Source organism: Ammospiza nelsoni, chromosome 3, assembly GCF_027579445.1.
Source record: "Ammospiza nelsoni isolate bAmmNel1 chromosome 3, bAmmNel1.pri, whole genome shotgun sequence".
Taxonomy (NCBI): domain Eukaryota; kingdom Metazoa; phylum Chordata; class Aves; order Passeriformes; family Passerellidae; genus Ammospiza; species Ammospiza nelsoni.
The window spans coordinates 71,930,366-72,072,744 of record NC_080635.1 but is presented as its reverse complement, the minus strand read 5'-3'; the positions used below and the strand labels follow the sequence as shown (position 1 = coordinate 72,072,744).

The 142,379-nt window shown below is 41.6% G+C and overlaps 6 protein-coding genes and 1 long non-coding RNA gene across 8 annotated transcripts in view; 2 read left to right on the top strand and 5 right to left on the bottom strand.

Annotated features, from left to right (window-relative positions):
- MFSD2B (MFSD2 lysolipid transporter B, sphingolipid) overlaps positions 1–27,510 on the top strand; it is a 38,809-nt gene extending 11,299 nt beyond the window's left edge. Inside the window, exons 4-14 of the mRNA XM_059468977.1 lie at positions 1,934–2,057; positions 3,258–3,336; positions 7,306–7,475; positions 11,679–11,769; positions 11,864–11,985; positions 14,321–14,404; positions 15,693–15,773; positions 21,112–21,221; positions 22,738–22,881; positions 24,674–24,850; positions 25,845–27,510. Coding sequence (XP_059324960.1) covers positions 1,934–2,057; positions 3,258–3,336; positions 7,306–7,475; positions 11,679–11,769; positions 11,864–11,985; positions 14,321–14,404; positions 15,693–15,773; positions 21,112–21,221; positions 22,738–22,881; positions 24,674–24,850; positions 25,845–25,902 — 1,240 coding nt within the window. The 3' untranslated portion in view covers positions 25,903–27,510. The remainder of the gene's footprint in view (positions 1–1,933; positions 2,058–3,257; positions 3,337–7,305; positions 7,476–11,678; positions 11,770–11,863; positions 11,986–14,320; positions 14,405–15,692; positions 15,774–21,111; positions 21,222–22,737; positions 22,882–24,673; positions 24,851–25,844) is intronic.
- Positions 27,511–28,011: 501 nt separating this feature from the next.
- LOC132071401 (uncharacterized) lies at positions 28,012–31,884 on the bottom strand. The gene is made up of 3 exons (XR_009418102.1): positions 31,833–31,884; positions 31,347–31,541; positions 28,012–28,178 (listed from the first exon to the last, which is right to left on the bottom strand). It is a non-coding gene; the product is annotated as an uncharacterized LOC132071401 (long non-coding RNA).
- A 1,701-nt stretch (positions 31,885–33,585) lies between these two features.
- Positions 33,586–41,648, bottom strand: LOC132071399 (WD repeat and coiled-coil-containing protein). The gene is made up of 5 exons (XM_059468976.1): positions 41,588–41,648; positions 41,119–41,236; positions 37,475–39,344; positions 35,923–36,040; positions 33,586–34,149 (listed from the first exon to the last, which is right to left on the bottom strand). The coding sequence occupies exons 3-5, from the start codon at positions 39,323–39,325 to the stop codon at positions 33,878–33,880; spliced, it is 2,241 nt and encodes a 746-aa protein (XP_059324959.1). The 5' UTR covers positions 39,326–39,344; positions 41,119–41,236; positions 41,588–41,648; the 3' UTR covers positions 33,586–33,877.
- Positions 41,649–52,424: 10,776 nt separating this feature from the next.
- On the bottom strand, positions 52,425–66,651 carry LOC132071566 (WD repeat and coiled-coil-containing protein-like). Its single transcript, XM_059469207.1, has 3 exons — positions 64,732–66,651; positions 55,771–55,891; positions 52,425–52,591 (listed from the first exon to the last, which is right to left on the bottom strand). The coding sequence occupies exons 1-3, from the start codon at positions 66,649–66,651 to the stop codon at positions 52,425–52,427; spliced, it is 2,208 nt and encodes a 735-aa protein (XP_059325190.1).
- Positions 66,652–79,925: 13,274 nt separating this feature from the next.
- FKBP1B (FKBP prolyl isomerase 1B) lies at positions 79,926–124,146 on the top strand. Of its 2 annotated transcripts, XM_059468338.1 has the most exons (4): positions 79,926–79,998; positions 83,197–83,244; positions 120,768–120,880; positions 123,434–124,146. In XM_059468338.1, exons 1-4 carry the CDS (start codon positions 79,962–79,964, stop codon positions 123,560–123,562), a joined length of 327 nt encoding a protein of 108 aa, XP_059324321.1. In that variant the 5' UTR covers positions 79,926–79,961; the 3' UTR covers positions 123,563–124,146. The 2 variants fall into 2 exon arrangements, with proteins under 2 accessions (XP_059324321.1, XP_059324322.1); XM_059468339.1 differs by lacking the exon at positions 83,197–83,244 and having other exon boundaries at positions 79,936–79,998.
- Positions 124,147–128,517: 4,371 nt separating this feature from the next.
- On the bottom strand, positions 128,518–132,729 carry SF3B6 (splicing factor 3b subunit 6). Its single transcript, XM_059468432.1, has 4 exons — positions 132,530–132,729; positions 132,193–132,311; positions 130,228–130,366; positions 128,518–129,721 (listed from the first exon to the last, which is right to left on the bottom strand). Exons 1-4 carry the CDS (start codon positions 132,557–132,559, stop codon positions 129,632–129,634), a joined length of 378 nt encoding a protein of 125 aa, XP_059324415.1. The 5' UTR covers positions 132,560–132,729; the 3' UTR covers positions 128,518–129,631.
- Positions 132,730–132,879: 150 nt separating this feature from the next.
- On the bottom strand, positions 132,880–138,894 carry TP53I3 (tumor protein p53 inducible protein 3). Its single transcript, XM_059468431.1, has 7 exons — positions 138,874–138,894; positions 137,969–138,084; positions 137,632–137,774; positions 136,726–136,993; positions 134,889–135,101; positions 133,959–134,155; positions 132,880–133,209 (listed from the first exon to the last, which is right to left on the bottom strand). Exons 3-7 carry the CDS (start codon positions 137,767–137,769, stop codon positions 133,003–133,005), a joined length of 1,023 nt encoding a protein of 340 aa, XP_059324414.1. The 5' UTR covers positions 137,770–137,774; positions 137,969–138,084; positions 138,874–138,894; the 3' UTR covers positions 132,880–133,002.
- Positions 138,895–142,379: the final 3,485 nt, after the last annotated feature.

Here is a 142,379-nt window from a genome sequence, read left to right as displayed (position 1 = left end):
CCAGCATGAAATTATCAGCCCTTTTGACTGTAAACCAGCTCCAGCACATCTTGCACTTCTTACAGGAAAAGTGCTTATCTAACCCCACCTTTCATCAAACAGATGCTCTTTACAGGAGGATTTTCTCTGGAATTTTTTTGGTAACACTAATATTTTCATGGCAATTCTGTTCCTAGACTTTGAGAGTCAGGCCTTTTTTTTTTTTTACAAAGCAAAAAATGTGTCTTCCCCTAGCTTAAAAACACTTTAGCATTTTGATTTTTTTCTGACTTCTTAACAATCTAGAATGAAGCAATGGATTTTTTTCAGTCAGAAAAGCTTGTCAGCAAAGCAAGAACCTTAGTAAGGGAGGTGAATGTTTAACTATTGCTTAATACTGTCCTCAATATAACACAAAGTCATCAACCACTTATTTAATGGCTTTAAAAGGCAGAAGCAGACATTGTCTTGAAATACTGGTCTAACATTTTGTCAAAAGAGATAATAGCTGACAATCAGATATTCAGCAACTCCAGCAAGGCTTTGAAAATTCCCTGGCATTAGAGAGGAAAGGAAAATGTGGGAAAGAGGAGAACAATACCAAGAGGGTTGTTGCCAAAAAGTTGCATGAAAAAGTGACTGTGAAGATATTTAGTGTGATGACTGCCTGGACACCATCTGGAAGAGCTCATGCTTTTGGAGTGGAAGGTAGATTCCCTGAGATGTGTTAGGATTTTACCCTTGTTTATATTTTCCATTGTTGTGGGTGAACTGTGGGCTGGGGACCAGAGGGGCAGAGAATACCAGAACCTGGCACTTTCCTGGTAAATGTTCAGCTCTCAGTGATGCTGTCCATCCCAAAGAGCAGTGTGGGAAAGCCATTGTTTTACTAAACTATTTACCCACATTACTCTTTTGTATTCCAGGTTTTCAGTTCACGATTGCAAAATAATCAGCTGACCCCCAATGTCCGTAGTGCTGTTGTGAAGGGATTAATCTGTTTTCTCTTTTATGTGTTTGGAAATTTTTTGTCAGGATCTTGGTCATCTAAATACATTGTTCAGTGCCTGATTTACAAGAATACAGGACAGGCCTGATGCTGCAGCTCAGACTTTTAGGAAATAATAGCATCTGACCAGTTCTGTATCATGGAGTTTAACAAATGCTATTTGCCTGAAATAGGTTTTAGACTAATGTCATTAATTGCTGGTTAATGGCAATGTCTGGAGTATAAGTTTCTGTGGTTTTTCTTTTTAAGACACCTTCCTCTCTGAAGATGATCCTTTTGTGTTTGAAGTGATTAGGAGTTAAATGGAGGAAATTATCATCTACCCAACTAGACACAGTGTAGGAGCTTTCACAAAGGGTTGTCCATTGTCTCTTTTGCTTTTTTGAATATTTTTAAGTGTATAAACATATTTACACTTGTTTGAAGTAGCTGTGAAGAGACTAAGTTCAGGGAGAAACCAAAGACACTATAATTAGAAGGGGGAATCTCAATAATAAGTAAACTCATGTAAAAATTTCTGGAGTATGCAAAGACATGATAAGAGATCTTATTTTTTAGTGATTCTTTCTAATAAATGTGTAATCTGAGAGATATGCCAAGGAATGGCAATATAGGTGTGCTGTTACAGTGCATGTGAAAGGAAATTTTGTCACTTCTGAGTGGGATATTAATTTAAGTGTAGCTCTTTTCTTTCAGACTCACTGGGGTTTTTTCCTCTTTATGAAAGTATTAATCTGTGTATTTATATATTTTATATTAATATTAATATATTTTATATTAATCTGTGTATTTAATGCACACTAAATTTTGATATTTAAAAGCATACATTACTGCAGTTAGAAAAATTGCACATAAATTGTGTTATATTGATTATTAGCAGGAAAATTTAATGTGCTTTACTATCATTATTTTAAGATTGTTGATGTGTGTTAATTTTCTTCTCAGGGTGCTGGCATGTACACCCTTCACAATAATCTCCTATTTTTTAATGTGGTACCTACCTCCATTTGTCTCAGGAAGAGTTGCTTGGTACCTGACTTTCCACTGCCTTTTTCAAGCACTGACCACAGTAAGTAGAATACAGGTCATGATGTTCTCAGCAGGGACTTGCTTGTTGTCTGTCTACATTAGAGCACTCATATTTGGTAAACTTGTTTTCACATTTTACTTCTAGTTCTAGTGAGTTTAAGGGACAAGCAGATGCCCTTTTATCAAACTCTGCTGGTTGGTGGTTTCTGTCAATGCTTTTTCCGGTAAATGAACTGCTAATTCATCCAGGTTACCTCCAGTGCCCTCAACTCATTCTTGTATAGATGTTCAGATTCCTAATTCCACTTGGACATCCAACTTCTCATAACTTCTCAGGAGAAGATTAGGAATTCTGTATTCTCATGTTAAGCTTGAATATTTCCCTAAGTCCTTTGTTTTCCCAGTAGAAAGAAGGCATCCATAATTGTTTTAAATAATTTCTTTAAATAATTTCTTTCTTTTAAATAATTTAAATAATTTCTTTCCTCTTTCTTTTGAAAGAGAAACACAGGGTTTCCCTGGCAGTTTTGAAAATGTACACACGTACCATTTTTGATGGAGGTGAACAGAAAATCGTTTTGTACAAACATTGTGGGATGCAGAGTGCAAGACTTAATTTGGCTACAGATTTCTGGAGTGGTGGGAACACCACAGAGAACTTGGTTATTCAAGCAGGTTCATGTCCCAGTTCCACTTTGCAGTGGTCTTAACTTATGCTTAAATTAAGGAGCGTGTGACAAGTGGTGCTGAAAGAGTAGTTTTCACTATTATCTCCTGGATTTACATAATTAGACAGATGTTTGAAATATTTTGGGTATTTGTATAGTCTTCTGGCTTGAATAAAGTGAAAAACTGTATTTCTTCTTTATGGCTTGGCTTCCTGTTAGTTAGCTCAAACTAGGAGCACAATGGTGTCCTAGTGCAAAGAAAGAAAAGTTCTTTTGAGTCTCTCAGTGAAGGATGTTTTTCCAACGAAACTGAAGGAGCACAACATCGAGGTAAACCCTCTGGGTATTTTATTATTTATTATTTGTATTCTGAAATATACTGTTTTCCTTTTATATGCTTTTCAAACCAGAAAGAAAAGGCAGGACTGTGTGCACAAAAATTAGTTGAGGGTTCTTAGTGTTCTGAATGAATGTTCTAAATTAATTCCAAGGTCCCATTAAACCATTTTCTTGGATATCAAAGGAATACAGCAGTTTTACCCTGACATTTCCTATGTTCTTTCTTCCCATAGTTATTCCAAGTACCATACTCTGCCCTCACCATGTTTCTCAGCACGGACCAGAAGGACAGAGATTCTGCAACAGCCTATAGTGAGTGTGATCTGGGCTCTCTCTTGGGGATTGGACTGAGTTTTATGGAAAATACTTCTTAATCTATAGGAAGTTCTTAGTGATTTGTGTCCCTAAACTCGACTTCTATAAGAATATTTTAATATGTGATGAAAATTAATTTGTCTTCAAAGGAATTGCATTTTTTTAGTTAAATAGGAGACGTTAATATTTAATTGTCTCAAATTGTCTGATCAGCTATAAACTCTTTTTGGTTTATTGCTAGCCAGAGGAAACAATAAAAAAATCACTCCTAACCAAATCAGGGTAAGGAATAATGGTTTAATTTCAAGGTGATTTGTAGGGGGAAAACCAAGAAACATTCAATTAAAGAAAGTATAAAAGTAATTTTGAGGAGTTTGTTGTTTAGGTTTTGTTTGGGGTTTGTTGTTTTGTTCTGTCACCTTCTTTTTTAGTTCATATTTCCTCAGATTTATGTGTTTCATGTTATAAATTCAGATGCCAAACCTATTTTCTCAGGTTTGAGGTTAGGTTTTCTTGGTTCTATGAGTTCTCAGAAAAAAAATTGAGAAGTCATAGAACCAAGACACCTAACCTCACCAAAAAGGAAAGTAATTTTGTGTGCATGTTCACACCAACTGAAATATCTTTTTTCATTTAATCTGTGTTTTTTAAATTAATTCTGGCATACACCAGGTAGTTTAAAGGCAGATCTTGTTGTAATACAGCTAGCACTCTGAGTGTATTAATTAAAAGAATGAGGCTTTCCAGACCATATCTCTGTCTCTTCAACTACCAAAACCAGACAAACTTTTAGCTTTGAAGCAAATCAATCAGACAAAAAAAAAGTGCAGTGAAAATATTTTCAAGATTTCCTGTATAGATCATAAATTGAATGCAAGAACAGTTTCCTCCCCTCCTACTCTCTTCAGCTCTGTTCTCATGCCTTCTTTACTGTGTAACTGCAATAAGCAAGATAAAGAGAAAAAAGTCAAATATTACATGGAAGACTTCTCTATGTCTTAACTAGTCCTTAAAGTGTTGCTTTAGAATATCTTTTAGGTTTTTTTGTTGCATCTGTTTTGTCTTCCTGACAAGATCCCTTTTCTCTTCCATTAGTCCTTCTAACTCTCAACATCCTTGATTATGTTGAGACCCACAGAGGCACAGTGAAATAGCAAGAAGAACTGAAAATGTAATGTCAAAAATTCTAGATATGATATCCCCTGAGAAACCCAATCCCTCTCCAGAGATAAGAACTGTTGTAATTTGCATTATCATCAACTGTCTTTAGGAAAAATTCTGGACTGACAGCCACATGACAGGACTAAACAGCAGGAGATTCCAGTTGTGTTATATTCTTTGGCACTGACTGTATTCTGAGTCATCTGGCCTAAATTCTAACTAAATCTATGTACCTAGTGTTTTCTATTGTCTGGTTTTATGTCTTCAGAGGCTCTGATCCAAATAAATGTGATTTCTGATCTGCTAGTCCCATGCAGGGCTTCACAGGCATGTGAAACTTGTACTCATAAAAGCTGTTGAACTCCATGGCTGAAAGTTCAGAAAATGACTCCATGTCATTTATTGTTCAGAAAGGGTTTAACTTTTGAGTGTGCAGCTGTTCTCCTAAACCAAATTAAGGTGGTGGAGTGAACCATAGTTTTGACTTTTCAAATGTTGGTATTTTTGTGCATGTTGATACAATATTTGTTTGGAGGAAAGGGTTCTTGTAATGGTTATGCTTATGTGAGAACCTTTTTCTTTACCTTTTCCTTTTTTGGTAAGTGTTTTACTTAAACACTTCTGCCTCTCTCTGGGCTTCATAGAGAATTCTTCCTGTTGATATACTGTCTTGGATGCAGTCAGTTGTTCAGGCATTTCTTCAACTGTAAAAGAAAAACAGCTGTGTCATATGAAGTGTGCGCTTAAAAATAAGGTTGGGATCAGAGGATCCATTACCCTCTGCTGGAGACAAGCAGAACTGCTTATTATAAATTTTATTCTGCTGTTGCTATTGATGCAAGGTAGAAACACTGGATTCCAAAGTTGCTTTAACATAACTCCTACTTACATTCTGGCCAAAATATAACCTACTTCAGGGTACAATCTGCTGGCAGATCAGCTTTCTTGGCTGATGTGGAAAGTAATACATCATAAATTCTGGGCACACAAGAACTTTGAAGGATACCTGTTCCTCAGCTCTTGCCACTACTTAGAAAATAGTTTCACAGTGGTTATATTTCTGGTGCCTCTAATGATGCTTCTGGGTTTTATTCTATACAAGTTCTTGATAAAATGCAGATGTAGAGCCCTAGACAAAGGTGATGAATGTGTAGGTGGTGTTTGAATGAAAGGTGTGATTTGAGTGCATTGCCTTTGCACTGAGTTTGGAAGCTCTGCAATGCCCAACTGAGACCAGTTTGTGTCCAAACACTTCAGACCAGGTTGGAGTTTGATTTCCACCATCTGCCAGGATTTTTGTGTGCATGGACTGAATTGCAACATTGCTGGTAAGATTGGATGTGAAGCTCGGGGAAGGGGCTTTTTTTACTTCCCATTGGTTTAAATTAATGTTGCATGGCGCCTCCGATTTTCCACTCAAAAGTATTTTCAGTTAGGGAACAAAGTAGCAATAGTTTAAAAGGTCCAGGTCTCCTAGGGAGCCTCTCTTCTCCTTACTGGATCTTGCATAGCTACAGACAGCCTGCATTGCTGCAGTGTCTGAACCCCTCACAATCTGTGTCCATTGCCCTCCCTTTAGATGGTGAAGTATTTTTATTCCTTTACAGGGACGCACAAAAAGTCACGTGTCTGAGGTCACTGAAGGCTGTTATAGATCAGGGGACTTGAATAAACATGAACCTAGGAGCTTTTGAAACAGCTGTCAAATCCCAGAGGGAGCATGATAACCACCAGGACACAACCTGCTCTGGAAGCATCCCTTCAGAATCCTCCATGGTGCTCCTCAGAAAGGAACATATGACCCTGGGAGCCACTGAAAGAGAAAAAATAGAAAAAAAACTCTGAAGTTTGGGTCAATGAGAAGTGCGTTCCCTCACAAATGGGAAGACTTTTCCGCCATCTTTAATCTGTTCATGCATTCAGCCCTAATGTATCTTTATGCAAAATGTGTAAAAAGTCTCTGGAGCTAGGACAGGAATTCAGTTTATCTCCTGGCCATGGGGATGCTGGATATGGCCGTGTTGCAGGGAAACAGGCACAGCAGGCTTGAAATCCCTCAGGGTGAGGAGGGTTTAGAACCCAAATTTCTCACCATTTGCCTTAACACAGCTGCAACACCTGGTCAGGTTGTTGATCGATTTCACAAGATGATCCCCAGGGTTAGATTTTTGTTTTCCTAAGTGAAGGCTTTGGTTGTTTTTTGTTAGATGATCCCTTTTTCTGGTGAGAATTAGTGATCTGAATTGTTCTCTGAGGTTGAGGTAGATAGTTCTGCCTGACTCTGGCCTTAGGCAATTAAGAACAGCACCCGCTGTTTCCAAGAGCTTTGTAGCTGTACTATTTCCATAAACCTGAGGCAAGTATCACTTTATTTTACAGTTGGAGGACTCAGAGGTCTGATTAGATAAGTGCTTCACAAGTTGCTGCCAAGTTTGAGATGAACAGTCTGATATCATGACTCCAAGTCCTACTTTGGAAGAAATGGCATTTAAAAAGTAGTTCCACTCTGGTCCTCAAGATGAAAGATCTCCATGTTATCCCCTTGTGGCTCCCAATCTCAGCATTCACATTTCTCATGCAGCTTGTATAGAAAAGGCTCTTTCATGGATGCTTCTTCTCAAACCTGATGAGAAAATAAATGACAAAACTCTGCCGTTGAAACCATTCTATTACTGACCTTTCAGTTCTTCTGTTCTTGGCATTGCTCATTCCTGTAAGAGGAAATGATTTGATAACATTTCCCTTCAGTGAGACAGATGAACAAGATTCCCATCCTCAGTGCACATTTGTGCTTTCATTCTTTAGGAATGACCATGGAAGTGCTTGGGACCTTGATTGGAGCTTCACTTCAGGGGCAGATTGTGGCCAGTGCTCATGTCTCTCCCCACTGCACTGTGAATCCCTCAGTAAACACCACTGACTCCTGGCATGACACTCCCAGCATTCCAGACCCCTCAGATCTTCTGTCTCACCAAGTAAGTGTCTGTGAACACACTAAAATATCCTATGGAGAAGGGTAGGGGATGTTTCTCTAATACCAGATCATGTCCAGCAGGATGAGTGTGAACACGACTCCCTTGAAATCTGTGATGCTGGAGCTCAGGCAATGACCTTGTTGCAGACAATGCTTTCCATCTCTGCTGTCCTTGCAACTCCTCCTCAGTGTGACACCAGAATTTCTTTGAGGAGCTTTGCAGGAGGCACCAAACCCATAAAGCAGCTGGGAAGGACTTGGCCACCCTTACTTTTCACTAGGGGCTGATTTACAGTTTATAGAAACTTAGTAAGAAAAGCACATTTTACCCCTCCAAAAATACTCCATCCAGTCCTGGGGACCCCAGCACAAGAAAGACTTGGATCTATTAAAGCAGAGCCAGAGGAGGGTCACAAAAATGATCAGAAGGTTGGAGGACTCAGCCTGGAGGAGAGAAAATTTCAGGGAGAACTTATTGCAGCCTTTCAGTACAAAAAGGGGATTTTAAAGATGGAAGAAACTTTTGACCAGAGTTTGTAATGACAGGACAAGAAGGAATGGTTTTAAACTAAAGAGGGTACATTTAAATTAGATATTAGGAAGATTTCTTTAATTTTTTTTTTTTCAGTGAGAGTGACAAGGTACTGGCACAGGTTGCCCAGAGAAGCTGTGGATGTTCCATCCCTGGAAGTGCTCAATATCAGGCTGGATGTGGCTCAGAATCTAGTCCAGTGGAAGATGTCCCTGCCCATGGCAGAGGGCTGGAATGAGATGATCTTTGAAAGTCACACCCAACCCAAAGCATTCTATGATTCCATGAAAAAAGTGTGGCTACAGCAGGATCTTTCAGTTCAGCAACACTGATTTCCAGAGGAGGTACCACTGGAGATCTGTACACATTAATGGCAATTTTGTGAACAAAACCAAGTCGTATTTGCAATCTGTACTTTTGTGAAGGTACAAAGCACTGTTGAAAGCAAATGATTGGTAACATGCCATTAGTGGGGGCAGATCTCAGTGGTTAACATGTGGAATGAACCTAGGGATCCATGCTTATTTATTTAATTTTCCATGACAGGCTTTTCCTGTAATTTTGCACAAATAATTTAATCTCCTCGTACTTGAGTTTTATATTTTTTGAGAAACAAAGAAGGTTTTGTATCTGGGAGGAAAACCTAAAATCTGATCCAAACCTCAGTTAACACAATTTGATAGTCTTCCATTGTTTGCAGTGGTCTTGAAACAGGCCCTGAATTAAACAATTACATGGTGTAGGGCTTTTTTTCCCTAGGTCACTTGTGAAATCAGCAGATTGTTGGTTCCAATTTACCAACTACTGGATTCATCCTTTCTTTTTATACTTTCATCTGTTGCTATGTCAGTGCAAGCACCAACCAGTATATAAAATACCCTATGAAGAAGAAGATTCCTTGACATGAATCTAATCTCAAATGCTTGATGCAAAAGAGGAAGTACATATTTGTGCTCTTCCTAATGCAAGGCAGTAGCTCCTATTACCATGCTTCACTAGCAGTAAAATCACAGGCTAAGGCATGTTTTTATCTATGTTTTGGATTTGCATAGTCTGGTATCAGCACTGGTGGCCCAGGGAGGGTCAAAGCCTTGCCTCCCCCCATTTCCAGACACTATTCTTTGCCTCTGTGCCACCTAATTCTTGTTTTTTTTGGCACAGGCTTCTCACAGAGCTGATCTGGGCAAAAGTCTGAGGACAGCTGGGCTGCTTCTCTAGGTGGTCATGCCATTCTTTGGTTGAATAATGTGTTTTTGGAGATGCCTTTTTGGTAACTTGTAGTGTGTGTTTTAACGAGACACAGAACTTCATCCTGCCTTCCTTTTTAGCTTCTGGGACAACGGTTTGATGCAGAGCACTACTGTGTTTATTACACCTCTGTGAATTGTCAAGACAAGAAGTTTGAAAAGTCACGGAGCAAGCTGAATTTCATTGTACAGCAGATTCCCTGTCTGAATCTACTTCAGACTAAAATCCCCAATTTATATTTTGAAACCTCTGAAATGGCTTTCAAGGGGAAAAAAATACACAATCTTGATTTATTTTCTTTCTGCTTAACCATATGTGTTTTCCTGTCCTTTCAGAGGGAGATGGAGAAAGAAATTTCACAATGGCTTGAATGTCAAGTAGTTTTCTAATTTGAAAAACTAACAAAAATCCATAGCTTAAAGTAGCCAGAGTTTGTAGGTAGAGGCAATATCTTCCATTAAACTAGATACTAAAACTGGGAAATTATGGGAAAGCTTTCAGACACAAACATTTATCAGATCCTGAAGTTGCAGTGTGACTGGAAACCTGCCCTTTGTTCACACCACACAGCAGAATATGCACCTAATTAATTGCACAATAAAGAGGAGACCTTGATGGATCTTAATTTTGGTTGTATGGCTGATGGGCATTAAGTTACAAGTTGAGGCAAGACCAGACTAGATTAATTTAACTTGAAGTACCTCCATCAGGAAATATTTAGAAGAGGGCAAATCTTGACTTTCTTTTAGTGCCCTTCACAAATATGACCCTGACTCTTTTTGTCACAAGGACTAATTCTCAGCTGCTCAAGAGCACACTTAGTTTAAAAAGCACTTAGTGAACAACTGGCATTATTTTGCTCCTTACTGAAAAAAAGGAAGTGGAAAAAATGGTAATTTTTAAGCTCTCCTGAAGTTGTTACTATAAGCTTATGAATGGATCTTTATTACTGGAAACCAAACATGGGTATTGATGGAGTTGTGAACAGGCTAACAAGTTTTGTTCAGGGTTAGAGAATCTTATCTGGCCGACCATGAATACCCTTGGTAGTTTAAGTTCATTTAATGATGGCCTATGAAACACAACATTTAATTCAAATGTTTCAAGCAAACTAACAAATACATAAAAACAAAATATGAAAATCATAAAGGAGTCCTGTTACTATCCCTTTTTCTAATCCCCTTCTCTCCTGCCCCAGCTTCATTTTAGGCTGAAATAGGTTTGTTTAAGTGAATTCAGATATCTCCACTACTGTAGTCTATATTCTGTGCAAGCCATAACCAACAGTGTGAAAGTACTCTGTGACTTAATTTATAGCTCTGATATAAAAAAACCCAAACCTTTATTCCATATAAAGAATAGTCCTGCAATCCTTTATCTCACCAAGTTATTTTCTGAAATGTACACATCTTAACAAAAGCTGTTTTCTTGAAAATTTTATATTCTTACATGGTTCATTTGAATGCATTTGCACCTATACTGTCTTTATATTTTGAACTACATTCTTGTAATTGCATTTTTTTGCCAATTTCTTCTTAGACTTATAATAATTTCATTTACAATATATAACCAATAATTTGAAATTCAGTTTTCATATCAAGTAATCATTGTTTTAAAAAGCTCTATTAGCTATCTTTGATAACACAGTATATGGTAAATTGTTGCATCATACTAAAGCAAAATATTTTTTAAAGCTTTAATTCAAAGTCAGTGTAATCAGAGTTAGAAACAGTAAATGAGATCTGGTGGTGTGGGAGGTATCCTTGGAGGCTTTGCCTCCCTGGCTAAAAGGAAGCAAAGATTTTGAATTTGCTTGGATATGTCACTAAATAACTGGGAAAACCAGCATGCAAGGTACCATACTCTCAAAACATTGGCATGTAAGTATGATTTCTAAAATTCATTATTATCATCATGTGTCATTATTATCATTATGTGTAAATGCAGAAACTGTAGTAACTATGTTTACCTCAGTACTGAGAACTCTCCCATGCACCATGAAATTCCAGATTGCAGTTTGTGTAGCCAGATCAACTGGACTTACTGAAAATTAGAATGTCTCTGTGGATGATGCATGGTTTTGATTAGGTGACTGTGTATGTCTGTGGTTAGTCTCAACATAAGCAAATTTTTAAAACATTCAGGTTGCCAACACAGTAACCCTTTTGTTCACTGCTTCTTCTTCTTTTCTTTTTACTTCAAGAAATATATACTTATATGCCCTGAATTTATCCTAAGGCAGGTGTGGTTTATAAATGAACTGCAGAAGTGAACATTTTTTCAGAGAGGCAGCAGATGCATTTGGCTGTATGCAGATGGGCATTTCTTCATTTGCAGGTGGCTTACCAAAAAGGGACTGAAATTTTCATAATGATTTGTCATTCTCCTGTCAAGATTTCAATGTCTTTTTTTTCCTTTTGAAAGGCAAAAGTTTACATGATTGCAGCAGGGGTCATAGCAGGTGTGTATCTCCTTGGAATTGTCGTTCTTTTTCTTGGAGTAAAGGAAAGGGATGGTAAGTTATATTTAAATATGCCTCAATTTAATAATAGTTATTTCAAATTCCTTTATTGAAAAGGTTTTTATTTTATGTATTCTGCTTCTCTTAGATCCTTATGCCTTAAATTCAGACAGAGCAATTCCTTTTTGTAAGGGGCTTGCACTCACCATGAAGCACGGTCCATATGTGAAGCTTACAGCTTCATTTCTTCTCATCTCGACAGCAGTTCAGGTAACTTCAGACCCTCTCAGTCTGTCTGCTGGCCTCATTCCACTCCCAGCATGGGAGAGTCTGAAATGCAAATAACCTTTGGCTGGTGACTGGAGGGGTGATCTAGGGGGTGTTGCCTTCCCCTGTAAATCAGTAGGAAACCAAGTCCTCTTCTGGTTCCTGGGGTCTTGTGTGGCTGGAGATTGTTCTTACAAAGGAGGGGCAAAGCCAAAGTCGTGACCATTTAAAGACTTTTTTCCCCCTTTCTGTTCTTTTTTTTTTTTTTCATAAAAGGTGAAGAACTAGTCCTAGTGACCCAGTCTGGGTCATTCTGTGTTATCCATGCACAGTCTCCTTTGGTTTCAGTTGCTTAGAGAATGCTTTTTCTCTTCTGTCTGTTCCTCTCTCTGTGTACCCTGTTTAAACTGTTGCCCCTCTCCTTTGTGGAGGTGACTGCTCTCAGATAGTGGCTGAACTGGGTCTTGTGGAGTCTTTTGTGGTGGAAGGCATTAGGTCAGAGTAAGAAGACATTCAGAGGCAGGAGGTCTCACCTGTGTCAGAGTTAGGTAGAGCTCATTTTGAAATGAGGACCTGCAATTGGATGTGGTTCTCATGAAAAGATGCGGTGCATCCTCCCAAAGAGAGGAGCTGTAGAAAAGCCACTCAGTAAGAAACCCTCACTCCCCATATGTACAGCAGGCTTTTTAAGCCTGACTTTTAGCACATGTTCAATTCAGTAAATACATTATTTTACTCTGAACTTGTACATAACAGCTGAAGTTTGCTTTATTTTGAAAAGCAAATAATTATTACATTTTTACCAAGAAACTCTTAGTCACATGAACCATTGTTCAAGGGAATAGCAGGACAGAAGGCAAGAAAATGACATGTGAGAGAGCAGTGCTGTGCTCACCAGCAGTCCTGGTGAATTATTAAGTTCCTTGGAAGGACTGCTTAAAAGTTTGTTTGCCAAAGAAGCACTGAACTTTTTTGTTGGCCTGGATTTGGGCACAGCATCTGCTAGTCCTTGCTGGAATACCCAAGGGTGAGAAACAATAACAGAAGTTATTTCTGCTCACGTCTGGGATCTGCAGGTACTGTGAGCAACTGCAGAGACAGGGAGGAGATGAAAGATGAAAGGTCCCTTATTGTCCACGTCCTTCCAGCATCCTCTCAGCCAGCAGGGATACAGAGCACATCTGGTTGCTGGCAGCCAGCTACTTGCTGACAGCACCCAGAGAGGAAGAGATCATCTGTCAGTTCATGTCTCTCTGTTTTGCTGTTTGTGCAGACTGAAGGGAAGGTGTGAGGGGAGGCAGAACCTGGAAGCTCAGTTACTCCAGTGGAGCAAGTATGAGCAACCCTTGCTTGCTGTTACTCAAGGGAGCAACACTAATTGTGTGGAAATTAGAGAGTGGATTACTGCTCAGCAAAATGAATAGGCAGGTAAAGATGCATTGGCTGTAATTCCAGAGTGTGATATCCTGTGTCTAAAATTAGGGCAGCATAAACAGGGACACAGACTAGGGAAGGGTTTTGTGGCAATAGAGACAGGATACAACCTTTTGGATATCCTAATTTGTATACAGGTGATTGGACACCTGTAATCTACCAGCACACAAAGGGAGCAAGAATTGATCGTGCTGCTGTGGCATGATTATTAAATCCTCCTCTGTCACTCTGCTTCTGCAGAATTGCTGGAGCTGGCCCTCTATCATATTCTGGTGTTCAGAACCCCCCTTAGTTCTGCAGAGGCATGGTGGTGGCAGTGGCTTCACCTGTCATATAACATAGGGCAATTAGATCCTCCCATCTGCTGAGGATTCAGATGTAGGTAGATATCTGACCCAAAGCTGCTCTCCATTGCTGAGGGTGCATATAAAACCAGCTGCTTTACTACAGGAAGTTGGCAGGAGTGTTATTACAGCTGAAATGTTACTTGTTTTGGAGTCAGAGCTTCTGGAGAAAGATTTATGGCCTTGCTGGGGAAGAGAAAGGGGAGTTTCTTGCAGTAGCCTGCAGCTGAGACAACACAAGGCACCTGGGACATGGGGAATAAAGCCTCGAGACAGAATCTTTTCATAGGGCCATTTGTGTTCTGGTCAGTTTTATGCTCTGTTAGGTGTGGCTCACCTCTTGCTTGGCCCAGCATTGCTGGCATGTTATTCCAGTGATAATGGGACAATTAATACTTCTTTAAGTTGTTGCAAACAAGGGAAGAATGAGACTCCTAAACCCTACATTTAACAAATCAGTCACCATCTATATTTAGCTGACATGAAGTGTGATGCAATTTTTGTCTTTTTAAAATTCTCCTTTGTCTTTTGGTGATCACCAAATGTCTTAAATTCGACAGCTGGAACAGGGAAACTTTGTCCTGTTCTGCACTCACGCTGCCGGCCTCCGCAATCACTTCCAGTATTTGGTGGTGACCATCTTGGTGAGTTGCACTTCTCTCCCAAATATTATCTGGGCTTTGGCACAAAATTACAGAAGGCAAGAAGAGTTTTGTGTCTCAGCAGGGCTGTTAGGAAGCTACACTGCCTTCTTCATTGTCTGTTTGAAATAAAGCTGGTGTTCCCTATTGCACTTATTAAAAAATAGTGGTTTGGAGCTTTTAATCCATTCCTTGTTGTTTTTACCTGTAAGCCACAGCTTCTATAAAAGGCAGAAGCTGCTTCTAGAAAGGAGGTTTGGAATTTTACCTCCTTTGTCCCTTTCCCCAGTCCTATGTGCTGAAAATTAAACAACTTCAATTTGCATATTCATACACACGACTCCTCTGGGCTAGGCAGCTTGCAAGGATAAATATTTAAAATACCCAGAAATACAAAGATTCCTCTCTAGAGCAATTGGCAGTGTGACAAAAAGATCCTTTTACAGAATCTTTTTTCTTAATATGCAGAGGTAGACTTCTGCTTGTTTAGGTGATACTTATCCTTTCCCACATTATAAGACATATCTTTTCCAAACCCATTAAGACTAAGATGTTGGAGAGCAAAAGAGTAGTGCTGGGTATCTTAAGGTTCTGCAAGTGATGGTCACCAAGAAGAGAGACAAGAGACAGTAGAGTTAAAGTAAGTAAAGACTGAAATATAACTAACAATTAGATGACATTTAAATAAAGGTCAAGTGTAAGGCTGCCATTAGTAGCAGTACTTCAGTGCATAGGTGAATGACATTGCTTGTGGTTGTTGCTGCTATGGGGGAGTATTTCAGTGTTTGAAACAATAATGTCAACTGCAAGCAGCTATTTCTCTTACAGATTGCTCCTAAGAAGGGACACTCAGTATGGAATGTACTCTTAAGTGTATCTTAGGATAGGTTTATCTTGCACTTCAGCTTTCTTCCTGTACCATGGGGTAGAGCTAAATTCACTCATCATTTGTCAGGTTCAGGCACTTCGGCAAGAGGCATTAGCACAAAGTATGGCTGTTTGCAGTATGTTTGAACCTTAATGAATGAGCACAGCTTTGACTGCTGCGGCTTGCACTAGAAAAGGAAATTTTAAGACACTATCTTTTGAGATTTGACTGTGGAAAACCCTCTGATGGATAGCTTAACAATGAATTTTAAAAAGTCGGTCAAAGGATGAGGAGAAACAAGAATCTGCATGTTCACCTTCCTTTCAGGCTTTTAGGTACTAGACAAAAAGATGTCTGTGAGCTCAGAGCTGAAGAAGACGGTGGAAGTAAGCACAGTACAGACATGGGTTTTTGTCTTTGTAGGTATCAGCAGTGGTGAGCGTTCCCTTCTGGCAGAAGTTTCTGCAGAGATTTGGCAAGAAGTGTGCAGCATGTGGGATTTCGGTAAGCAAATCCTCTGAGAAAAAAAAATTCTGCTTGTGCTCATTTTGTTTGACAAAAATGAGCCACTTCAGGAGCTCTTTCAAGTGCTTATAACATCAATCTATGTGAAATTTGCTCTTTTCCAGAGTTTGTTTTAAATCACTGTACCAAATTTCAGACAGATTCCAAGTTTCCAAGGGAAACTTTAAAGAAACGGATTGATGCCGGGGGGAGGTCCCAGTTTATTTAAGAATCTCCACAAATTCTCCTCATTTGAAGCTCTCAGAACTGAGCTTCAATGAGGTTTTATAAATTCAAATCTGAGTTGCCTAGTGTTGACAAGTTACCTGTTGTGCAAGGCTTGTTTTGTCTTTGTTATATGGTGCTGAGGTGTCTGTAATTCAGTCTCACAGAAGGAAACAAAAGTCTGTTAGACACCCCCTCTAGGAGCATCCACATCCCTCTGAATAGGGAGGGACAGTTATTAGTGAAGTAAAGAAAAAGGTGACCTACCTGAGAAAAGAGGCCTACTTTAACTCTGACACAGCTCTGCAAAGCCAGCTCAGTGAGCCTGCCCTTGTCACTGATGGATTATTTTAAGTCCCTTACTTAGTGCAGACAGCAGCAATTTTCTGTCATCATCCTTGGTGAGTTATTGTATAGGCCTGTTCCTCCCCATTTTCCCCCTGTTTACCTTCAATTACTTATGAAAGAGGAAAGAAAAATTGCCTTGTGCACAACAAAGCAGGAGGACTTGAAAAATCCAGACCAAAGCTATATGTCAAAATTTGAACAAAGCTGAAAAATTTAGGTCTGGTGACAGAGTTGAACAGTTATAATTTTTGGAATTAAAAGCTGTGTTGTAATGACTTCCAGAGAATCAGAAGTAACTTTAAAACCCAAGTTCCAAATATGCTGAATTGTGTTATGTGTTTTGAAGTAGGCATCTGGAATTTGAGCCCCATTCTTATTTCTTTTTACCACTTTAGCAAAGAGAATTGCCAAAAGCAGTATTGGCCCATTGACTAGACCTGGGAATGCAGATTTCCTCCTTAGGAAATCTCCTCCTCTGTCTATTTGGCCACAAAAAATGCTTTCTTCAACCAAGTTGGCTCTATAAATTTAGTTTTACATGACTGGAAAGCCTGTCAGCACCTCTGTAAACATGGTTTAACTTAATTTTACAGTTGAGTTGCTTGACTGTTATGGTCTAAGTGGGGGATGGATTGAAAAAAAGCCACCTCTCTGTTTCACCTTGGAGACATTTCTCAGGGGACTCAGTGTGTGCTCAGTGATGGATTTTGTGTCTGACAATGCATCACAGGAGCTTCCTACCCTACCACCTTGTGTGATCTGTACAACTAATCTGTACTCTCCCACTATGAAATACAAGCTCATCATTTAAGGCTCCTAAGTTTGTCACTGGGAAATGTTCTACTGCAAGGGGAGACAGGGAAGAAAACTTTTTTTTTTTTCTCTAAAACCTCACTCAGCCTTCAGGGTGAACATGTGATTGGAAATTCAGTTTCCTGGAAAAAAAAGTCACAGGGCTCCAGACTAATGTGTCCTGTTAAGGTGAGTCTATGTTGAAGAGAGCCCTCAAAGAGTTTAGAAACAGGCAGATAAGCAACAAAAATCTTGGGTTTCTTCCACTGATATGTCTCCCTTTTTACCCATTTCCGCAAAAGAGATGACCAACAAGTCTAACTACTGATTAAGTATCTCAAGTTTCTAGAAGTTTAAAACCTAGAATTTCTGGAATTATCAGGAATTAGCCTGCTCCCAAGCAGGATCCTTGGGAGGATAGGAAGAATGCTATCAACCAGGTTGGTGCACAAGCTGGAAATTATTCTCTTGTGTTTATTTCCTTCAGCTTCCAGGTGCTGTGTTCATTTAGGTGTCTGCTCTGCCCTCACGGGGCAAATACTGAACTTACACTCAGTGAGTCTCAGCTGGTGACAGGAGGTGAAGTTGTCAGGAGAAATTTTAACAAGTGTGGCCTCTTCTTGGTTCATAGTTTTGGCAATGTGTCTAAAAGCAACGACGGCTCTCTCCCACAAATCTAGCTTCCATCCTGGCCAATAATATTTTTTGGCCATGGGTTTTGCAGGATCTAGTAAAAATAAGAGAACCTCCTCACAGATATGCAATTGTTTATTTGCCATCTATGAGCACTGTGCAGCATGGAGAGATGCCTTTGGATGAGTCCTGGTTCTGCAGCCCCATTTCCACTCTCCCATCTTGTTTCCACTCACATCCTCCCTGCACCTTTTCCTCATTTGCCCTTCATACTGTGCTGCTGCAGAGACCAGTGCCAGCCTCAGCATCCCAGCAGGGTCACCTTGCACGGCGCTGTCAGGGCATGGATGGAAGGCACGGGATAGCTGTGGGATGTTGTTTATAACTCAGAGGGCAGCAGCCCTGTGGCAAGAGAGCAGATGCCAATAACAGAGTATTTGCTTTACAAGTAAGAAAGAAGGAGCTGCATTAGCTGTTTATTGCAGTGGGAGCACTGCCCCCATGACTGCGCTGCCACTGGATGAGGGAGGCTTTAGGGCATTGTAACCTCAGTCCTGCTTGCCCTGCTTCTCTTTCTCTAGGAAATTACAGTTACAATTATTATTATTATTGATCTAGAATTTTGTTTAAGTGCTTTGGTTTCTGAGTGGGTGCCCCATGTGGAGCATAAGGCAGTCATAAAATTGCTTATAGACAACATAAAATCTGATATTGCTGGAGTGCTCTCTTGTGGTGAAATAACGATTTTGCCACAACACTGGGCTAATGCAAGGATTATCTGCCTGTGCTGGGAACTTGAAGTCAGGAAAGGTTATTTTCTGCCTCCTTAGCTTGAGAGCAAATGCTTTAGATGGGAAATGCATTTAAAACATAAACATAATGGATTAGACTGCAGGACTCCCAGAATCACTTATCATACAGAACTGTAAATAGCAATGCTTTGGGGAATCACTCTCTGTGAAAGCTCTTCTCATGCCCTCAGCTCCCAAGCTGCACGTATAGAGGATTGAAACACTTAATGTTAAACTAATCCCCATCATTAAAAAGCCCTGTAGATAAGCCCCTGGCTCTGGATTCTACATGTGCTGCTGTGCCTGTGGTTCACAGGCGTGGGAGATGGAGCATGTGACGGGTATAGGACAGCTGGGCAGTGGCATTCAATCAGCATTTTAAAAAGTGGATTTTCAGTCCTGTAAGGCCATTGCTTCAAGTTGAAGTTGAAGAAATCTAGTGACTATAACTACTGCCAGAAAATAAATCCCAAGCATCCCAAATTAATTTGGTTTTGAGGGTAACCTCGGTGGCTTGTCATGCAATGTCACGAGTGGATCCGGCTGTGGGGAGTGGAGTGAACCACTCAGACTTTTGGGTTTGTTTATTTATTGCTGAGTATGTGTATGGCTTTAAAGAGGTGATTGGAAATGAAAGCAAATTTCTCTTCATCAAGATTGAAGGTGATCTGTGAAATGATCTATTTACAGTTTAAAATGACCACTGAAGCCCTGCCACTACCCTTGAAATGCAGTGTGAGGATGTTTTAAGGCATTGCCTCTAATAATAAATTAAATAGTTCCAGTGGCCTAGAATAGAAATGGACATTTGATCATCTCTGTTATTTAACTGGCAGAAAAATCTTCACCCAAGCTGATTAGCAATCTCCCAAGAATTATCAGTGTTCATGGATAAGGGAAGAGCAACTGAATGTGTCTAGCTGGACTTGTGCAGAGCATTTGACACTGTCCTGCATGTCATCCTTGTCTCTAAGCTGGAGGGACATGGATTCAGTGGATGGACCACTCAGTGCATAAGGAATTGGCTGGATAATGGCAAAAGAGCTGTGGTCAATGACCCAAAGAGTTGTGGTCAATGGCTCAATGTCCAGGTGGGGACCAGTGAGGAGTGTCATCCCCAGGGGTCTGCACTGGGACCAGCGAGGAGTGTCATCCCCAGGGGTCTGCACTGGGACTCGTGCTGTCCAACATCCTTGTCAGGGACACGGAGAGAGGGACTGAGGCATCCTCAGCAGGTTTGCTGGTGACACTGAGCTGTGTGGTGCAGGTGACACACTGGAGGGAAGGGATGCCATCCTGAGAGGCCTGGACAGGCCTGAGAGGTGTGACTGTGGGAACCTCATGAAGTTCAGCAAGGCCAAGCACAAGATCCTGCATCTGGGTCAGGGGGATCCCAGGCACAAAACTAGTCTGGGCAGTGAATGGATTGAGAGCAGCCCTGAGGAGAAAGAAATGGGGGTGTTGGTTGACAAGATGCTCGAGATGACATTGTTCAGCAATGTGAACTTGCAGCCTACAAAACCAAATGCTTCAAAATCAGTGTGGGCAGCAGCTGGGGGAGAGGATTCTGCCCCTCTGTTCTGCTCTCATAAGACCCCTCCTGCCATGCTGCATCCAGCTCTGGGACCTACAACCTCAGAAGGCTGTGAGCCTGGTGGAGTGAGTCCAAAGGAGGACTGCAAAAATAATCAGAGGGTTAGAGCACCTGTCCTATGAAGACAGGCTGAGAGAGCTTGGGTTGTGTAGCCTGAAGAAGAGAAGACTCTGGGAAGACCTTAGAGCCCCTTCCAGTGCCTAAAGCAGCTTCAAGAGAGCTGGAGAGGGACTCCCTACAGGGGCATGGAGTGATAGGACGAAGGGGAATGACTTTTATCTGACAGATAGGTAAATTTAGATTGGATACTAGGAAGAAATTCTTTACTTTGAGGGTGGAGAGGCTCTGGCACAGGTTGCCCAGAGAAGATGTGGGTGCCCTGTCCCTGGAAGTGTTCAAAGCCAGGGCTTGAACATTTGGATGGAGCTTGGAGCGGCTTGGTCTAGTGGAAGGTGTCCCTGCCCATGGCAGGGGGCCTGGAATGAGATAATTTTTAAAGATTCCATCCAAAACCAAGCCATTCTATTATTCTACCTAACGCAGTCTGGGAATCAACTGCTTTAGGGCTCTTCACACAAAGTATTTATATGGCCTTGGGTATTTTGGAGATCATGAGTGTTTAGAGCCATAAATGTGGCCAGGATCTGTGAGTTGGCTTCACGACTGGTAAATAGGCTCTTGGGTCTGTTTAATTTACTAGCTCAGTTGTAGCCCTAATACTGCTAACAGAGACAACACTACTATCACTTGTCCTACTTTTCTCCAATTATTTTGGGTAGTTAAGTACAGATTGGCTCAGGGCTTTTTGGAAATGCAATTTGACCAAAATACTGAAGTATGAGACATTGCTGTGTGTGTACTGTTCTGTAACACAGTTTTGTATTTTGAAGGGAACAATCTGTATGATATTGAGCAGTGCATGCTGTAACTTAGACATAATGCTTTTCTTCTTCAGTGGATGATTCCTTTTGCAGTCATGCTAGTGACCATTCCAAACCTGATCCTGGCTTACTTCGTGGCCTTCGTGTCTGGTCTGAGCATTGCAGCATCTCTTCTGTTGCCATGGTAGGAGAATTTTACATTTGAGCTGGAGAATGGATGTATTTCTGCATTACATGTATGTACCACTGCATGGAATTTGCCTCTGAAAAAGGCAGAATATGACAAGAGTCGCTTCTTCTAAGAATGTTTTTTTGGTTTTGTAGTGGATGCTATATGCCGTGATACGAGCTTTGTTGCCCTGTTGTTAACATCCACTGTAGCTGTAGCTGCTTTTTGTACACAAGAGTATGTAAATTAATCAATAATCTAAGTAGCTGTACAACGTGTGATAACATTGCCTCAGGAATTATGAAGTTAGGCAAATCAATTAATGCTGAGCAATTAAGAATGTAGCAGAGGACACAAGGCAAACTATGTCTAACCTTACTTTTTATAAGGGCATGTACTTATAGAACAAGGGGTAATGGCTTTAAACTGAAAGATTATAGATTTAGATTAGGTTTTAGAAAGAATTTCTTTACTGTGGGGGTGGGGAGGCCCTGTCACAGGTTGTCCAGAGAAGCTGTGGATGCCCCATCCCTGGAAGTGTTCAAGGTCAGGCTGGATGGGCTTGGAGCAACCTGGGATAGTGGAAGGTGGCCCTGCCCACGGCAGAGGGCTGGAATGAGATGAGCTTTAAAGTCCCTTCCAACCCAAACCATTCCATGATTCTGTGTGTCCCTGCTTGAGTAGTCCTTTCTAATGGATCAAATACACAAGGTTATGATTATAAGAAGCCAAAACTTCAAGGTCTTTTGCACTTGAGGACTGAAAATAATGGGGGAAAAACACCTCAAGGATGAGCATGGCAAGACATTTCCTCTTCAGACTGAATAATTGTTATTAAGATCACATTAACCAGAAAGCAAGACCATTGCTGAGAGCACTGTTTTTTCATAACTTGTTTGTACCATGCCTTGAAAATTCCAAGAGATCATGGAATACATAGTTTGAAATTAGTTGTCAGACTATGTAAGCTTTTCTGCACAGAGGGTGAGAAAACTTTTCTTTTTCCAACAGTAAATGATTACATATATTGGAAAAAAAGTCAATTCACAATTAACATTCAAGCAGCTTCCATTCTAATTCCCCATTACCTAGTTCAGTCTCTTTGAATTAGAAAGAGAATAGGTTTCATTAGTTTCTGAAAATGTTGTTACCTTGTCAAAAGAGTTATTTCAGAGTGCAACTATTCAGACATTGAGTCCCTTGAAATCTTAAGAAATGTTGGGGGGGGGAGTTGTTCTTTTTTAATATCACAACTTCTGACTGGAATGACAGGCAGACTAGGAAATTCTGTCACCTCTCAAGTGTTTGATGGCTTTTCAGTGATTTTCCACATTGCAATATATGGCCATGCTTTTCTTACACATTTTTTGCCCTTCTTTCCAGGCGTAGAACCTTTTGAACTGGATTCTTTCATGTGCATGGCTACATCAATCAGCTTAAAAATGGAGGAGGGCTCTGCTCTATTTCATGAAATTTGGACTTTGAAAAGAAATTTTGGCTTGAGTTTTTCTTTTATCTTGCTCACTTCTAGGTCAATGCTGCCTGATGTTGTTGATAACTTTCGCCTGCAGAATCCCCATGGGAAAGGACATGAAACCATTTTCTATTCTTCTTATGTTTTTTTTACCAAGATGTCAGCAGGAATTGGCTTAGGAATTTCTGCAGCAGGACTGGAGTAAGTAACACTATGTTTCCACTTAGTGGATCTACTCTGAAAGCATTCTGAGGTTACAACACTTTTACCCTGTGGAGTTAATTGCATGCACTGAGCCTGAAAGCGCCAGCAGCTCCAGATGGCTGACCACTAAAGACAGGATTGGTGCCATCTAGGCCAGACAACTGAGCATTAAGTTACTTGCCCTGACATGGTTCTATTCAGAAAAACCTGACTTCCCTTCAGATTTTCCTCCTTTCAATTACTCATGTAAATTTTAGTGGCTTATATGAATAAAGAACCAAACACAAAAGTGCAGCAGATGAAGGTCCCCCACAGGTGATACAGGTGCTTTGTGCACTCCCTGTTGCACCTGAACTGGACTGTCTCTATGAGCTTGTAGGATTTTGCATGGACTGGAATGCTTTTGGGGGTGCCAGAGACCTGTTCAGCATGAAAGGATCACTAATTCCTGCATCATTTTAGGGAACTGGATACTGATCAGAGTCAGGAACAGCCTTTCTCACAGCTCTGCCTGTCACCTAGACCATGTCACTTTAGGAGAGGGTTTATGGTCTCTTCCCATTTGATCTTGTCTGTTCTGACCAGGCAGGCTAAGTGACATCTCTGCCCTGCCTTTTGCACAAGACCTGGCAGAAAGGGCCTGTGCCTGTCCCTGCTACAGCACACAATAAATACTTAGAAGGGAAATCTGTCCCTCTGCTCCAGATTAGGTTCTAGTAACCAGAATGTTTTGCTTCGGGGCCTGGAGCTGAAATTGCTAAATAACAGGCAATGCTGGCTGAACATTTTGAGCTTAGGAATTTTGACTGCTTATTGCTAAAAGCCTCAAACAATTTGCTGTTCCCCAATTAGCCACTTTTCAATTACATTCCAGTTGGGTCCCAGCAATTTGCCAAGGCAGATGTTTGTGGGAGAACACAGAAGGCAGAGTGATGCCAAATGAGTTTTTATTAGGTGGATTTTCAGAAGAAAAACTCATTCCACAAATAAGAAGTAGGAATTTGAGTATATCAGCAGTTGTGGGACTGCAAGGAAGCCCTGAACCAGTGAAGTGTACCTAACTCTGAGCACTTGAGTAAATTTGTCTATCTTGAGACGAGTGCTTAAGTGTGTGTTTAAATTAAAGTTAATTATTGCTGTTGAAATTGGTGAAATTACTTCCATGCTTTTAAAACAGAGCTTGAATACTTTGCTGAATATTAATAGGAAACACATAACAGATTAATTTCACATAACCACAGAATCACAGAATGGGTAGGGCTGGAAGGGACCACAGTGGCTCATCTGCTTCCAACCTTCCTTGCTCAAGCAGGGTCATCCCAGAGCACAGGCACAAGATTGTGTCCAGATGGTTCTGGAATATCTCCAGTGAGGGAGACTCCACAGCCTCTCTGGGCAATCTGTTCAGGGCTCAGTCACTGCACAGGAAAAAAGTTCTGCCTCATGTTCAGAACTTGCCAGGCTTTGGTTTATTTCCTTCCATGGGATTCCACAATCCTTTCTTTAAAAGTATGCAAGCAATTTGATCAATTTCAACAGCAATAATTAGCTTGTGTTATATATAATAAAAAGAAAATACAGAGATAATGCAGTTATCTGAAGTTGAGCACAAAAATGAGGTTTGAAAAACACAATTTGAAATGTAGTGGGGAGAAGGAAAAAAGAGAGGTATAGGGAAAATGGGAGAAAAGTCTTGAAGAGTGGGGGGAGTGGAGAGAAGGAAGCCTTCAGGTGAACAACAGCCTTTTAGCTTTGGACATACGCACACCACTTGTTTCCATTTGTTTAGGTTTACTGGGTACAAGCCAGGGATATGCAGACAGTCAGATGATGTGATCCTCACACTGAAACTCCTCATTGGAGCAGTCCCTGCCATCCTCATCCTTTTAGGTTTGCTCATACTCTTTTTCTACCCCATCACTGAAGAAAGTCGGAAAGAAACAAAGCTTGCCCTTGAAGAGTTAAGGTAAGTTTGGACTGGCAGTAAAACAGCAGCAACAGCCCTACAGCAGCTCTTAATCATACTGGGAAAATTATTGTTGTAATGAATCCCTATATGCCTTACAACAAAATAAAACAATGTGCTCTTAGTCAAATTATTGACAGAATGGTACCATGACATGTTCCAGTATCTCTTTTTTGTAGTGCACTACAACCTGCTTAGAGGGCTATTTATCAGAAATTTCAGCTGCTGTATTTACATTTTCTCTGGAGTGGCTCACAAAGCACTATTGTGGTACATTGTTTCAGGCCAGAAATGAGGAATATTCTACATAGATTAAATTTGTGGGGGTAATGTGAATAGCTACAATTTACTTTAATATATAAGAAAATGTTATGTTGTTGACTGCATTCTTGGTGTTTATGGGATACAAGAAACATCCAAACCATTTAGAAGTGTAGGCAGAAAAGATTGTGGGAGAAAAAAAGAGGTCAGCTTTGAGCTATTCTTTCCCTTTTTACTCTGTCACTCCCTTCCTCCTTTTTGCTCCTTCTCCAAGGAAAATCTTGTCTAGCTCAAATTCATGCACCTCTGTCAACTCTTGAGGACATCCGTAAGGAGAGTCCTAGCAGACTGATGGATAAAATAACAATAAATAGGTTGTTCCTTTGTCTTGGTTTTATTATCTTGATTTACTGGAATTGGAAACTGATTTCCATGCTAAGAGGTCCATTCCAGGACCTAAGCAAGGGTGGCTGGGACCACTTCATGCCCTAAAATATCTAAGATATGTGCATGGGGTTGGCAGATATGACAAAGGCCTCTGTGCAGACTGGAGGGGACAGGGTAAACAATCTGAAATGGGACTGGTTCCTCTGTTCAGGAGCTTCAGTCATTGTCCAGAGCAACCACACCTTGCTGGGGGCTCTCAGCTATTTGAGATTGCCAAACTCAGCTCAGCGAGTCAGCAGTGAAAGCCACAAGTGTGTTCATGTTTCATTTGTTCTGCTTTTCCCAGGAGGAGCCACCAAAGCACGGAGAACTTGGACAGCCATGAAAAGGACACCTCTGTCTGAAAGTTCTGAACGCAGTGGCTTTCCAAATACAGACTCACATCCCACCAACAACTCTGTGAGAGTTTTCTAGGTCATTTCTCTGCTCACATTTTACCAAAAAGGACAAAGGATGATTCTGACATAGCCAGTAATAAAATGAAGAGAGGGCACCATTGTGCAAATATACACCTAACCCCATGCACTGTGCTAAAAAAGACATTACACGTGTTCAGAAATGCAAGCTATTGGAGGCTTGGGTATTTTGATTGGTTTTTTTTCAATGATTAATGGGAAGCTCTGGTCTTGTTCATGGGAGATTTTATGCATTTGTAACTTAAGAGGAAGAAAAAAGACCAGAGAATCTTTGAAGGTTCTGAATTGGAAAATACCCTCTGAAGGGTCATTGAGTCCAATTCATGATGCACCATACAAATATTAACTCACAATATACTTCACCCTTGGGGGCTGGGGTGGATTCTGAGCACAATCTCTATCTGTAACTTGCACACTCTTGTGTTTGGAAAGCACTTGGGAACTTGAAGTATACTGTATGAAGTTGGGATTTATTTTGTTTTGAAATTAAGCAAATCACTCATGCAGACCTATTTTGCGGATTTTTTTTATATTCTTGAAAGAGATTTTGAGGTAATCTAAGTTAATAGATGCTATAAGAAGTAGAACCCTGAATTTCCTGTTACTGATGTTTCTTGCTTCTGAAACCTGTAAACTGATCTTTGTCAGAGAATGAGAACTTTGCGTTTTCAAAATCAACATCTCCCATGAGGATATGAAAAATCAGAAGTCCCTTCCAAAAATTATGTAATTCAATTTTCTTTAAATTTTGGTCTTTAACTAACCACCATACCCATTTCTCACATGGTGTAGGCTCTCTGCCTCACACAAAAAACATGGCATGGGTATTAATCTCAGCTTGCACCTATTTTGTAATAATGAGGCTCCACCAGTCTTTTAAATGGTGATTTTTTTTTTCAGTCATGGATGTTATCATGCTTTAGATACATCAACTCATTTCTATTATAGATTTGTACTGTTGAGCACACTTTTAAATTAAAGACACACCTAATCTCAGGCACCTTCTGGGGCACTGAAGTTCAGACCTGTTCATTTTTGGTTTCTGTGGTGGTTCCAGAGACTGGCTCCAAGCTAAAATGGTGGGACTCTGAAGACATATCTAAATCTGGAAGGGAGAGTGAGGAATTCAAGAGTTTAGTTCACCTTGAAGAAATTAGCAATGCAAGACAAGACATGAATTTCATCCCACTGCCTTCCCTGTGTGACTCTGTGAGTGCCTTTTTGCTGTACCAGAAGTGCCTTTGGAGGACAGGCTTGCTGCTGTTCAGGAACACCTGCAGCAAGGGCCACCTGAGATTTGCTCAGGGCCATCTGGGAGTGGCTCACAGTGCTGGGCTGGAAAATTGGGAAAGATTTTGCTGAAGGACACTGGGATGTGAAATCACGGAGCGTGCAACCACGGAGCATCTCGTGTTTGATACTGAAGCCTTGTCAGGCAAATTTGAAGTCAAAGGCCTTATGAACTGTCCTCAAAATGTTTAATTATGAGGGAGCTTCTAAGGGTATGTTTTGAGTGTGTGTGGGTATGAGTTAACTTCATTTAAGATTTCTGTTGACTTGCCATGTAAAGCTGGGGGTTTTTGTTTTCTTCCTTGTTTCAGCTTTTGGACAAACCAAGATATGTATGCCTGGGGCATATGTGTTTACAACAATAAAAACCATAAGCCGGTTTACAATTTTGAGTCTGATGGAATTTGAAATAGCAGATTTACTGTACTTTGAAGTAGGTAAGTTATGTAGCAATATCACATAGCTCCAAAACATCACAGACAACAGTTTGGGGCATTCAATTTATTCTGTAATATTTGTGTATTTCTGAATAGCCACGTTTAAAAATAACCAGAAGGCTCAGTAAAGGCTGTTAATGTTTTTTAATGACTTATGTTTGCGGCTACTATAAACCTGTAGCTACAAGGCAGTGGGTCTGTGTCAGTTTGTATTAACTGAACACTCAGCCCAGTGATAAAAGGGCTGCAGAAAATGCTGGCTGGGGTTGAGTGAAGCCATTTGAATGTGACTTGCAATACTATTTCTAGATCAGTTGTGCAGTTGCCTCTAAAATTGCATAACACCCAGTCTGAATTCAGACTCTTGGAAGGTAAACTTGGCTGATTGCAAACTGTTTTCTTCTTCTCCAGAGAGATGTGATCTTTATCTCACTGAAATATACTCAGTCCTCACTTTGCATATGGTACCAACAGGAACTGCCAAAAGAAAAGATAAAGCTTCTGTAGATTAAGTGAAGCAGACTATTTTTATATTTTGAAAATCTCATTATTTTATTTCATTATCAGAAATATAACGTTGATGTAATTTTGTTGAGAAAATGGGTGCATTCTTGCAAGTCAGAAGAATGGAGGATTAAGTGCAGGATAAGATTATTTTTGTACGTTTCTTTTCTTAGACTCAACGTTGGTGCAGTAAAATGAAAGAGATTTATATGTCTCTTGTCAGTTTTAAATGATGTGTATGCCTTATGCTTGTTCAGAACACGTGACTGAAATAAGCAATTTTTTATGTTGACAAGCATTCAGATTAAATGCTAATCTAATGTAAACCTCTTGCCTTCTCACTGACTGGCAGTAACAGGGGCCAGGTTTAATTCCCAGGGGTTCTCCTTCAGGTAATATCCAGAAACATTAATAAGAATATGGGAGACTGGATTAAACCAGCTGGGTGCATAAGGGACGGCACTTTCCCACCTGCACATAGGCAATTCCAGCAAATATGGGAAGAAAGACAAGGATAACAGAGTGGTGTGTCACTGGGTATTGCTCTGTATGCAAACCATGTCCAATTCCTTACTGAAGTGTAGTGAGGGCAGCCCAAATCTTCCATACTGGGCTGGTTACTGGCAGTCAATAGCTGAGCTGGTCACCAGTCAAAGAATCATGGAATCTCTTCAGTTGGAAAAGACATTGAAGATCATCAAGTCTAACCATCAACTCAGTCTTCTCTTCCAGTTTCATTGCTTTTCCTGCCTAACAACAATGCTGACACCTTCCAAGGTTTCCCCACCTCCCCAAAGGTTCCTGCTGGTGATCAGGTAACTCCATACCCAAGCTGCTGTTCCCACCAGGCACTGGTGGAGAGGGTTGCTGTTGGCCACCAGCTGTGCCTCTGTGTTCACCTGCTGCCTCACTGTCCCCTGCCTGCCCCTGAGCTCGCTGACCGACCTTGGCTTAGCTGGATCAGATCCCTTCTGCCGAGTCCCCCACGTTAACAGGTGGGCACCACCTTGGACATCTGTCCCTGGGGAGTCTCTGAAGGCCAGGGCCTTCTGTGTCAGGTCACTGGCTTTTCAGGAAGAGCTCTGAAGATTTGAGTACTAATTCCTTAAGTCACTCCTGAACCTGAATTGCTGCTTGATTCAATCCCTGCTGCATCCTCTCATCTTTATTCACCTTCAGCATTCCGAGCAAAGTAGTTGAAGAGGAAAATGTTTTGAAGCAAAGTGCTTTTGAGTTCTGAGTTTGTTTCCAAGTACCATTTGTTCATTTACTTCTCTTCTTGCCTTTCTGGGCTGTAGACAGAAAACATAGAGTTAAATTAATCTTGTTGAGAGGAGGAGTTTCCACCAAGGAAACTTGGATCCTTTCAGACCTGGTATCTGTTGTTCAGCTGTAAGATGAAGAAGAGAGGGCAGGTTAGCTCAAAGTCCCATCCAATAGATTACAGCAGTTTAGTGGTCAATCACATACATCATATGAATTTCATATCATAGTTGTGTAAAAACAGTCTCAAAGTGTTACAGTAGCCTTTTCCTTAAGAAATCTTCTGGACTGATAGAAAGCTCAGTTGGACTCATACAACGGGTGAGTGCAGGAGGGAATTTTGTTTTCATGCAATTTCACTGAATGTTTGGGGTTTTTTTTTAACTTTCTGCAATTCAGAAAGTTAGCTACTCAGCAAGAGTGCTGGGTGTTATGGTTACAAGAATGTGTATATGCTGTAGGCTTAAAGTATGAAATCAGATGGCTTTCACTTCACAAACAGCAAACCTGCTGCACAAACCAGATGCTAACTCACTGAGAAGCTTCATTCAGAAGATGAAGCAGCAGCATGTGTCCCAAGGCAGAGGACGAAACTTTTTGCTATGTAGCACCTGAGAATTTACAGTCTCTGAAGACATAAACTGACACAATAGATCTGAACAAAGAGAGGACACTTTTAAGCTGTGGTGCTTTTCTGAGGGGTTGGTCCTCAGTACCACTTTTAGAGGCATTACAGAGAGGCAGCCTCCAAGCCCAGCTGGAGAGCAGCAGAACTGCTGGATGGTAGAGGAACATGTGTTTGCTGTGGAAGTGTGGAAGCAGAAATAAACTTTATTTCCTGTTCTATTTCTCACTCCAAATTATCTTAGATGAGACTGAATTTCAGGTACACCATTCAGATGTCTGTCCTCACTTTTGCTGTGCTCTGCTGTACATGATGAGGAAGAGTTGCTCAGGTCTCATGGAACTGATGATGGCCGTTTGCTCAGCTTCACTGATAAAGCTCCACTTTGGAGGCCCAGCACCCATCCCGTGCCAGCCTGTTTTTGCTGATGTACGTGGCATCATCTACATTCAGAAAAGGATCAGAAGAATTTCCCTCTCACCTTTCTCCATCATGGAATTTCATCTGTTTCACCTAGAGGATGTTTTTGTCTGCCTAGGGCTTGTCACTGCGATGATGTAACAGGTTTACATTGGCGGAGAAGTTTCTGTTCAAACTGGCTGAAGCCCATGAGGACTTAACTTCCCTTGTGTTTCCAAAATAAACTCACCCTCTGGTCACCTTCAAAGTCATAGAATAGAATCTGCACATTTCCACATCCAGCAGGTTCAACAATTCCCACAGTTGCTGGACGTGTTGGATCATGAGTGTCGGTGCATGGAAGTACCTGCTGACATCAGTGTGGGATGAAGCAGAACTGCAGCCACCCCAAACTCCTGGCAAAGTCTCAGCTGTACTGAGCTGGCCTAGCAGAGAGAATGGGCAACTCCAGAATTCTCAAAGGGACTTGTAGGCATGAAGGAAAAGCCATAAGAGAAGAGAGATTGCTAAAACCTGCAGTCTTCTCTTAAGGTTTCTTGGATTAGGCGTGGTACTTTTTCCAACTATTTGGCCTTCTTTTAACATTCAGCTTTGGTGAAACTCATCCCATAAGTTTAGAAATAGCACTTTGATTTGAAATCAAGCAGCCCTGAAATACTTGGGTGTGTTAGTTGATGAGAAGCTCAACATAAGTTGACAATATGTGCTCAGAGCCCAGAAAGCCAAACGTGCATTAATGTGCTTTTGTTGTGCATCAGTGCGCCAAATATGTCCTGGGCTGCATCAAAAGCAGCATGGACAGAAGGTGAGGGAGAAGTCCTGTGAGAACCCACCTGAACTCTTGTGTCCAGCTCTGGGGCCCCAATATATGAAGGACACAGACCTGTTGGAGTGAGTCCAGGGGAGGCCATGATGATGCTCTGAGGGCTGGAGCAGCTCTGCTGTGGAGACAGGCTGAGAGAGTTGGGGCTGTTCAGTACGGAGAAGAATCAGGGGAGGCCTTAGAGCTTCCAGTGCCTACAAGAGAGCTGAAGAGGGAATTTTTAAAAGAGCATGTGGTAATAGACAAGGGGGAAATGGCTTTAAACTGAAAGAGAGCAGGTTTAGTTTACACATTGGGAAGGAATTACTTTCCATGAGGGTGGTGAGGCACTGGCACAAATTGCTCACAGAAACTGTGAATGCTTCATCCCTGGAAGTGTTCAAGGCCAAGCTGGATAGGCTTGGAGCAACCTGGTCTAATAAAAGGTGTCCCTGCCTGATGTCGTCTTATTGCAGGGGTTCCATAGTGTTGTCTCCTTATTGCAAAAGTTTCATACCTTCTGTTTCTCTTGGGCATCTCCTCAGAGCACTGCCACCTTCTTCACAAAGTGGCCAACTGACTTCAGCTCCTCTTGCAAGCAGCCACCCCACTCTTTTATAGCACTCTTCTTCTCATTGATTACAGCTGTGGCCTGTTAAAGTCAGGCCTGTTCCTAATCTTTGCTAATTGGCCCAGCTGCAACTCCTTAGGGGTAAGATTACTTTCTACACTATCTTTATTTTCTTATATTCTATCCCCCTACACTTGCCCACAGCAGGGGTTGGAACTAGATGATCTTTCAGGTCCCTTCCAACCCACATGATTCTGTGATTCCATTAAATAAGCAAGTCCCTCAACTTAAGAATTTTATTCTTCCAAGATTCCTAGGATTATATTTCAAATGCGGTATTTGTCCACATGCACAGAGCATACCATGAAGAGCCAGTGTAATCTGTTGACCAAACTATTAACAGCTTTTAGCAGGTGTCTTGCCCTTGCTGTGTCTGCTCCACTTACCCTACATGGCACTGCCCTGTGCACAGGTAAGCCCTTGGTGCTCACCTGGGGAACTGGAAGAACTCCACAGGTCTGTTTGGTACAATCTGAGGCTGAGCACACTTCTGGTGGGAGACTTTCTCTTGTCAACCTAACACAAATAGGAACAATTCCAAAATAAGCAGCTGATTTTTATACACTCTTTGGCTACGTAACAAAATTACAGAAGCAGCATTTGAGGCATAAGAAATTCAAAGTCAAGGTGTTCTGCAGAGCCAAGAGTGCTCAGCCCTGACCCTCTCCTCCCATGGGTTAGTGGGATGTTGGAATCAGGAACAGGCATGAGAAAGGACTGTCAGGCAGCTGTGAAGAAACATGGGCCGTCCCCAGCATCCAGCCTGCTTTGAACCCACACCCAGTGCTGAGGTGTCAGTGACTTTCTGGTAAGGACAGGTGTAATCATGGTCCACCTTTTGATGAAAGAGTGACCATTACTGAGAAGACATGATATGTAAAGGATTGAGTCCTAAACTGCCAAAATATTTCACTTTGTTTTCCTTCTTCCCTGTTCATCAAAACTCTAACTTGTAGTTTCACCACTCAATGCTGAGTGCTCTCTGCAGCTTTTGCTAGTGTTGTATCTTTAATACTGTGTTTTTGTGGATATATTTTGTTTGACAGCGGCTAAATTTCCAAATAGGCAATAAAAAAAAAAGGAGATTATCTTTGTCCTGAGACAGCAGCTCCAATTCTATAATCTAGCTGCTTGATGCCTTCTCACACAGTAAGTGCCACTGTGAAAGCCTGATAAACTGCTTAAAGTTATCATGCTGTGATTTTATGGGGAGCAATCTTGGATTAGTCTTTTCTTCAGCGCTGCAATCATGTTACATAAACTTGTGCTTACATAAACTTTTTCTACATCTCCTCATTGCATTTTCGGTCTCACTACAAAAGCCCATAGAACATTTTCTTCTGTCAGACTTTAGCTGGATGAGACATGTGGCAACCACTTCCCCAAATCCAGAGATGGAAGCAGAGAAGTGTTATGGGCAGGTACAGGAGGGGAAAAGGATCTTGCTTCCACACAATATGGATATTTCTCATAATCCTATTTTGTCCCAAACTCCATGACCTTCCACTGGTGCTTACAACAGTGCAAACCCAGGTGCACTCCTAAACAACACCTGCGCAATATTTCAGGCTTTGGCAGAAAAGAGGAAATGGGAGACATTGCAGCATTTTCAAAGATTTCTTTATTATCCAAGTTTACTATTATCTAAAACCACCAATGTATTAAAGACCAAGATGGAAACTTGAGCTCAGAAACCTGTAAGAATGCACATTTTCAACCTCATCTGTACCTCAAGAGACATAGTTAAAAAACACTGCTCAGTATAAAAAAAAAGTTAACATTTCCAAGGATCAAATAAATAATTTACAATGCAACAAAAATTATAGAAATTGTACAGACATTTGAGACTGTTGGTAATAATTTGCAGTCCCATACAGTAAACATAAAAGCCTCCCATCATCAGAGAGGTATTGCAAAACCACTGCCAAAAACTACATTTTATTGCTGGGCTGTTCTGAAGGGCTGATGCTGTCCAAGGTCTTGGAGGAGCAGTCCCTCAGTACTTCCACAGAACTGGTGATGTCCAGGCTTTCAGAAGAAGTGGATCTACACCCCTGTGTGGAACTGATGATGTCCAGAGTTTTGGAGGAGCGGGCACTGTAGCCTTTTGCAGTGGCATCTCTGATGAGGATCTCCTGTGTGGATGTGAACATTAACGGGACGAAGCCCTCGCTGTCTGCTGTGAGGACGATCCAAGAGGAACCTGGGAAGACAAGCACATGGCTGTTGATAAATCTTTGTGTAATTAGGGTACCTTTAAGGTAAAAATTAAATTTCTTTTAGAATTAAATGCTTCGGTATATTTACAACTTTGTAGAAAAGAAAAAGTATGAAAATATACAGGTTGTACAATCTCAAAAATAAAGGACACTTGGCAACTATGATGGATTTTGACATTAGGAGAGGAGACAATAATAAATGCTTCAAATGAGGAGGAGGATTGAAATTCTGAGCAGAATTCATAAGCATCCACACTTGATTTTAATTAGGTATTGATAAGCTACTTCACAGTGCTAAAGATATGCAGATACTATAAAAAGCAGATATTTAGTAAATTAAATGACAAATTATTGTAATAAAGACAATTTAGAGATTGCTTTTATTACATAATTTCCCTATACTTAATTCCAAGAAATACAAGGAAGGAACACTTCACAATACTGTACAAACCCAAAACCTCTGGGCCATTTGCTATTTGACTTCATCGCTAGTTTTTTTTGTCTACAATTTGAATCTGAAACCCTGACTTCTGCCAACATAAATAAACTAGAAAATTTTTATATTTTTATCCATTAAGCTGATAAAGCAAGAAAATAGAGCTCACGAGGGGTAAGGGAATTCAGAGGAGCCTTTCCAGCTGTTTGTAAATTTGTATTATGTAACTTTACGTCACAAGTAACGTCACAAGAAGATTGTAGCTTAAAAGCACACAACCATCTAATCTTTTGGCTTAATTTGGACCAAACTTGAAAATCAATACAACTCAGGATTTGAAAATACCATTTCTACTTTGCATCTGTATATTTCAAACAAAGATACTCCCTCTAGAATTCTTTAGGAGAAATAAAACTTGGACAATGGCAAGAACAGCAGCCTTAGGCTTTGGGATGGCTGCCCAGCGATCTGCAAGCAGGGGGAGAGCAGATACAGGGGGCAAGTAGATGGAATATAGCACAGGGAATACCTGGAGCAGTGGGAAATCATACCCCAAAGTGTGTTTTCTACTTCTGCCCAGAGTGAGCCACTCAGAACTGACATGTACACAGACACATGGAATGGGCACAGCATGAACTGGAAACAGCAGAGGAGAACACGGCAGGAGGAGAGGCAGTTTTCCTCACAGCAAAACCTGATGTGAAATGCACTGCTGAAGTGTACAGAGCTGCTTCTGTGCTACCGGACTTCCTACAGCAAGTCTAGATGCTGAAGCCACAGATTCAAATAGAGAACACTGTACTCCCAAATCAGTCAACCCTACTCTCCTTGCTACTCAGACTTCTCTCTATAGAGCAGCTGAAAACAAGTAAAACACTGGCTGAAAGCAATTTTCCTGTATAACTAGTTACTTGATAAAGGCATCAATATGTAAGTTTGCCCTTCTTTTTTTTTAATAATGAAAAGACTCTTCTCAGTAAAAGAAGAATCAGAGAAGAATTTTCACATTATTAAAAAAAACAAAAGGCAAAATTTTATTCATCTTTCATTATTTATTTCTTGGGTTTTTCCCTGGATGGAATGTGCATATTGCTATTGCTCACTAAGAATGACACACAGAACCACAGAATGGTTTGGGTACGAAGGAACCTTAAAGTTCATCCAATTCCACTCCCCTGCCATGGGCATGGACACCTTCCACTAGACCAGGCTGCTCCAAGCTCCATCCAACCTGGCTGTGGGACACTTCCAGGGATGGAGCAGCCACAGCTTCTCTGGTAAGGTGTATGAAGTGTTTTAGTCTTGGATAATCCCAACATACCGTGCTGCATTTCTACAAGGGAGAGGTTGAATATCTGCTGCACGATGCTTAGGCGGAGTTTACCACCACAGAGGAGAACAGCCCGACTTTCATCTGCATCACTTTTGGAAAGCTGCCTCTGAAAATGCAAGCAACAGTCATTAGCTACTGTGATGTATAGTTAAAATGGCATTAATCACAACAGGATCACAGACGTGTCTTCAGTGGCATTATTTACAGAAAGTCAAATGCTTCACACATTCAGGCCCATTTGCAAGATTTATCCTTTGAAGTCTCAGCTGTCAAAGTGTTCATGAGTGACAGCAGCAAGGAACAGTGCTTATCCAGCACGTCAGAACAGGGGAGAAAATCATGCACTGCTGCTGGAGTGCATGAGCTTCATCCACAGCACAATCCTCATCCCCATCCTTCCATCTGTGAGGGACTTCCCCAGGGAGCTTGTAAAGCTTCAAGTTTTCTACCCTCACCTTTCCCCACCCATCCCTGAACCAAAACTTCAGAAGTGAGAACTCCTACTCATGAATGCTGGGGTGAGGAACAGACTCACAAGTCAGAAGGGCTTATCTGTCCCACCCCAACCATCACTGCCCCAAGCCTTAAATCCAAAAAGCATCTTCAAAGAATATGCCCAGTTGGGCACAGGAAGGCATTCTTTAAATCTGTTATTACAATTATTAAATGTTTACAATGGAAAACAGTGAAGAGAGTGAGGGAATATGATCTAGAACTTGAATTCAATGCTACAAAAGTTGGGACTTTTTTTCAATAATAAAGCTTAAAAGTAAGAGGTAATTGAAAGGAAAATGGCAGGTTAAATTACTTTGAATATTGACTAAAGTTAATTAATCTGAATTCTAGAAATGACATAGTAGATCTCTGCCAGGTTTTGATAATCAGGTAATTTACCCTTTCTAGCATGAGATTTGCAAGGGCAAATCTTTCAGCCAAACAATGTGTTTTTCATGTGAAATTTCACTTTAAATCCATTTTTAAGCCATGTTAATGGAATTATCTATAGTGTCCCTAAAGGTCTCTTTCCTCCTTGGATGGTGCTCTCAATGCTAATTAGCAACATTTCTGTTTCAAAGCCAGGGCAATTTGCTTTTGTTTCAGTCTCCATTATTTTAGTTTTCCTCACAGGAGAGCGGGAGATCGATACCAATTCCCACACATGGAAATCTTCACTTGTCTAAATTTCTATACAGAAAGCTTTAGATGTTGCCTAGGAAAAGCATTCCCTTCTTAGATCTCTATAAAGGGCTTTAATTCTGCAGCTGGGCTGCAATATGTGAGTCCTCTGGAGTCCCAGCAGCCTCACTGTAGAGCTGAGGGGTTTGGCCCAGTGTGAGGTGGGGCAGGGAGCTGCACATTCCAGGATATCCCACTGCTTTAAAAACACTGGAAGCCTGCAGAGTAATGGGATTTATAACCATATATAACTACCTGCAGGAACAGGATGGAAATCTAATCCTACTGACTGTTATTTGAGCATTACAAAGAACATACAGCCATAAACAGGTTTCACCATTAAGGCTTCCAATATTAAAATTACCTGGCAGGTGATTTTAATAAATGATGGCTCCTGAGAAGATGGGTACACTGGAAGATTTCTCTTCCCAGATTTTAGCAGCTCAGTTAATTCAGAAAGATGGTGCTGCAATTCTGTGAAGTTACCAGACAATTTTTCCACATTTCTCAAAAAGTAACTCGCCTCCTTCTCACTGAACAGGTTATTCTTGTAAGAATTGGATATTTTGGAAGCTGCCTCATGCTGCCTTTTTGGGGACGTTGGCCTGTTTGAAGCATTAGACAGTGCCACGCTCCGATTAACTGGCTCAGCATCAAGAGTCTCAACAGCTGGAGGAAAATTCATGGAAATCTTTTTCTCTTTGAAGTCACTGATGTTCAACACCAAGTTTTGCTCATAAGCAGGACTCTTGATTTCTTCAATGAGCTTCCTTCGGCTTGTGGGGGACTGGAGGGCAGAGCGATCTGGAATCAGGAGCCCACGGCTGAGTGGGTGGACATCTCTAGAGGGATCATGAGTAACACTGGAAAGGTTCAAACTGGAGCTGCCATCAGCTGACACAGCCTTTGAAGGACACACTTCAAGTATCAGTTCTTTAATCATCAATCGGATCATGTATTTGTCTGATCTTGAGGAAGGAAGAAAAGCAGGGTCAGAGAATTTTTGTCTTCCAACCAGTATCAGTAACAATTTATTGGTCAAGAAGCATAACCCCTTCGGCTTCTCGCTTTTCTCTAGCTGAATTTGTTGAATATTGGGTAAATTGGATGAAGTCAGTGAATAGACTAAAATAACATTACAAGTATTGGAGGCAACAGATACAGTTTGAGTTTTGGAGTCAAAAGCCATTATATCAGGAACAAGAATGCCTGGGATGCTCACTTTTTTAGTAGTGGTAACCTTTCTTTCAAAAGTCACCAAGATGAGGTGCGAGGAATCCTGGCCACTTCCCGTCAGGTAATCCTTGGGCCTCAGGTGAAGGAGAGGGCTGGAATCAGCACTCTGCTTGCTAGAAAGTATGTGAGTTAGATCCACAGGAGATGTAACTACAGACAAGGGCTTCTCAGACTCCAGTGACTTCTTCCCCCCATCCAAAGAATACTCTTCCTCCCCACACAAGCTGGACTGCGAGGGGAAGGACTCGGTTTCAACGCTTGATGGAACTTCGAAGGCAACACCAGCATTTAAGCCACAGATCTTGTCCAGAGGGAGCTCAGTGGCAACAGCGACTTGTAAATTCTGCGTGGCTTCCACGGCGCAGATGTAGCCTCCCACATCAAAGATTGGGCAAAAAGAGCAAGCGCTGAGTGTTTTCTGAGCATCGTCCCAAATGTAGGAATGGAGGGCACTGCCCACCCCCACAACCAGGCGGTTGCCTTCCTTGGTCCAACAGGCACAGTGGATGAGCCCGCTGCCCTTGATGTCCGCGTTAATCCTGGAGCTGTCGAGGTGGACAGAGGGCAGGACGGAGGCGTCCCGGGTAGTCAGCACGGCCAAGACCTCCTTGCTGGGATGCCACACGCAGCCCTGGGGGAGCACGGGGTAGGGCTCGCTGATGTCACACACCTGGGAAACCAGGAGCTTGTTCCTGTCAGCGCCGTTGAAGCAGAGCTGCCAGATGGTGATGTGCTTCTTGTGCTGCACGGCCAGCAGGGCCGGCGCCTCGGCGGGACAGGGGCCCCAGTAGAGCCCGTGCACGTGCTCAAACTGCCCCACCACGCTGGAGTCGCCGAAGGTGGGCTCCCCGTTGTGCAGGTGCAGCGCGGTCAGGATCACCTGCTTGCCGTCCGTCCAGGCCAGCCCGTGCACCGGGTGGATGGCCTGGTGCAAGGCGTTGAGGCCGGTGCGCAGGAGCTTCGCCTTTCCCAGCTCCATGGCTTTCAAAGTGGAACATCTACACAGACAGAATGAGAAGGAAAAATAAATTATTCTAGAGGACAGTACCTGGATAATTACTTAGCTTATGACCCTGCCAGTGCTGGACTCTTCCTTCCAGTGAAGTCAATATAAACATAATGTTCACCTATGCTTAATTCACAGCCCAGTAATTTTTTTGTTTATGATGTTTCCACTATGAAATGCAATTTTAAGAGGAAGAAACTTTGCTGTTTCTATAGGCTTACCGTCAGATTTCTGCTGCATTTTCATCACATGACCAGTCCTTTCATTCTAATCAGTAACTTGCTGTTCTCAGAATATTTTCTATTTACTTCAATATCAACAATTCTCAAAATATTGCTGCTCACTCTCAACTTCCCGGAGCACTTGTGGTCAGATAAAGTCACCCCTTACAAGTATAACCAAGCATTAATGTATTATCTACAAATCTGATCCTGTATTAAGCATGTGAGAATGAGGCATTTGGATGGTTATCCCAGAAAGCTGTCTAAGAAAGCAAATGCAATTTTGAAAAGAATTAGGATGAGAGCGGATTTTTCTGAGGAAATGAAAGAAAAAAGAATTTAAAAGAAGGCATACACAAGGCATCAACACTTGGGAAAACTTCAGGATTTTACACTAACTTCTAGTTTTTGAGCTGTGAGCAATCCCTACTCCGTGCACAAAAGCCAGTTCAAAGGAATTGATGGTTTCCTAATTTCAGATCTCCACAAAATTTGGCTCAGATGTAAAGCCATGGCACAGAATGAGTTGCAGTTTTAGTTAGAAACACAAAGAACAAGAAGAAAGTTGTTTGAGACTAAAAACTGTCAAACTGGAAAAGTTTATCACAATGTGCAGGGCCTTGGCACCACTCAGTATTTTAATTATTTGTGGATGAATCTAAACTCGTAGGAAGAGGATTGCAAGAATGGATTTCAAATATAAAAACTGTATAGAAAGTTATGTTATTATGACCAAAGTAACTTCTTCTCAACCTAATAACAAGTACAAAACAATATACTTAGTAAAAAAAAAAAAACAAAACCTGCCAACTTGGATACGTCTCCAGGAATAATTCCCTAGGTAGAGGTATAGCAAAAAAGGATGTGGCTTACAATGAATCACAAGCTGAATATTTCAGTAATGTGAGATATGTTGCAAAGTAAGAATAATTCATTCTGGAATGTTTTAAGAGGGATGGAGATACACAAGGGAGATAATTGCCCTACTTCCTCATTGCTAACAGCACCTCCACTGAACCTACTTCTGAGTTCAAGATGATAGAAATGCCCAACAAGGCTAAGGGATCAGAGAAACACAGGAGGTGGGTTCTCTGTCTGGAGAAGACTGTGAGTGGGAACCAGAGAACATTCACCAGCCCAGTGACATTAGATCCATCCACTGGTCTCCAGGTATACTCTGGACAGGGCATGATAATAATCAGCTTAGTTTCAACAAAGATTTAGGTCAGCTATTAAGGAAAAATTCTGACTATATGTGACAGCTTAGCATTGAAGCAGGTTACCTTGGAGAGGAGGGGAAGGTACTCCATGAATTTCATAATCTGTACGAGCCAATTAAGGAAATGTCTGTCAGGGATAAGTTTAAGTACACTGAATCCTGCCTCACAGGAGAGTACTCAAGATACTTCCAATGCAACTTCTCCACCATTTACCCGGCCTCTCCTCTATAACCAAACTCAGTCATGTTAAGCAGTGACCAGTTCCAGGAAAATTAACATTGGATGTTCCCTGTGCTCAGAACCCACACTGCTGGGCAATACTTACTGATGGCAGGGAGATGCGAGATAATGTGCCTCACAAGGCACTGAAAGATGCTAAAGCCTCCTGGGCCGTCTGGAGAGGTTCCTGTGTCACAACGGGCGTTTTCACTATCCCAGCTGCCCTGGAAAAGCAAAAAGAGCAAGAGTGGCCAGTGCATTCCTGTGCCCAAAGCCACACCGCCTCCTGCAGCGCCCGGCCCGGCCGCAGCTCCCCGGGCAGGTGTCACACCGCAGGGCAGGTGTCACACTACAGGCCGGGTGTCGGCGAAACGCGGTGTCCGTCCCACCCCCAGGGACAGAGGAGCCGCTGCAGGGACCCCCCTGCACGGAGCGGCCAAGGCAGCGGCGGCCCGGGAGCCCGCACAAACCTCCCGCCTGCGCCGCCGCTGCCTGCGCGGGCCCGCCCGCCCCGCTCCTCCCCGCCTCCCGCCGGCCCGCCCGTCGCCTCTCCGCCCCGCCGCGGCCGCGCTCACCCGCCCTGCCGGCGGCCCGGCCCGGCTCCGCTGAGGCGGCCCCGGGCCCTGCAGCCCCGGCGGCGCTGGGCTGTGGCGGGCACCGCCTTCCCGCAGGGCCCGGCCCGCCCCTCCTGCACCGCCCGGCCCAGTACAGCCCAGCTCCGCCCGGCCGCAGGGGGCGCCGGCTCTGCTCCGCCCGCCCGGCCGCTCTGCGGCGGCGGCGCTCTATGGCCCCGCGGGCGGGGCCTGCACGGGGTGGGCGCCTCGCACCGGTGCCGCCCCCGTTCCCCGCAGCGCCCCTGAGGGGCCGCCGGCGCTGGGGGGCGGCGGGAGGTGATGGGGGCTCTCAAATCAGAGCATGTCCGCAGCTGGGAGGCACCCAGGAAGACCATCGAGCCTAGCTCTTGTGCGCAGCACACCGCGTGAATCGCACCGTGTGCCTGAGAACGCTTCCTCAGCTCAGGCTTGGTGCTGGGACTGCTGCCCTGCGGAGCCTGTTCCAGTGGGCAGCCACCCTCTGGGTGCAGAGCCCTTTCCTGATATGCAGTGTAAACCTCCCCTGACACATCTCCATGCCATTCTCCCGGCTCCTGTCATTGCTTGCCAGGGGGATCAGTGTCTGCCCCTCTGCTGGCCCTCATGAGGATGTTGAAGATCACAATGAGATGTCCCCTCAGTCTCCTCCAGGCTGGACAAACCAAGTGACCTCAGCTGCTCCTCATAAGACTTTCCTTCCATACCCTTGCCATCCTTGTGGCCCTCCTTCAGATGTTCTTTTTATATTGTGGCTCTCAGAACTGCACATGGAACTCGAGGTGCGGCCACACCAGAGCAGAACAGAGAGGGACAGTCCCCTCCCTTGACCAGCAGTCAATGCTGTGCCTGATGCACCCCTGAGCATGGTTGGCATCAAGCAAAGCATCACCTGCCAGGCTAAGAAGGTGATAGTCCTGCTCTTGTCATTTCCATTGCCCCCAGGGGTCATCCACGGTGTGACACTTCCACATTGGACCCACAGCCTGCTCACACCCATGTGGCTCCTGGAGAGGCCTGAGGAAGTGGCACAGAAGAGCAGAGATGCCTCCAGAGCGAGAATATCCGGGCCCTGGTGTTGTGTATCCCACCCCATGAGGTGGTCACACTGAAGTGAGAAGCCATCTAAATTCAATGCAGAACTACTGCAATACAACCTACCTGGTCCTGATTTATTGTTTTGAGCATAGCTCTTTGTAAGTCTCTGAGGCCCTTTAAAAAAAAGTTAATTATATTGTGTGACTGTGCCACTTTGCCACTCCTCAGCACTGCAGAGCAGTGTACCAGATCATTGTACCAGTTTTGAAACCCACACTCCTGCTAGGATGCTGGAACGCTGGAAAAGGTGCCATAAAATGAGCTGCCAACGGTGTGGGAAAAACAAAATGCTTAAAATAGTTGCAAGGTCAAATATGTAAGTTGCTCCAACTTGGCAAAAGAAGAACACTAGGTGGTGACTTGGCCATATAGCATGAGTGCCTGTACAGAGGGGAAACAACAGCACAAAAAAGCTCTGAAGTTAATGAAGGAAGGTTTAACACAGAGCTGTGGACAGATTCAAATATGTGAGACACATCTGTGAGTCTGACTGACCAAACTGCCATCAGAGCATCTTCACATTAAATCTTGGTAATTTTCAGAGATATACAATTTTAAATAGTAAGTCATAGAATGGTTTGCGTTGGAAGGGACCCCAAAGATCATCTCATTCCAACTCCCTGCAGCAGGTAGGGAGACCTTCCACTAGACCAGGTTTCTCAGCCCCATACAGCCTGGCCTTGAAACCATTTGGCAAAAGACATTCCCACCTCCCCCTTCCCCATCACTGGCTTACCTGAACAGCTCAGTCAAGCCAATTTCTCAAGAAGTTCTGTTACACAAATGTGTAATCTGTTCTTACCTTCATAATATCATTTTCCTCAGTGGTGAGTCTGAGCAAGCAGGATTGTCCCTTGGTGTCTGGGACCCTGAGCCACCAGCTGGCTTTATTAGACAAAAACAGTTTTCTGACTATAATTTTAGTCTCACAAAGAATTCTGTTGAACAGCAATGATTTCACTATTTTTTAAATATAAAACTTAAATTGACCATCCATATTAATAAACAGAAATAAACATTTAAACCACAGAGACCACAGTTTAAGAATTCCTCAGAGACATTTTCATGGTAAATGTCTATTTTTGTTTCCTATGCATATAATTATATAATTAAGTACTTTTGAAGACTTATTTTCATCATGTAACTTGTGTTATATGTAAACTGCTTATAGAGTTCAACAAATGAACTGAAAATATCACAAAAACTCAGAGTTAGTTGAAAATCTGCAAAATAATATTTCCATTGAAACAGAATTGACTCAACCTATGAGAGTGCCAGAATGGTGTGCAGGTAGTTATTATTACACCAGTTGTTTATTTCCATGCCCTACAGTGTGTGTCTTATTTGTGTAACCACAGCCTGGTTATTTTGACATGTAGAACAGCATGAAAAAGGCTGGAGGCTGCTTGGCCAGCAGCCATGAGCCATGGCTGGTCACACAGCCACAATATGCATAGGCACAGTGGTTGTTCCTCAGCAGCTGTACTGCAAATAAATATCTTTGGTTTTCTTTCTTTCTTTTCCAGACTTTCCAAGCTGTTCACTGCTGATACATACAATGTGGCTGTGACTTTGGGGGTTATAACAACCTAGAACCCCCTGGGGTAAGTCTGTAAGGCAGAAAATGGCTCAATGAAATTATGAAAGGAAGTGTTTTTAAAAGGCTGAAATTAGAGAAATCATTTCCTGTGGTCATGCTCATTTAAAGCACACGTCTTGGCTTTTAAAAACATGTGATTGCATTGAGTCAGGCTTATCCTTAAACACTGAGCAGACTCACAAATCTATTCTCAGGCCCTGCATGGAGAGCAGATTTGCCTTCTCATAACCTAATTTGTTGTATCATTTGGGTGTCTGCTTTTCGAATTAGTTGAAACACAACATTAATAAGAATATAGGAGAGTCCGAGACAGAAGAGTTATGAATACCTTCTGGAGGGAGGGAATGGCAGGGAAGGAAGGTGAAATGGTTGTGATGAGATATGTAGAGTTGCTGGATTTGCTATCTAGATTTTTTCTTTGCTCTTACTGAACTTGTACACATTTGAAGAACATGATGTTACAAGGAAAAAGAAAAATTTAAAGATACTTTCTCTTAGCTTCATAAGCATAAATTTAAAACATAAATATATTTAATCTAGTCTATGGACACTACTGAATGAGCAAATTGATCTCATAATTGTATTTCTTAATGGGAAAACTTAATGAGGCGATACCATGTAATTTAGACCTCTAAAATATGATATAGTAAAGCCTAGGATCAGCAGCTAAAAGATACAGATGTTTTATGTGTTTTTTATTATCAGGTTAAAAATTTTTCTTCTTCATTCTGGGAGCTGATTAGTAATGAAAATAATATAAGATGAGCAATTTTGCAGAAAATTGCCTCATTCTGAGTCAATATCATGTTGTCAGAAGAAGTCAGACAGTGCTGGGGGGTATGTGAACGGGATCATTGTATTGTGTCTGCTCGGCTTGTCTGAGTACAGCCAGACGGGGTCACAGGATTTCCACAGCACAGGAAAAAATGAATTTTGTGCTCTGTAGCATGAAGTCTTGCGGGGGATTCCTTGTGGCTCCCTGCTTTGAGGAATGGAGAGGATCCGTGCAAATTTCGGTGGTTAGAACAGCGACAGGGTGGGAATTGCTGCTTTTCTCTGCAGCTGTAGCTACCACCCCTCTCCTAAAGCAGCTACCATACAGGTCACCTGAAGCCTGCCCTAGCAGGTTGTACTGCACAGGTACAACACTTTGCTGGTCGTTGTAGAGACAAAGGACACTCAGAATGTTGTGTATGTTAGTTTTCAAACAGTTGGTTGTTTCCTACACCGGGAAGAAGGCATGGGAAATGTACAAAACTCACACAGGAATGTTTATCACCCCCTGCAGTGGTTCACGCTGTGACAGCCTATTTTTTCTGTGTGTAAAAACCTGCACCAGTGCTTTTCAGTGTCTGAAACGGACCTTCAGCTGAGTTCTGCCCACTCTGTTGCAGTTCAGGAAAGACAATGCATGCTGGCACAGGGCAGAGAAATGAGATCCAGGGTGGAAGTCTGTGAGAGGAGCTGAAGAGCAGTGTTGCATAGAGAAAAGGAAACTCAAGGGAGACCTAGTGGACAGAAAAGTTTTCAGTTATTCAACAGACAGCTGCCCCAAATAGAGATCCAAACTGTGAATAGTCAAAACAGACCCTCCAGACCTGGAGTAAAGACCCTGGAATAAAGCTCTATGCCAATCTAATACTCTTGTGCTGCTGTGGAAGTACTACAAAGTAAAAATCAGTCTTGTGGCTTCTCGGTTTGTTGTATAAATAACACACAAAACCAGAATAGCATAATGTATGTTAAAAATAAGATATTCTCTTAAGAGTCTTTCCATTTTAAAATTGAGTTGTGTAAATCAGCCATGTTGTAAACAAGGATTTTTGATATGACAGTGTTCCTTTGGAATAATCTTTGCAAGGGCATTTCCAGGCATACATCTTCAGAGCAAACAGTATCTTCTTTTAAATTACACATCCTTGTAACTGGGTTGAATCCAGAACCAAGCTGATACACAAATCACATAATTACAGATACTTAACAATATCTTGTGAAAGAGATTGTTCAAATCTTAATCTTTCTAGTAGGCATCTGGATTCCCTTTTCCTTGTGCCACCATATATACACGTCTTTTCTCCCTCTCTGTAAATGTTGCTGTGAGAACCCTTCCTTGTGCCTGTAAACAATTCAGTCCTAGATACTTCTGTCTCCTACAGATAAATTTTCTATTTTCCTTTTATGTTACTAATCTGCAAAAGTACTTCTTTGATCTTTGCTGCTGCTTAGGTTAATCCTGCATTTCTGGCACACTGTTGTCATGCACAGTTTTCTTTTGTGCTATTAAGAGGTTCAAGTGTTTTGAGATAACAATGTATCAATGAAGATCAGTGTCACTACATTTTGTGCTGATAACAGTATCATTGATATCTAAATAAAATGTTAATGAGGAAAGGTAGGCGTGGAAATGGAGATGACAGCTGTGTACAAGTTACATGAGCATAAGAATATTTACAAACTGAATGAAATCGTGACTTGTTTGAAGTTCAAGGGAAACTTTGACAGTGCTTTGCAGTGGAGCCAGTATTCTGACTTTTCTTCATTTGACTTAGGTGAACTAAATTTCTGAGGGAAAGATAGTAAGGGAAGCAATTAGCATTACACAAATTAGATGTTGTTATGCTGTCTGAGGTAGGAAACATAATAAATGCAATGAGCCATATTGAAAATCCTCTGAAGTGTTACAATTAAAAAGAAATTTATTGATATTTAGAGAGACATGGAATTCACTGACAGATAAAAGGAATGAGCTATGATAGCAGGAGGCATGTTAGTATTTGTTGGTCTGCCTTCTCTGCTGGCACAACTGTGCAGCTGAACTGTGGGTTGGATTGAGAAATGGATCCACTTTAAAAGTGTTTTGGTTGGTATTTTTAGCCCCATAAATGTTTGGGTCTGTGTATTTCCATTCGGTGACTGCAGGATGAATGAAGAGGGGTCCAGTGGAGAATGAGAAGTTCTATCACTGGTATTGCTTTGGAAAACTTCACCTCCAGCTAAATTTCCATAAGGGCATCAGACCTTTTCTTACACAGCAAAAGTTTATTTTTTGATGGCTAAAATTAGTAAATCATTATGAATTTTGTAATATTTTTATAAAATAATGTTTGAGAACTGTGTCTTTCTATACTGCCTTTTATGTTTTTTAAATTTATTAAGTGTGTTTGACAGGAAGGAAGTGACTGTTGCCTCTGAAGTGACCTAAAGGTTTGCATTTGCCCAGAGTTTGTTTGGTTTTGTCTGTAGTGTCATCCTGTGGTGTTTGGATGCTCTCCTGGCTGGTAAGATGCCATGGTACCTGCACAAGAGGGGTGGATCCTTCCCACTTTGGAGATTCAAATGAGAGGTACACCAATGTCATTAGCTGGGGGGTAATGGCAGCTCGCTCCTTATCAATTAGATAATAGCACTGCCAGGAACTACTGAACCTCAGCAAAGTGAGTTTGCATTTGACATCAAGATTGTGAAATTGCCTCAGTCTGTTAAAAAAATGAAACCATTACATTGATTAATAAACATATATATAAATATATAAAATTACTATTAACATTAAACCACTAATACATAAATTAATTTCAGTTGTGTGTGACAATAGAAAATAAAGTAATACTTGCATGTGTGAAATTTCATAACTCCTGGGATTTACCTTGCCTGACCTCATGTGCTTTAAAGTCAGGCCAGATGAGTTCAGCTCTAAAGGATGGGTTAGTGCTACCAGGTATTGTATGTTGGGTTTTTTAAGAAGTTAGACAAACATCTGACAGGAGTTACTTCAGAATAATTAGCACTGTTTTGGGTTAGAGAGATAGTCTTTTCAGCTACATTTTGGGTGGGAAAATAGTCCAGGGCTTGTGGTTTTCTGTTAAGGCAGGAAAACCTGAAAGTAAAAATAGCTAAAAATAAGTTCATCATCCAAGCTTGGAAATACAGAGGAAAATGAGAATCAGGGGAAAGGAAGTTAGGCTTGATGATACTGTTGATACTATTTCAGTGATTGAAAATATATTAGAGAAATTCACATGAGTATAGAAAACACTATTCTAGTGTAATAGAGGGAAGAATGGAAAAACTAATTAAGGGTAATGCAGGTCCTCCTTTATACACTTCCTGCTGTGATATCTCACTTTTTAGCTACTATAAAGAATAATAAAATAATATTTCCTTGTGCATAGTCAGCATCATAATTTGGCCAGCAGAATTTCAGACTACTTTGATTTTGCTGGGTTTCATTTGTATATTGTTTTATTATTGTTCTCATGAAACCATTTTAAAAATCAAAAAAAAAAGAAAAAGTCCATGTGGAATACAGAACTTTTGTAGTTAGCACTTTCTCAAGAAGTGGGCCAGTACAAAAAAAAAACATGAAAAGAAAGCAGACTGTTGCATGCTTAGCAGGCCACTTATGGAAAGTGTAAGGTGAGTTTTAACTTTGAAGCAGATTATACTTTTAAGGAAAGCTGTAGCAACTCCTAAAAATATACTGGGATGCATATAAATGTCCTGGCTAAAGATGCAGAGTAATTAAAATGGAAATTTAGACTTTGTGGTATATTGTTTATTCCCCACAGGGGAAATGTTTTGGAGGAGCTGGTACCCCATTTAGACTTCTGAGTACCACTGGTTTGGTGTACTGAGTGTTGTCATTTTGCTTCCACTTCTAATTTAAGCTCCTAGTCTTCCTGGCTTTCCTCTGGTTTAATTACAGACTGCAGACTTCCCTGCTGGGTGACTCTGGACCCGAGCTTAACACCAGTAGTCTCCTTATTCTTCCAGGGGGCACTGTCTAGTCTGGTGACTGTCTAGTCTGGTGACTGTCCTTTCTGCTGGTGAAAGAAGGAGCTGAAAAAGGGGTTGGTGCTTCATGACATTTGAATGATCTGAACAACTCCCCTTTCCTACACTGATCAGTTTTGGTCCTGTAAAATAGCATTTGGGGAGGATGGTGAAGGCTTCTCAGTCTATGCTTTTGTCCTTTTCACAATCTCCTCTCTGCTCAACTTGTTTAGTACAAACTCTCTCTCTTTCCACATGCCTTTATCACTGTTTTTGCAAATATCTTCTGTACAGCTTGTGCTTAATAGAACAGTTGTCTTTTATCTCTCTACTTCACTGATTCTCCATCTGTTCTCCATCCAAACCAAACCTGAAAATTTATCCTCTGCTTTGCATAAATCTCTTTAGCACTTCTTCCAGTGCTTTTATTGCTTTCAATCTTAACTTTACAGCCCTGTTATAGACGCTAGATAAGATAACTCTGCACTGTGCTGCTCTCCTTAATTATTATCTGAAAACAAATATTTCTTTGTTCAATTGTTGTCCATTTTTGAGTGTTATCTATATGATTTAAACCCTTGTTTTCAAGCATATTTACATAACAGCATGTTCATAAATGTGGGAGCAGTTCTATTCTTTAAGATTATACAATTTTAATTGATGTACAGTATTTTTCCTAAGCCTTCCTATAAAATTTTAAGTGTCCAACAAGATAAACTGGAATCCTTGTTCGTTACCAGACTATTTTCTGCTGGCTGATGATGGCACTTTCAGGTAGAGAGTGTCATCATCAGCCAGCAGAAAATAGTCTGGTAACGAACTTGGCTCCTACTTAGTCTTTGAATCATACAGCAGGGAAAACAATGTCACCAATATATAACAAATCCAGAACTAAGTTTTGAATTTTATAACTAGTTACTCCCTGAAACGAACTGTTTTGTCATCTGAATATTTGCTCTTTTTTAGCTCCACCAAACAGAACCAAACCAAACTTTGATAGCTGTTCAAAGAATCTCATTTGATTTCTGATCTCCTCAATATTCAGGTTGTTTTATAGAAGAGTAATGCATGAAAAACTAAAATGGTAATATGACAGAATGACAAATAAATGCCTGGTTATAAGTTCTGAGGGATCTTTAATGCCTGGATAGTTGCTGATCTCTGCTAGTTCAGTTTTCCACCTTCCTAGAGTTCCCCTGTAACATTTTTTGTGTTTCAGTAGCTTCAATTCGAGCGGACCAAACTATGAGATTAGCACCCATAATAGATAATATTTGTGAAAACAATTTCATTGTAGTTTTTTCCTTTATTTGTCCCTAAGTAGCACTCTAAAATAGATCCTCCCATCACTCTAGTTAGTTATAATTAAGTTTTGTTTTGCTTGGGCCATAACATAAGCATTGTAAATACCCAAGACTTATGAGACACAAGGATGTTATTCAAGGGTATTTGCAGGATTAGATACATCTGCTGCCTTGAAATGTGCTGTGTCCTTTAGAAATCTGATCACGTCTTCCCTCACCATGCTATGTCTGTGAACCTTTGTGTTACTTATTTGATTTCAGTGATTTGTGCTGATTTCAATGAAGGAAAGCATGACTTACATCAAATTCTTAAAGCAGTAGTAATACAAATACTCATTTGAACACAATTCTAATGCAAAGAAGCAGGAAATCCAATTAACTCAATAACTATAAAGTAACTGATGTGTTTAATACTTAAAAAGTCATATTTATTTGTTGTTTAGTATTTTTTTTACAATCAGGAATGCTTCTTGAGGCTGCCTAAAGATATCTTTACAAACAAGGTAGTACAAATATATTGCGTGGTATTGCATACCTGTGGTTATTGGTGATTTAGAATGATGATTCCTTTGTCCCTGGGAAGATACTTGCATGAAGAAGACATTTAATTCAATGAAATGAAACTGTTTACTTCTTTCAAGAATTGAAATAGTTCCTTATGAGATTCCTGGCTGCATCACTGCAATGGTACTGATGCCAAACCTCCAAACCTTTTAAGGTCCTTCAGAGCATAGCTCTACTGTCTTGATCCAGCTTTTGTATGGGGTGAAGTATTATAACTGGATTTTAGTATCTGTGCCTTATGAATGTTCTTGACATAGTTCCCAGGGAGAGAAAAAAGGCTCCCCAGGAGTATAAACAAGACCCAAAATGCACAGTATGAAAAATAACTCCTAATAGTAGCTTAAATGTCCTTCCTTGTGTGTTTCCCTGGCTGTACAGGGTGAAGCAGGCATGACTTTCCATTGTTCCAGTACAAAATGCCCTTGCACACATGGCTGCTCACTCTACTTTATCCTTCTCTTTGCATTTCAATGAAGAAAAGTTAGGGAGCTCATTAATTTCTTCCCTTATGCCTATTTCTATCACCATAATCATGACAGTTTCATTTCCATGGACCTGCCTGTCTGACTCTCACCTGTGTCTGTATTGTCTCTTGTCTCTCAGGGTGAGGTTCACCTGGCTACAAGCAAATGTTTCTGTTCAAACCGGTCCCCCAGCTTGTGTTTGCAGTCAGTGGAAAGGAACAGGCACTTATTTACTTATTTAACAGGGGCAGTTCACCACAATCAGTTTTAGAAATCTCTGTTAGGGCATAAATAATCTGCTGTAGAAGTGCTTTTCTTTTTCTGACTGATCATGCAGGAGTGTAGATGAAATGTTCAGTGTATACACCTGCATTTAGCCAAATGAAATTTACATTCAACATCTTTGATCCTCAATTTATCTTGCAAGATTTTTTCTTTCTCTTCTGTGTGCATGTATAAGTCTACGTGCTGTATAAGACACTGACAGGAGACAGTGATGCAGCCTTTTTAGTAATTAAACATTTTTCATATAAAAATTAGGCATTTCTGAAAATATTGCAGGTTTCCATGGGATCCAGCTGGAACAGAAAAGAGGCTGAGACAGTTTTCTTTTTTTTTTTTTTCCTATCCTGGTTTTCCTTAATGAATATAAAAGCTCTTTAGTTGTATTTTCTTCGGGTTTTATGTTAAACTGTACACCAGCACCAGCTAGATTTGTTGTTACTGTGTGATTTTAGCATAATACTGTTCCTCCAAGAACATCCTGGCCTCAAAGTAGACAATAGTCCCTTGGCTCCAGCCATTAATAACAGCAGCTGTGGTGAACTTCACTGTAGTAGGTCCAAAGGAATAGTGAGGGTCCAGCCAACCTGAGGATGCAGCTATAATGAAACCAAGCCACAGATTTTGCAGTTACAATACACAGAAAGTAGTGAAGACAGCTTTCTACTGTGTGTCTGAGAGCACAGAATGTCTCTGTGGTGTAGGAGAAAAGAAGGTCATTGGGGTTCTTTGTTCAGAAATTATGTCACTCTGCTTGGTGGTCGCATTGGGATGCTTTTTTTGTAGGAGCGACTTCCACAGACTTCTGAACTGTCAGTTCCATCCCTTATGATTATCTCTTGTGTGGCTTTGAATATTAATGGCACAAAGCCGTCCTTGTCTGCCGTGAGCACAATCCAAGAAGAGCCTACAAAAATTAAGCAAGAAAAGGAGAATGAGTGCACTGCTGTGGTTACGTAAATGTAGAAGCACGTTTCGAAAAGTCAGTGAGCACGCAGGCAGAGCAGGGTTTCTTTTTGTGCACTAAAGCCTTATTACACTAATGACATTAAGGTCTGACAATCCACGCTCAACACACCTTTGTGCAGATGCAGTGAGGGGCTAAATGAAAGGTCTTGCAAGGTTTGAGGCATTTTGTCCCTTATTTAAATTAAGTTCAAACACAAGACATCTTTGCTAGTTCTAATAAACTAAAAGTATCTTCATCTTCTGAAAACTCAGCCAGCCTTTCAGCTGGCTTTTGTTCTAATGACATCTGCTTCTGATTTTCACTCATCTGCTCTGCCCAAATGACAAAGAGATTATAAAAACTGGAAAAGTGGCCAGCAAAAATGATTTTGCTGTACTTGCTCTAGAAAGGAGTAGGGGTCTCCGTCTCATTACTATCAAACCAAGATTGTTCCATATGTTTTCAAATTCATATAGCAAATAGAAGAAAGTTACACTTTGAAGGTGATTTACAAAAGATGATTTACAAAAGCTGCTACAGTAACATTTCTTGTCTTTTAATTATTTATAGAGTCTTCTCCTAAAGAGAATGAACAAAATATGGATGACATTTTTAATCCTTTTTTTTCTGAAAAAAAAGGAATGAGATTTAAAAACCAAAATACTTGAAAATGTTTTAAGTTCTCTTTCTGTATTGCATAGAAGAAAATAAACCTCCTTCCACTCTTTTTTTTTTTACTTTTCTTAGCAAATTGGCTTAAAAATGAAGCTGTATTTATTTTCTTTAGTGATTCATTTGCCTTTCTTTCTCTCTGGATATTGCAGTTCTCATAGAAAAAAAAAAGTGAATTCTCTGTTTTTTTTTCTAGTTTGACACTGTATGGAAAAAAAAATCTGTGGCAACTTAAAACCATTGAGGGAGCCTTTATATGACACACTTTCCTTAGAGCATGTGATTCTGTCATTATTGAGCAGGGGCATTAGCTGGGATATGAGGGGAAAAATGTCCTGATAGGTTCTATGTTGGGATTTTAGATTTTGGGATTTAAAACTGTTTTTAAAATGGAATGTGAAAAAAGGAACTGTAGAAAATCCAAATGAACCATCCTTATTTTTGTCAGTCATAACAAAGCATGCTCCTGGAGAATGTAAATCTCTCCTTTTTTAACCACTAACAAAGCACTTTTCCAGGCTGGTTGTATGTTGTCATGTCACCTGTTACATCATAAGAAGATTGTCTTTCCAAACCATGGATCTTTAATCTTCTGCTCTTAATACTTTCTTTCTAAATCTGAACAGACTTCAGATTCTGTGAGCAGTGGCCCTGAAAGAGGAAGTTCTATGGTCCAAATGGATATTCCATTGTTGATCAAATTGATGAAGCATACTTTTGTGTCAGACTATTGAAATTATTTTCATGCATTGAAATGCTGGAAGTTCTCAGTGTCATTGATAACACTTTCTTGGAAGCATATCCCATGGAATATTTCAATGGGAAAACCATTCTGTGCAGAGTGTAGTACCCTTTTACTTTGAACAATTATTATGATGATAGGCCAAAAAGAGAGACTCCTGTGTGCTGCTACCAGGGCACTACACAACATACTCTGTTTAGCACAGGTAATGGTATTACAGTCCTGGGCTTAAAGGGCAAACAATGAGGTCGAGCTCATTGCTCTTTTAACTCTGATGATCTTAACAGTATTGCTGTGGACATGAATTTGACTTACAGTTGCAAAGATTTTCCCTCCAATCTATTAATGCTTAAGTGTTTACTCATTGTAATAAATGCCAGGCTGTCATTATAATACAAGCATGCTCTTCATTACATACCCTTTAATTATATAGTATTAAAGGATGGGAGTGATATTTTTAAACTTCACATTTAATATTTATGTTGTATGTCAAAAGAAACTTGTAGGAATATAAGCAAGTACCATCTAGAATTGAATAAAGAGCTACACAACTGCTTCTGCTCCAAACCTTATAATTTTGCAGGATTTTGGTGAGTTTTAGAAAGATTGTTTCAGTTTTTGTTTTTGTTGAAAGCATACAGACTCAATATCAGAAAATCCGAGCAGAAAGAGGGATATATTAGGATGATTCTGAGTCATTATCTTTTGGATATCTCTGAAGTCTAATACATAAAACTGAGGAAAGGTGTTCTGCTAATTAAATATTCAACTGCTCTATAGAGCTGAAAATTTGTTTTCTCAGTTCCCTTGTTTATTATGGGCATTTCTTTCCAAAATCAAGAGCTGGAAATACGGGCCAAAAATGGGCTCCTTCTTGCCCTGCAGCTCTGCATCATGTTGCTGCAGAAGCTTGCTGGGAAATAGCTCAGGTCTCAAAAGCAGGTAGAGTTTTTTCATATGTTCTTGTACTGCACTGCACAGTCAAGGAAGATTCCTGACAAAAATATGGAACATGCATGTCCTTGTCTTCTGGAACAACCTCAGAAAGAGGATCATGATAGCCTGTGATGAGAAAAGCCATCAGAAACATTATAGAGAAATGGCAGTTTGTGTGTTGCTGTGAGGGTGTCACAAAGGAACAGACAGGGACAAGGCAATTCAGAGGCCAGTCTGGGGCCCCTTTTACATCTGTCCTTATGAGTTAATCAGTGGTGGGTGGTAAAAATGGGAGATTGGCAAATAGGAACATTGAGCTTCATTTTTTATCTTACATTAAAATAATCCCACATGTTACTTTATATATATATATATATATATATATATATATATAAAATGTTCTGAGAGTGAATTTTTCTCCAACCTATACTCTGTTGTCCGGGCTGAGACATGCTAGTAAGGACAGGTGAAGCAAAATGCCAAAAGGTTTCAGGAAAGCAATTCTACTATTCTCCTTCCAGGTAACACAGTGTACTGATTATTTTCTCAGCCTTCCTTTGCAGAGGCACCTAACATATTACTCTGCTAATAGGTAGTTTTGCAGGTACTTAGCATTTAAATTATTTCAAGAGTCTGCTGTATTTCAGACAAGGGAAAACACACACTTGCCAAAAGAAGTTAGTTGGCTCAGTTTATTAAATCTGGGGTAATTATTCTGTTGCAAATGCTTCTTTTATATGCTAAAAATCTCAGGTGAAACCAGATAGCAGAAATAAAAAGAACATACCGTGTTTCATTTCAATAACAGGCAGATCAAACAGCTGCTGGACTAAACTCAAATAGATCTTGCCATCACAGAGGAGAACGTCTTTTGTTTCTTCAGTAACTGATCCATTTGAAAAGCTTTTCTTCATATCCATGTATGTAAAAGAAAAGATCTAGTTAATGGATTAGACATTGAGCCTGAGTACTCATAACCATTCTTCTGCTCTTACTCCTTTCAGCTCTTTAGTAATTTTGCCTTTTCTTTGTCTGTCTTTCCTACAGTTTATAGATGACATCATCATGCAGGACCATTCTAAACACAATCTCATAGCCCCATGTGAGGAGGATAAAAATGCCTCTTTGGTTTTTGCTTTGTGAGCTCCTGCAGCTCAAAGCTGCCTCAGCCCTGTACATGTATTGTCCTGGGCTGGGCATCTGTGTGTCTGTGGGGCCTCCCTGCCTGAAGCCAGTTCAGTGGAAGGGCATGTATCACACCTGGAATAATGTTGTTCCAGATGCTGCCCGAGTAAATGAGTACTCTGCTCAGTTTCAGCTGTATGTGTGGGTGGGTTTGAGAGCCATTGGGCAGCTATTCCACCCTGCTAAAATAGCCTCAGGGTTATTTTGGCACAGGGAGTATTGCAGAGAGACTGGACCTAGCAACAGTCTCTGAAAAGCTGTAACATCAAGGTAGCTTGGGAATCCTGTGACTTGCTTTGAGAGCGAGAGAATGTATGGATTTACAGCCTTGTAATTTGCTCTGATATTCACTGAAAGAACACACTTGAAAATAAAGGTGGCTTGTTTCTGTTTCATGAAATTTAGGTGGCCCTAAGAATCAACATCTTTGTGTTTCATCTTTCTTGTTACTGCAAGGTGCAAGGAAAAAAAATTGCTGAGCTACTATGGTAATGGAGTGGATATATATTTGAACTTACATTTTCCTATCTGCTACCATTTAAAAGTCCTTTTAACACTGAAAATTTTCCAATGACTAAATGTTGTTATGAAATAGATGTGGATGGGACATTTTCTTCTAAAAAAAATTGCTAAATTATATTTCTATACTTTGTCCTGTGAACTGAATTTTGTTCTTTCCATGCTTTCTCCCTGTGTAGTTCCATGTGTTATGTTTTGCTTGTTTCTTTTTCTTTGGCATCTTTATGTTTGCAATACCCCCAGATTTTACATATTAGTTATGAATGGACTGTCTATTTACCCTATTTCATAGACCCCTCTCTTTCATATATTCAAAAGGGATCCAAGGTAATATTTCAGAATGGATTGACAGGATCTCATGTATCCTAACTCCTGTTCTAGTCCTACTCTGTCTTTGTCTACTTCACACCCTTGAATTTTTCTTGCTAATGTAAAACTTACGGTTGAATGAATTCACAACTGCATCTTCAATTTATGTGCACAGTAATCTAACCTCTGACTAAATAAATGTCTCTTGTAATGCTTGTCTTCATTTCTAATTGTGCTGTCTTTTCACAGTTGCTCTCTGTGAATGTGTGCTTTTTTGCTGTGTAACAACCTTTCTAAATTAACCCCTTTCACTTTTCTGTACACAGTGTCTGTACTGTCATGCAACTGCATTGAATTCTGTAAATCAGAATGTCTGCTGACTGTTGCAAATGTCCTTTCTCCCACTCTGCTATTATTTACTCATGCAGATAGTCTGTGGCTGATTGTTATTTCTTTATTTGTTTGTTTGTTTGTTTGTTTGTTTATCTATCTAATTTTTTATTTCTTGTGAGTGATTTTATTAATAAAAACCATAAAAATTATCTTTCCATTAAATATGTGAACTTTCCACCTTTCAAATGTCTTCTCATCTTTTTTCCATGTGCAAAACAACCAGAAATTTGTTGGTGCATAATTAATAAAGGATATACCTAAGGAATACATCAAAGAAGTATCATTGTCTTAGTCATAAACCTATAGCAGCTTTTTGTTACAGCTGCAACTATATAAGAAAAGTTCTTGGTAATTTTTAAGTATTTCCAAGTTATGTAGTACTTGGAAATTTACCAAAAACTTGGTATTTCCAAATTATGTAGTACTGTATTCTATTGAACCTAAACACACCTGAAACTCAATGGGCTGAATGTTCAGCAGTGGGTTTGTGCTTTGCATAGGCACTGCAAAAGTGCTCTTTGCCTGTGCAGGTGTTTGTGCAAAGCTTTGTCATTGCTGCAATTTGTGGACTAGCACATCTAACAACTATTTCATTTTCCTGAGTTCAGGTTGGAATAACAGAGTTTATTCAAACTGGAACTTCAGTTCATGAATTATAGAAAAAAATGGACTGTACGTGAGACAAGCTCATTGCCTTGACCCAAGGGGTCCATTTTCCACATAGATATGCTTCAACTAAAGAATTATCAGAAAATAATCTAGCTCTGTCTGTCTTGACTTGAAATCAGTTGAATGAAAATGTATACTCAAGATGATTTTGTTCTAGTTTGGTTTCTGTATAGCATTGCACATTATTATTGGAACAGCCATTGGAAGTGGAAGATATTTTTGTATACTCAAAACTGCACAACACCTATTTTTTATCCTAAACAGTTTTTCAAGGACAGACCTGAAAGATCAAGTCTCAGTTGTTTGTCTTTCATCACTTGTCAGTGTTCATATGAGCTATTTTCTCTGTTACATTCTTCTGTTTGTAATGATAAACATAATCATCTTATGCATTTATTTTTTACTTTTTACAAATTCTGTCAGGTCAAGAATCTTTCTCTGTTATAACTTTCTAATTATTTAGCCTTTTTGCTTAATGCTTAGTTTAAGTGGTGATAATGTGCCTTCTCTTGGAGGAATGAGTTCACAGATGTCATATCACAGATTAACTGATTTAAACCTGTACCTTCTTGTGAGGCAGGTAACTCTTAGTATCCCCTTTTTATAGATGATCATACCATTACACAGGGTGCTTAAGAGATTTAGTCAAGGTCATGGAAGTAATTTGTGACAGAGCTAGAGGTACAACTAAAAGCTTGCGTTGGTATTTCCCACTTTCATGCCATAGCCCAAAGACAATTTTCTAGTCAAATCTAGATTTAATATACCTCTTCCCAAAATCCACGTCTGTTTTTGCTATGTTGTTATTTATCTCAATAGGAATCAAAGGATTTGAAATTCCAAGATTAAAATCCCTTGTGTTAGTTGCTTTATCCTAGAACAAAGTTTATTGGTAGACAAAGAACATGTTAATCACAGAATAAACAAATATATTTCCACATACATTAGTTGTATATTTTCAGATTAAGTTTCTTCAGCCAGCTTCCTGTAGTATGTCAAGTGCAACTCTTCTTCAAGAAAAACCCAGCAAAAAGAAATGATCAATTCAGTAATTGTTTTCCCTCACCCATGTCAGCCTGCCCAGATCAGATTTTACAGCCTATTAAGGGTGTTCTGGGCAGCAGCCAGCCTGTCACAGCAGTGCCAAGCTGTCTTTCAAAACTCACATTTCAGATTGCAAATATGTAGGAGAAAAGCATCATTTACTAAGGCAAAAGGTTTCATGGATGACATGTTATATATCTCACATATTTGCAGTTTTCATACTGCACAATAAGTGAACATGCCTTCTCTCCCTTTTTTGAACCCCACTGAGCAGTCAGCTGGAGCTGGTTCTGCCTCTTGACCTTTTCTTCATTTGTCTTGTATTTCCTAATGCACTGCCTACACTCTCCTGCCTGCTGAGATCATCTTAATGAACTTAAATTTAACAACTGATGAACCAGTGAGGTAAATGAGAATATGCTACCCCTCAGAATTGTTTTTATTGACGCTGGGTTAGCGATCAGTTGAAGTCTCAATGTGTTCTTCTTGCCCATGAGTGTCTAGGAATGTAAAATGTTTTTCAGATGAGACCTGCCAGCTGTGTGCCCAGTGCTCATCACCTGCTGAAGGATATGCCTCACTGATGTGCCCACACACTGCTTTTGTTCTTTTTGTAACAGTATTGTATTTTAAATTCACAGTCATCTTGTAGTCAAATAACATGTACAGAAGCAGAAATTTCATCTCTTAATCCTGGAATATATTACTATGCACTTTATATTAGTTCATTTCATTAATTTCAATCCTTTTTAAAAATTTATTCTAGACGTTACATAATAGTCACCAATTTACAAGTGTGAAATCCTGATCCTTTACTGAGAATATTACTGACTTTATGTCATATGCAGATTTTTTAAGCATAACTGAGCAAGTCATTGATGAAACTTTCAGATGACACTGAAAATCCACCATGAGAAAATCCACCAGTAATTTTTTCCCTTTTCTTCTATATTGATATAACTATTACTATCTCCATTGCAGCTAATTCCTTAACCATCTTATTTTTCTTCTGTTAATCCCTACTCTCTGCTGTTGAACAAATAATTTCCCCTGTGGCATATTTCAAGTGCTGTACTGAATTACAGGTATTTTAAATATTCTTCATCTCCTTTGTGTTAATAATCTGTTGTTTTATAAGGGAAAGGTATCGGGTTAGCACATGCATTGTACAGTGAATAGTGCTGTAGTTGTCTAGGATTCTGTTTTCATTCTTTTACACCCTTGATTTCAACTGCGTTGTGCTCCACTGGTGATTTCAGGTTTGATACCTTAGTACCCATTAGTCAGCTTGCTTTTACCTTTTACCTTGCAGGGTGAGAAAAAGCTAGTGGATTAGCTAGATGTGGGAGTTCTGTTCCAGAAGACAATGAAAAGACGCTTAAACAGCTAAGGAAGAGAGAATTGAAGAGGAAGGAGAATTATGATTTACATTCTCACTGTGCCTCGTGCAGCATTGCCGCAGGTGGTGTTCATTAGGTTTGACAGATTGCACTGCTCCCCTTCCCTGTCATTATTTCTACTGTTGCTGTGATTCTTGCCTGCTTTTTGGTAGATTCTGTTTTTATTGTGGTGGAGGTATTGATATCTTTCCTTTCCTTACCCTCATATGGGACATTCCAATTGCAACCTTAATTAACCTGGCAGAGACACATAAGCCTGTAAAATGTTTATGCTGGAAGAGACCTGAGGTGCTCAGAGGTGCTTAAATCCCAGTGCAGTTTGCATTTATAGGGCACATCAGCATTCCTGGTGACACAGTGCTGGGATTTCTCTTCTCCTGGCTCTCTGCAGCTACTGTTTCAGGTGTATTGTCATCTAAGATACACCTTTTATGCTTCCATGATCTTTATGTGTGATGTCTACTTTCTTTGTGCAGTATAACTTAGCTCTATATTTGACATTGTGTGTTCCTTTCCTTTTGTACCTGTGCATCCAACAAACAAATCATCTGCTCTAACAAAAGGAATTGTGTCTCCTCTACAGACCCTGCTTGTCTGCTACTGATTAGTTTTAGAACACTGTTGACAGAATTTGTTCATAACAAATTCCCCAACCTTTGCTCAAAATGTTATCCATGCATTAATCACACAAATTCCTCAACCTTTACTCAAAATGTTATCCATGCATTAATCACACTTTCTCTTGACTACTGCAGGTCTTTCTTTTACAGTCATCCTAAATCTCTTGTTTCTAAATTTCAGGGTAGCTGACTAGTTTCTTACTCCAGGGAGCAGTCATATCAGCTTCCTCTTCCATCATTTTCATGACTTACTTTCTATTGCTCAACCCAAGTCAAAATTGCCCTTTGGATTTCAGAAGGGTTCATGTTCTTATTACAGCTCATCATTTCAGCCGGTCTTTGCTCATTTTTTTGTGCCCCCTTATATTCCCCTTCTTTACATCATGTATTTTCATCAGAGTTTTACTGCCATATGTTTGTATCCTTTCTGTTCATCTCCCAGATATGTGTAAAAAAATATAATACCCACGTTTATTTTGTAGCTGACCTTTGTAGCTGGCAATAAAGTTTCCCATAGCAAATTGTATGAAGATAGTACAAAAGTAGAGATTGACTTATGTACAATTATTGGTCTGTGCTAAGAAAAGAAAGTAATTGTGACTAATTGCTGAAAAGATATTATTTCCTATTTAATTATGCAATATATGCTATCAGTGATATAAACTTTTGACATCATACTGCTTGTGAACAAAATGTAGGAGTTTAAAGATGTTCTTCAGATTAAGATGAATGTTATTCCTCCTGAAGAGGTTTGCCTAAATGCCTTTAATTTGAGATCCAGATTGGCTTTATTTCCACTGTAATTAGCTTCTGAATGAGACTAGTTTAAATATTCTGCAGCTGTTTCTTTTCTGGGGGAAAGGGATGGTATAAGTATCTTTTTGCAAAGCAAAACAGAAAAAAAATCTGTGACAGATCCTCTTTTATTTTTTTTCTTTTTAAATAATGTCTTCTTATTGCATTTATCTGTCTGCCCTCCCACATTCCCCTGAATCACAAACCTGCCTGTGATGAAAGAGCAATAATATTTGCTTTTCAGGGTTGAATGATCAAGTTACCTCTGGTGGCTGAATGCTATTGCAGAAGTGATAGTGCAGTGACATTTCCAAAGTGTGAATGGTCATGGTTTTCTTCTATGGCTATGGGCTACAAAGAATACAAATTCTGGTAGCACTGCATAGATGTGACTTCAGAGGAGTTACAGGCAGACTTGCACTAACATGATAAACAAAGGTTTTGAAGACTGTTAAATGAGCAAACATTATGAATTATTAAGTAATAAATGTTTCTGGTTTTTAAGTTTCCTAAGCAGAACAGGAAGTACACATAAATACGTCAATAACGCTTCTGCACAACAGTGTTCATAATTGATCATTAATTATTGCTACATTTTTAACCATTATGTTTTAAACTTTCATTTTATTTTCTAAATGTATAAATATGGTTATGCAGTTCTGATAATTATATTCTTTAGTGCAATAGACTGCTCAATCAAGACTGAGCCTCTGCCGTGCTGGGGATTATAGAGACACTTAAGAAGACATGCACTTGGCACAGAGAGCTGGAAGATAATGGGCATATTATTGACTGGACTGCAGTGTTCCTAAAGTTTAGAAAGTTTTCCACTGGCTGATATTTATGTCATAAGGCAAAAAAGTTATTTCCTGACTTTCTGCTCTGTGAACACAGGGTCTGGCTGGAGCTCACAGCCCAGCTGGTCTCTGAGCTCACAGTGCACTAAACAACTCCTGAAGGAGGAACAAGGTTCAGATGTCTGAATATAAACTAATAAAAACAACTATTTCTCTGAAAATTATTAGCTGCCTATGAAGCAAATATTTCCCTGTCTGTCTGTAGACCTTTCTGCCAAGTCTATTTTTCATTATTTTTTGGCATCACGCTGTGATCCTGTTAGATTTCAGAAGAGGGGCTGAACTATACAAGGCATTAGTGGAGACTTCCCCAGGAAAGCTGTGTGTGGGAAGGCATTAGTGGCACTTTTTTGAGTCATTGTAATGTGGTGCTAGCAGTGCTTGCTGCTGGCTTAATGTGAAACTAACCTATTCAGATAAATAAGTATTCCTTTCTAAACATAGTTTTTTTAGCAGTATTTAAGAAGCACTTAATTTTTTTGTTGTTCTTTCCAAAGAAAAATAGCAGGTTAACTAATTCTTACTTCTAGTGCAAGCACGTGCACAGCAACTTCAGATCTTAGATTAATGTTATGTGTCACAAATAAAACTTCTCTTGGGAAAGGTTAATCCAATTGACTCCTAGAAACAGGGCTGCTTGCTAAATAAATAAGTTGATTTATGTTAAGAAATCAAAATTAATTTGAACATACTGGAGAACAGAAGGGCTTGCTTCTTGGCCAATAAAATCCTAAATTATTTAAAATAGACATGTTACTTTTCCACCAGAATTTGTATAATGTGTTCAAGTTAAATTATTGACTAATTCAGATCAAAAGCATTCCTTTTATCCAGAAAACCAAACACATCAGAATCTGTTTAAATGCCAAGTAAACACTTGATAGAAAGTAATGACCATGATTGAATTGAGTCACCATTCCCTTAATTACTTTCTAAGGAGTGGTACTTAGATGTCTACATAGATTCCTTTAAAATTAAAGGAAGTAAAATTTGCTTCAGCATCCTCACAATGCAGTGTATTATTTTGACATAATGCTGCTTATGTTGCAGTAGATAAGGATGCATTTATAATTAGCATTTACATCCTGAAAGTGATACCAGTTTTATCACTACCATCAACATGTTCAGAAATCTGATCAGTATAATGTTAGTATTCCTGTGAATAATATTAAAAACAGTAGATAGAAATAATTACCCAACCTACATTCCTTAGTTGAAATTCTTATTGAAGCCAGGAGGAAATTTGCCAAAACAAGGGTAATAGGAACATGGTGGTTTGAAATATTTGTCTAATGAAATCATAATTACATATTGATGGATTAGAAGGTTTTTGTTTGTTTAAGGATTGGTTTTTTCTGAAAATTTTAAGTGGTTATGTGTTTTACAAATTGAGTACATCTCATTTTGCAAAGAATAGTGTTGAGAAATCAAAGCATAAATAAGCCAAATTCATGTCATATCCATTTAAATTTTCCATAAATTGAGATTCAATACTTTGTTTCAGTCTTCCTGTGAGTCTGGCTATCTTCAGACTTTGTATTTGGGCTCAGGTTTAAATTTATTACATTTCTGGTGAGCTACTGTAGCCCTCCATTCATCAGCTTATCGCTGCACTAAACAAAAATATAAGCCTTTTGTAGATTAACAACTCTGGCTCTGTTCTCTCTGACAGATGCATACAAAATCACCCAGTCTCCAAGACAATTGTACATGATCAAAGAATAAACAGACAAATCTCCCATGTTAAGTATCCTCTAAACTATACACATCATCCTGAGTTGTCATTCCAATGACAAATTATAATTCCATTTTAAGTTAAGCTCGATTCCAAACCAAGGTTACATTTCTTATGGGTTGATAAGAATAAACTGCATCCTCTTGATTTAAAGCTAATAAATGCAAGATTGTTTAAAAGTTTGGTTCCTGTCACAGTATTTCTAAGCTGACAAGAAGTTACCTGGTAGGTGACATGCACGACAGGTGGTTCCTGGGAGCACGGGTAGGCTAAAGAAATCCTCCTGCCATTCCTAGCCAAGTCTGTTATTTCAGAAAGGCTCAGCTGTAACTCATTGAAACTGCCACAAAGTCTCTCTAAATTTCTAGATATGTGACTCATTCCCCTTTCACTTGGCAAATTGTTGTTTTTAGGAGAATTCGATGCTTCTTGGATCACGTTGAACTGCACTTTAGGGGATGTTGGTCTGCTGGAAATCCTGCTGGGTGATCCAAAACCACGAAGAGACACTGAGCGATTCATAGGTTCAGCATCCAATGTTTCCAAGGCCAACGAGGAGTCACCTGGGAGCCTTTTTTCATCCAGGTCACTCACGCTTGATGAAGAGCTCTGCTCATAACTAGGGCTCTTTACTTCTTCAATGAGTCTTCTCCTGCCACTTGGAGACTGAATAACTGTGCTTCTTGGTATTAACAACTCCCTGCTTTGAGATTGGTCTTCTGTGGCAAGGTTCTCAAAGAATTTTCTTTTCCCAGGTATATTAACAGAGGATTCAAAGTTATAAAATATATTCTGCTTAGTCTCAGGCAATGCTGAGGAATTTTCTTCCAGCATCAATTCCTTGACCATAAGACGCATTACATACCTGTCTGAACTTGAAGATGGAATGAGATTAGGATCAGGGAACCTCTGCTTGCCAATCAGAATCAATAAGAGTTTATCTGTTAAAAAGCATAGGCCCTTTGGTCTTTCATTTTTTTCCAGCTGGATTTGTTGAATGTGAGGCATGGAGGAAGAGGTTACTGAATACACCAGAACAATATTAGAAGTGTTAGAGGCTACTGCCACAATCTGAGCTCTAAGATCAAAAGCCATTATATCAGGAACCAAAATACCTGGGATGGTGACTTTTCTGGTGGTTGTTACCTTCCTCTCAAAAGTCACCAAGATCAAGTGAGAAGAATCTTGACCATTTGCTGCTGCAGAGTCTTTGCGTTTCAGAGTAATGAGAGGACTGGGATCAGACCGACGGTGGTTTGCAAGGATATGGGTCAAATCCACAGGACCTGATGAAGAAGAGGCAACTGAATCAACACCTGATCTATCTGAATCTATGGACTTTCTTCGTGTGTCCATGGAGTATTCCTCGTCACCAAGCACCAAAGCAGACTGTGAGATTAAAGAACCAGCTTCTGTACCAGAGGGCACATCAAATGCAATGCCTGCATTGATACCACAGATGTTATCTAAAGGAAGCTCAGTAGCTACAGCAATTTGGAAATCCAGAGTGGCTTCTATAGCACAGATATAACCTCCCACATCAAAAACTGGGCAAAAGGAGCAGATATTTAGAGTTTTCTGAGCATTATCCCATATGTAGGAGTGCAGGGTACTGCCTATAGCAACTACTAAACGATTACCATCCTTAGTCCAGCAAGCACAGTGGATGACTCCGCTGGTTTTGATCTCTGCCTTAACCCGCGTATTGTCAGTACGAACAGCATGCAAGACTGAAGCATCTCTTTTTGTAAGCACAGCCAGGACCTCCTTCTTAGGATGCCAGACACAGCCCTGAGAAAGCAGTGGAAATGGCTCACCAACCTCACAAGTCTGAGAAATCAAGGGCTTTTTCTTCTCTGCACTGCTGTAGACCAGCTGCCAAATGCTTACGTGCTTTTTGTGCTGAACAGCGAGCAGAGCTGGGGTGTCCGTAGAGCAATATGGGCCCCAGTAAAGCCCATGCACATGTTCAAATTGACCAAGAATGCTTGAGTCTCCAAACTTCAGCTCTCCATTTTGATAGTATAAAGTAGTCAGTATCACTTGCTTCCCATCTGTCCAGGCAATTCCATGCACAGGGTGGATAGCTTGATATAAAGCATTGAGGCCGGTTCTCAGCAGCTTTGCCTTTCCCAGATCCATCTTTTAGGCTTTCTTTCTAATAAGGATAGTTCCAAAATAGAGAATCCATGGAATTTTCTTGCAGATCACCATGAGAAAGTTTTTTTCTCATGTCTCCTTCCCTTCCTTTCCAGCGTCAAGCTGCTAATTTTCTGCTAATAATCCAAGAGTCTATATTGTGAACTCCTTCTCAGGAGGCCTGCAGCTGCTCTTCTAAGTATAAATCCATGTCAAAGCTGCTTTGGCTATGTCTTTTCCTGGGAGGAGTTATCATCTTCATGTGATTGCTAACAAGGTTTAACCAATTACTGTGCGTTTTCGTAGAAGGCTATTTTTAACTCTTCGGTGCTGGGAATAAATTTAAAAATAACACTAATACCTTGACCTTCAGTGAATGAAGGTCTTTACCAAAGAGAGAGATCATATACTGGTAAGCCTAAGTATTAAGCTACAGCCTGAAATAATGACCTGACACTTCTTTCAGCCAGCCTTTGAAGGATGAAAGAAGATTTAAACATAACTGAGAACTGTACAAGGCAGATTGCAATCTGTGATGGGCAGCATCTTTCAAAGAGACAAGATCTGAAATGGCTATGAAAGGAAAGTAGAAAAGGGAAATCATGCTCTGTTCTATTAGTAGTTACAAGAGAACAGAGGAAGGTGACATGAAAAAAACCACAAACACCCAAACTAAAAAGCTCCAAATACATAGTCTAGAAGCAAAGAGAGTGGATTAGTGATTAGCGTTCATTTTACTGGGACATACTTCCTAGCCACAAATATATAGTGATTTCTTTCTTGGTCTTCCTAGCCACCTGTGTCTGAGGGCTGTTCCCTCATTATACAGACAGAATGCAGAGAGGAATCCAAAATTTTCCTGTTTCTCCTAACCCTGCATTTTCCACAATATGTAACATAACATCATGCAAGATCCTTGAGTTGTCAAAGACCAAAAGACCCAACCAATAAATTGCTGTAGCACAGTGGGGCTGTGGGAGGATACAGCAGTTGGGTGGGCTGTGTTGTTTCAGGCCCAGAGCTGGGCCAGATGGACTTGGGTGTCTCCATCCTTCCCTCCTCAGCACAGCCCTCCCTGGGCCTAGCTTGGACAGAGGGTGTGTATGGCTGAGCAAAAATAGTCATGGTGGGATTAATTAACTTAAATATAAGCAACCATTACTATTTTCAGCGCCCCAGGATATCTCAGACAGCCACACTGAGTTGGCAGGTGCAATACAGGACTTAGAGAAGAGTAGTGCCAATCTAGGGTGGCAGCTGGCAACAAAGAGATGATCCCCAGATAGTCCCTGGGCTGCCTAAGATGGCATTAGAAGCTTATAAGCAGGTAAGTGAATCCCATCCTCAGCATCTTTCTGTAATTCTTGTTTTGCCAGTGCATTTCCTTTCAGCTTCCATTTAACTTGTGTCTCTTGCTTTGTAAATCATCAAAAAGGGAATAAATTAAACCTGGGCAAAGGTTTACAAGCTATCAATATAATCACTGTGGTTAAAGATGTAAGACTTAACAATACACCTTCTGCCTCCTTAACTCATTTATACATCATGTATTTGTATATTACCACCTGAGGAAAAAGTTGAAGGCAGTTGGACCTCTGTTGTAAGAATTTTTAATACCCTTTTTCCATGTGTATTTACTGAGGATGGTTATTACCACTAAAGATCTCCCAAATTGGTATAATTATATCACATGCTCATTCACAGCTACTTTTTTTTAAAATTATTTATTGAAAACTACATTCAAAAAAAACCCTTTTTTAAATATTCTTCAAGAACAAGCCAGCAAGGATGACTGGAATAGGTAAAAGTTAAAAAGCTAAATATACAGGTTAGAAGATCCTTTTTTACGCAAGACTCATAAATTCTTTGGTCTCTGTCTGATTTTACCTTACCCTTTGTGGCACAGAGGCCACTCTGCCATACCTGTTTCACCAGGAGTTCTGACAACTTCCTCCAAGTTGTAGCAGGATTATTGGTTTTTTCTATATTAGTGAAAGTTTCTTACTCATAGTAGTTCTAATGAATAGATTGCATTAAAATGCAATCCCAGCAGCTCCATAAATTGACAGAGTCTGTATAACATATATTTATTTTACTTTAAAATATTGGTGTTTCACTGCTTTGTTGTCTCCTGGGTGTATTTTGCTGAAACTGATAAAGCTATTCTTTGGCACAGTATCTCATCTACATTCTGCACCACTGTGCTTTTAATATCCTAACAAAACTGTGTCACAGCTGGATCCTAGCCACCTTAAATGTGGTTTGGATGCAGAAACTTCTGCCTCAGTGTGACTGAAATGCTCAGATGTTTTGCTAGGGATAATGTGTATTCTGCCAGCTATGCTGGCATCTTGAGAGCATGGAATGATTACTTGTGTGGAAAACTGGACTTGATTTGCTGTTGGGTTTTTTTAAATTTCATCATCTCATAAAGCATTTGCTCTTCAGCAGTGTCTGTCACATTATCAGAGGATAATACAAGGCTGAATATGTGAGATTTGCCAGTAAGTTTGTCAGAATCAACCTCAATTTTGGATTTCAGGTCATCTCAGAAACACTGAAGTCTTGAAAAATATTTGCAGCAGATCTACAGTGAGATTTTCATCTATCTCTGAAGGCTTTGGGAAATAGGACTTCATCTGAAGTCATACTTATGACACAGATATGAAGATGTACTTCATCTGAAACATACTTATTTCTAATTAATTATCTGAGATACACAGATACAAACATGGCAACATCCACAAATTGGATGTTGCCACTGGCATGGTAGTGAGCTGGGGAGTCAAGTAAGTATGAATTTGCTGTGGCCTTTTCAAAACTCTCTAAGGCTCAGTGTTTGTTGAAATCTGCAGGGTTTAGGCATACTGCAAGCTCTATTCTGTAGCAATTGAGTTGGAATTTCAGAATCCATTTGGGATAACAGGGGAATGAATCTTAAATTATGTCATGATTATGGATTTGAACAAGTTGTACTGGGGATCAAAGAAGGCACAAAGTGAATAAAAGAGACATTTAACTTTTGTTTGGCACAACATCATTTTTTAAAAAACAGGATTAAAAAGAGTGGGAAAAAGAAATTCCCTTCATTCAGTTAGCATATTTTTCTGAAAAAAAAAATCCCATCACCTTGGTATGCACAGATCTCTATAGCACATACTCAAAATAAAGGCCTGTAATTGAAAACTGCCCTGGAAACACCACAGTTAGAAATCTGAGACACTTCAGTGAGCAACCACAGTCTTTACACCTACAGTAAGCTAGATTCTGATCTATTAGCATCTCTGAGCCTCTGATTAGGTCTGGTGTAACTGAGATCAGAATGTCACCTTTGGCTTAAACAAGATGTTTCACTGGTGGCACCTTGGCTGGCTCTCTCCTGCAGAGTAATTCCAGCCAGTCCTTGGTGCTTTGGAGGAGATGGTTTTTAGAAGTACATAAATTGAACACTGAGTTGCACATGGCTGCCAGTTGGTAGATATGAGTTCTCATGGTTCATAATGAGTGTTGGAAAATTAATCCAGCCTTCATCATTGCAGAGGGTGAGCTGCCTTTTCTTATAATACTGATTTATATTGATATTTTTATACATTGCTCTACTTGCTATTCAGAGAGAGTGTAAATACTTCTTGTGTCCAAATGGATTAGAGCTAATGAATTCCAGGTTCTTAAATATATTTACCTATCTCTTGTCTATCACAGTGGGAGATTGAATATTTAGATGTCTAAATATTTCTGTGGATCCGAGTTCAGTGCCTTGCTGGAAAAGCTGAATTTCAGACTTCATTTTCTCCTTTAGTCATGGTAAAATAACTCTTCCAGGCTAAATCTTGCTTCAAGTTAATTAAATAGATGTTAATATTCCTGGTGACTTCAGAGGAAGAGAGATTCAGCTCAATATGTAATAAAAAATGTAAGAGTAATATTTTTTCTAATATTAATTTAGCTCAGCTTCATGAAATGTCTAATACTTGGTGGTATTTTCACTTCAAAAGTAAGTCTGTTTAAAGCTACTCACCATGAATTCACCAATTTAAGTAGGTGTGTCATTTACTTCAACACTTTTGAGAAGCTTGAGTATTTATTTACGTAATAAATGCATACTAAATGTCTCTATTCCTTCACACTGACATTTCTTTGCCTCAAGATCTGATTTTAAAAAGTACTTATCTGTCATAAGCTAACTTGAACAGAATGTAAAAATTATGCGCAGTTAATAAAGAAACAAAATACGTAATCTGTCAGAGCAGATCCACTGATCCACGCCTTGTAAATCTGAACAGGGATATATCTGTGGGCTCTTCTGACAGGGATATGTCTGTGTGCTCTCCCCGCTCTCAGAATAGGATTTTACTCACCAACTACACATTTTTTGTATGTATGTCATGTAAAGTGGGAAACACCTAATGAAATACTGTATTTTTTACATACATTTATTTAAGAAATTGCTGAGAAGTTTGGTTAATTAATAAAAAACCACAAATGCAAATTATTTTGTTAAGGCAAGCCCCTCATCTTTTCTATGTGGGCTACATTCAGGAGGCAGGAGGAGACTTCAGGCAGGAAAGTCACCACTTCTTTCTGTTTTTTTCATATGTGCAGACCCTTGGTGTTACCTTTCTGGAGCAACTGCCTGGGCCAAGGGTACCAGGCTGGCTTCATCTGTCATCTCTAAATAGAGGCACCTAGCATGGGGACACATATGATGGACAAGACACTGCTACAACAAGACAAAAGTTTTGCCTTTTTGTAGAAGTTTATAAGTTCTGTGAGCTCACTTCTACTCTCAGGGATATGCTGCTAGATGGCAACTCTCTAAATGTCATACGTGTATGACTGACTGCAGTGACCACTCTGACACTGGACCTTGGGTTCTCTGAGATCCCTCTGGATCTCAGGGAAGGCACCAGAGATGCTCCATCATTTGAACTGGAGCTGTCCATCATTCTTGCAGGTGTGTTTTCAACAACTTTCTTGATCTTTGTGGCTCTTGGAACTCCCTTTCCTCTGTAACAGAAAGGCAAATATGCAATTCTAACAGAGAAATCCAGCACATCGCAGGGAGTAAAGTTGGTGAAGCAGTTGTTAATTACCCAAGCCTTCCCTTTTATAGTTTAGAGTGACACTCTAGTCCACTGGAGTGGAGAGAAGAGAACCAAATCTTTTCAGAAGGCCATTTAATTCTCACTCTTATCAAGGGCTTAATGTTTTTTGGGCCTTCGCAATGCTAAAGCAAAACTGGTGAGCAATTAGGATGATTATGCAAACATGGTCACAGAGAATGAGACTCATGCCTCATTTAATTGCAGGTGTGGGATTCATCCCACAAATTAGTATTTTTGCATTAAAGTAAATTGGTATAGCCATCTACATGAAGGTAGTACCAAGCTCCCATTAGGCAACAACATGGAGCCTCAGCTCTCCAACATATCTCTGCACATACACACTACAGTTGTCTAAGTCAGACCCTTCCTGATTCACTTACAAGTCAGTGGTGAGAAATAGATACTTTTAGGGCATGATTCATTCCCTCCTAAAGTACCTAAAATAGATTAACAACTCTTGCTTTATGAGTCTAGCTGAAGTACTCGGATACGAAATGGGTATGGACAGATGAATGCCAAAGAATGGTTGTGTAGTCATTACGTGCATCTGTTCTAACTAGAACATTTATCAGTGATCAGCCCACCAATAGCTCTTGCTATGATTTCTGCTCACACCCTCTCTGTCTCAATGCCCTCTCTGTCTCAAACCACTGTTTTTTGACTTAATGCTCCCATATGCACACGCCAATCTCTTGTGCACACATTATAAAGCAATCAGGTTTTCAATAGAAACTCTAGCACTTATGTTACAAAAATTATACTGGGCAGAAGAGTATGAAATGTTCTTTAGGATATATTTCTGTCTTGGCAAAGAGAGGGAATGAATGATCTAATGGGTCTTTCCATCTGTAAGTCAACATTCAGCTTCCAAATTATGACAGTCTTTTTCTTCATAGACATTAAATGTATTTGTTTTTGAAGAGGTCTCTTATTAGTATCTTCTTTTTTACATGATGTAAATTTATACCCTTGAAGTGACATTTTTATAATTCCCAGCAGACACATCAGATAACTCAGGAACCTCTTGCATGGCTAAATGCTCTTTGCCACAGTGTGCATACTCAGTTAGATCACTCCCAATTGAAAACCCACTGAGACTTGAAGAAGAACAAAGGATAGCAATATTTTTAGCAGATTCATGTTTGTCCCAGCTTGGTAAGTTGAAGAGGTCACTAAACTCTGTCAGCTCTGGGAAAATAATTTATTATTGTAAAGGAACTCAGGACAGCATGAGCTGGACATAATCCTGTATCCAAACTGGTTGGTTGACAATGACAGAGTCAAACTCTTAGCAACACCTGTTTTGGAAAGGGCACTAGAAAGCAAATTTTATAAAATATATCAAAATGGGTTACTTCTGAATCACATGGGTTCTAGCATCTATTCAGGCAGTTAAACTGTGTTTGAGAATATTGATTGAGAAAAACTGTGGGGTCTCTCTTATTTTGCTCAATGTATGGGGTGTGTTTGGTGATAACACACCCCATACATTGAGCAAAACACGCCCCATACTATCTTCTGGTGCCCAAGACAGTTGAATAGTTTGCCGTTGCTGGTTCTACTTGGGACAATTTCAGAAGTGTCTGAAGAAAGCTGAATCTCTGCTGTATTTGTAAACCCTGTAATAAAACACCTTTAACTTTGTCTCACATAGAAATTTTCTTGATAGTTATACTGAATAGGATCTCCCTATTCCCCTGATATAGACAAAAATATTGGTGAATGTGTTCTAACACAAACCTGCTAATTAAAATGAAACAGTGGTAACATTGTGCTGCTATCCACCTGCTTGTTTAAGTAGTTCACCTGTAACTGTCTGTGTAGGCTGAAACTGAGCTATACTGGATGATATTTTTAATCCACAGCCCTTAAGATAGCAGAAGCATTAGCTAGAATTGTACTGAAGGTCCAGTGGGGTCTACATTTTTACTGAAAGGCTGTGATGTCTCTGTTTTGGCCCTCTTTATTATCTTAGATAAGGCCTTCGAATGTAATGGAAAATGAAATTTAAAATACTTTTTCCTGCTTTCCTAGTAGGAAGGATTAGAAATGTTTCCATTTGGTCAGTTTAAGCCTAAATGCTTGCTCTCCAGGATTCAGCCACCATAGGTGGACAATCTAAAATGGCTGATTCAGCCTTGTCTTTCTCTAGGAGAGCTAAAGGCCAAATGCTGGGTCAACCCTGATGGGGGGCTGAATACCAGAGAGATTAGTGTTTGTGTTTCTCCTAGAGATGAATTGTAAAAACTCTGAGATTTTTAGTGGCTGTCACTGATCTGTTGACACTTACCTGGAATTAAAGCTGTCCCTGGAGTATCACAAAGAAAAAACCCCAACTTTTTACAATCTTTCTGTGCTCTGCTACTTGTAGCTGCCTTGGTATGTTACAATCCGCCTCTCTGGCTGCTGAACTTTTAGTTATGACTTCAGATCATTTTGGTCAGGAGGTTCTAGAAACTCATTAAATAGTGTTATAATTGCACATACAGAATGAAGGAAAACAAATACAACCTTAATTTTCTGAGTCCTTTAGCCAACTCCCTTGATTCATTTATCTGGAGGATTGAGAACACCAGTTAATTTCATTTCCACAGTTACATTTTCCAAAATCTTAGAAAGACTAATCAAAAGCTTGTAGCTAATATTTGCAGCTTGTTTGGTTTTCTCCTGTTGTTTGAACTGCTTCCAATATGTCTTGCCAGTGACATTTCTCCACTGAGCAGAATAAATACCAAAATTACAGAGAAATAGTTTTACTGAAGAAAGCAGCAAATGTGTTGCCCTGTAAATACAAAGTTTCTCAAAGTCACTGACGTCTTTCTGTAACTTCCATGGCAAGGAAATGACAGAGCCAGAATAATTAGTTTACAGAATAGATGCAATATATGTAATTCCAGTACTCTTCCACAATTTGAAAGATAGATTTACTTACATTTATTAATCAATTTTTTGCTATGAAATATTGGGTGGAAGAGAAAATCAAATCCTCTTGGACTGTCTGCTTAAGATATTGTTATTATTGGAAATTTTATTTGTGAGACCGCACTGCGTGACCCTGAGTTTAGGCTCTGCTACTTGCCCTAAGATGTTACTTGCCCTCTTTTATTTGTGATAAAAGAGGATCTCTTCCCCTGAAGTATTTGGAATCTAAACGAGGTAGAATGATAATTCTTCTTATATGAATTAAATACTGAGACACAGAGCAATTCAGAACATATCTTCAATTCAGCCAGCTGCCTTCAAAAGAGTAGGCAGTGAAGCAATATCACTGCAGCAATCTGCATGTGCGCTAATTAGTCTGGATGGATTCTGCAATTTCATATTTATACTGCATCTGAGGTGCTAGCTAGTGTATTAGCCACTTTGGAGCATTACACACTGCAAACAGATCCAAGGTGATTTAGGATCATGCAGTCAATGTTGGAATTGTGGTTAACCTCACTACCATTTTTTAATGTCCTTCTTCGTGTTGCATGAAAAATATTACAGACTCATACATCGGTTTAGGGGAAGGGATCTTTGGAGGCCATATGGTCCAATTTCTTGCTTGGAACAGGGCTGACATCAGTTTTTTCTGGTTCCTTAAGGCTTTGTTTGATAACTGATCTTGTGAAGATTTTTAAATCTATATATAGTCAGAATTTTCCTTGCTATGACTTGTGTCCATTGCTTCTTGTCCTTTTGTTGGGCATCTCTGAGCAGGGTGTGACACCATCCTCTCCACCCACTGGGTAGTTTTAGACAGTAACTGAGATGCTTCTTCTCTCTGTCTTCTGCAGGCTGAACAAACCCAGATCCCCCTCTCCATGCTCTCCAGCCAGTAACAACATTGGAATGCTTGGGCTTGCTCTAGTATGTTCTTGTACTGGGGAGACAAGTCTGAGAGACCATGAATCTGTTGAAACTCGTGGGTTTGGAAGTGTTGAATTGCATTAATCTCTTCTGGAAGCAAGATCCATTATTAAGATCCTGGGCTTGTGGAATTTTTGCCTCCATTCCAGAACACAAGCTACCAATTCCTTGACTCTGAGCTGGAGTCTTCCCTGTGCATACCTGAGGTTACCTCACCTGGTCCTGTAAAAGGCTTTGAAGATCAGATCTAAGACCTTTGTAGCGACTCACATAAAAGTGAGAGAGAATATGTGAATATCTGAGTTGGGAAGAGCTGGGTGAGAGAGGTGGTGGCTTTCAAGGCAGTTTTAGTGCTACTGAAAAAAAATCCAGCTGCAGTTTTGCACTCAGAGCTACAGCTGCAAGAGGAGTCAATAGATACAGATGTGGATAAGGAGTTCCAAGAGGGAGATGAGGATTGCTTCAGGAGGAAATTTTATTCTGTTTTGGGGCATTTGGAACAAGTATCAGTTGGGAGGAGGTGACTGTGCTGCAGACCTGTGGTAACCAGCAGTGGTGAGAAGTGAGACAGGCACGTGGAGATTTTTGGGTTTAATCTGTCAATCACATGGCTGTCACTGTGGGTGTGCTGTCAGACTTACCCTAAGCATGTGCTTTGAGAGGAATCAGGGATTCTGGTTGACTCTCTTTTGTCAATGCTCATGTGCACAGGAACATTCACAGTGACACGACCTGCTGAGCTCTGCAGGCTGCTGTTTATTTTGGTCAGGATTTTTTCCAGTGAGGTGCTGATTTTGCATGACCTGTACACTTTGGGATTAAAATTACTTGGTTGCACATGTTGGTTCACTGGATGGAAATGTCAGTATTAGTAACACATTTTTAGTTTGTTTTCACTGTTCATGTCACACTGGTCGGATTTCAAAGTAATGCTGGCTCTTTATCCATGGATGCTGGTGAGGGAAATGTGTATTGTTGGGGGTGTTTTGTGACCTCCTTGAATTTTTACATTTGCAGAATTTGTGCTTTCCATTTTTGGGCAATTTAGTGCTTTGCCTTCCAGGGGTGTTCTTTGTGTGCATATGGAATCTATTACACATGATTTGTAGATCCTTTGTAGATTTAAAAACAATGAAGAATGGGATTTCACAATATAGGAACTATTAACTAAGTTAAAACACCCTAAAAAATTTGAAAACTTGAAAATTTGTTTGTCTTCCTAAAAGTGGAAATGCACAAATATTTTGTAAACAGTGCTGGCTATAGGGGTTTGAACTAAAGAAAATGGGATGGATATTCATCTGCTAAACTTTGAGGTTTTGGGTTTTTCTCATAATGACTGTGGCAAATTGTCCTCTTTGTGACCACGGAGTAATCTTAGATGTTGGAGTCGTGTGGTTCCATCATCAAAACATTTGGGAATGAGTGTCAAGAGAACCCCCCACTTTTCCAGCCCAGTCTTTCTGGTGCCAGAATAGAAAAACATGCTATGGGAAGGTCTTGTGGTAAACAACTCTTCAGGAACATTATCTCTACAGAGCTTTGGAGAGAGAGACCACTGGACTTTGCCCTTGATACATGTTTTTATACAGATACTCTGGATATCAAAGGTGATGGAGGTGGATGACATGCAATGATTTTCAAAGAGCATTCTTAATACACTAATCTGGTCTGCTTTGATAATCTGGTTTTAGCCATTTCCTTGGTCATGAACTTTCCCTCTTAGTCCCTTTGTCCTTTCTGTTTCCCTTCCAATTCCTGCCAGTTTAAAACCACTTCATCTTGTACTTCAGAGCCTTTTCTGAAGATGTGAGTTTTCCTTGTTTCAGTCTACTCTTCCAAGATCTTCATGTGCTGCAGACTTGTAAACACATATTAAAGGATCTCGATGCTTCCAGTGAATACTGTGAGGGGAAAAATAACATTGTTTTTGGTTCAATATCTGTGGTGTCAAAGATTTTTTAACATATTCATCCAACAACTTTGATATGCTCTCTACAGATCCTTATTTTCTGTCTTGGAAATTGGCCTTACCTTTCTTTCCATAATCTTGGGAATATGAGTGTGGGGGATCTAATTAGCCTCATGCCCAAAAGAAGCATTTGGTCTCACCATGGGGCAAGAGGCCGTGGGATAGGATAGATGCAGCATGTTTGACTTAGGTCACAGCTTGGTCCCTCCTAATCCCATTTTGTCCCTTCTGAATTTTGCTGTTGGTGGTCTTTGCTCTTTTATGATGATTGTCAGTCTGCCTGAGGATTCTGTGGTCTGCCTTTAAGGCCTATTACTTGTGATGACACTTGCAGCAGATATTCTGTGATCCTGTCTGAACTATGTCTATTATGTGATTAGGTCCAATCTCTTGTCACAAGACACAACTTGAGAACAGCTTCTCTCCCATCGAGGAGAGATGTGTGGCCTGATCAAAGGAAACATGTAATTATAAAAGCTAAATTGAACCCAGCAAAGAATCATTTGCTTTTGTTCATTGGATTTATGCCTTCTGATGCTCTAATCATCTGAGAGGACACAGACATCTACCTGGAGCCTGGATGAAAGCAGTCCTTTCTAGTAAAGTCAAGAGGGCGAATAGGACACCATGTACCTAGAATTTCCCTTTATAACTCCCCTCATGCACTCAGCTTTTCTTGTGCTGTCCTTTTTGCTCTGTAATGACTCAGAGGCACCTCTGGAATTAGCAATGTTCATGTGTTCTTAATGCTTCTGTGCCACTTGTCTCCTACCTGGCATTTTCCTATTTTTCAAATGCATTTTTAGTATCTTTCTACTGATCAGAAATCAAACGACACTCTGACACTGGCAATGGAAGAGAATCCCTTTTCAGAATTTCCACTGTTACAGACCTCCTCTGTAAACTGCAGTAAGTGCCTGCTCATTCTGTACATGCTACCTAAGATGCAGAATTCACTAGAATGGGAGGCAGGTGAAAGGAATCCATGTTCAAGCCTCATTACTGCTTCTGAACTTGTGTGAGCTCATGATTTTCCTCACTTGCCCATTTTTGGGGAACTTCAGCCAGCCCTGGTATTTCAGAGTATCTGACCCACGAGGAAAGATAGATAGAATCGAGCACCCAAGTGAAGGAACAGTCTGATGAGAGTAATGTGAAAAGCTGTGTGGAGATGTCAGTGTAGCTCAGAGCATGCATGCGAGGGCCACATTATCACATCTACAAACCAGCACAGTAATTCCTCAGTTCAGTCATCCTGACAACTGCCCATATAGAGGAAGATCTTTTTGCCTGAAGAGAACCCAGCTTGTAACAGATAAAAATATTGAAGAAGTAATGTCAGAGAAGTGCAGGTTGGAATTAGATGGCTACAGACAGCTCTTTCAGTTGGGAAACTGATGATGTGGTGATTCCATTTTTATTTTTAACTCAGAAAACACAGAACTGCAAACAGAACTATTCCTTTAGAGGCAGTGGAAACTCCTGAGATTCAAATACACTGTAAGTGCATGAGGAAATTGTCTATTTCAGGTGCACTCCACAGAAGTAGTTGTAGCAAGGTTGAATATGTAATCTCACATCATGGGAACACCATACATAAATAGATTTTCCAATTTAAAACATGGGTATGAACAAGAACTTAAAAACTGTTTTGCACTGAAACTCAAGGTCACTGCCAGCCTGCTGGAGACCTGCCGCTGCTGCTGCTGCAGTGTGGGGTCAGTCACCAGCGGTGGGTACCACTGCCCAGCGGTGGGTACCACTGCCCCGATGCTGCCGCTCACCAGCAGAATCGGGGAGACATTCCCTTCAGTGCGCACACGTAATGTACGAGCACGGATGCCTTCCTCCATGGCTCTTTGTGACGGGAAATGCCGACCCTCCGCTCGCACTCAGCCGCGTCCTGCTGTCTGGACGGTCTGAAGCGCGGCGCTCGGTTTCCCTCTGTGCCCGGCGCGCCTGCAGCATCACCCCCGGTACCCCCGCTCCCGCTCCCGCACACACCCGAGCCCTCCGCCGCTCGGGCTCTGCACGGGCACACGGGGGCAAAGGCCGGCGAGACCCCCGCAGGAGCGCTCCGCCGGGCACCATCGCTACAGCGAGCCCTGCCCGGGGGATGGCAGCAGCATGCCCCGCACGGCCGCGGCTGCGGGAGCGATGCCGGCAGGGGACACCCCCTCCGCAAGGCTCCCCTGGTCCCCGCGGCCCCCGGGCGCTCGGAGCGGGGCGGGCGGACCCCTCCCCTCCCCTGCCCGTGCTCCCCGCCCCTGCCCCGCATTGGCTGCGGGCGCTGACGGGCAGCGGGGCGGCCCTGCCCAGGGGCACTGCCCGCACTGGGGGTCCGGCCGCGCCGCGGAGCGGGGCTAAGTCGCGCCGGTGCCGCCATGGGGGTGGAGATCGAGACCATCTCTCCGGGAGACGGTACGAGGCCGTGCGGGGAGCAGCCCTGCGGCGCGGGGCCGGGCACCGGGGGCTCGGGGAGCGGGGAGCCGCCGGCGGCAGAGCGGGGAGCGGGGAGGCGGCGGGGCGGAGGGAGGCACGGCCGCCCCCGCAGCCCCGTGGGCACGAACCCCCTGGGGAGAGGCGGAGCGCGGCCAGGCGGCCGCCCGGGGTCGCGGCGGCGGCGAGGACCGGGGTTTCTGTGGCATCCGCTGACAGCTGCACGGCCCGAGCGCGGAGCCCGGGGTCGGCGCACGGCGGGGAGCCCAAACTTTCCCCGGTGGCGAGCCCGGCCTCGCCGGGGCTGCCGCCCGCTCGTTCGTGCCAGCATCCCCGGCGAGGCACCGCCGCCTCCCGGTCCAGCGTGGGATGCTGGCGAGGGCTGATGTGCAGCCCGGGTGGCAGTCGCCTCTCCTTGGCGCACGCTTGGCTTTCGAGAGCCAATTCGCAGTGTTCTGCTCTTCCTTGGCATTATAATTCCGTAAGGTGTTTGTGTTTTTTTTGTTTGGTTGGTTTTTGTATTTTTTTTAAGAGAATGTAATTTCTAGCATACGTATGTAGCTATATAATAGCTACATCATATTCATCGTTGGCTGATGTACAACCGTAAATAATTCGTTCAAGCTGATTGCAGATTAAGTTTCTTGGCCCACTATATTTCCTTTCTTTGTATATGCTTTTTAATTGGCTTCTCCCTCTGTGCTGTTTAGCTCTAGAGATCAAATTCTTCTCTTGGTTGCAGAGACGTAAAAAAAGAATACTTATACCCACATAAGTAATGGTGCTGAGTTGGGAGTAGGAAGGAGGGTGGAACTACCCTCACAGTAGTATTAAATAGATCAAGGCTGTCATTGTAAGTAATATGTGATTCCAAATAAGGCTATATGGATTAGATCTCTTGGTTGCAAGTCTTAATCAAAATCAGCTGACTTTAAACACTGTCTAAAGCCACAGTGAGTCAGTGGTCTTGCGCATCTTTGCTTTTAATTTGGTTTTGATGTGAAATTATGTATCTGCATTGGCTTTGCTGGTGGTAAACTCACAGAGCAGAGTGTGTGTCCATAAGGTCTGAAACTGCTTTTCCCAGATCTCTGTATAATAGTGGATCATTTTAATAATACCTGTTTTACAGGAGGTAGGGTTCATCTCACATAACTTTTCTCAGGTTAGCTAGTTAATCTAAAGCAGTCTTCTGGGTTTTCTCTGTGGCCATCTCCAGAGAATAATTTGTCTTGCCTTTCTCAGGATAGGCTGGCTTTCTCTCAAAGCACTGCTAATGCTTTGCTGTCAATAGAGGAAGCCCAGGAGACTGGCATATGATAATTGCCTGTGGTTTAGATGGCTGTGAATTTAAAAGACATGACTCCCACTTCAGCATACCATGGTGACCTTACCAGATACCTACTGTACTGCATTTTGGGCAAGGTGCAGCTAGGGATATTCCAGCCAGCCAAGCCAGTGAACAAGGCTGTTCAGGTGGCACTTGGAAGCACCACTTTCTCAATTTTTGTGTTGTAAATCTTGGTTCATCGTGTTAGCCTGCCCTCTGCCATGTACTGCTCATGTGGTTTTGGCATATGAGCCCCATGGCTGTAGCTTGTGTGTGACCTGCTGGTTTATACCCTGTGAGGTGCCCTGTAATGCAGAACTTGTTGTCATGTTAATTCTGACCAAAGAGCCGCCAGAAAGCCAACTAAGAAATTCTATTTCATAGAATCATAGAATGGTTTGGTTGGAAGGGACCTTAGAGATCATCTTGTTCCAGCCCCCCTGCCATGGACAGAGACACGTTCCACTAGACCAGGTTGCTCCAAGCCCCATCAAGCCTGATGTTGAACATTTCCAGGGATGGGGCATCCACAGTTTTTGTGGGCAACCTAACTCCATCCCCAGTATTTGGCTTTCTAAGGATGTTCCTTAATAATTAACCTCATAGATACATTTAATTTCTTCTGAACCTGGGCACTCCTCTGGCCAACCTTGAGAAATCATGGTTAGCATCTTTAATACACCATTGGCACCTAATTGAGCCTTGAGAGTCATCTCTTAGCTTTTAGTACCTTTAGCAGTACCTAGAACAGGTAAAATGGAAATGGTAATTTAATTTTCTGTCAAGCTAATAATGTAAGCTTTTTTTCCTTTCAGTATGAACATTTTAGGAGGAGCTACCAGGCTTTTAAAAGAACTCAGTGTACTACTGCTTTACTGTTGCCTGATGTTACAAAATTAAACTGCTTTTGTCTGTAAAACCCATCCCTGCTAATTAAAGATGCCCTCACAGAGCTGTCTTTCTTGAGTGGAAGGCATTAGACATGTGAATACAAATGGATTTTCTCACAATGTCAGGCTGAGACTTTATTTGAAAAATGATAGCAAAAACATTCTGAGAATATTTAAAGTTGTAATCCATGAAGTTTTGACTGTCTTTTTGTACTTACAGGATGTAAATGCATATGTAATGCACACATATATAGGGAGAGTTATCTAAGAGCTAAACAGCAGCCAAACTGGGACCTTTTACCCTAAACCATCCCATTCCTGTCTTGCATATTAGTGATTTGGTAACACATAGTCACAGAATCATGAAGTTGTTAAGGTTGGAAGAGACTTCCAAGATCAGCAAGTCCAACCATCAACCTAGCACCACCACCATGTTCACCAGTAAACGATGTCTTCAGATGCCATATGCATGTGTTTTCTCAACACTGGAAAGGATTGTACTCCTCCACTTGCCTGGGCAGTCAATGTTTTACAAGCCAATGCTTTACAACCTTTTCTGTGAAGACATGTTTCCCAATATCCAATCTAAACCTAACCCAGTGCAACTTGAGGCCATTTCCCTTCACTTTTACCCTCCACTTGTCTGGGAGAAGAGGCTGATCCCCACTTCACTACAACCTCCTGTCAGGGATTTGTAGAGAGCAATAAGGTCCCCCCTGAGCCTCCTTTTCTCCAGGCCAAACACCCCCAGCTCCCTCAGGCACTCCTTGTAAGACTTGTGCTCCAAGTTGTATGAGGAGCCACTCATACCTACAGCTGTCATGTGGATGTCTCAGGTATCCTGATGTAACCAAATGGCTAATACCAGATCTCAGTTCAGCATTTTCCTCTTAAAAGATAAACTTGCCTAGCCAGGTCAATCAGAGAAAAGAAAAGATTAACCTTTTACAATTTTGACAGGACGGACATTTCCAAAGAAGGGTCAGACGTGTGTGGTGCACTACACAGGTAAGGCATGTTCTGGATGTTCTGCTTCACATCAAGAGTGATTTCCCATTTCTGATGTCTGTTGTATCTTTTGTTGTGTTCTACCACTCATAATCCATTGTATAATGTTTGGGTGGGTTTCCTGCCTGTTTTGCTTCTAGCTGATCTGTTCAGGCTACAGTAGGTAGATGTGCCTGCTGGCACATTTGCCATGGCTAGCGTTCAATGGTGGGAGCTTTGCAGAAGAAGCTGCAGACCTGATTCATTAAGCTATTTTATTAGCTAATGAAATTGAGCATGAAACAGTCAAAATTCTGGGTTCATATTTTTACAGCCTCTTGTCTTGACACAGACAATTAATAATTGTATATATCTTAAAAGCATGTGTCCATGTATTGGCAGTAAAATTCATTCAGATTGAAGAGATCAATACCAGGTCTGTTTAAACACCTGCTTTATGGACTTGTGTTAATCTTAAGTAGTAAGCTGGTTAATTCAGCTGCTTATGCTGAAGAAGAAAATGTTCTTTAAATCAGTTTATGGTGTTATGCTTTGTGTGTAATTATGTAAGTTGTCAAAGGGATGCAAAAATCTCTGCAGTCCGAGTCTCCACCTGGCAAGTTCACTTCAGCAGCTGCCATTTTATGAGATATTTTCCTTAAGAAGCTAACATGCAGGTTATGTAGGGATTGAAGCTTCTGATCTGGGCCTAGATAGTGAGGTAATGTTTTCCTCTAGGGTTCAGGATGATAGGAAAGTTCTCTCTGGTAAGTGTTGCTTTCCTTCAGCTTTGTATTGGATTCCTACAACTGGAGCAAAATGGGAACATTTTCCAATAAATATGACTAATGAAATAAACCTGTTTGTATTTTCAATAAACCTTTTATATAATTTCAATAATACCACCATTCAGAAAGTTGTGTGGGAGTTAGTGCACTGGCTTGGTGTGGAGGTTGTCAGGGTTTAAGCTCCCATATATGCGTTTATATATTCAAAGTATTTTGATCTAATGAGGATTTCTAGTTTGAATTAGAAGATATTAAACACATGGGTCTCCCATTCCAGTCTCAGCTCTTACAGGCATTTCTCTGTAGCTTAGATATGAAAATAGGTGCTTTGAAATTATTTTTGTGAAGATGCTTAAAGATGTTTCTCTTCCTGTCCAAACTTCAAAAGGTTTTATGAAATAAAATTGTCACCTCCCACCCCTAGTTAGTTCAAGATAAATTTAAATGTCAGAACTGAAATAGGCAAAAAAAATTGAGCCTGGTGGCTCCCACAAAGCACATTTTTTCTGGATAACTTCAGAGAGTGTGAATGGTGAAATGTGAAAAGATAACAAGATGCTGCATACTGCTATTGATATTAGGTAGAGTCTTAGATGAGGCTGTTGTAAGCTGGCTTTGACATAAAAGACTTTATAAAAACTCATTAAATCAATCTCTAGTGTACACCGTGCTTTTTCCATATACCTTGCTGCTGGTGCTATGTAACCTCTCTTGCCTCCCAGAGATATCAGGGTAGCTCATCAGATACAGATATCAGGGAAGCTCATCACCTCAGTTCCACTGCTGCTGCCAGCAGTCTTTGGTGATGATGTTTTTAAGTTGAGCCCATGGGTAGTGGATAAAGTGTTTCCTTCCAGTGGACTATAAAGCATGTGTATAAGATGACATGTAAGTGTTGAGTTTTAGTTTAAAACAGTTTTTTCTGGATCCAGTACAGTTTCTTTTTGTACTGATGAGATTCTGGATGTGCCTGGTAATTATCTTGGAATTATCTCTGTCTTATTTATTCAATATGCTTAATACTTATCCTCACCACACTCCTCTGAGTCCTGCTTTAGGAATTGTATAGTTAAGTTAGAGGGAAGTCTGCAGAGAAATGCAGAACCTCTGCCTTGGCACCTAAAATGGGAGCTAGGAAAAACTAAGATACTTAGATCCAGAAATGATCCAGAAATAATCCAGAAATGCTGCTTTTCAGAGCTGCTTAGTACTGTATAGCATGTATAACTCTCAAGTGATCTCCATATCCAGCTGATGTGGCACTCTGGAGCTGGGCACAGATACCTGTGTTGTGTTATGGGAGATGGGGGAACCACGCACTGACTGACTCCATCAGGATCCAGAGATTGTTTGCATCCCCAGAAAAGCCTGACCTCACTGGAGTGCTTGGAGCACAGCTCTGAATCCAGGATCAAGCAGAGCAGAGAGCCAAAACCACGGCCTGTGGGAGCCCATTTGGTGTGAATAACTGAATGAGTTGTTTCAGGCATGGTAAACCTATCCCCAGCTGGCTCTTGCAATAGTAGAGGGTTATAACTCTGCCTGCCACAGCCTGAACTGCAACCATTACATTCCTGGGGAGAAGAAAGCTGAAATTTCCCACTCCCTTCAGTCTAGCTTGGGACACCTAGCAGTGAAGAGTGCAGGAGCCATGGGCAAGGAAAGGAGCAGGCAAGAGGGTGAGTATTTGTTGCAGACACTCATGCAGGGATATGGAAGGAGTTGTAGTACAATCCCTGTCTTTGGGGATTAATTCAATACCTTTTTTGTTAATCCTAAGATTTTCCAATGTGGTGGTGCCAGCTGGGCAGGCCATGTAACTCCTTGCAGTGGCCCATCTGCTCTCACACCAACACACGCTGTGGTGATACAGCTCCTCAGCACAAGCGTGGTGGGTCCTGGTTTTTTGTGCATGCACAGAAAAAAACATTGTCTGCCCACTAATTACTCCCGTCTCAAAAGGAGAGGAGAGGCTAAAATGGGTTCTCTTCTGCCAGAGCAAGTTTTTAATCTTTGAGGCTCTGTAGTGTCTTATTTCCCCTCTTGCCTTTGCTTTCGTAGACATGCATTTACCATGTGATGAAGAGTGATGGCAGAGAGTGAGGGCAGGAGTAAAAGGCCCAGAGCAACCTCCATTTTTTTAGGAGTAAGCTGTCTGTATGACTTGTCTTGGTGGTCCATGCAGGAAAAGTCAAGAGAGGACCAAAGGCTGGGACTCCAGGTGTTTGGCAAAGCTTTAGAGCTCTGTCTGCTTGTCCTCCAGGATTTTATGCTTCATCACCAAGGTAGAGATTCAGCAGGGTAGTTTCTAGTCTGACAACCCTACATGTTCTGGAGGAGTGGGAGGTGAGAACTGGAATCTCCTCAAGATGAAGGAGAACTGTGATTGAGTTTTACACTTCAGCTGTCAGCACTCCATCTATTAGGCTGTTACATGTGGCAGCTTTTCCTGATTCTCTGCTTGATCAACTGGATACAGAATCTCAGGGTACAGTGTGGTGTGATTCCCAAAAGCATCGTGGTGCCTGAAGGAACAGACCTAAGTTCCAGTGGCAGCAGGAGTGAAGGTGCAACCTCACTAGGGAGCAATTGAGAAAGGACCTCTTCATTTAAGGAGATTGTTTTTAATTTTTTTTTTCCCCCCTTAGGAGTAATGCTCTGCTGCTTTACAATTAGAGCAGGATTTTTGGATTACCCTTCAGAAGTACCTAATTGCCCTTTCATAAGATGCCTTAGTGCCTAATTTTGGTCCTGTAAATCACTGCTAATTTTTCAGCTTTGCACAGTCTGATTTAAGTACACAAATAGATATCCAGATAATTATAAAACATTACATAGGGGACTGTGATGGAACATGAAACCAAATCCAGTCTTAGTATACGATGGAAAAATGTGGTCAGGTTCCTGTATTCTTATTTTTGTTAACAAATATAACAAATATAATAATTTCTTCTTAGCATCCAGCATCCCTGTTGAGTCTCAAAAGTTACCTGCACAATATTACTGTAATGGGATTAATAGATAAGGCAGAGCACTGGCACTGACATGCACTTGCAGCAGCACTGGTTTATGTCATGTTTTTTGTCACAGATTTCCTGGAGCAAGCTTCTCAAAGCGTTTGGCAATCTGCTTACTCCTTCTGTTTTCCATCTGCAAAATGATAGTTATACTTTGTCTGCCTCCTGTAGAGAGATTGCAGGCAGTTTGAGATATGAACTGCCTCCTTCTTCATGCCTGCTGTAATGGTGACATAATCTTGGTTGGGTCTTCAGGTTACATTGGACCACTGACAGTAGTACAAGCATACTAATTAGTCCTGGAGTGCATAAAAGGAATTTAGGCATTTTCTGCAGTTTTGATTCCTGTGATTTAAATTTGTTGACGCTGGCAATGGGAATTAGCAGTGTAGAATTTTCAAAGATTTATGAATGTGATACAAAATGTGACTTTCAGTTAGAAATGCCCCTCAACAGAACCTTCACTGAGGAGGGATATGCTCTGTCTGGGGACTGTGAGGTAAAACCTGTCCTCCAGGAAGCTGAATCCCATTCTCTGCCTTCCTGCTGGATGATGATGTGCCTTCACACCCGCTTTGTGTGTACTGGATCTAAATCTACTCATGATAGTGAGAGGGCAGCTTCTTTCCCAAGTTATTCAGAGTTGACATTCTCTTGTGTTGTCCCATGTAGCTTGTGGCAGAGCTAAATTCTTAACCTCTTAATCTTTCTCCTCTGATTATAGTACTCTGATTTTAAGGAACTGATGATAGCCAGTGTTTCTAGTGTGCTGGAACTGATTTATTTGAGTGAGACTATAAAGCCACAGTAAATCATTAATTATTTATTAAACTGGACTTCTCTCAGAAGATTTTTCATAGACGTTTTAGGTAGGATTATTGCCCCAAAATTGCACTAAATAGATTTCCAAGAGAGTAGAATACTTCAGTTGGAAGGGACCTAAAATGACAATCTCTTTCAACTGCCTGACAACATCAGAGGTGACCAAAAGTTAAAGTGAAGGTCATTGTCCAAATCCTTTATACACTGACTGATTTGGGGGATCAACCACTTCTGTGGTGGTGGGCCCCCCACTCAGTGAAGAAATGCTGCCTAATGTCCAGTCTAAACCTCCCCTGGAGCAGCTTGGAACCATTCCCACATGTCCTGGATCACAGAGGGAAGAGCCCAGAACCTCCCTCTTCACTTCAAAGTTTATATACTGAGAAATTGCTTTTTTATTATTGTTTTAATGCGTGAAGTGAAATTCCACATTGAAATAAATGAATACTATTCCATTTGCTGCAGCTGAGCTGTACAAATTCATTCTGGTTTAGGAAGCAGGCTTTTATTTAAAGCAGAACAAATGATTAATTGTTCTTTTCCTAGTGGTATGAGGACAAATTTGTATCATCTTCTTTTCCCATATATTGCCAGAATTACTTTATATTGTTTCTTTAGCTTTGGCAGTGGTGTAGTGTTGAGAATTATGGTTACGTCTGTGAAGCTGAAAGCTTTTATATAACAAAAGCATACTGCATAGATATAGATGAACAGTAATTCATAGCATATGCTTGATTTATCATGATTAAAAACACTATTTTCCATTTAACACAATAGAAATGTAATGCAATTCCCTTGAAATAATCCTTGCCAAAATGATCTACCTGTTTTTCTTGGATCAAAATCAACTCAGCCTTAAGTGTACATGGTAATAGCCAGAGATTTGTCTATAGTGACATACTCTCAAAAAGACTGAGGTAAATTCAGAGTAACTTTACAGTGTCATCTGTCTTATGAGCATGACTGGATGAACATCAGCCTTGTGCAAGCATTTGTGCCAGGTGAGTACAGGAGGATGTTGTTTCTCTGGCCCCACTTTCAGAAACATCTGTGCTACTTCAGTTTGGAGCTCTGCATGTGTAGCTGAGAGGAAAATTGAACTAAGTAAGGCATTTAATCAAAATTCTTTGTCTCCAGGAGGCTGTCTAGCTGGGTTTGGAAGAGGATAGTGAACACTGCAATTAGAATTATCATTAATAAGGATTGTATTGTAACAGACATTATAATTGAACCTTGATTTAAAGCCAGCTAAATCTTGCTTGCCTAGAAGGAATTTAATTCTTTAATCAAGCATGTTCCCAAGATACAATATAACAGAGGAGTGTGATGTCTGTCCATCTTTTGGTGACTGCCAAATTTTTGTGGTTTTTTTTTTCTTTTTTATTTAGTGCCCTGGTTTAAAAGTATGAAAGCCTTTTACTTCTGTGGAGATCTTGGTGGCAACTAAGCACTTAGAAACATCTTTTTTCGTTAGTGGATCATAAAAAGTAGTTTTAGTCCTCCCTGAGGAATTTGGTCTTTTGCTGCCCCTTAGAAACAATCTGCAAGTCTTAAACTCTGTCAGTAAAGAGATAAAAATTCTTATCTCTGCTTATTTAATTATAGATTAGTTATCCCTGGAAGTATTTTAGCAGTGACTTTGGCCGATAGTCATAATAGTGGTCAGAGTCCAGAAGCAAAAGTCTGAGCAGAAGATATTTCTCCTACACATTTTGCTGCCAGCTTAGTGACTGATGTCAGGCATATTACTTGCTCTTTCATTTTGTAAATTTGATGGGAAAAGGGACTGTGCCTCTCAAAATTGTCATGCAATTAATGTTTGAAAGTACAGTGGGACTCACTGTAAGAGGTTATTGATGTGAAAAAGTGATTTGATGAATAAAAAGATTCAGAGATTTAAAAGAGAAAAAGTAGCAGCTTCAGTGGCAGAGTGAGTGAGTTTAAACTGCACACACCAGATTGTTGCCTGATGGAAAAGGATCAGTGTAATAAACTCAAATTTCCCAGTTGTTCCTCCTTTGCTGTGTTGCAATGTATGGTGCCCATTGGTTCACTGAAATCACTTGTGGTGTTAGATGTTATTTAATGTGGATAGGTGAATCAGAAAAGGACCTTGAACTATTTCAACTGTGTTCTTACTGGCAACCTCAGCTGTGAAGCCTTGGTTTGACTAAGAATTGGAAGTTTCTCCCCTTAAGGGTGCTCCCCATGGCACTGAGGTGTTGTTTGGACTGCTGCTGATGGGCTTTGGGCAAAGAAAGGGATGGGTCCAGGATTGCCCATGACCACTGTCTTGTATTCGTTTGGGAAGAAGACAGGAGGAGTTTAATTCTTGCAGAGTAAAGAGGATTATAAATAGATTTCTTCAAGATAGCATATACTTTCTCCCCTGACAGAGACTTCTCTGTCAGCATGAGATGTGCTGAGTGATTTGGTGACTGCTACCTTCGATTTTGGAGCACTTGCTAGCCTTTACAGGATTTTCTTTCATGGTGGGATTGTAGCATCATGCTCCCTTCCCATTGTGCACAGAAATGAAACTGCTAGTGAATAATTAAACTTCCTACTCCTGCCTCACAAAAGCCTCGAGAAAGTGAATTTTGCGATATTTAAAAAAAAAAAGGCCACAAAGCAGATTATCTAAAGTACCAGAGAACTAATAGCCTCTGTTCATCAAGTTTTTAAAAGCTCAGAGCTGATCCAAAAAAGTGCCATCTTTTAGACAATTAGATTGCTGTTTCAAACAAGGTATTCTGGAACCTCTTTCCACTTAGTTTGAGTGATTGCAGTGTGCCCTGCTTACAGCTCATACCTGTATTTTAGGACTTAGACCTGAAAGATTTGCATCAATTCTTGATCATCAGAATTCCAGGTCCTTACAAGAATGACATCATTTTCTAGTAATTTATGCAGCCAAAAATCAAAGAGTTGTTGAAAAAACTGTGCAATGAATAGTGTGTGTTAGTGTAAAATGTACAAATGATCCTACATCAGCCAAAGGGAAGTTCTTATCAGCTGACACCAGTGATAGGCTTGTCTCCCTTTATTGACAAAGTAGAACTGACATCACCGTATTTACCTAATTAAGAAGTCTAAATTGAGAGCTTAGTTACCTTGGGTTACCTGAACAATTAGGTTGTGGACATGCCTCTCTTTCTATTGATTAGATAAAGAGCTTAATACTGTTCCTAGGTCAGGCAGCTCAGCTGGGCAGGGAGTGTGGAAGGGGGAAGATTTTCTCAGTTGTTCAGCACGTGGTGTCATCCCTGCGCAGTGGATCCATGGCGGGGCTGTGTGTAACACCCCACATCCCAGGGCATTACCTGAGCACATGCTGTGCAGCCAGAGATCTCTGCAGCCTTCCAGCACTCTGTGTTGGTCCAAGTGCTGCAGGGATGTGTGTGGGAGATCCCTGGGGAGGGCATTGCCAAGGAGCTCACATGGTCCCCGTTTTGGCTCTGGGAAGAGCGGAGCAGGTGGCCTTGGAGGACGTGCGCTCTGCCGCGGGAAGCAGCAGCAGCAGCAGCTTGGTGTTGGCAGGAGTTCTGCTGAGTCTTGCTGAACCAGGGCCAGGGGCTGGGGGGGCTTTATATTGAAAGCAACATCTCTCAGTTGAGACGTATTATTTAGCTTTACTTACTCAAGGGCGCTGTAAATCTTCCTTAATTTTTTTTTCCCCACAAGACTGCTGGCTGCAGAATCTTGTACTCCCTTGCACATCACTCAGCATGAGGGATCTTAAATGTTGTAGCTGTGGCGTCATCAGACAGAGCCAGAGCATCTTTGTAGCCAAGGCAGATCCATGTACTTAGGCAGTGTAGTCCTTTCTCTCCCATCCAACACCCTGGGACTTCTGAAACTCAGGGTTACAGCAGTGGTTGTGAGGTACATTTGATTTGTTGATCTCCCTCTGTCTCATTTTATGATATCCCAAGTGTGGTTACTCCTTCCAGATCTTTTCCATTTAATCCTGCTTAGTTATTTGGTTCTTAGTTGTCTCTTCCTGCTCTAATTCACTTCCCTTTGCACATTTAATGATGTGACAACCTTGATTTAGCAAGATTGTCTTCTCTTACTTTTTTTTCTCAGTTACAAATGGAAAACTTGTTTTTTGAAGGTGGTTTCCTGCTGGACAGCAGAAGAGACCTAACACCTGAGTGGTTAATTTTCCAATCGGTGATTGCTACAAAAAAAGACAGTCCCAGATACATTGGCATTATCTAGTCTTTAAGATAGAACTGAATATATATTTTGTTACTTCCTTACTTGTTGAAGTTGCTGCTGTTGCAGCTTTGAAAGTAGCAGCTCTGTGTTGAAATTTTTTACACTGTGTTAGAAAAAAATCTAACCCAAACAGAAACCAAACATGTAGTTGTTTGGAAATTACACTAAAATACTATATAGGGATTGCAGTTTTATGGGAACTTACATTTTTGTTCTCTTCTATGGATAAATTTCTGGTTTTACTACAGGCAGGGATTTCAAGAAGACAGGAGCACATCATACTTTTGGAAGTGAAATGTAGCCATATCTAGAGTACATAAAAGAAAACAGAAGGTGAGTCCCACAGTGGACAAGTTCCTGAGGCATCATCATCAAGTGTTGCCATTTTCGGACTGGAACCTACAATTTTCAGCTTGAAGAAATGAAATAAATTATCTTATTTGTAAAAGCTGCAATTTTGGTGAAAAAGCCAAAAAGCTTTTGATGCAGCTCAGGGTGTGTTTGGTTTCTGGGCTAAAAGCACACATTAACAGGTCATGTCCAGCAGTTCATCCACCAGTGCCTCAAAATCCTTCTCTGTAGGGCTCCATAGGCCATTCACAGAGATGAATGCTTTTCTGCAGTGTCATGCTGAAACACCTGACCTTGGCTTGTGCTTGAGGTCACTCTCTGGCAGTGTCTGTCCAGTGATGAGAGCAGGAGCTGCTCCTCTGTCACTCTGCCTGGGTGACAGCTCCCCACACCCTTGTGTCTCTCAGTGGCCAGCTGGCAACAGCTCTGGAAAACTATGGCCATGTCTGTCCCACTCTGTCAGGGGAGATTTGGGAGAACACAGACAGCCCCATTGATAGCTTTCAGTTTATTCTGCCCTTTGGATTTCTTCTGCCATCATTTGCACCTCATCTTCAGTCAAATAAATAGCAGGGACAGGTTCAGATGCTTGCTGAGTCAGTGGGCAGTGCTCCTGCAGAGCCCAGCTGAGGGCTGTCATCTGACTGTGCCCATTTTGTCGTGTCCTACCTTTTCCTGCCTGGAACTCAAGAGTCCTGACCTTTTATGTCTTAACACTGAGGACTTCCAGGGCCTCTAACTGTAGGAAGAGATGTCTAAAAGTCATTGGAACAGGGTGGAAATGCCTCATTACAAAATGATCCTTACCTGTGCCATTAAGACTTGTTCTTTGTGAAACCTACTATAAAGCTCATCTCATTTTCAATATTTTTTGCAGTCCCTGGCTGAGAGTGTGGGAGTTTTAAATGTGTATGAGTCAAATGCAAATTTGGACTTGATACAGTCATGAAGAACTGCCATCATTAGTCCCCTGTAGACAACTTAGAAAACTGAATCTGATCAAAGAGCTACTCACTTAATTCATAAGTTGCTTTGGAAAAGGAAGACCTTTTTTTGTTTACTCCCCTTTAAAAGACAGGGACATTCAGAAGGGAAGTGCTGTGTCTAGGGCACAAAGTCAGCCTCTAGAAAAGTTGAGGCTAAAAATTCATGGGCTTTTAAATTCCTTATCTACTATATTTACCTTCCCACTTATCTATTGCATTACCCACCTATATATATTATATATAGGGCATACCAGCTCTGTAGAAGACCTGTTAATTTTTTTTCCAGACCTCAAAAAAGTGTTTGTCTTTTGAGAACAAACTATTTAAATTAAGATAAATTGTGGAAAACCACTATATACTTTAGTTTTTATTAGGTTTTCTCTTTCTCTAACCAGTCTAGATTTGATTGGTTATGTAAGCACTGTAAACAGAATAAGGGCTCAGTCCTTCCCTGCTGTAAAGAACAGGGGACTTGATTGTAACGATTCACTGTGTTTCATAAAGTAACTAAAGCTTGCAGTACATTGATTTCTTAAAACTGCAAAACCATTTCTGAAGTGCTTTTCTAAAACTTGCTATTGTAGCACATTCAAAGCTCCTCTTCATATTCAAAAGTTTCTAAAGCATTTGGGAAAACAATAGGAAACAAAGTAGCCTGGACCTGAGGGAGTGTGGAGCTATAAACCCGGGGACCAGAGGTGATGGAGAGCTGAGAAATTATTTTCCTTACAGCAAAAGAGCAATAAAAACTTGGGCTGGGATTTTTCCCTGCAGGAGTGTGAAAAGAAACATTGACTGATTGCAAAGCACCTCCATACTGTAATGGAGCTACACAACCTGTAATCTTTCTATTATTCAGCCTGTCACTGCAGGACTGGCCCATTTGGAGGCTACAAAGCATTTAGATGCTGACAGCTGTATGAGGCTGTAGGAGACATGGTTGGCCATTGTGTTTATAGAGGGCAGTGAGATAAGAATAGCTCCCAGTCTTCAGTGCCTGCCACCTTCACTTGAGCTTTTGGACACCTCTGTACGTCTTGTGGACAAGTAGCTGTGTTGAAAGAGCAGGGGCCACCAGGGCAATACTTATCTTAGCTCTTCTTTTTCCCTTGAGAAACTGCTGTACAATACAGGCCAAGAGGGTGTCAGCTGATAAAAGTCAGACAAATGCAAAGTGTTCTCTGGTTTTGATGTTGGGAAGCCTGACATCCAAGAGGAACCGGACACTGTCTGGCACACCATGGATAAATTAATGTCCCCAGTGTGCCCTTCCACTTCCAACCCTCCCGTTGGCCTCTTACTATGCACAGGACCACCCTTCTTCTTCTATTTTTTTTTTCCCAATACTTTCGCAAGTTGTATAGACTTCTATAAGAATTTTCTAGTATGTTTGTTTAGTCACAGGCAAGTTTTTGTTAGTTTTCAGTGTTATTTGTTTTGCAGCTTCTTAAGCACATTCTAGCAGTACGTTAAGCTGAGATTTGTTTTCAGATTGCTCCCTCAGAGGATGAAGCAGTGGAGATTTTCAGCTCATCCAAAAGAACACATGAGTGCAGCCCTGATTTGAAAATATTTATTTTTGCTGCAGCATAATTGCTTGTCACAGTCACTGAAGGTGCCACAGTGTGATTAGACAGGGCTGAAACAGGGGATGCAGGGACATTCCCAGCTCTTTCCTCCTGCCTCAGCATCACTCTGTCTTGTGTGTAGAAATGTTGCACGGGCTGCACTATGAACTGGGCTGAAAATATGATGTGAAAGAAAAGGAAGGAGGGAAGACGTGGTTGTGAAGGACATCAGGAGAACAGGATGGAAGTGCAGGGTGATGGAAAGATCAACAGCCACTTGTGATCTGGCACTGCAGGAGGCCTGGAGTTTGGCAGTGCTGTAGGGAGCCAAAGCACTGGGGTGGTTGTAGAGAAGAGTAAAGAAGACTTGCCTGTGGGGACAAGAGGGAGTGTTTATTTCTGCTTCCTTCTCCCCTTTCTGCCCTGTCCAGCTTCCCAGTAGTGCACAGTTTGGGGCCCCTCCCATAGCAAACTCTGAATCTCTCCATTGCAATAATGTGCTGGGACAAATTTGTCTGGTTAGCATGGTTCATATGTATAACACTGCTGTGGTGAGGACTCTAGTGCTGCTGTTATTTGTTTATAGAAGTGATCTCAGAATAAATTTGCTTGACTTTTTTTTTTCCCCAAGAAAGAAGACAAAAAATTTCCTTCTTGAAACTTGGTACTAAAGAACATTTTTGGTGTACAGTTATTTAGTTGTGGGTGGACAACCATTCCAGGGCTAAGACTGTGGTGCACAATGAGAGCATTTGGACTAGGAAGACAAGGGTCTATACATGGGGAAAGAATTCTTGCTATAAATATATTTACTAATACAGTGTGCATGACTTTTAAAGAAAGTACTTTGCCCTTCTGCTGAGCATTTGCAAATTTCAAGCCTTTCTAATTAGCTTCTTATCAGAAAATGAATCATTATCACCAGCCAGGGTAACTTCTGAGCATAACCTGTATAAACCTGTCACTGAGCAGGATTCATCAGAACTACATTAGATCCTGATGAAGGTATTAACTTGAATGTCAAAGGCACTACCAGGGTGAAGTATTTAAAGAACTCACCTTACACTGAAGTAGTGACAGTGCTGCACAAGATGATGGGGATACTTTTGTGCCTGCAAAAGATTCATGGCTGACTGAAAAGTGAAAACATGGTTTTGCTGAACCTTCCTTTTACTGCTCCTTGTGAAGCAGCATTTGGTAATCTAGAAATGCTTCTTTTGGCCTAGCTGAGTGAGGATGGATTTGATGACAGGCCCCTCATATGAGGAAGGTATTTAGGACATTTTTATGGGGAGAAGCCACAACCCATGGATGCTTTTCTCCTGCTGTTTGCCAGAGACCTGGGGAAACAACTTAGGAAAAAAAATCAGCTTACCATATTTTTTTTAACTGTGATGCATATCTTATACAACAGATTATGGTGTTAGCTTAAATATAGGATCAACACTTATACATTTAAGATGGATTAGGGAGGATGTTTACAATTTGTTTTCCTCTTTTTTAGATGTATTCAAGGAAGGCATCTCTAATATGGGTGTATGTATGCCATAGTATAAAGACAGTATGAAGGCCTTAGATTATAATGTTAAAAAGTTCAGGTCCAACTGAGTGTGGGTTTTTAGTGTTCAAAACATTTTAAAATAAATTCTGACTCTTGCTTTGTGTCAGTATTACAGCTCTGAAATGTATTATGCTGTGTTGTACCTTGTTCAGCTGGTCTTTCTCATCTGTGTTTTTGGTGAGTAATAGTGACAAAATTCTGATTTAGGATGTCATAGAAATGGAATAGACTATTTCAGTTGGAAGGGACCTACAACTATCATCTGACCCAACTGCCTGATCTCTTCAGAGCTGGCCAAAAATCATGGAGTGTTATTAAAGGCATCATCCAAATGCCTTTCAAACACTGACAGGCAATTTTGGGGTCATTGGCAGAAAATCTTTTCAAGTTGGCTCTCAAGGAGTTGGTGTGTGGATGGCCGGATAACGTTTACAGAGGATCATGAGGTTTTCCATCATGGTCTGCAAGGAATTCATGGCACCCTGAATAAGAAACTTAAAAAGATACAAAAAAATCATGCCAGTGGATCTAAAATTGGCTTATTCAATAGAGGGCTTTCCAGTAGACTTTAAATGGGCTGGTGTCAGCCCCACTGTGATGTTTTTATCAGTGGAGGAAGATATCAAGGTGATAAAAATTAACAGAGACATCCTAAATAAATGTTCTCATCACATAGGTCATTGAATCACAGTAAGAGGAATCATTAGTTAATATTGTCACCAGTAAATAATTTGTTTCATTTGCTATTAAACTCTCTACAAACTTGAAGGTCGAAGAGCAAAGTTTGACTCCTGTGCACTTTAGGAGCACTTTGTCGTGTGAAACAGTGACTTTGAGACAGACTTGGGGAGTTGTGGTTGGTTATCAACTGAACACATACTCTGAGCTGCTCTTTGGCCAAAAAGCTGACTGCAATCCATGATTATATGAACAGGAGCACTGAGGAGAAGAGAGGGGAGCCAGAGATCTCACACAGGTATTTCAAAAACAGTGCACTCATTTCTGTAGTCCACAATGCTGATAAGGTACATGAGGATGGTAGAACTACTGGGAGACCTTTCTGAATAAAAAATGTCTAATTTATTCAGTGGGGGTTAAGGGATGGTTTGCTACTTACATGGGGAATAAAAAATTGATAGGACAATTGAATTGATTTGTTAGTTCACCAAGAGACATAAAGGTATTATAGCTGGAAAATGAATTTTTTCAAGTTCACCTGAAAATAAGGAATACATGTGAACTGGCAATTCTGCTTTATAAATTAACACCAATCAATAATTGCAATCACTTCATCGCCCTGAGAAATCTTTTAATTGATTCTAATTCAAACAGGAATTATTTAGTGAAAATCCTGCAGCTTCCATTAAAGTAGGAAGTCAGAAGAAGAAATTGCAAGGATCACTTCTGGCATATAGGTGCATTAATTAGCACTTTTGTCATGTATTTTGGAAGCTTTGGTAGCATTCTTGTTCAATGGTGTTTTCCTTGTGTAGATTAGTCCCAGAGACTTCCCATCCTTCCTAGATTCAGGATTCTTAGAGCTGGGCTGGTAGTTTGTCCAACTCCCCCCATAACAATGTTTGAACTTGAACTCATTTGCTTCCCTAGGTTTGATCGTGCCAGTTACTATTCTTCTTTTGCATTTCGTTTTTTGTGTGTCTGGATCTTTGATACCTTTTCCTGTATGTAAATGAATGACAACTAAAAGATGGTGTCAATCAAGCTATTACCTGCTTTTCCAGCTTCTGGCTGATGGCCAGGGGAATCTCAGAATGGGTCAGGCTGGAAGGGACTGCAGTGGCTCATCTGGTTCAACTTCCTGCTCAAGCAGGGTCATCCCAGAGTACATGGCACAGGATTGGTTTCAGACATTTCTGGAATATCTCCAGTGAGGGGGACTCCACAGGCTCTCTGGGCAGTCTGTTCCAGTGCTCAGTCACAGCACAGGAGAGAAGCTCTTCTTCATGTGCAGGTGGAACTTTCTGTGCATCAGATTCTGCCTTTTGTCTCTTGTCCTAATGCTTGGCACCACCAAAAGGGTGCCCTCCCATGGGTGGAATTCACTGACACCAGAGGACAGTCAGCACTTTGCACAAGATACACCTTACTGTGAAGAATGAGCTGGTACAGCTCTGGAACCATTTACATCCATTTGCATGCTCATCATCAGCTTGCACTGGACATCCTTTAACTGGTCACTTCTCAGAAAAGTAATTGATGTGTATTAAAGGGATATTTTAAAAAATGCTTGGTCAATTATAGAATGTAAGATCATGTTTCAAAGTCATTTTCCATGCTTAGTCAGAGGACTCAATTATGTTTTTAGACCACTTTGGTTGATACAATTTTTATTAGATAGTGCTTATTGTATATGAAAACCAAAATAGCTGCATTGAAACAGATGGGTGTCTGACTTCAAGGTATGTCTTTGATGTGGGGATTACTGGGCAGAAACCTGGGATTGAAGCTGGGAACAGACAGCTGCAATGGCTCTTTCTATAAAAAATGGTAAGTACTAGATGTGCCCAGCAGAAACAGCAACCCCTACAAGAAGTGAGCCTTTCCAACGGAATCTGCAACACACAGGAAGATTGACAAGCCATTGTGCTGCTCAGGGTAACAAACACTGTTTGCATAAATCCCCTTGCAATCATCACGTCTCATTTAATTGACATCCCACTGCTTTGTTCTTCTTTAAAAACATTTGATTGACTCTTCTGGAAAACACTGCCTTACCAACCTGGTGCAGGCAAAGCAAGTTTCTGCAGCAGCTGTTCTCAGGAGTGGCCATTGGCCATCTGAAGCCCTGGCACCCTGTCAGCTCTGCCCTGTTTTGCAGCAGGGCTTTTTGACTCTTACTCTGCTGTGTGTTCCTGCCCACAGGGAACGTGGTTTTGGGGTTCTCTGTGGCACACACACATCAGAACTGTCTCGTGTTACAGGAAAACCCAACGGTGGCAAGCAGTGTTCACTGGTTGGGCTTTAAGCATGCTTCAAAGACATCCGTGTATGGGAAAAAGAAAAATAGTCACACCAGAAAGAACATGGAAAAATTCCCCACAGAGTGATTGCAAAATAAAATTATCCCACCTGGAATACCCTGTGTACCTTGCACAGAAGTTCACCTTGATTTTTAAGTCATGCTAACACTGGAGGTGGTTTGGGAGCAAATTCTGGGGTCACTGGATGGTCTGTAGCAGTCTGACTACATAGAGAGGACTGGTAATGGGTGGGGCTGTGTGGACACAGCAGGATCCTGGGATTGCCTGCAAATTCCTGGGCATTGCTTGTGGCAGTGGTGCAGTCTGTACATGGTGATAATGAGCACCTTGATGCCTTTCCCAGTGTGGGTCTGCATCATTGGCATGACAAGGAATAACATAGATGGCCTCTTGCTATTGGTAAAATACAGCCTCACCCCGTGGATAGTTTGGGTGTAAGATTTTTCACTTGATTTTGTAACAGTTTTTTTCTGTTTAAATATAAATTCCACCTACTTTGTGTATTTTCTAAACCTAGCGATCAAACCAAATCACAAAAAAAGCTTTGTGAAAGATGTCACAATTCTCCTCTGTTAATGTCACACAGCAAAACTTCTCAAATGCAAGTTCACCTGTAGCCCTGATTTTGCTGATTTTTCTCAAAGTATCAGTTCATCATTATTTTCAATAGAACACAATTCTTCTTTTCTTGTGTTGGAGTAACCCTCAGAGATTTCCATGGTGCTACTCACAACTGACATAATGAGGTTAATTTTATTGAGTGTATTTTGTTCCCTGCACCCCAGTGTTCATGATTCATCATTTCTTTTGTGAGTGAATAGTGAGATAATGAGATAGCAGGTTGACAGGGGCAGAAATACATTCAGGTTTAAAACGATGGATGTGCCTTGTGAGCAAGTTCAGCCAAGTAGGATGTCAGGCTGTTCCATGGGGATTGCCAGGTCAAAGCTGACTCAGAATTAGTATTTATGAATACCCCATCAAAATACAAGCATGAATAGTGATAAATGTCTGATTAACACACACATCAACTGATATATCCCATATTCCACTACCCAATACACACCAAAGCTGAGAAGAACAATATGAAATTTCAGTATTAGAATTATGGCTGCCTGCTGTGATGTAATGCAGGTTCTTCATGCTGGATAATATAAAGAAATGTTTTTTACTCTGTGGACATCATGAACTTTGCAATGTTCTGACTTGTCCATTTCCTCACTTTTAAGAGTTGGGGTTTTTGTAAGTGTTAAATGTCATAGATGCTTTTGCATAACTTAGGAAGTTAAACTTTTAAAAGAGATGTGTGGGCTTTGAAGTGATGGTAATTACTGTAACTTTGTGCTAGTTACATTTAATGTCTGGGGAAAACGTAAGAAAATATTCAGAGTTGAAAAGTTTCTAAAATAACTGTGTTGAAATCAAAGGAGTTTGATGCCCAGGTGCATTTGAAATGCCTGCAGTATGATTACTACATCTTTAGACACCTAATTATCTTCAAATATCTGCCCTTTATGTCATGTTTACATGCAAAAATGCTTGGCAGTGTTAATGGTTGGACTTGATGATCTTAGAAGTCTTTTCCATCTTAAATGATTCTGTGATTATAAAAACGGTGCCACTTGTCACTAGTGTTTTGTTTCTGACATGGGTGTGTTGATGTGAGCATTGCAGAGATGTTGGGAGAAATTTGTATTTTCAACCAACATTTTTATATCATAGAAAGCATGTATGAGACCAGATATTACATTCTGCTATTCTGATTAGGGTGCCATTTTTAATCTGGTTACTACCTACTGCATTTTGTGTACATTTTCAGTTTAAAAGAGATTGAGTGAGTGGCTCTGCAGCAAGCACTGCGTGTTTCTCAGCTTTTGCTGGACTTTTTGATGTTATGAATCATGGAGACGGGTCTGGCCATATTAAATGAAGATTGCTCCCATTTGGCTTGCAATTTTAAGTGCTTACTAGTTTATTTAATAGAGATGTTGAAAAGATGTTGACTGCCTTCTGTTATGTACATGTGTGTGAGTCACAGGTGTAGGAGATGTGGCACGTTCAGCTTCTCTGTTGGCTCTGCTGGGCTGGGGACAAGCACGTTCCTGTTCTCCAGCACCCCAGGCTGTGTCTACATTGCAGCTGACGAGGGCTGGGAGCAGGAAGGTGTGTGAGCCACAGCTCCTGATCACAGGCTTGCCCCAAGGCATGCTGCAGACTGCCCCTGCCCCTGCCCACAGCCTGGCAGAGCACTGAACTGCCAGACAGGCTTAGACAGAGCCCCTTGGGCTGTGCCCGGGGTTGCACTTGCATTTCACTGTCTGATTATAGAGTAGGTCTGATCCCGAGGGCAGCCTTGGGATGACCCCGGTATGCAACGTGGAAATGCCCCAAGTCTCAGAGCACAGACAGCTCTCTAAGCTGCACAGTTAGGTCAAAGATGGCACATGGCTGCAAAGGAGAGAGAGAGCAATTTCAGCTGAGGAAACATCCATGACCTTGACATGCCCCAGCCTTGATTTTGTAGCTCTCCACTGGTGCTAATCCATGTTGGCTCAGACCCCAGTTGGGATCAGACAGGTCAGCGCCTGCTTAGAGATTTCTGACTGGAGAACAGAAGCAGAGCTCAAAACAGAAGGAAAAGAATGAAGGGTTTTAGGATTAGAATGAGAATGATAACATTTGTCTTGGCAGTAGGGATACCACATGCACACACAATGTTGGGGAGCTGCTTCCTGGCAGCTCCACACCAAGTGCTCATGGAGCAGCATCCAGGCTGTGCACTGGAGCTTTCACTCGACTCACAAGTCTCAGCCTGGCTCTGGAGCCAATCCCAGAGCTTGCTGCTGGCCTCATGGGGCAGTTTATCGTATCTTCTATTTAATCTTACTCTGGGCAGACTGAGAACCCGATGACAAGAATGTCCCATGCATGATTTAGCTCCTGCAGATGGTCAGGACATGCCTGTTTTAATTTCTGGCATGTGCAAGCCAGAGGGAGAAAAGGCAAGGAATTTGATGGGCACAGTAGAGTAGTTGCAAGGAACACCCTCCTGCTGCTCTGCATTGCAATGTGAGAGTCACAGCAGGTAAAGAGTGTTTTATCTGTGAGGACACAAGCTTGAGTTTGCTTCATGGGTCTCCTTAGGGCTACATAGGAAGGATGTTCATCTCCTTCTTGAAAGCTGCATGTTGCTGCAGTTTGTGACATTTGTGGAGTTGAACTGTTGATTTTATTTTCTTAATAGAAAAGATAAATAGAAAATTACTCATTTGTACACCTGGGCATGCCTTGGACATCTGGACATTAAGGCATTAAAGCTCAAAGTGATCGAGAAGCAGAAGATAGTTCGCTATTTAACATCCAGCTGGAGAACTGTGTTTACTCCTGTATTACATAACTGCTTTTTCAGACAATTTCTGTATTTTTCCATGCATCTCTGAAAGTGCTTCCAGTTATTCCAGTAAACATGGGTCTGTAGGAAGAAGGGGAGTAATTGCTTTTGAAATGGTTGAAAATAATGTAGTTATAGCCCTGTAATCAGATGCTTCAGGATGTGGCTATTTATTTCACAGTTCTGCTTGCTAAAGATTCATCCTGCAGTGATCAGCCAGTGGTCCTTCTTGGGTTTCAGACAAAAATATTCAGGAAGATCTGCAGATTGAATTTATTCACAGTGATAAACTACGCTTCAGGGTGAGTGACACATTTAGCTCTGGAAAAATAAGGAATGAGCTAACCAGTTATCACAACCAAACAACCATTTTAAAGGTTCTTTGGTTGCTTTCAATGCAGATGCTTTTGGACAAAGTTTTGGTCTCAAATGTCCTCCCCACTACTGTAGAGTTATTATTTTTTTAATAATATTGTCATCGTTTCCTGGAACAGCAAAAGGAGAATTTGATTATGTTTGTATTGTAGAATCATTCAAGAGCTCCATTGTGCTTAACTGTGCAAAAAATGGATTAGGAGATACTCTCATTCTCAGACAGCTGAGGAAGATGAACAACAAAGAGGAAGGGACACGGTCAGATACATGCATTTATTACTATGGTATTTACTTTATGTTTTCAAAGGCAAAGTGAGAGGCATCTCTCAGCCAAATTATCCATTTCATAACTCATTTTCTGTAATGTTACAACAATGTTTGGGTGTTGAGGCGAGAGCCTTATAGGGTGAGGTGGCCTCAGAGAGATGCACAAAGAGAGCATTCAGGGTGTGGAGCACGAGTCAATGCCTCCAGCGGGTCTCCAGGACCATTTTGTTTGTTTTGAACACGTTTTAGCCCGTGGGCAGCCTTGCCTGGGCTCACTCCAGAGCGAGGTGGTGGTTCTGTAGGATGTGTAGTGTGGCTGTGCTGCTGTTAATCCCCAGGGAAGGGAGCTGGCCATGGATGTGTGCACAGACATCTTGTGGTGTTGACCCCCTCCTGTCCCATCTGCACTCACTGGGGCCTGAGCACTGCAATAACCTTTTCAGCCAGGGTCTGGTCACCCCATTTAGTCTCCCTCCACTTTTGCTCTGTAAATATTTGTCCTGTCCACATCTATTGTTGGCACAGAGACATCAGTAGAAAGTTCTCTTAAGCCTGTGCTTGCATATTTGGATTCAGGCCAGTGAAAGTTAAACCTGATCGTCTTAGCCTCTCACTACCCCTGCTCCTTCTTTTTTTTTCCCAGTAGTAAATGATGACTCTTCTCGAGATGAGCCAGATTTTCCTGGGGGCAGGTTGGCATTTCCCCAAGACATACACATTTAATGGCATGTTCTGGTGCAAGCAAACAGCATGATAGAGGGGTTTTGTTCCTGTTGTACCCACTATCTAATTTGTTCCTTGACACTTTCCCTACCCACAGGGGAAGGATGGCTGTCTCTCTATACAAGACAGAGTTTGGTTTATTTATTTATTGCCTTCCTTCCTCAAGCTGCTCGTAGCAGGCACACCAAATTTCCAAAAATGAAGGTGTTAATACAAGTATCGCTTACTGCCCTCCTGTAACATCCATGCCACTGTTACCCAAAATGAGAAATGCAATTTGGATGAGTCAGGGAGTCTGCCCTGACTCAGACTAACTAATGTAGGAGTGTCTCGGGGTCATGCATATTTCTATTAATAGGGTCAAACTTGAGTAGGGAGCTCTAGTTTGATTTACCTATATTTAGCAGTCACACCAATGCAGCAAACCAGCCAAAATAAACCTGGCTCAATTTTCTTTGAATTTGTGATAAAACAAAATAAAATAGTCATTATCTAAAGGTAATGAAACATGTTCATTTTATTCTGTGCTCAGCCAACACACTAATTTTTATGTCATGTTCTGCTGTTGCAGTAAAAACTGTTGAAGCTGAGCTATTTTTGAGTCTCATACACATCTCTTTTTTTCTTCACACAAATGAAAACCCAAATATCTCTCTTGTATTCTGGTCCTTTCAAAATGTATGTGCAAGGACACTGGGAGAAGCTCTATCATTTCTCCTTCTTACCCTCTCAGTAGACTCTTGGTACAAGTGAAGAAAATGTTTCTTACTGTTAAGGATGATTTGGGGGCAGATATTCTCACTGTGTCTTTTGTAATACCAAGGTTTATTGGTCCTGGGTCTAGCAGAGTAATTCCATGTTAGAAAATCTTTGTGGTGCAAGGTTTACAATGTGTTTATTTTCTGGCTTCCAGGAAGGCAAATTGTCTTTAAATACAATAAGTGAGAAAAAAAAATTAGCAAGAAATTGTATAGACTATCCAGGCAGCTAGGGAAACCATGTAGGAGAGTAAAAAATATCTATAGCAGACTGTATGGTGGGAAAAGCCTGTATCCCAAGTCTCATATCTCTGGAATGGCTCAGTGAGAATTTCTCCTCAGCCAGTATGAGCTCACATTGCTCTATTGACCTTTTTGAGGTTCAATTGATTTACCCCAGCTTGAAACCTGACCTTTTGTGTGCAGATAGCAAGGTGGCATAGAACTTCTGTGTCCAGATAGCAAGGTGGGAGAGAGCAGAGCAACACTTCCTAATCTCCACAAAGGCTCCTGAAGCAGATAAAAAACAGAGCCCCTGCTTTGCATTCTGTAACACTTCAGCAGAACCAACAGGATGTGAAACTGCTCTGAACAAGATCAGAACAAGGGTTCCATGTTCCTGTAACCTTAAAAATACAGGTGGCACTGATTTGTGTTCTCTTCTGAGCTAAATGTTTGAGACGTAAGCAACCAAACAGAGACGTGGCCCAAGGCACTCAGTCGAGTGGCACTGTCACCACAAAGACAGAAATAAAGATCATATCTGGGCACCAGCCTAAAAAGGTTCTATGGACTGTTAAACCAATTAGGGATCAGATAACATGTTCTCCCAGTCACTGGGATGGAGTCTGTCTGCCTTAGAGTAAAAACATAATTGTGCCATTACTAGAAATACTCAGTGTCAGCTTCATGTCATGTGTGAAACTCTGTATCCTTTTAATGGCTGTGCAAAGCATTAGACTTTAAAAAAAAACAACAACAGAAAACCCCAACAAAAAACTGTAGATTAAATCCTCCTCTCCTTTTTATTAAGCAATACCAAGAGTCAACATAGATCTTGGAGCTCACCCAGAGGAAGTTTGGTATTTGATTTGAACATGCACAGTGCATCCCTAAAATTCAGACTTGTGGAGGCCAAGACAAATTTATCTTGCCTTATAACTCTGTGTTACATGGCAGCCAGATGTCATGCTCTTCAGCCTGTGAAACATTTGCAGCAGAAATTGTCTTTGCAGCATGGCAAATGACCTTTCTGCATTTTGTTGTTTGTTTTTTTTTCTTTTCCCTGCTAGGGCTTCACCTCCAGCCATTATTAGATTACTAGGCAGAGAACATGACACAAAGCTCAAGGTGCTGTGAGAAAATAGAATTTTATGTATCCACACATGCACCAGCTCTGAGGAATTGATACTGTTCATGTGTTTATTGGGTATAGATATGATCAACCTTCAGGCTGCACTACAGCAGTAAGTGCATCACTGCACAAGATCACAGGGCTTCCTGTGATCTTCCTTGCTGATATGATTCTGTAATTTCCTCTTCCTTTGCATCCTTCAGTCTCATACTTGCAGCAGGAAGACTAAAAAAAAAAAAAAAAAAACAAAAAGAAAATATGCTATTGTTGGATTTCTAGTCAACAATATCCTGGGAATAGCAGCATTGGCTGCTCCACTGAAAAAGTTGCTACAAGATGATGTCATCTGGCAGTAGGGACCAAAACAAGACAGGGTATTGCAGCAGCTAAAAATGACAATCTGCAATGCACCACTATTTAGGTTTCATGGTCCTCCAAAGGAGTTTGGGAAAAGAGATGCAACTAAACACTGCTGGAGTTCTGGCTGCTTGCAGGGTGCACTGTGCCTCTATTAAACACATAATTTGGTGTAAGAGAGGTAAAAAAATATTACACCTGCATAGAAGCAGACTGTTATATTTGCTCCAGAATTACTTCTCTGCTTAATGCAGTGTTGCGATCCAAATGCATGTGGTTTATAAATCACCTTTTCTTTCTTTTTGAATCGTGCTTCTTTCTTTTAAACCCTTGGGAAACACTGATGGAAGATGTGCTTGTGAAACTGTTTAGCAAAATGTTAATTTGAGATTTGCTCTCTTGGAGTCTGGTGTCATAATCTCCAGTCAGATGCTCAGATTTTTGCAGGAAAGGCTGTTTGAGTTGTGGAAGGCACCTTAGTACTAAAGGCAGATCACAGAAGGGCTCACTGGGTCATTTGTAAGCTGTGCAAAAATTTATATGTGGGTTGGTTTTTCTTCCTGGAGAGTTGGCTGCTGAATAGCAACCCCACTGGGTTTTGAAATGTGTGATCACCTCTCCAAGAAGACTGTGAACAGCAAGTAAGAAAGTGAGGATCCATAGGGACAGAAGGCAGTATTTAATCCTCCTGCTAGAAGGCAAACACCAGGGCATACAGGTGATGTTGTGACTGAGGAGGGCAAAGCACACAAAAATTACAGAAATATGTATAGATCAGGAATTGAATTACCAGAATTGTTATGGCTGTCTTAGACTTTTGATACAGTAAATATTATAATAGCTGTAATTTCCCATTTTATTCCCTTTTTTCTTGACAAGTGTTTTATGACACAAACAGCCAGAATATGTAAAAGTCTGATGAATGATTTCCAAAGACCCAGTGTCCTGGATGATTGCTGCCCTTGTGAGCAGGATCACTGAAACTCCCTGTGCAGACAGCCAGTAAATCAGCAGATCCGTGTGTAAGCATTAAAATGATTCCAAAAACAGAGAGAAAATAACTGCCACAAGCCTTTTTTTTTTTTTTTTTTTTTCTTTGTGCAAAATGGGAAAATCAAAGCAGCAACTCAAATGAATTGAATGTTTACACATGCCATAACATTAGATCTTATGGATTACAGAGTGAGGCATGCTACCTGCTCAGGGAAGATCTGTTCTATTATTTTTAAAAGCAATGTAGAATACCCAAGTCTCTGGGTGAATGATTATTTTGGGCTAGATAACTGTATCCCTCTCACATAATTCTCAGCTTCTTTGATCCAAATTTTAGCTCAGTTCTGCCTTTCTTTTGTCTGGTTGGGCTGTGTGGACACTTGGATTTTATCTGATATGCCTCCCCTTCAGCAAGCTTCTTATGAATTTAAACTTCTCTGTTTTCCTTTTATGTTTTCTTCTTAATAACTCTGGTGTCTTTTACCTTGGATGTAGCTAAACAATATTTTAAAGTATTATGTAATTGGAAAGGTGGTGGTGCTCAAGAACCCCTTAGATCTCATCCAAGCTGTATTTTAAATAGATTTAAATTGGTAATTGGAAAGCCAAGTAATGAAGTCTTTCTAGAATGTAACATTTCAGATGAACATAACCCTTTTCTTTTTATTATTTTTAAAGCAAAATATTTCATTCCATTCAACACTGAACTGTATTTTCTCTGAAGTTTTGAAATTGAACAGGACATTGATTATTTTTTTCCACAGAAAAACACCCTTTGATACTGTGGTTTGAATATTTTTGCCATTTGATTGCTAGGAACAGATTTTTATTGACTTCACATAGTAAATTACTCATATAGATGCTGCTTTTTCAGTTACACATGCTGAGATAATGAAAGATAGTGTGACCTGGGATGGAGCAGAGTCTGGTCTACAGCAGTCCCTGTGAGTTATGCAATGTATGCACCATCTCAGTATTTGCTTTTATAGATTATAATATTACACATTTCACTGCAGAGTCTGAAATCTTCAGGCTTTTCATTGTAGGTATAATAATACATTTTTTTTATGTAGTGCTTTGCTGTTTTGTCCACACTCAGCTTGTGTTGCTCTCCACTCTGTTGTGCTGTTGAGGTATTTTTGGCAATGTTTATCTCTGTTGTTTGTGTCTATGGACTGACTACTATTTCTATTTGTAGTATCTAAACTGGCTTAATTTACAATGTCTTTTGTTTGCTGCAGTCCTGAGTGGGAAAACACTTTTGCTTTTGGGAGAATGGTCTGTGCAGTCCATCCTCAAACTGCCACTGAAGGCAGAGAGGGCAGTGCAGGGACAAACCCCACACATGAGGCACTGCTGATCTAGCAAATCTTGGGAGCGAGGATTGGTTGCCCAGAAGGGCTGTGGTGTCTCCATCCCTGGAAGTGTTCCAGGCCAGGTAGGACTGCGCTTGGAGCAGCCTGGGCTAGCGAGAGGTGCCAGAGGGATTAGAACAAGATGATCTATCCAAGGCCCCTTCCAACACAAACCATTCCATGATTCCATGACTCTGGCAACTGGGATCCAGATCTCTGCCCATGCCACTCACTTCCCCAATTACTGCTTGTTTTGTTTTCTCCTGACTCCATTGTTCTCTACTCCAGCTACCATAGTGATTCAAAGGAGCATAGAGGGTGATACCACTGAGTGTTTGGTTGTCTGATGATGAGAATGCCATCAGAAAAGGTGAAGAAAATGAGTTTAAATTCAGGGTTAAGGTGGAGTTGAACTCACAGTGCCTTGACAAGTGTTTGTAATAGGAAAGGTGGGTGGCAGTACTGTCTCTCCCGATCACCCTTGAAAAAGGATGAACTTTCTCAGCCTTCTGTCTGTCTTTAAAACCAGATTCAAGGCTCGGCATCCAAAATGAATGATGATGCTAAATTTTAGAAAGAGATTAAAATTGAGGTTCATCCTTGTACTTATTGTGTCCTGCTACCTGACAGTCAGCTGCACTTCACCTGGTGCACAGGCTTTCTGTATCTCAGCTTCTGGAAGTGCCTGCTTGTCCCTCTTGCCTCTGTAAGAAACTTCTGATTCTTTTTCTCTCTCTCACTTCAGTAAAATGCAAGGGGAAGTCCCTAATGGGTGATATCCCTCTTACCCTTTTCTCTGAGATGTGTCCCCTAAAATGTTTATTTTGTGTTCTTGCTTCTCCATTGCCCAAGACACGAGTGGTTTATTAAGGAGATGAAAATAGATACAGGCTCTTGGAAATTCCTATTGTTCTTCAGAGAGACAACTCTAATGTCCAACAGAGCAATGCCTGGGACCCATCTGTCAAGATAACAGCTGCTACTTTTTCCATAGTTCATTTATAAGATCACTGAGATCAAAACTTAGAGATGGAAAAGACCTATTTTTAAGAACAAACTGTGCTGTTAATAGCTCCTTTCCACTGTGGCTCGGAAGATGCTTTAAAGGCTTACTGAATGAAACCTTTCAGGATATCCAAGGCAAAGTGCATTAGTTAATAATATTATTGCTGGAAATGCTATTGACTGGCTGACCTTGGTGAAACTACAATGCTTGTTTCACAGGGTATAAAATGAAGGTGAGTTATACTGACACAGCTGTCTGGTGACACAACCTATTCTTTTTGACATGCAGCTTTTTGCTGTGATCACAAATGTACACTCTTCCATATTCTTGCAGGATTCTGCTCTGGAGAATAGTCCCAAGTGCATGATTCAATGTAGATTTAAATTACTGAGATTCAGGTCTCAAGCTGTTACATATATTTTTGTACTTTCATTAATATCAGGGGAACTGTGCCAGTTCACACCAAAGAGAATCTGCAACATCAGGAATGATGAGCAAAAATAGGAAACAAATGTGGCAAAAAAAAAATCTCACAGTAATATGATTTCAGAACAAACTCAAAGTTTACAGGCAGAGTGATATTTATGACACTGACAGTCTCTGCCTTGGAACACATAAAACACTGTTTACATTGAAAACAATACTTCAAAAATACTCTTTTTTTGTGAAAGCGGGTGCATTCCTAGTAGGTGGGAAGAGCAAACTGCACATCCATGGAAAGATTTGTCCCTTTGATGAGGAATCTCATCTACCTTCTAAAATGAAGGTCTAGAAAAGTAAACGAAGACATTTCTCTACTGGAGTCCTGCAGCAAACAGCAAAGCTTCTCCTCAGCAAATGCTGGGTTTATCTGATGTTAACGGTAGGCTGAACTTCTGACCATACAGTAAGGGTTTCCCAACAAATAACTTATAATGAACCCTTCTCAGAGTTTATTCAAAGTATAGAAGGGGCTCATATCTTCTGTTATTCCTGGAGTGGGGTTGCTGAGTGTATTGGTGCACTGTAAGTCACTGGGCAGATCTGTGGTCACAGAGTCTAAGGTACCTCAGGAAACAAAATCCACTGGAAGGCATTTGGTGCACGGATCAGAACCAGCTTGGTTTTAAGCTGCATTTTTTCACTAATCTTGACTGTCATCAACTGATTTTGGATGGAATTAAGCTTGACTGTCCTAACTACCTAGAAGTCTCTCCATGCCAGTGAGGAGAGTGCAGCATCAAGATGCCTTTTCCATCCCAGCAAGGGACTCATCCCTTGAGTGAACCAGCAGTGTGTTCCACCTGATCACCCTGGAAACTCTGTGTGTTATGCTGGAGTGAGGCCTCACAGTGGCCTCAAATTGGTGTCAGTGAAGTAATGTCTCATTTTTCTGCAGGGGATCACAGGCAGGAGGAGATGACTCCCCAGGAATTCTCCAAACACTTGTGAAGGGAGGGGCTATTGCATAATGCCAGCTGGGAAGGTTATACCACATCTCTAAAATAAGATATTACAGGGATGTCTGACCAGTCTAGATCAAAAAGTTGGACACCCTGGATGAAAAGCATTGGACCTCTGCATTATGTATGTTTTATGTGCATATGAGATCATGGTGGAACAGCAGTGTCTGCTTCTGACTTAGAGTATATGTAATCCTGGCATATTGACTGTGGCTGGCTGACATACTGGCTCAGTAAACACCCATTTTTATAAACTATTTACTTCTCTAGTTGTGTCCTGTGTGTTTCTCTCTTTTTCCAAGAATGTTTTTCCTTTTCTCCATCTTCTTTAAGAACAGAGTAGCTGCTGAGTCTTTTGCATGATGTTAGACGATTGCTGTGTTTGTCAAGATGAGTCTCGTAAAACACTCACCTGTCAAGGAGCTGTAGCCATGCTGAGCATTAAGAAAGTGGGATGTATAAAGAACCAAGTAAACAAGGACCTATGGGAGAGAAAGAGCATTCATTCACCAAGGATGTGGGGAGAAATGTTATTTTTCTGCTCCAAATGCCCTAAAAGCCAACATACCATCTTGGTGTCAAGTGGTAACACATAAATAAAATACTTTTTTATGCTCAAATTTATTGTCTTTGGGCATGCCCAGAGAAGCTGTGGATTCCCTATCTGTGGAAGTGTTTAAGACCAGGCTGGATGGAGCCCTTAGCAGCTGGATCTAGTGCAAGGCGTCCCTGCCCATGGCACAGGGTTGGAATGAGATGATCTTTAATGTTCCTTGCAGTCCTGACTGTTCTGTGATTCTCTCCCCCTTAATCAGTGCCCTGGTAGAGATGGGTGAAACTCTCACTAGGCTGTTGCTAGCTTAAGCCAAGGGAATCAGAAGTGTTGCACCTAAATGAAGATTTTAGCTCAAATTTTATTCAGAATGGAACATACTACAAGGCTGGACAGCTGAAAACCAAAAAAAAATGCCCAGTCTGAGAACAGCTTATCATTAAAGCACACCTAGCTGCTGGTAAGATTGTCATGTTGGGCTGGAAGGTGTTTTTTTCTGGCAGTTTCTTCCCTGGCACAGAAGAGGAATTAAGAACCTGGTGCTTTTACCCCAAGTCCCCTTTCATGTGATCTCACAGCCATGCTCAGAGCTTTCTGAAGATGCTTTTCTGGTGTTTTTCCATGCTCCCTGCCCCCCAGATATGTGTTGAGAACTCTGGAGTTCCACCTTGGGCCCTTCTGGTGTGGTACCCTGAGGTACAGTGGCTGGCACACTCACACCTGTTTCAGTGTGGTTTACCTGCTACACAAGTGTGTAACTTCCCAGTGGGAGGTCACCTACACAGCTGTATATGTGCCACAGGCTAAAATGTGAAATCCATGCCCCCACAACACAGGCAACCATGAAACAAAAAGGGAGGAGGGAAGGAAATACATGTGCCATAGGATGAGACTGAGAATGAAACCAAGATTAAAAAAAAAAGATTATTTTATTGTTCTGTTTTAATGGTGCACTAGGTGCTCAGAATTCTTTGGGCAAGCTCTGCTGCTTGTGTTTGTGTGGGAAATCTTGCAGACTCTCTTCTTTGTATTACAGTCATGCTTGCACTGGTTTTTGTGCTTCTGGGCTGCTACCAGAGGGTAGGGACAGAAAGACCCAGACGAGTGAGGAACATTCCCTCTTCCTGCAGAACCCTGTGTAACAGGACATGGTGTTTGGGGATAGAGAAACAAGAGATCCAAAGTATTTCTCTATTAATCTATTCTCTCTAAAATGCTGCTTTAGACATTTATCGTCCCCCTCAGTAGCATTCCCACACTGACCTGATTCTGCCGTGCTTATTCAAATGAAATTTGCCTTATGCTGCAGTACATGTATATTTTACAGCTGAACTTCGTAACAGTAACAGACTCAAACTCTAAAATAAAATTACTTTTTTAAGGTGATGGGATACCAGAGGAATTGTTTTCTTTTTACAACTTATGTAGAATATGCTTAGTGAGCCCCAAATCTCCCTTGAAGGTAAATCTACTTTTCCTTCTTTTAAAAGTATGCAAATCCCTAAAGCCGCTAGGACAGAATAATGCCTTTCAGCAGAGTGAGCTAGACAACTGCAGGTAATTTTCCTGGCTGTGAAGTCGAGCTAAGTGCAAGGTTCTTTCATTTTGCCTCGTGGTTGTGCAGCAGTGATTCATTCATAGCCCACGGTGATGCATTATTGAGGAGTTGTCTGTTGTGTCTTCATTGCACGCTGTCAGCTGCATAATAAATAATTGATTGTGCTGCTCTTACTCCACATTAAAGATATATGAGTATCTAATACAGGAAGAAAATGAAGTAGCAAGGCTGCCAGTGTTCAAAAGATGAAGCATGAAGTGTGCTGCAGTGGCAGGAGCTGGGAAATGCCCACCACCACTATCCATTTCCCACTTCTCTGCTTTGAGTCAGTTTGTCATGGCAACAAATGGCACATTCAAGTCCTTGCTGTTGCCTTTCTAGACAAAATGAAATAATTGTGGTAAAGAGCTGATATGCCGCAGAGTTGTGCTTATCCCCTTCCCCCTTTTTTTCAACTGTTATCCCTCTAGACTGAAACTTCCCTTAAAGTAATAATTTTTTCTTAAGTGGCTGCAAGCTGTCAGGAAAATGCAGTCTAAGACAGTAAATCCTTTTTTCCACATAAGACTTTGTTTATATTAAGCAGAGAAAATGTTAGCAGGATAAAACTGAGTGCTTGTAGTGGTGCTAAACCTCTATTGTTGAGCCTTTCCCTGGAAAAGTGAGGCTTCCTTTGCAGTTCAGTTGCCAAAGTCCCCAGACAGGACACAGTAAGGTGGCCCCTATTCCAACACAGTGAAGAGAACAAAAGCATCTTCCAGCTCACATTCAACACTCTTTGTTTCCATTACAATAGCCATCAGCAAAATTAATGAGACAACAAATTTTTCCAGAGGAGTTTGCTTTGGAAGTCCAAGCAAGGGAATCAGAGGTGTGTGCTGCTCACTGTGCTATGGCAGGAACAGGCTCAGGGCCAGGTTACTGGGAGCTGTTGTTATGACAGAGATGTGTAAAATGGTGAATTGAATTTTGAGATAATAATGACATTAAGATGGAAGAAGTGTGAGATGTTGACTGATGCACATCTGGATTCTGATGGAATGTGTTGGAGAGCTGAGTTAGGTCCTGGGAAGGCACCGACAGTATTGCCTAGAAAACTGTTGCTCAGATCTCTGCATTTACCACCAAGACATAGGGGAATTGTTTTGGTTCCTGAGGGAGCCACACTTTTTTCAGGTGTGTTAGCTTGAGACTCAGCCACAAGCTAAAGCGGGAACACCACTGAATGCAGGGAATCCTTTGCCATAGTATTTCAGAATTGAATCCTGAAGACAACTGATCTATTTTAATGTAAAATGCAAGTAATATCACAGTGGAGTTCTGCTGGCATGAATCAACCTGGGATGTGATTTGTGACTTTATGGATGTGTTTCTCTCGCTACAACTTCAGGGATTGTGCTGAACTGTGCCTTCCTCTGTACATTGGGAAGGCATCAATGTTTATACAAGGACTTTTGTGCAGTTTCTAGGACCCTTCTAATAATATATTTTCCAGGCTAAAACTCATTATTAGTAGAAGTTGCATGTTGTAAATGGGAGGAAGATCAGAATTTCCAGCCTTTGTGATATTCTCTTGACAGAATATGGATATATTTTAACATAGAAACAATATATTTTATGATGAAAAAAAGAAACACTTGAGATAAAAATTCTTAACCCACAGCAACATTATCTCCTCAGAAAGTCCTAGGAACCAAACTGAAAGATTATGTTCCTAACAGCACAAATTGATTACAGGGCGTAATTGGAAAGGTGATGGCATTGAGTGGCATCAGAATATAGTCCCTGTCCTGAAGAGCCTCTGGTCTACATGAAATGAAATGGATAGTGTCCTAGAAACTGCTGAGTATCTGCCCCTCTTTCTGCTGCCAAAATATGTTCAGGAAGTAGCTGTCTTCAAGCATATGTATTGCCTTTACATGCTGTAGGTAATTACTGTTTGAAAAAGTATACCAGTGGAATACTTCCTAGATGGATGATGCTGTTTTTTGAAGGTCACCTATTAATTCAGTTTATCCCCTCAATACTTGTGAGGTAAGTGAATCCCATTGTACAGGATAAAAAAAGAGCAACTAGTGAAATCAAGAGATTTGTTCTGGATTAGAATCTTCATCTTCTGATTCCCAGAATTTGTCAACACTGCAGAGACAAATGATTCAGTAAACAGTGGAGTCAGTGAAGCCTGGGATGCAATTTTGCCTGTTTCATTTAGGGATGGATGGCTGAGCTCATACTGCTTCTCTAGGGCCCTAGTGAGGGGCAGTCTAGAACTGGCAGTCTAGCATTTGGTTTAAGGTACCTTACCTTTTTTAAGATAGTGGACTGAGAATGATAAACAGTTCCAGAAGGTTATTTCAGCCCTAACACCTAAATCTAGGTGGGATGAATCATTCTTGGAGATACCTCTCTTTCTCCATTAACCACAGGAGTAGCCTAGATGTCAGGTTGAAACCCAGTTTGTACCTTTGAAGTGGATAACCTTAGCAGTAGAATTTACACATGAATTTTCCAGGTTCAGGCACAGAAGCTTGACAGACTATCTGTGGATGCCTCCAGTGTTCTCTCTCCATCCATCCTTGGTGTGGATAATAGTTTGGGGCCATGGTTTGGGGCAGGGTTTTGTTGGGACAATAGGTGTATTAGGTGTCTAACAGCTGGCATGGTTCCATGAATTTGTGCTGTGTGATTGCTTATATTCCCAGCTGAATTGTTCTCAGATGAAAAAAAAATAAACTTAGTGTGTTCTCCAGCCTTTCCATTCCTGGCCTCTCCTCAATAATAGAGTTTCTTTGATAACAAAGACTGAGCCTTTCTCTTGGTAGAAGCTCTTACAGGCTCTTCTTTCTACACAGATTTTTTTCATTGCATGCATTGGGTCTTAATGTTGGTATGATCCCTATTCCTCTGCCAAATGGGGTTGAAATTGGCTCAAAGAATCTCCCATTATTAGGCAAGTGCAGGCAGTCTCATTTCATTAGCCCTCTCCCCTTAGGAAACAGACTTCAGTGATGGGATCTTAGCTAAAGTAGTGCAGTGTTAAAAAGCAGTGCAGACACAGCTGCAGGCACACCTGTGTTTTAATAAGAAGTAATAACTTGTGCTGAACCTCTCCTGAAGTTGTGTTTTCACTGCCAGTTTAGCCCAAATGGCATTGTAGTCCTGGCAGTTTGGATGGATCTGTGGTCATGTTCCTTAATAAAATGATCCAGCTGCTCTTTAATCTGCAGCTTCAATGAGCTGAACATCAGAGATTCAGTAGAACCCATGATCTGAAATATCTCCTTTTCTACACCCTTTTAATTTTTAAAGCCTGGTTTTCAATTAGGATGCCTTGTAGATCAGAATGTTTTCAAATCTGTGCCATATTCTGATAACCAAGTTTGTGCAATTAATTATTTTAATACAATGATTGTTCCCTTTCAGAAACCTAAGGGTTTTTTTTTACAAGTAACCTTCCTTATAGGCATCTAGATGTCCTTGCTCAGTCAAAACTCTTATTGATTGTTCTGACTTGCAAAACAATGTTGTTTCTGAGTTCCAAATTGTGGAGTTTTTTTCTCCTTGCTGTTAGATAGATAAATAAAGATGTAGGCTGAAGATGGGCGTCCATCCTTGTTGAAGAATATTAACGAAATCAATTTTTTCACCAAAAAAAAAAAAAATCAATTGATGCATTAGCAAGAGAGAAAATAAAGCATTGTGCTGTTTTAGCTCCCAGGAGCCTGCAGAGCTAACTCTAGCTCTCAGAATCTGAGATAAAAAAGATCTAAAGTTCACATCTAAATCCGCATCGGAACTTCTTCAGGGCACATGGAGCCTCTGACTCATTTCCAGACTGGATGTGCATTTAAAGGGCACTCACACAAAAACTGACCCTCCTGCCAGAGCTTTAGTGAATATAGACAACATTTGACTCTGCATTCCAGTTTGTCTTCCAAAAGCAATAAGATGATGGCACAGGAAGTTACATTTGTGAATCCATAACCTCATGAATTTTCAGTTGTTGCTGAAAATAGGATGTTGCTGTAAATATAGAAAAGCCTGATTTCGTCTACAAGGTCTAACACATCTTCTGTGGGCATTTTCTAGTGAAATGAATTAGTTTTTAAATGGTGTATCAAACTAGCAAGCTCATGGGAAGATGGAAATGTTGCTTTAAAGGGGAAACATTGTCCAGGAGCTGTTGTCAGAATCTCTGAAGATTTAATTCTGATTCTGTCGCTGGTTTGATGTGGGGTATTTGTAAACCATCAGAACTTTTAGCTAAGAGTTTTAATAGGATTTAATTACAAAATGAGATGAATGCATAATAAAGTGTTGTGGAACTTTGCATCTGAATCTGAACTTTCAGATTGAGGCTATTTTGTAATAAATATCTTCTTTACCTCCTTGGGCTAATGTGAAGAGTAATTAATGTTTGGGTACTTTGAACATGCAAGCTGTAATGACAATACTAAGTTTTAATATTAAAATTATTAAATATTGGGATTCTGTAGTAGTCTCCTTCCATTTCATAGAATCATAAGGTTTTATGATGTGTTTAAAAATAAAAGTGCTCTGAGGAAGGACTGTCACTTAAATTTAAGATCAAATACTTCAAAAAGGATTATATTATATGCCTGAGAGTTCCCCGTGAGCTGCTTCTCCCTCCCTGCCCTCCCTCAGTACAGGCTGAATTTCTATATTATAAATGAATCCATCTTAATCTGTAGCTTGTTCGGGAGCTGCTGTGGCTTCCCAGCCTGCCTGGAGGGGTTTGTGGCTATCCCTGAGCTGATACATTGCACAGTATATGGGAATTTCCCCCTGTATTGGTGAGGCCATTCCTTGAGTTCTATGTCCAATTCTGGCCCCTCAGTTTGGGAAGGACATGGAGGGGCTGGAGTGAGTCCAGAGAAGGGCAGTGGTGCTGGGGAGGGGTCTTGAGGGTAAATCCTATGAGGAGTGGCTGAGGGAGCTGGGAGTGCTCGGTCTGGAGAAAGGGAGGCTCAGCAGGAGCTCATCACTCCCTACAACTCCCTGACAGGAGGGTGCAGCCAGTGGGGGTCAGGCTCTGCTCCCAGGGAACAGGGGACAGAACAAGAGAAAACGGCCTCAGACTCTGCCAGGACAGGTTTAGGTTGGACATTAGGAGAAATTTCTTCTCAGAAAGGGTAATTAGCCACTGGAATGAGCTGCCCAGGGAGGTGGTGGAGTCACCTGGATGTGGTACTCAGTGCCATGTTCTGTTTGACAAGGTGGCATTGAGTCAAAGGTTGGACTCAGTGATCTCAGTGATCTCAGAGGTCTTGTCCAACCTCACTGATTCTGTGGTTCTGTGATTCCATGCACTTGCATGAGAGCACACATACAGCACTTCATTATTTGACTGTGAAAAACTAAAGGATTATGTCAGGCACTAATGGTTATGAAACATTCCTTATGGGCAGGTTACTCCACAATTTTCTTTCTAAAGCCTTGAGCACATGCACAGGTGTGTCTGAAAGACCAACTTGGACAAATGTTGGACTTGGCTAATGGCTAATGTGCCTTAATGTGGCATTTGATTTTAATATTGATGTAAAATATCTGGACAGAGAACCCCACTGGAATAATCAAACACTGTGTGCTCATAACTGCAAGTCAAGAACTCCATTGCCACTGATTTAACTACTAATGAATTTGGAGACATCTGTGTCTGAGCTGTTGTTTGGACTGTCCTTTATTCATTGCACAGAAACAGGCACTGCTGGGATGTGATTCATTATGTCCTAATGTACATCCCTAGATTTGGTTAGATGAATTGCTCCCTGAAAGTACATTTTTCTCTGACTTGATTATCTATTTTCTCTGAGTAATTAGCTCAGAAGTAGCTGGCTACATCTTAGAAGCCTAAAAGTTGGCAAAATGAATCCTACCTTTTTAGTCTCTGTTTTTCATTCTGGCACATCTCTTCATATTTACCTTTGATTCGTAGTACAGACTTTTTAAACAAGCAAAATATGCCTCCTTGTTATTGGATAATATTTGATGGTTTTCACCGAAAAATAAAATTTGTGCATCAAGCTGATCTGTTAATATAACTGCTTTAATGGAAAGAAACTAGTAAGAATGTATGTTTGATACTGAATCTTAAAGACACTTTTTCTCAGCATTTTCTTTCAAAGCTGGACTTGTTAATGTTCTTTGCAACAAAAGTCTTTCTCAGATGAATTAACTTCTCTTTGTGCAACCCCTTGCATAGAAAAGTCATGGTGTATGCCTACAACACTGACTCTACAGCACTACAAAGAAAGGATTGATTCTAATATATAAATATCAGCCTAACCCTGCAATATCCAGAGTAAAGCATTTTGAGTGCCAGGTACTTCTAAATTGAAAGCTACTGTAATCAGCCACAATTTGAAAAGAGAAGGAGAATAGCTGATCATGTAGGTTTGTCCAATTGCTGAGGAATCTGGGCCTGTGTTCAAAACCCATGGATTGAAGCAGTGCCCATGCAAAGGAACAAGTCACGTCTTCTGGGACTGTCTCTGAATGAAAACATGAAAAACAAGGGTAGTAGAACATTTATATAAATGTCTCTGCTGCTTTCATATTTGTGACTGCAGAGTCTCTTCTGTTCTCTCTGTATGAGGAGAGCTGCTGTTGTCACGTTTTGTAGAGGTTTTGCACACATGGTGTGGGATGGCTCTGTTTGTGTAACACACGTTATTAGGGGCAGCCCTGGATCAGGCACCTGCCTTGGGATTCTCTCTTCTGCTGCCTCCCACTTGTTCCTTGCCTGCCTTTATCCACTTAGGCAGAGAGCTCCACTGTGCAAACGACAGCTCTTCTGTATGTCTGTGCAATGTTTGGTGCAACATGGGTCATAACCTATTGCATTGAGAACAGTAAAAATAATTTCTGTTTTAGAGTCTAAATTACAGGAAGGCAAAGGTAACAATATGGTGCCACTGCAGTTGCGTCTCCTGCCTTTTGAATGAGGCTTTAAAGTAAAAATGGAAATGAGCAGCTGATGTGACCAAGGCATTAATTTTTCACTCCTTCCCTCTCCTCCAGCACTTAAATTTAGATGTATCTCAGACTGAAACCATGTGTCTTGTTTTGGCAGGAATGCTACAGAATGGAAAGAAGTTTGATTCCTCCAGAGACAGAAACAAGCCTTTCAGGTTCAAGATTGGCAGGCAAGAAGTCATTAAAGGATTTGAAGAAGGTGTTACACAGGTACTAATAAATTGTTCTGTCTGAACCTGGAGCTGGCTGAAGGGTGTGTGAGCTCAGCAGTGTCCAGGGCAGTGGTAACAAGACCAAGTGGAAATCACAGTGAAGGATATGAAGTGTTTTTGTGAAAGCATGGTGCATTTGAGCACAGTATTTCCTGTAGTTTCCATCCATCCATCCATCCATCCATCCATCCATCCATCCATCCATCCATGGCTATCCCCTGCTCATGAGCCTTTCCCCATGGTATGCATTTGGGAGGGGAGAGGTGAAGTCCCCTCCCCAGGTGCCATGTAAGCTCTGTCCCTCTCCCATGGGCAGCTCCACAAACAGCAGTGGCTTCTAAAACATTGAGGTGGCAGCTTTTTATGGAGTGATGTCTATTCAGCTACTCCATAGAAGCCCAAGCTGCCCTTTCTGATGACATCCATGACCCAGCTACAGGTTCTGACCCTGACTGGATAAGGTACCAAACTGCACTGGTACGTTTTTACTACTTCAGACTCCCAGCTACAAAGCATTCACTGACCAGCCCTGTGCTGAGAGAAAGAAAACTGCCCTCCACTGATTGCAGTTTGAGTACCAGCACAGTAAAAGCCCCAAATTACAATTCACTGCCAGGGCTTGCTTTTTGTGCAGTGCTCTGAGGTCCCCCCACACACGAGGAGTGTGATCAGGCTGCTCAAGGGCACGAGTGAATGAGATCAGAGTTCAAATTCCTCCTGACTTCGCATTTCAGGATCCAAGAGCTCAGTGTAGGAGGCAACTGTTCAAATACTCTTACAGGAACAACTTTAACAGGAACAAGGTCTTATGCTTAAATAGAGAGAAGGGAAGAATGCAAAATGAGAAATGATGCAACCATGCTTTGCCAGAGAGGGGTGGAAGAGACAAGGGTTTCCAGCCCTGTGGAGAAAGCAGTGCAAGCATCCCTCACTCTCCAGCCAGAGAAGTCCATTTGAGGAATCCTAGACTGTGAAAAATACCATCTTCCTCTGAAGGATTTGAGTTGGACTGTTGATTATTTGCTTTGCAGAAAGACCTAAGAAAGCTCAGGACTGCAGAGCTGTAGGAAGCAGAAGCCAGTGCAGATAAAGCAGCATCAACAAGTGCTGGGAGAATCAAGTAATCCCTTCCTTGACTGTTCTCACTCCCCAGCTCTTGTCCCTTAGAAAATAAGTGGCCGAGAGCCATGCCAGGAGCCCGTGTGGCCACAGGCTGCCCTCCTGCTCCTCCTAGTGGATCGCTGACACAAGTCGAGCTCGTGGCTGTCTCCTTCCAGCCCAGGTTTGAGGGATTTGGGGAGTGTGCTGGACAGAGTCTCTTGGAACAAGGCAGGTCCCTGTGTCCTGCTCACAGATTTCACAAACCTTGGTGTAATGACTGTCAGGTGTCAGCAGGGTCTGTCTGCATTTCTCTGCTCAGCTTCTCGAAGTTCAAGTTTGCCTCAAACCTAAAACCCCAGGCATGACCTACCAGCTGCCTGCTTTGCAGGGACACATCCAAGCACTGGACAGCCAGCCCCATGCAAAATCTCTGTGGGGACCAGGGGAGGCCATCAGCTTGGACATCCTCAGCCCCATGCCATGAGTACTCCTTAAATGTGGGAAAGTTCATATCCCCATTTTTCTTCTACCCAAAGTAATTGACTCTCTAGCTTTGTATATTTAATAGAACCTGAAAATATTCTCAACCAAGAGGTATCACATCATCTGTAGTCCAGTGATGTGCCCAATCTTGGGAGAGAGGTCTGAGTTAAAATCACTGCTTCAAATCAGGGGACATTTCTTGGCCAGTGAATATTCCATCATCAGTGTATGATGAATGGACAGCAGTTTGAAAATGTTCCAAAATACTCAGTTAGAAGATAACTCCACATCTCAGTGAGCAGTTCCCTTCAGAGCCAGCCTGGAGTGAGGGAAATCAGCATTCCTGCCCATCCAGGTACAAGGGCTCGGTGCCTGGATAAGTAGCATAAGTGAGATCTCTGCCCTGAGGCTTGTACTGAGTTTAGGGAAATAAGTGCTGAACCTGGCTGTGTTGAGCACTGATCTCTCATGAACAGAGAGCTCTGAGGGCCTTTCCCAGTGCCTGCTGATGGTGTTCCTTGTACCCTGTGCTCCACAGGAGGAGCTCAGACCTCCTGCAGCCTGCCCTGGTATAGGCAGGATGGACCAAGCATTGTGTTAAAAAGACTTTGTGTCACTTCCAGGCTGGTTCTGGCAGTTTAAATAACTGCTGTGAGAGTGCAGATCATTGAGGAGGCCCATGCCCATGTCTGAGCTCTTTGTGGCAGCTTCAGCTTGAAGTGAAACCACTTGGACTCAGAATCGTAGAGTGGCTTGGGTTGGAAGGGACCTTAAAGATCTTCCCCTTCCAAACCTCAGACTCAATAAACTTAAAGGTCTTTTCCAAAAAACCAATTCTATGAATCTGGTGATCCCAACACCTCTTGATTCTGTAAATCTGCCAGGTAATGATTTTTTTTGTTTTCCTCCTAATTCTGTTTTTTTTTGTGTGTGTTCTCTTTTCCTTTCTCCAATGTCCAAAACACAGATGAGCTTAGGACAAAGAGCAAAGTTGACCTGCACACCTGAGATGGCCTATGGAGCCACAGGCCACCCTGGGGTCATACCTCCCAATGCCACACTCCTCTTTGATGTGGAGCTTCTCAGGTTAGAGTGAACCTTCCCGAGGGAGTTGGCTGGAGACATCTGTTAATAACCACCCGTTCCTTCCCGCCTTGCCAGCAGCGGGAGGAATCTTCTTCACTGGAACCCCAACCTTCCCTGCTCAAGCTGTCCTGTCAGTAGCGCCTGGCTCTTGGTTTCCTATGCCTTCCTTCTCTTTTCTAACTTGGTGGTGTCTGTATTTGCCTTTTATTAGAAGCTTTGCTCTGAGGAAAAATGTCTCCCGGTGTAACATTTCCGAGTTGTACATTTTATTGGATTTGCATGTACGAAGAATTCACGGTGATGACTGAAAATATATATAAATATAAATATAAATATATATATATATATATATTCCTTATTGAAAAAACCACTGCCTTACTGTACACTTAAACCAAGAAAAAATAACCACAAAAGGTGCTCAAAAGAAAAAAATCCAATGTACACCTTGTACATGAACGGGCATTAGCCAAACAGAGTTACCTGCGCTGCCACTTTTCTCAACTTGTACGTTCTGCTTGCTGCTGTTTAAAAAAAACACTGTCTCATTTAAGAGTTATAAGTATATATATAAAACAATAAAATCTTGATACTTTACCATTTCTCATCCTGTTTTTCTCTTCTGTCTACTGGGATGCTCTTTACTGTACAAGAAGTTCTTCAATCATCAACCCATTTTTTGTTAATTATTTCTCTTATATGAAATACATGTAGCTCCATGAACTGCTCCTATTAGAGATGGCCCAGTGGAAGATCTCTGTGGGACCAGAGGTACCAGGGACATGCAAGTAAGGGGTGCTGGGACAATTTTCCTGACTCACCATTTCCCCTGTCTCTATGGCCCCTCAAGTCTGGCCAGAATTTGGCTGCTGAAGAGATGGAAAGTGCTGCTTGTCAAAGACATGCAGTGCTGGTCTAATTATGTGCCTTTACAACAGCAGAACTAGTGTAATGTTTTCTACTGGAGCTGAGCAAGGCTAGAAAAGAGCAGGATTATGTGCATCCACCTTTCAAAAGAAATCCGAGCTGTGGGATGATGTGGCCACTGAACATTCTGGGGTTTTTAGGCTGTAGCAGCTGCTGCTGTTTACAAAGCCTGCAAACTGACCTTGTGCACTGGGCCTCTGGCACTTGAGACTCTGCAATATTTATTTCATTTGCTGCTTATATGAATTCATGAAATGCTGGTTTCTCCTCTGGAGGCAGGAAAATGTGTTGGCTGTTAGTTACCTGGATTTGGGAGCAGGACCTGATCAGCAAGGCTTTCTCTGTGCTGTTATTTTGCCTTGTCTGATTTCTTTCCATTAGGCTCATTTTTCCTCTTTGCTGTAGAAAACCAGGGTCATGATGTTACTTTTATTTAACTTGACTGTAAACTATTTGCATGGTTTTCTACTAACAGATGTTTTGATGGTCATATTTCAAACAGTTGTGCTGTTTCTGTATCCGTGTAAGGAGAACACTCCCAGCATGAGCAGTCAGACAGCAAAGCTACAGACATGCCCCCAGGTGACACCTCCTGGAGCTGAAGAGAGAATGAGCCAGAAAAGCAAGACTGGTGATCTGGCCAGGGTCCATGGCTTGTGGTCTTCTATCTCCAGGTGTTCATTTTACCCACAGAGCTGCATTTATTTCAGCTTGTTAATTAATAAACCCATAAATCCATATCTTATGGATTTTTATACACTAAGTGGAGTAAATCTTTTTCTCATTCTGCTTTCCATAAAGAAATGAAGGGATTTGCAGAATCCTTTTCTTGTTGGAAATCTCAGGTCACTGCAGCAGCTGGGTAAGACCTCCACCAATAGTTCTTTTATTTAGGGCATGCTAATTTCCTGTTAAAAATTCGTGATTGGATCTGTCAAGATCTGATGTCCACCAGCTTTCCCAAATAATTTGAAAAGGTCCTGCTCTCCTTTGCCACTGCCCTGGCCTCTGTTGCTGGCCTTCCTTTCATCACTGGGTCACAGATTGCACTTCCCAAAGTCTTGGTTAAAGGTGGTACGGCTCTGTTGTGCCTGTCAAACACAGTTTCATTCAGCACATTGGTCTAAGCTGCTCCTATCAATGGCTCAGTTTAAGTTAATTGCTTATTAAAAAAATGAAAAAAACCCAAAGTGTGATAGAATCACGGAATGGTTTGGGTTGGAAGGGACCTTAAAGATAAATTTGTTCCAGCCTCCTGCCATGGGCTGGAACATTAAACCAGGTCATTCAAAGCCCCATCCAGCCTGGCCTTGAACACTCCCAGGGATGAACACCCCCAGTCTTTGTGGGGAACCTTTGCCAGTGTCTCACCACCCCTCACAGTAAAGAATGTTTTTCCTAATCTATGATCTAACCCTGCTTTCTGCTAGTTTGAAGCCATTCCCCCTTGTCCTGTCACTCCATGTCCTTGTAAATAGTCTCTGCATCTTTCTTGACAGCTGTCTTCAGGTACTGGAAGGCCACAGTTAGGCCACCCCAAAGCTTCTCTTTCCCAGGCTGAACAATCCCAATTCTCTCAGCCTTTCCTCATGGGAGAGTGCTCCATCCCTCTGATCATCCTGGTGTCCCTCCTCTGGACTTGCTCCAACAGGTGCACATCCTCCCTGTGCTGGGACCCCAGAGCTGGATGCAGCAGGTGGGGTCTCACCAGAGACCAGCACCTGCTTTGGGGCCCTTCCTGAATGTCCCAACAGGGAATGGCAATGCCAGGGGTTGTGTGAGTGACCCTGGAATGGCCTCATGCTCCCTCCATCCCCTCTTGGCCTTGCTGTTTGGGAGCTTCTGCTGCATCTGAGCAATGGGCAGCGCACGGCTCTGCCCCTCTGCTCCTGTGGGTTTCTCACCAGGAAACCCAGGACGTTTCTGCTGGGCTCTGAGAGCTGATCATACTTGATCTTATCTCTTCTGTCTGCAGAGCTGTCACTGTGCCCTTCCCTCCTGCCCTCCCAGCACAAACCAGCCATTACCCACTCTGTAAAATCCTTATTACAGCTGGCTGATGAAGCTCTCCCTCATCGCCTCCTGTCTGCAGAGACCTTGGTTGGAAACAGGGACAATTACATTTTTCATGCCAATTTCATTAAAAAGAAAAAATCTGAAAGGAAAACTAATTGTGCTTTGTGATACTTAGGGAAATTAAGTCTTCAAGGAAATGTAATCTTCAGCTCTTTATTCGACTGCGAATGCGTTAATTTATTTAATTGTATCATCGATCAACACAGCACATATAATTATTACCTCTATATAATAGAATGGAAAAAATTTACTGTCATTGCCTGTGTAATCAGATATACTCTTGTTACTAATTTCTAAGCAGTTTCAATGGGAAAAAAATGACCTTCGAGTCATAATTTCATGCCCTACTTCCTGAAAAATTAAATGGGAAGCGAGAACACACAAAACCAGCACAGATGCAGAGTGCAAGCCTGGTAACATCTGCTTTATTTGCTGCCCCTCTGCCATTCATGAGCTGAACTCATTTCCCTGTTCTTTGATATCACATTTCAAACAAAATATTGAGTAGATCTCATCAAAACAGTCCTCTGGGCATTCCATTTCCATTCCCTCTGTCTTGCAGGTACAAATTATTATTTCATTTTACATGTGCAGGGACATTGAAAGCCCTGAACAGGCACTGAAGAAAAACTATGAAATGGAATATTTAATGAAAGGCGGCAGCTGAGCTCTCAGAGAAATCAAAAGCTGCTGATCTTGAGGATTCATTGAAGGAATTTTTATTAATCTTATTACCCTAAAGAATTGCTTTTTATATATGTTTTTCAAACAGCATCAAATCCTCATCAAAACAGACACTGCAGTGCAAGCACCATGCTCTCTGCTATTGACAGAAGCAATGTGGTATTTGCATATGATTTAAAACAAGGCTGCCAGGATGCAGCACCATTATTGGCACTCTGGTATTTATTATCAGTGCTCATTATTTATTAGAACCATAAATCCAGCATGGCAACAAGCACCTCCAGTTCTCATTCAGCAAGGAGCCTTCCCAATGCCCAACAGTTGGTGTAAATGATTTCAGTTATCCAAGTGTCTGGTACATGGATGTGTACGTATATACATGACTCATATAAATATATATATTTATATATATATAAGATACATATTTGGGGGCAGAGCAGTTTGTAACCCTTGAAAAGCTATGGATGCTCATGCAGAAGCAAATCCCCCAGGAGGATTTAATTCATTTAAAGATTTTTAATGCAACCTGGTTCTTGCCTGAGAGCTCTTGGTTTGTGTTAATCTGATGGGCAGCATCTGGAATCCAGGCTGGCCATGGAGGGACTGCTCACCTAACCCAGCTTCTGGGCTCCAGGTGTCCCCGCGCCTGCTCCTGACCTCAGCCAGGGTTACTGCAGCCTGCAAAGCTTCTTGCTGCAAAAACAGCATCAGTTTCAAGGGACAGATGCAGATTTGGGGGAATTGTGCACTAAGCATGGCCCTGGCTCACATCCCTGTGCCTGTGTGCAGGGGATGGCAGGGCAGGTCTGTTCCAGTGTGCTCCAGGGTCAGGCACAGGATAGGACTCCAAGCATCCACCCAAAGCTGAAATCACACCTCAGCCATGGTGGCTGCTTTCCCCCTGAGCTGGCTTGGAGCTCTCTCTTCATAAGCCATTACTGATTTATTAATTTGTAATAGCTTATTTGAGGAATGAAGAAAATAGGACCACTTAGTGCAAAATCATGAGTGTTTAGTTTCTCATTGGTTCCAGCTAGTAAATGTGAGTATCGCTGTGAGCCCCTCCCAGCTGCCAAAGGAGGTGCTCAGCACAGGGCAGTGCCAGGGATCTCCTCCAGGTGAGACGGGCATTGTTCCCACAGCTGGGCATCCCCCTGTCACACACAGGGACATCCCTGTACCTACAGATGGCTGTGCTACATCTCCTGCCTGCATCAAACACTCAGGTAATGAATGATTCCCATCTAACAGCACAGGTTACAGGCAGGAGTACAGCCTTGATGAAAAAAAGCAAAATATGCATTTATTTTTTCACCAAATGGACACAGCATTGTTCCCGAAGTGACAGATTCCAACAAAAAAGTAATTTCAGAAAATGGAAGCATTCCTCTATTTCAGTACATTTCAGTACATTTCAGTACAATGCACTGAAAAACAAAACTGGGTTACAAATTCCAGGCAAAGTATATTGTTATCTGCCCTGGTTCTGCACTGGCTGGAAGCTGTCTGGTCAGGGAGTAGAACATCACATCCATGCAAATAAATCTTCCCAAGGCAGAATACTACCCACATTCACACAACTTCCAGCTGGTTCAGAACACAGAGGTTATTCTTTCTCACTTCCAAAAGATACTGGCTATGCACAGCCTGGATCACACTCATTTTAACACAAAGGACATGAGTACTGAAAAAAGAGCCAAAAAAAAGTAAATTTGTCTTCCTTCACCACATGCTACACCTGAAAATGTATGTACAGAAAATGTGTTACAATTCAACCATGCCAAGTAGAAAACAATCACACTACAGGTATCAAAATGAAAACCTTCATCTGCTGTCTCATTTTGGCCATGTGTTCTTCAATTCATACCAAATCCTCAGTCCAAACCTGGGACACAAAACAAAGCCCCCATACACTTTTTTTTTTTGGTAGTGTGAGAGCTGGGCTGTTTCACTGCAGCTGATCAGAGCTGGTACCATCACTGGGAACAAGGTACTTGGTGCCCTCTTATCAGCTGGGTCCTTTTGAAAGCCCTTCATCTTCTACAGTTCGTGAAAGAAACTTTGTAACAAACACGGGCTTGGGCTTGCTTCATTCAAACACAGAACCTGCTCAGTCCCTTCTTGAAAGCTCTTGCTAGAAGCAGGACATTGCAGCCTTTACCAGGTCACCCTCAGCACAGGGAAGCCATGTGGCCTTGGGGGATTTAATCTTAGAGCAGATTTCCCTGTGTTCTAAATTTATTTAATCCTAATCTGAAGATATAAAAACTCATATTGCAGCTTATCAAATTCAAAAGAGAAAAAAAAATTACACTTCGTTAAGAACTCCTATGTTTAGGCCAGGAATTCGACGACAGGGCTTGAAAACAGTTTTCCAAAAAGGAAAAGGATCAGTTTATTTTGGTGGGTCTGTGTTAATTCCATATTTTTCCTTGAGAAGCTTAAGCTGTTCTTCTTTCTTCTTTGTGTCCATCTTTTGGAATGCCTGTAATAAGGAAAATAAAATATGTAAGAAAAAAAAAAAAAAACTCTCATCTCATGACAAGTTATTTGCCAGTATCTGCAACAAGCACCACTGTGAACTCCATCACCATCACACACACAGAGCACTGTTTGATTCTTGTCATTGGAGAATGCCACAGGGCCTGGATGTCATCAATGACAGGGAAGAGAGAGAACTGGAGACCTTTTAGCCATAAACAAGATCTCCCCTCCTGCTGCAGCTGTGCAACTGTGGGGCCTCTGCACCCTCTTCTCCAGAGTACACTCCCCACAAACATCTTTTTCCCACCCTTTGTCCAAAGGTACTTTTTTTGCACACAACCCACTGAGTAAATATGAAACTCTGACCATGTATCCCGTTCACTCCCTCTAACAGTTTGGATTCTGTTTCTCAAAAACACCCAAGCAGCTGCCTTTACAAAGTGACGCTGGAGTTGTTTCTTTGTGGCAGCTCTGCTCAGGTGAGCTCCCCAGCCCAGGTGCCCGTACCCTGTTGGCATTGTAGTAGAGCACCACGAGGTATCTGTTGCACACGTTGAACCCCGACAGGTGGTCACAGGCGTTCTTGGCATCAAAGATGTCCTCGTACACCACGTAAGCTGTTCCTCTGGTCTCAGGGGTATTCCCACTGCTCAGCAGGGCAGCATCAATCAAATAAAACCAACAAGAAATAGTTTATTTATTTCACAGTGACTGAGATTAGATGAACCAATGCAACGTCACTAAAAAAAAATTTGTTATTTTTTCTAGGTGTTGAACTACATGCCTGCTTTCCACACCAAACAGTTCAGAGCCAGAGACAACAGCAAAATGTGCTGTATTCTGCTCCATAAGGGAAAGGCACCTGTCCACAACAACTGGGCTTATGAAGGGCTGCAATGCTGTGTCTGGAAGCAATTTAAATTTTTATTATAGCAATTAGCTTTTATTTAGTATTACAAGGCTTGGCAGTCAGTCAGTGGCTGTCTGGATCAGATGTGTCCCTAGGATGGAAAGGGCTCCTGGCATATCACAAAGTGAATTTAAGAGGCAGAACAGCCCTGCTGGTGCAAGCCCACTGCTGAGGCACAGCCATCACCCACAGGAGCACCAATTCCATGTCCTTTTCCTGAGGGATAGGACACAGGTCTGGGCACACAACAGTAACGAGCCCAGAGGGGCTGCAGAGATCCCAAAGGTCTCAGCTAACAGGCAGTGACAGAGACTGCAGAGTCAGAACAACCTCCCTAAGATGCTTCTGAGAACTCCCAAGGACAAATGGTATCACAAATATCACACTGGGGTCTATGCAAAGGTGAGGACCAGAATGGGATAAACTCTGCACAAAGGACAAAAACCTTTACAGAGGAGCTTTGTTCGGATTTCTGTGGGAAAATCCATGAATGAGTAGCTCTGAACAAACTGCTGGGTGCACACACCAGAGCATCACCCCAATGGAGAGCCCCTGATCTGCCCTAATTGTGTCCCACTATCATGCTGTTCCAGCCCACATGTTTGCAGAAAACTTAAGTAAGTACTGGCTCTCCTTTATGCTCATTAGCAGAGTTCCACCTATTTAGCCAGGCAGTGTTTACACTGCCCCTTGTTCCCTCAGCCACTTCTCCAGTCACATCCACTGCCCTCCCTTGCCCAAGAAGGGTCTGTCTGGTGTCACATCCCAGTGTGACACCAGCAGCACGTGTTCCTCTGTGTCCTTTGCTTACTGAGAGCAACTCTGTAAAACTCACTTTACACAACAATCATTCAAACAAGTCATCCAGAGAAGCTGTGGATGCTCCATCCCTAGAAATGTTCAAGGCCAGCCAGCTTGGATGGGGCTCGGAGCACCTGGGCAGGTGGAAGGTGTCCCTGCCCCCTGCAGGGGGTTGGAATAAAATGTTCTTTAAGGTCCCTTCCAACACAAACCCTCCTATGATGATCAAAGCTCAGGTCCTCAGCATTTGAACTAACCAGGAGAAGAACATCAGAGTGGCTGCAGACTTGTACAACCTCCACACATTTCAGAACCAAAGGCACAGTCACACCTCCCCTGCCCAGACATGGCATGGCCCGAGGACATCCTGTCTCTGCCGCAGAGCTTGCTGCTGTATTTGCTTCTAGTGAACAGATCCAGCAACAGCAACATCCCTGTTCTCCCACTGGTTAGCAGACACTCATAAAACAGGAAAACTGTTTGTGCTCAGCTTCTGCCTTTTCTATTTTCACCCCAAATCAAGGCAAAACTTTAGTTGTATTTGAAACTTAATTAAGCACACAAGACTGTCATATTTTATCAACCTCCCAGGGTTCATTTAAAATTTAAGTTCATTCTCTGCACCTCCCAGCAGAATCATTCTCTAACAAATGCATGTGTTAAGAGCACCATCACATCCCCTCTGGCACTCGGGGTGTGCTCCAGGGCATTGAAACCCGCTGTGAAACGCTTCACGGTCCAAAGGAACTGGAAACACTCACACTCTGATCTGCCGGATGGGCCCGTACTTCCCAAAAATGTCGTACATCTCCTCGGCCGTGATTTTGTACGGCAGGTTCCTGATGTACAGGATCCGGTTAACCTCCGGAGGGAGCCGGATCTGATGGGGAAAAGACAAACGGCGTGTTAGGCCCAAGGCACGTACTGCAAAGCTTAAACCCAGCAGCCTAGGGGCGAAATAATGGAATCACCGGGGCTGGAAGGGGCCTTAAATACCCCCCAGTCCCACCCCCGTGCCGCGTTCCCCTCAGAGCAGCGGGGTGCCCGGAGCCCAGCCCGGCAGGGACGGGACAGGGCAGGGCAGGGCAGCGCACTCACGTTGGCTCGTTTGGCTGCTTGCATCGCCATGTCGGCGGGCGGTGAGTGGGGGCCGCGGCCTGGGACAAAAACACCGGCGGGGACCGAGCCCGGAGCGGGGACACCGGCGGGGACCGGGAGCGACGCGCGGCACACCCGGGTCTATCCCAGCAGGCACCGCGCGCTGCCCTCACGGAACCGGATCTATCCCGGCGTGCACCGCGCGGGAAGCGGCAGCGCCCACGTTCCCGGGCCCGCCCCGTGCTCAAGCCCCGCCCCTCCAGGGCGGCCCGACCCCGCCCCCCAGCCCCTCAGGCCCGGCCCCGCAGGTTCTATCCACGGTGCCAGAATTGCGACATGAACCTCTTTAATAAACGCTTCCTCCTTATCCTTTCCCCCTCCTTATCCTTTCACCCACGTGAATCGGTCCCGGTGTGGAGCAGACGCGGCGGGATGGCCGCAGTGCGGCCCCCGCAGTGACTGTCCCAGAGCAGCTACTGCGGCGGCCCCTTCTTGCCGCAAACGGGAATTTCGATGACGATTTTGCCGACGTTCCTGTTCTCCTCCATAACCCTGTGTGCCTCAGCGATGGCGTGCAGGGGGTAAACGCTGTCAACGAGGGGCTGCAGCCGCGGGGAAGCCTCTCCGGAAAAATGGGGCAGCACCTCCTCTGTGAAGGCTTTCACCAGGCGCTCCTTGTACTGCGGAATAAACACCTGCAAGGTTATTTCCAGCCCCTTCACTCACCGAGGTGTCTCAGAGCACGGCGTATAAAATATACACAGCCCTCAAGGAGACACCCTCTGACATTCTCGCAGTGAGATAAAAACACCTGACAGGTCTAAATTACAAACAAGAAGGAAGCTTTTAGATTTATTACATCTTAATCGAATGAAATTCCCCAAAGCAAATGGTGTGGGCTCCGTGCAGAACTATTTAAATCAAATTGATAAAGGTCTTGTAAATATTCAGTCTTAAACCATGCACAGAATCCACCTCTCAGGGCTCTGCACTGTGGGTCTTTTACTGTGACATCTGAGAATATTGCACATAAAATGAGTTTTCATTGGTAACTGGGCATCCAAATGGCCTTGGTTTCTACTTTGAAGTGACCTAATAGAGATTTTTATTTTCCCCTCCTCAGACTTGATCAAGTTGCCTGATCACTGGAGTTTTATTTCTTCTAGGGCCAAATATCTAAATTATGGTATTCATGAAGCACATTAAGAAGTCCTGGGTGTCGTTCCTCTCATTCAGGGAGGAATTTGATAAAAATAGAAAAAAAAACATTACAACTTAATTTTGTGACATTTTCCAAAGTATGTGGTAACAGTTCAAGGTGGGGCTTTTTTGACAAGAATGTGTTTAACACTGGTTTTAAAAGAAAGCTCTCAAAACTATCATAAATTTTAAGATCAAACTGCATACACTGCTGATAGCCACTACTTGCCTCCTTGTCTCGGGACCGTAACAGGCTTGTGTGGATGCTGGCTCTTTTGGAAATCAGCCTTGCCAGCAAATCCCCATGGACTTCACCTCCACTCAGCAGTCCATAAATGATCCACCGGCCATCAGTGCTCAGACAGTTGAGATTCTTCTCCCAGTATGAGGCCCCAACACAATCTAAAATAATATCTACTCCAGAACCTCAGGTAGAAACAGAAGAGATTTCAGCAATGAAGTCCAAGCTGCATTAAAGGCAGGACAATTTCAAGCATGACTAAAACCTTGTTATTTATAGGTACAGAATTGGCCCTACAATTCTTATTTAAATCTTTCCACTAAAATTAAGAATTGGCACAGTGATTTGTAAGGAATTATGGAATCAGGCACAAAAAAAGAATCATCAGTTACCCATGAGCAAACTCAGGCATAAACCACCCCAAATGCTTAGAAAAGCTACATTTTTCTAACAGTTTAAGAATGAAGAGGCACTGTCAGAGGTTGCCCAGAGAAGCTGTAGGTGCCCCATCCCTGGAAATGTTCAAGGCAGGTTGGATGGGGCTCAGAGCAAGCTGGGGTGTCCCTGCCCATGGCAGGGGGTTGGAATGGGATGCTTTTTAAAGTCCTTTCCAACCCAGGCCATGCTATGCTTCTGTGATGACTCAAACCCCAAAATGTGAGGATTTGGTCCCACAGTTCCTTTGGGAGGCAGCAATAACGTGGCACAATATTTATGTCCCAAATGAACACAGCCAAAGAGAGCCCATGCAGAAAACAGCACAGTTAAACTAAGGAAATGCCCGTTCTGGGCTGAGCAGAATATCAGGTCGTGCTTCCAGGGTCACTACTGTCTGCTCCCTCACCAAGTGACAGCTGAAACTGAGTTTGTGTCCACATATTGGGAGGTTCATTTGCACTTTTACAGAGAGGTTTTTACCTTGGGTGAACTCCAAGACCTTTTCACTGAAGTCTTCATTCTTGTAGTTGAACCCTGCAGCCGCTCCAGCGTTTGCTGTTGCTTCCAGTTTCTCCTGAGTTCCTGCTGTCACAATGGGAATGGCCTTGGCCAGTCTCACCAGCTGAATGGCTGCCATGCCAACCCCGCTGGCTCCAGCGTGGATCAACACTCTCTCACCCTCCTGAACTTTACCTGGAGAAAAGTGGGCAGAAGGAAAGTGGTCACCCTTTGGGCATCACCTTTGAATTAAAATATGAACAATCTGGAAGATAGGAAAGAGGAGGTTGAAAGAGTTGTCCTTGACTGGACTTTGGACAATTGGACATCTTTGTAGCCTTCACAAGAGAGAAATCCAGAAGCAGCAGAGGTTGCAGTGTGCTGACAGGATGTCATTTTCCCAGCCTCAGGGGAAGGGCTTTGCCTTGGCTGTGTGCATCTGTGACCAAGATGCTTAAGTGAGGGCAGCCTTTTTATATCATCAGTAGAAAACACACTTGGAGGATGTTCATACTGAGAAATCAGGCACTCAGCAATGGAGAAATACCAGAAATGCTGGGTGACATTAAAGACCAGTCCTACCAATCATTTTACCATCTATTGGTTGCATTAATTTGTGTTTCACTGCTTGCTTCTGTAAGTGAGGCACCAAGTAGCCTCCCACTGATCCCCAGGAGACAACACTGCTTGAAGCAAGTCTGCAGAGAAGTTATGTTTGGAACTTTTTGTTCCTTATTGGATCTTTCAGATGCTACTGCCGAAGAGTGTAGAAGAAGGATATTTCTCACAGGAGGAAAACTTTGGCAGGTTTATTACCTCGGCAGCGTATTTTTAAAATGAAGAGTGTAGGCTTCTGTCTATTTTAAATCAGCTCAGAGTGGATTTTACCTACAAATAATATCTCTGGTAAACAAAGATACAAGATGTTGCCTACTGTAGATTCACAAGAACATAGTGATAAAGTTCTTGGTACAGTCATGCATGCAGTGAAGCCAAATCCTTAGAAGTAAGATGTGTTTTTAGGTGTCTTGATAAGGTGGGAATAATTTCAGGGTTTAGGCTTAATGGAATTTAGGCAAAATAGAGGAGAGCATCTTTAGCAGAAATACGAAGAAAAGTTTCAATAAAATATCCACAAGAATGCAGAAGTAAGCATAGTTGCCTAATAAGTAACTAACCAATAGTGAACTTGCCTTTGCAATATGTATGAAATTCATTAACACCGATATAAAGATGTGTACCTATCAATAAAGTTTGAAATTTACTGATCACTCATATTGCATGCCGCATTTCTCCCGCCACTCCCAACACATAGTGATAAAGTTCTTGGTATGGTCATGCATGCAGTGAAGCCAAATCCTTAGAAGTAAGATGTGTTTTTAGGTGTCTTGAAAAGGTGGGAATAATTTCAGGGTTTAGGGAATAATTTCAGGGTTTAGGCCTAATGGAATTTAGGCTTAATGGAAGGTGTCCCTGTGCATGGCAAGGGAGTAGAACTAGATCACCTAGTTCCTTTTCAACCCAAACGATTCAATGGTTCAAACTGAGAAATACAGATGAAAATAAATTGGCCATCTTTCCATATCCTTCCTTGTAAATATGTAACCAGCATGGTAGGTTGGCACTGGGGAGAGGTGGTCAAGATTCAAGGATTTGTGTCTGGCATACTGGATTCTGACCCACAAGAATAAAGTGACAGAGAAAAGGTCCTTTGAAGGCAAACAACATTCAAATGGAGGAAACAAGGAGAGGATTTTGTGACAGAAAAGAAGATGAGCTGTTTTGGTAGGTGGGATAAATGGGCAAATGCACCTCTCACCTACAAAATGGAGCAGCTGAAATGCTGTTAGCCAGGCTTCAGGAATGGCTGCAGCCTGGATAAAAGTCATGTCTTTGGGGATTGGCATCAGGAGGCCTTCGGGCACTGTCACGAATTGTGCCTGGCCGCCCCCGGGGAGCAGAGCCATCACTGCATCGCCGATCCTCCAGCGGCCCGAGCAGCCGGGACCCAGCCCAGCCACGCTCCCAGCTGCTTCCAGGCCCAAAATGTCACTTGCTCCTTTGGGGGGAGGGTACTTCCCTCTCCTCTAAAATAAAAACAAATAAAAAGAGAAGGCAAGGAAGGAAAAACCACCAATGAATGTTTTATTCACATGTCTCCAGCCTAAATTCCTATTTGTTTAATCCTGATTTTGCCCTGCGCATATGTTGCAGTAATTTGAGGATCTTCAAACTGGGAACATTTTGCTTCCTAAGTGTTATTCTTCCTAAGTCTTACTCTTAAAATAAGAATAAATTGAAATATTTGTGAGTTACCTCTCTCCAGGCTAATCCCTTCTGGTCTCCATGGCTTGCAGCTCAAACTAATAATTTGAATGTGAATTTGAATAAATTTTCTCCCACTGAAAGTATGCTATTGGAACATTTCCTTTTCATCTCAAATGCCCAGAAAAGGGTCTGAGATCTAGAAAGACCAGAGCTTTGGTTTTACATGTTTTTGTTGAAAGGCAGCTTTCCACGCCAGCCCAGCACTGCATTATCTCAGATAAAAACATTTATCTGCTGAATCAACAAACATCTCTTCTTTCAGCCCTATGAATTGTCCCATCCAAATGCTCACCAGCTTCAAACTCTTTTAGCTCATCAGATCTGTCAGGACTTCACAGAAGGGCTTGAAAAATCTGTTTTGTTTTTAGATCCATAAATCTGCTTAACCTACACATACCTGGAGTAAATCAGCCCTATTCAGAGCACTGGCAGAGACCTTCACAAGAACTTCTCCTTCTCCTGGATTTGGTTTCATCACTTCTTTCATATAGAGATTTTCTGGGCCTCCTGGGCAATCAAAGTAGGCTGCAAACATTTTCTCTAAAAAAACCAAACAAAACCAAACGGAAAAAAAATTGCACTAATGCAGGCATGTGCAGTGGAAAAATCTCAGGTAAGAAAGGTAACAAATAGCTTTAAAATTCCTATTTATTTCCCTTGCCTCAGGAGGTGATTGCTGTCTGCCTGATTTGCTGTGGTACAGGCTCTCACTGCTGCAGGAGTCTTTCAGGTACCTCCTCAGATGCTGCTCCTGGGATCCTTTTGGCACCAGCAGATGGGCTGAGCTGTCAAGCCTTCTCCTGCTTGGTAAAACCAAGTGAGGAACAGTCTTCTCTCTGCTCCCTGGGCCCTGGGTGGAAGGAGATGAGAAGCAGAGGCAATCACAAGGGGAACAGCTGTTAGCTCCTGAGAGCTGGTACTGCACTGAGTGCAGCACAGGATGGGCTGCAGGCCAGAGCCTCTTCAAGTGAGCAGCACTGTGTTACAGACCACCATACCCTCTGTAAAAATCACTGATTTCTGCACAGGAAAAGCTCAGTGCACACCTAACTACTTGTGGTAACACTGCAAATGCAGAATGATAATCAGCCTGAAACCCCAGGGATGTCAGTCCCCACAGGGTGGTGCTCTATGGCTATTTTATGGTGAATAAGCACTTCCAATTATTTGTATAAAATGCTATTTAAAGGCTTTTATTTCTGAGGCTGGCTGTCTAGTCATTGTTATTAACCATTTAATCCAGTCCCAGAAAATTTGCCTGTATCAGCAAAAAAATTCAGTGGAAAGCTCACCTGATGCCACGCCATAACAATTGTTTCTGCAGCCTTAACTGGGTCCAAATTTAGTCAGTTAAGATATGAAAGAAGCTCTTGTCCCTCTTTCATCTGAATTCATTAACCTGCTTTTTTAGAAATTATTGTCTTTTTTCCTAGAAGCAGGCACACAAAAATGTTTTAAAAACCCCAAAAAACAAAACAAAACCAAAAAAACCAAGAGGATCTGAATATTTACATTACTCTGAAACGCACAGAAAACCGCAGAAACTGAGATACAAGTTTCCAACAATTTCAAGCTCTCAGATCTGCCAGCAGTGGCTGAAACCGACAATTTTAAGAAGCTCTGTGGCTCCCGAGCTCACCTGCTTCCCGTAAGGAAGGACGGACAGTCTGTGCCCCGGAACAAGCCCAGCCTGTCCTCCGGAGCAGAGTCCGATCCCAGTTCCTGCTGGCACTCAGCACTCCCCTGCAGGCCAAGGCGAGGAACAGGGCGAGGCTGTTCTACTTTGGAGAGACAGATACGAGTCAGAAATACGAGCACGGCTCCCCACTGTTGCTGCGAACGACCTGGATTGTTCCATGGCTTGGCACAGAAATCTGCTTTCCCGCTTGGCCTTGCGGCAGAGATGGGCCGCTGCCCCAGCGCACCGGGTAGCTCGGCCTGCTGCCCGTGGCTGTGCCAGTGAGTGTGATGGGGTGTGGTCCAGCTGTGCAAGTGCTGTCACTTCAGAATTCTGTGTCTCAGACTCGAATTGCTGCTCTGGCACTGAGGGTGTGGGAGCTGTGCCAGCCCCGATGCCATGAACGCGCTGGGGAGGCTGCCCTGGGCTCTGCCGTTCCTGGGGAACAGAGGTGTTCAGAGCTCGCTGGTTCATGCCCTTACACCCTGTGTGTTTCTACCTGAGGGTTTGGAATCAGAATCAGTACTGCTCTAAACGTCTGGTGGTATCTCCTTGAGCTTTGCAGAAGGATCAGATCACGCCTTTCTTGGTGTTCTGTTCACCAGCTCTTGAATGTTTGATCTGTCAGGAATAAAACTGACACTTCAGACTAAAAATGGTATCTCATATGTGTGGGATTTTTCTGTGGATTTTTTTTTTCCTGTAATAATGAGATTTTTGGATTCAGGCTTTTAAACTCCTCTTTGAAATGGAACAAATCTCAAACCAAGTATAGATAAAATTCATTTGTCCTCACGTGACTTGAAGAGCTAATAATTGATGTGTTTCTGAAGATGGAAAGATCATGGAGCCTGGTCTATAGTGCACACAGCCTGATTCAGTGCCAATACTGGCATTTTCCCTCCTCCACTGTCCTCAGAGGATTTTGCAATCTACTGCAGTTTAAAATAACTTTCTATTGCAGTCACTGACAATGCAAATTCACATGATAAAAATATGTTTTATTATTTTATTATTCAAGGGTGTACAGGACAGTCTGAAAATGTGTTAGTTTAGCAATTTCCTTTGTCCCTTGGGTCTGTGGCCCCTGTGTAGCTATAATGCCATTAGAGAACTTACTGTGTGTAGTGAGATTAGGAACTATGTTATCTGGAAGCAGGCTAAAATACAGCATTAGAAAGATAAAGCACAACATCTTGAACCAAATAGTGAAGACATCACTTTCAATTCCGTTAAGAAACATAGAGAGCAAATGCATAGGGTAGTCCTTTTATGAGAAGCAAGCCCACAATTGTTCTTGAAAAAACAGAAGGGAGTTCAGCAGCTGTAATGTTGTAAAGCAGCAGTTTCTCATTTAATGCTTTGAACTTCTGTACTTTATTTCTTAATGAGCACTCTTGAGGTTGATGAAGTCCAAGTTTTCTGTTGATTCAGCTACCTTTCTCTCTAAAGTAGTCTGCTATAATAACACAGGGACATAAATAAATAAAAATTTAAATCAATGATTATTAAAGTTGTGTACAGAATTGCTGTAATGGAGATGCTTTTTTTCAAGTACAAATCCCCCTTGCAGTGTACTGCACTCAAATGATGACAGTGCTGTTCCTATCTGAAAATATAAAATACCTGTACTTGTGAGGTATTATCTGCTCTAAAGAATAAACACTAAACAGAACTTCAAATAATTTTCAGAAATATCTTGTAGCATGCCAAGAAAAGTTACTTTTCTTTTTTTTCCACAAAGAAATCATCCAGGACAGCAAGAGTAAACTCCAAAAAATACCTACTGCAAAGTCTTTGCTAGGAACAGTGGCCAGTTTTGAGCAATGTGACTATTAGCAAGAACAAATAATGAGTGGATAATGTTACAGGATTTTGAAAGTGCTGGCATTTTTTGCACTTTCAGCTTTACACTTTCTGCCTTCATCCCATAGCAGGAAAAAAAAAAAAAAAAAAAAAGAAAAAAAAGAAAGCTCACATCAAATATGATATGGCTCCTGAATTTATTACTGAGCCAGCCAGGCAGACAGCGGTGCCTTTTGGATCTGCTCCAGCTTTGTGTGTAGTCCTGCTGAAAAAAATAAGATAGAGCCAGTCTGAAGTTCAATTATAGGGGAAAGCCTTGCTGTTAGAGTTAATAAATCCCATTCCCCCAGGCTCTGCACTGGGGCCAGCTCTTTTGAATGTCTTTATTGATGGTTTGGAGGAGGGGACCGAGTCCATCCTCTGTAGGTTTCCAGACAGCACCAATCGGAGTGTCGATCTGCTGGAGAGTGGGAAGGCTCTGCAGAGGGATCTGGACAGGCTGGATCCATGGGCTGAGGTCAATTGTTTGAGGTTCAACAAAGCCAAGTGCTGGGTCCTGCCCTCGGGTCACAACAACCCCTGCAGTGCCACAGGTTGGGGCAGAGTGGCTGGAAAGGTGTTCAGTGAAAAAGGACCTGGGGGTGCTGGGGACAGCAGCTGAACATGGCCCAGGTGTGCCCAGGTGGCCAAGAAGGCCAAAGGCACCTGGGCTGTGCCAGCCCTGGTGTGGCAGCAGGGCCAGGGCAGTGACTGTCTGACTGTCCCCTGTGCTGGGCACAGCTGAGGCCACCTTGAGGACTGGGCCCACTTCTGGGCCCTCAGTTCAGGAAGGACATTGAGGGGCTGGAGCATGTCCAGGGAAGGGAAAGGAGCTGGGGAAGGCTCTGGAGCACAGGTCTGAGGAGGAGCAGCTGAGGGAGCTGGGAAAGGGGCTCAGCCTGGAGAAAAGGAGGCTCAGGGGGAAGACCCTTCTCTCTCTGTACAGCTGACAGGAGGGTGAAGCCTGGTGAGGGTTGGGCTCTTCTCTCAAGTTACAAGTGATAGAACAAGATGAGATGACCTCACGTTGCATAAGTGGAGGTTCAGATTGGATTTTAGAAACAATTTCTTCACCAAAAGGGCTGTAAAACACTGGAACAGACTGCCCAGAGTCACCATCCCTGGAGGTACTTGAAAGATCTGTAAATGCGACACTGACAGATGTGGTTTAGTGCTGGGCTTATGACTGGACTCCATGACCTTCAGGTCTTTTCCAGCCATGATTCCATGGTTCTGTGATTCTGGGCACAGACAGAGCTGTCAGTGGATAGAAGAAGGGGCTTGTTTCATGTGCTGTATCAGTGATAGTAACTTGGCAGCTACAGGTGCTTTCACTGCATTGTTTCTCCAGAATTAGGCAGAAAATATTTCTATATCAACCCCTGGTACTGAATCTAGATCTGTGTTCCCAACCAGCATCCCAGTTCTGCCACAGCTTTGGGGTTATTGCATGGGCACAGCATATTCCATTCCAGTACAGGTGTCAGGGCCAGAGAATGGACCTACACCCATCTGCTTTACAGTCAGGATCACTGAGCACAAAGTGGTTAAAAAGGACTCCTTCAGAATGCCACTGAAATGGCATCTTTGTTCCAAAAAATCAAAGATGTGAAATTAGCAAT

What these genes read in the sequence shown, in the direction of transcription:
- FKBP1B (XM_059468338.1), top strand. Translation starts at nt 79,962, where the DNA reads ATGGGGGTGGAGATCGAGACCATCTCTCCGGGAGACG. An exon ending in GTGTGTGGTGCACTACACAG is followed by an intron (nt 83,245 to 120,767) that starts GTAAGGCATGTT and finishes TTGTTTTGGCAG; the next exon opens with GAATGCTACAGAATGGAAAG. An exon ending in TTGAAGAAGGTGTTACACAG is followed by an intron (nt 120,881 to 123,433) that starts GTACTAATAAAT and finishes TCCAAAACACAG; the next exon opens with ATGAGCTTAGGACAAAGAGC.
- LOC132071566 (XM_059469207.1), bottom strand. Translation starts at nt 66,651, where the DNA reads ATGGATCTGGGAAAGGCAAAGCTGCTGAGAACCGGCCTCAATGCTTTA. An exon ending in TCGTGCATGTCACCTACCAG is followed by an intron (nt 55,892 to 64,731) that starts GTAACTTCTTGT and finishes ATGGATATGAAG; the next exon opens with AAAAGCTTTTCAAATGGATC. An exon ending in TGTTATTGAAATGAAACACG is followed by an intron (nt 52,592 to 55,770) that starts GTATGTTCTTTT and finishes TAATTTTTGTAG; the next exon opens with GCTCTTCTTGGATTGTGCTC.
- SF3B6 (XM_059468432.1), bottom strand. Translation starts at nt 132,559, where the DNA reads ATGGCGATGCAAGCAGCCAAACGAGCCAAC. An exon ending in AAGCAGCCAAACGAGCCAAC is followed by an intron (nt 132,312 to 132,529) that starts GTGAGTGCGCTG and finishes TTTCCCCATCAG; the next exon opens with ATCCGGCTCCCTCCGGAGGT. An exon ending in CCCATCCGGCAGATCAGAGT is followed by an intron (nt 130,367 to 132,192) that starts GTGAGTGTTTCC and finishes CCTGCTGAGCAG; the next exon opens with TGGGAATACCCCTGAGACCA.
- TP53I3 (XM_059468431.1), bottom strand. Translation starts at nt 137,769, where the DNA reads ATGTTTGCAGCCTACTTTGATTGCCCAGGAGGCCCAGAAAATCTCTAT. An exon ending in ATAGGGCTGATTTACTCCAG is followed by an intron (nt 136,994 to 137,631) that starts GTATGTGTAGGT and finishes TTTTTATTTTAG; the next exon opens with AGGAGAGGGAAGTACCCTCC. An exon ending in TACGGTCCCGAGACAAGGAG is followed by an intron (nt 133,210 to 133,958) that starts GCAAGTAGTGGC and finishes TTTATTCCGCAG; the next exon opens with TACAAGGAGCGCCTGGTGAA.
- LOC132071399 (XM_059468976.1), bottom strand. Translation starts at nt 39,325, where the DNA reads ATGGAGCTGGGAAAGGCGAAGCTCCTGCGCACCGGCCTCAACGCCTTG. An exon ending in TTATTAAAATCACCTGCCAG is followed by an intron (nt 36,041 to 37,474) that starts GTAATTTTAATA and finishes TTGCATTTTCAG; the next exon opens with AGGCAGCTTTCCAAAAGTGA. An exon ending in CCTTGTAGAAATGCAGCACG is followed by an intron (nt 34,150 to 35,922) that starts GTATGTTGGGAT and finishes TTGTCTTCCCAG; the next exon opens with GTTCCTCTTGGATCGTCCTC.